At 35.1% G+C, this 112941-nt stretch overlaps 6 protein-coding genes across 8 annotated transcripts; 2 read left to right on the plus strand and 4 right to left on the minus strand.

The window, feature by feature from the left end:
* Positions 1 to 4310: 4310 nt before the first annotated feature.
* On the plus strand, positions 4311 to 44630 carry LOC104591291 (putative LRR receptor-like serine/threonine-protein kinase At1g53440). Its single transcript, XM_010250099.3, has 25 exons — positions 4311 to 4551; positions 21058 to 21226; positions 21394 to 21465; positions 21758 to 21826; positions 21921 to 21992; positions 22086 to 22157; positions 26156 to 26227; positions 26302 to 26373; positions 26479 to 26550; positions 26659 to 26730; positions 26823 to 26897; positions 28339 to 28410; positions 28558 to 28623; positions 28824 to 28889; positions 28972 to 29010; positions 29095 to 29144; positions 29304 to 29668; positions 29848 to 30046; positions 30128 to 30262; positions 39650 to 39768; positions 39997 to 40207; positions 40300 to 40537; positions 42226 to 42376; positions 43006 to 43441; positions 44351 to 44630. Exons 1-24 carry the CDS (start codon positions 4383 to 4385, stop codon positions 43396 to 43398), a joined length of 3090 nt encoding a protein of 1029 aa, XP_010248401.1. The 5' UTR covers positions 4311 to 4382; the 3' UTR covers positions 43399 to 43441; positions 44351 to 44630.
* A 2840-nt stretch (positions 44631 to 47470) lies between these two features.
* On the minus strand, positions 47471 to 48677 carry LOC104591292 (small ribosomal subunit protein eS26y-like). The gene is made up of 5 exons (XM_010250100.3): positions 48488 to 48677; positions 48292 to 48384; positions 48107 to 48191; positions 47860 to 47990; positions 47471 to 47750 (listed from the first exon to the last, which is right to left on the minus strand). The coding sequence occupies exons 1-5, from the start codon at positions 48488 to 48490 to the stop codon at positions 47685 to 47687; spliced, it is 378 nt and encodes a 125-aa protein (XP_010248402.1). The 5' UTR covers positions 48491 to 48677; the 3' UTR covers positions 47471 to 47684.
* Positions 48678 to 53124: 4447 nt separating this feature from the next.
* Positions 53125 to 54303, minus strand: LOC104591293 (uncharacterized). Its single transcript, XM_010250101.3, has one exon. The coding sequence runs from the start codon at positions 54108 to 54110 to the stop codon at positions 53217 to 53219; it is 894 nt and encodes a 297-aa protein (XP_010248403.1). The 5' UTR covers positions 54111 to 54303; the 3' UTR covers positions 53125 to 53216.
* An 8529-nt stretch (positions 54304 to 62832) lies between these two features.
* Positions 62833 to 66308, plus strand: LOC104591294 (aquaporin NIP1-1-like). Its single transcript, XM_010250102.3, has 5 exons — positions 62833 to 63188; positions 63307 to 63531; positions 65044 to 65241; positions 65789 to 65850; positions 65961 to 66308. Exons 1-5 carry the CDS (start codon positions 63030 to 63032, stop codon positions 66178 to 66180), a joined length of 864 nt encoding a protein of 287 aa, XP_010248404.1. The 5' UTR covers positions 62833 to 63029; the 3' UTR covers positions 66181 to 66308.
* Positions 66309 to 67813: 1505 nt separating this feature from the next.
* On the minus strand, positions 67814 to 73309 carry LOC104591295 (SWIB/MDM2 domain superfamily protein). Of its 3 annotated transcripts, XM_088890743.1 has the most exons (4): positions 72889 to 73309; positions 70720 to 70803; positions 69403 to 69582; positions 67814 to 68263 (listed from the first exon to the last, which is right to left on the minus strand). In XM_088890743.1, exons 3-4 carry the CDS (start codon positions 69574 to 69576, stop codon positions 68135 to 68137), a joined length of 303 nt encoding a protein of 100 aa, XP_088746869.1. In that variant the 5' UTR covers positions 69577 to 69582; positions 70720 to 70803; positions 72889 to 73309; the 3' UTR covers positions 67814 to 68134. The 3 variants fall into 3 exon arrangements, with proteins under 3 accessions (XP_088746869.1, XP_088746868.1, XP_010248405.1); XM_088890742.1 differs by lacking the exon at positions 70720 to 70803 and having other exon boundaries at positions 69403 to 69658; XM_010250103.3 differs by lacking the exon at positions 70720 to 70803 and having other exon boundaries at positions 72889 to 73308.
* Positions 73310 to 74466: 1157 nt separating this feature from the next.
* LOC104591392 (putative LRR receptor-like serine/threonine-protein kinase At1g53440) lies at positions 74467 to 96827 on the minus strand. The gene is made up of 24 exons (XM_088890741.1): positions 96397 to 96827; positions 93613 to 93787; positions 93435 to 93506; positions 93072 to 93140; positions 92895 to 92966; positions 92738 to 92809; positions 91065 to 91136; positions 90919 to 90990; positions 90719 to 90790; positions 90508 to 90579; positions 90343 to 90417; positions 83967 to 84038; positions 83747 to 83812; positions 83533 to 83595; positions 83403 to 83441; positions 83271 to 83320; positions 82785 to 83149; positions 82356 to 82554; positions 82141 to 82275; positions 80685 to 80797; positions 80315 to 80525; positions 79990 to 80227; positions 75213 to 75363; positions 74467 to 75010 (listed from the first exon to the last, which is right to left on the minus strand). The coding sequence occupies exons 1-24, from the start codon at positions 96518 to 96520 to the stop codon at positions 74648 to 74650; spliced, it is 3012 nt and encodes a 1003-aa protein (XP_088746867.1). The 5' UTR covers positions 96521 to 96827; the 3' UTR covers positions 74467 to 74647.
* Between the last annotated feature and the right edge of the window lie 16114 nt (positions 96828 to 112941).

Genomic DNA, 112941 nt, shown 5'->3' on the forward strand with positions numbered 1-112941 from the left:
AAGCTGTGAAGGTTTTGGAAATGTAGACCGAGGGGACATGGTGATGGAAAAGTCACCATATCCAGGTGGGGAAACCCAGTCCAATGACCAATAATTATCCCTACCTGTAAGTATTTGCACTGTACAAAATGATGTGATTTTATTAAATGACAACATTACTCTTGATAGTAAGCATCATACCTACATATAATGGATAGCTTTGGAAAAAAAATCTTAGGAAAAATAAAGCATTATGGAACATTTAAATAATAAATCCAGAAAATAGGGAGTATTTATCAAACTTCAGTGGAATTAGGGAGAGATTTTAGGGGTCTATATATGTGGATTAGATAGAAAATACCAACCTTACTCAAAATTTCTAAAATTAAACAAAAAGGGCCCTAAGACTACAAATACCCTTAACAACTTTAGTCACTCAACATGGTAAAATGATAATTGGTAGGCTTATATAAAACCTACAGTTAAGACGGTTTTGAAAAAAGTCTCGAATAATAAGATATAAGAGAAAGAAAATTAGAAAAATAGCACTTTCGTATATAGGCTCTATGATGCACGAGTTGGCATTAAAAGATGCCCATGTTCTATAGGGGATTGATTAAAGTGAATTGGTTGTAGGTGACTTTACAAATTTTTATAGCTCCATGTAATTTTTTTTAAATTAAAAAGTGAAAATTCTAAGGGGGGTTGTATGGCAACACGAGGAGAGAGAATAATCTGATGTGGACACCTATGTCATAAGTACCGATGATATCCAAGTTAATTAAGGTGGACAAGTAGTAGATGAGTTGGATGAACTGTACTGATGCGACAACCTGTGCACAGAAGAGTAAGAAGCCCCGAGGTAATTCCTCAGGGAGGAGCACTCCAATGCTCAAGTCAGTAAAAGCAATAAGCTACAACATTTCAATCACTCTTTTACAACCCGATCACAATTCAATGCCTACAATATTTCAATCACTCTTTTACAGGTTCTATGGCTACTGCATGCCCATCTCAACTTGGTCACAATATTTGGTATCCTAATTTTGGTGCATCAAATTATTTGACTTGGCTCATCTATCTGACCCATTATCCTCACCTCCCATCACTCCACCATGTGACCTACCTTCATCAGCTCCTACTTCTACCCATGAATCGATTCCCACTTCTGAACCGGTACCTCCCATCCGCACACACCCTATGAAAACTCGCTCCCAATTTGGAATTTCAAAGCCCAAAAGCTATACAGCACAAGGTTGAAAATATCGATATGCCCGATACACCGGTAGGGGTGTATCAGGCGATATCGATAGTGTTTTTTTGCCTTTTTTATTTTTTTCAAAACTGGTTCAGGAGAATTGGTTTAAGGCTCCTCCACCTTTTGAGCCAGTCAGAACTCCGATACACCCCCTGTATGAGCATATTGGGAAGCCACCGGCACAATATGTATCAACTAGTATTAGCTTATATGTATCGATACTTTGAACCTTGATACAATCATAAAGCATCCTCTTTCTCTTGAGTCTAATGAGCCACCTAAACCATCCTCTTGTAGTGAAATATCTTGAATGGCGAATAATGCTTTAATAAGGAATGGTACATGGATTTTGGTCCCACCTAGCTAATTCATCCCAAAAATGTTATAAGAGACAATTGGCACATGGATCTTGATGTAAAGTCACGCCACACGTCTATCTGAATATATTATTTATATATTGTATTATTGTATTAGGAGATGCATGGATTTTGTTAAGCAATTGTGACAGGAGCCTTATGGAAATATCAATTGGACCAACTGGGTATCAAGTTCAACCCAAACTATTTTTGGGTTACGTATTGTTAGATAAATTTGTGTTAATTTTTATTATTTATCTAATTTTTTTTATTTTTATTATATTTTATTAATTTTATTACTCTTAAATATGATATGCAAAGAGTCTTAAGACATCTAGAAAAGAGTCTAGATGTCTTTTATTTTATTAATAAAATTAATTTTATTAATTTTTATTATATTTTATTAAGTGGCATCTAGAAAAGAGTCTTAAGACATTTCTAATTAGGCCAAGTTGAACCCTATCCATCTTAGCATTATTCTTGGGTTATGTATTGGTCTAATAAATTTAAAAAAACAAAACAAAAATCTAGGAAGGATTAGGATGTTACTTTTTTATTAAGTTAAATTAAAAAGAAGATGTTGATTTTAATTAAATTAATTTTTATTAATATATTGATAAAAAATTAAATGTATGTATTTAAAAGGTGGAGTTAGATAGAGGTAGAGAGAGAGAGAGTCGTGGCCTAAACCCCGTAGACTTGACTTATTGGGAGAGGTAAGAAAGAGGAATAGACAATGAGAGAGAGAGAATTAAGGACTGATGAAAGGAAGAAGGGAGAAAGTAAAGCAAGAGTAATGTGAACGACCTTGCTTTATATAATACAGTATTGGACAGACTTATCAAATTGGATGAGATCAAATCTACATTCCGTTTAATTATTAAACAAATGCAAGTTTTAACATTCAGATCCAATATAATTAAATTAGATTGGATGTTGAATTTGGTATTAGAGTTTTGAGTCTCGTCGACAGCCGTACAGCCATTCATTCAAATTCAGCTGTTGGTGGGTTATGACTTGTGAGATGAATGAATATGAAATTTCATAGGAGAGAAAAACAAAATGAAGTTATTTTGACATAAAAAAAGAATAGTTGACAGGGTAGACTGATCAATCAGGATTAATTTTATAATTAAAAAATAATAACGGTGAATGTGGACTATGATCACTAATGTTAATAGAAAACTGAAAAGTCAGGGTAAGTTCTAAGATAATGTTAGAAAAGCGAGGAGAGTTTGAAACAAACAAATTCAATTCAATTCAATTATTAAGTCGAGTTGACTCCTTGAAGCTCGAGTTATGTTTGATTCGTCGATTTTAAATTGATTAAAAAATTCAAAACAATGGTTTGAACGTCGATTTCTTTTTTCTTTAGAATTTTCCTTGGACCATTTTTCGGTTTGTGCGTATTATCCTTGTACTGTACTGGGTCATGTTAATCTTTTCTGTATCGTTACAAAAAATGAAGATCATTGGATATCGTTTCAATTTTATCAGATGTCTCCCATCTCTTTTCTTTGAAAAGTTAAATTTTCCCGTCTAGAATTCGGGTCCATTGATCACAAAATTCTAGTCACATCCTGATATAAGACATAAGACATTGCAGTTGATGCCAAGAGCATCTTTTCATGAATAAAACATAGCCACCATATGTTTCCAATGTGCAAATGTACGCTGTTGTGTACAGCGTCTTGTGGTTAGTAAATTCCGACTGTATTGTGAGTAGAACAGTGTGAATTGGACTAATCACTAATATTGTGTTTAGATCTCCTACCCATACATCACTACAGCCACACATTCAGAACGTCTCCTAAATTTGTATATTAGTTATTAATGTATTATTGTAGTGTCTTCTAAGTAGGTGTGGATAGTATCCTTGTGGGAAGGATATTTAAATTCATCAATATTCACTGTTTAGTAGAAGCATGGGCCCCATGTATATAAAACACCTGGGTGTTCACTTGTGTTTAGTTACATAATCCAGGGCAAACTACATCCTCTGCACAAAGTACTACAGCGGCAGCCGCATATCAAGAACACCACCCATCAATTGAAAACAGGGGTGGAATCAAGGAATTTGAATCTGTTCCTCACACTCACACAGGGTGCCTCGTAACGATTTTACAGGCACATCCCACCATGCATTGGGAATAATTTCCATAAATAATAACAGCTAAGTATACAGAATATTTCTAATGCATGGTGGGATGTGCGTATGAGGTAAATGTAAGGAGTAGATCGGGGGGAGGGTGTCATAAAAACGTTCACAATACACCGCAATCGTGTATTGAGAATATCTCCCAATGACAAGATGTTCTCAATGCACACTGAAATGTGTAGGTGAAGCAGTTTTAAGGCGCATTCCGTGGGGCAGATGTGAACTCGGCTGTGGGATGAGTGCACAGTAACTGTTGCCAGCAGATCCAGACTCATCTCATCATCCCGTATCAGGTCAACGAGGATACGGTTTACGGAAAATCGAGATGCACGTGCTCCTATGAAGCTTGAGGTGGATGCACGAACAAAAGGGGGCACGAAGGAGGGGCGTTTTGGGCAAATAAAAGTATACTCTTTCGTTACTCTCTACACTACCGAGTTTCCCGCTACAGCCATCTCTTCTCTTCTCTTCGTGGCGTTCTCTCTTTTTAATACCGTTTCTAAGCAGCAGTGCACTTGCACGACCCACACTTAATTTTCCTCTCTTCGCTCTCACCCATTACCTGTAATCTTGCTGCTTTGTTTCTGATCTGACGCTGTGCTGCTGCTTCACCTACCTCACAAGGAAGCTTATGAAGCAAAAACAGGTAATAAGTTTAGTTACGGCCGAGAGAGATATGATGTCAGAAGCTCTCGTAGCAAACTCGAATAAGTTATTGTCTGCTCTTCTGCTCTTTCTCCTGTTGATGAGTTGTTTCGGACAGTTCAGATCTGAAACCCAGCTCTTACCAGATGAAGAAGGTACGTACACAAACAAATGGATCCTCCCTCCCTCTAGCTAGCTTTTCCCCTCTGATAGAATTCTTCTGTTTTTTTTTTTCTTTTTTTTTTTTTGCAAAGAAAACTATATTGCTCTCTTTAAACTATTTTCAATTTCTATACAGACAAATTTTAAATTTTTTATTTCATGGAATCACTGTGAACTGCTCTGTTTCGTCTTGTTACATTTCGTCCATAGTTTCTGTAGATTGAAGATGATTGAGAAAGCTTAGCTGGTTTAGTGGTTCCAGCTAGCACTTTTCTAGAAGAAATATCTATAAATTCTTCATTTTCAGGTCAGAAATTCTTTGTTGCTTCAATCGAGATCTCTGTAAAAGTCCATCTTAAATAGAATTTCTCTGTTTGATCTTGCTTATTTCTGAAGTACACGGTAGCTTAAGCTGAGAGGAATAGTGGATACTTAAGTAAAATATTAGGGATAGTCAACATCGCGGCATCTTCTCATTCACATCACATGTTACGTGAGTCCGGCTTCGGTCGGGGCAGAGCCCGTTCCCTCCACCATCTCAAACGACCTTTACATCTGTTAGTTTTATTTTTTTATTTTATTAGGTAGAAATTGCATCTGTGACCCCTGTTGAATCTATCACTATTATTTGGGTTTATATTAGAGTGAAGTTGAGTCAATAGATGATTATTGGGCTACGAGTTTCATATTTGAACAAACACAAAATGATGTAGTGAATTTAGAGGTGCAAATGGATCAGATTATGATCTGATCCGAGATCCGATCCTATTTGGTCGAGTTCAGATTTTTAAATCGGATCTGATAATAGGATCAGATTAGAAATCATGTCGGGCTGATCACCCCATCTGATCCTTTACATATTATATATTTATAAATATATATATAATATGCTATTTATTTATTTATAAATATATTTTTTATATTATAATTTTATAGATTTGTTATATTATTTATTTTTTAAAAAAATATGTATATATATGATGAAAATAATTAATAATACATGTATTTTTTGTTTTTATTTTATTTAAATTAATATAGTTTAATTTTCTTTTAATAATTTATTAGTTTTTAAAGAAAACAAGTAGGATCGGATCACATCCGAAGATCCGACTTACCAATAGGATTCGAATTCAAATTGAGTCCTATCATATCCGATAGGATCAGATCCGACATGAACAATATCGAATCGGATTAAAATATACCCTTATTCGAATCCGATTCAATCTGTTTGCATCCTTAAGTGAAATGAGACGACAATGGAATCCAATCTAATCTATCTATCTATCTATCTATCTATCTACATATATATATATATATATATATATATATATATATATATATATATGTAACAAGACATTCCACATCACCTTGCTCCATTACCCCAGCCCTGCATTCTCTTTGACTCTCTCTCCTCTCCTCCTTCCCACCACTCCAATTTGCCATTTCAGCATGCTCTCTCTTCATTCCTCTCCCTTCCCATTGGGTTCTCTCTCTCTCTCTCTCTCTCCTACAAGACCACAATTCACGTCTCTCACTCTCTATAACAACTTAACTTCTCTCCTTAATTTGCTCATGATTTATTCTCTCCTTTACTTTTATCTCTAATTACCCTTTATTTTCTCCACTTTCCCATAAAATAGGGTCGTGATTTATTAAGGAGAATAAGGGGAATTACCCTTTATATCTATAGACATGATTTCAAGCAAAGAGAGGGGAATAAGGGGAATTCGATGTTTCCTATATATTAATGGAATATTCCATTATTGTTAAATAATCCATTAGTTATGAAAATTATTAAAAAATTCTAGAAAATATTCTACCAAAATTATGAAGTAATTATTTAAGAAATAATCCATTATTTAATAAATATTAAATAATTAATAATCTACCAAAAATTAATAAACAATCCATTATTTAATAATTTTTTGTTATTAATAAATGTTCAAAATTTCAACGTTTAGCAAAATTTTACAATAATAATGTATTGATAAAAGATATTACTAATTAGTGTAATTTACTAATTTCTATAAAACCAATAATTATAGTTAACAATTATCAAATAATTTAGGGAAACTCTTTAACTAATAATCCATAATTATTTTTTAAATAAGTAATTAAAAAATTAAGAAATTAATCTATGAAAAAAGTATTCTCCAAAGCCATTTAAATAATAATCCATTATTATTATTATTATTATTATTATTATTATTATTATTATTATTATTATTATTATTATTATTATTATTATTATTATTATTATTCAACTAAATAATAATTAAAAAATTTAGGAAAATTAAATCAGGAAATTAATCTATTAGAAATTGTTTCATAATTATTTAAATGACAATTCATTATTATTATTTCAATAAATAATTATTAAATGTATGTATATATATGATGAAAATAATTAATAATACTTGTATTTTTTGTTTTTACTTTATTTAAATTAGTATATTTTAATTTTCTATTAATAATTTATTAGTTTTTAAAGAAAACAAGTAGGATCGGATAACATCCAAAGATCCGACTTACCAATAGGATTCGAATTCAAATTGAGTCCTATCATAACCGAGAGGATCAGATCCGACATGAACAATATCGAATCGGATTCAAATATACCCTTATTCGAATCCGATTCGATCTATTTGCATCCTTAAGTGAAATGAGGCGAGAATGGAATCCAAATCTAATATATCTATCTATCTATCTATCTATCTATCTATCTATCTATCTATCTATATATAGCAAGACATTCCATATCACCTTGCTTCTCCTTGCTCCATTACCCCAGCCCTGCATTCTCTTTGACTCTCTCTCCTCTCCTCCTTCCCACCACTCCAATATGCCATTTCAGCATGCTCTCTCTTCATTCCTCTCCCTTCCCATTGGCTTCTCTCTCTCTCTCTCTCTCTCTCTCTCTCTCTCTCTCTCTCTTCTCTCTCTCTCTCTCTCTCTCTCTCTCTCTCTCTCTCTCTCTCTCTCTCTCTCTACAAGACCACAATTCACATCTGTCACTCTCTATAACAACTTAACTTCTCTCCTTAATTTGTTCATGGTTTATTCTCTAATTTACTTTTATCTCTAATTACCCTTTATTTTCTCCACCTTCCCATAAAATAGGGCCGTGATTTATTAAGGGGAATAAGGGGAATTACCCTTTATATCTATAGACATGATTTCAAGCAAAGAGAGGGGAATAAGGGGAATTCGATGTTTCCTATATATTAATGGAATCTTCCATTATTGTTAAATAATCCATTAGTTATGAAAATTATTAAAAATTTCTAGAAAATATTCTACCAAAATCTATGAAGTAATTATTTAAGAAATAATCCATTATTTAATAAATATTAAATAATTAATAATCTACCATGAATTAATAAACAATCCATTATTTAATAGTTTTTTGTTATTAATAAATGTTCAAAATTTCAACGTTTAGCAAAATTTTACAATAATAATGTATTGATAAAAGATATTACTAATTAGTGTAATTTACTAATTTCTATAAAATCAATAATTATAGTTAACAATTATCAAATAATTTAGGGAAACTCTTTAACTAATAATCCATAATTATTTTTTAAATAATTAATTAAAAAATTAAGAAATTAATCTATGAAAAAAGTATTCTCCAAAGCGATTTAAATAATAATCCATTATTATTATTATTATTATTATGATTATTATTCAACTAAATAATCATTAAAAAATTTAGGAAAATTAAATCAGGAAATTAATCTATTAGAAATTGTTTCATAATTATTTAAATGACAATTCATTCTTATTATTTCAATAAATAATTATTAAATATGTGTATATATATGATGAAAATAATTAATAATACTTGTATTTTTTGTTTTTACTTTATTTAAATTAGTATATTTTAATTTTCTTTTAATAATTTATTAGTTTTTAAAGAAAACAAGTAGGATCGGATCACATCCAAAGATCCGACTTACCAATAGGATTCGAATTCAAATTGAGTCCTATCATATCCGATAGGATCAGATCCGACATGAACAATATCGAATCGGATTCAAATATACCCTTATTCGAATCCGATTCGATCTGTTTGCATCCTTAAGTGAAATGATGCGAGAATGGAATCCAAATCTAATATATCTATCTATCTATCTATCTATATATATATAGCAAGACATTCCATATCACCTTGCTTCTCCTTACTCCATTACCCCAGCCCTGCATTCTCTTTGACTCTCTCTCCTCTCCTCCTTCCCACCACTCCAATTTGCCATTTCAGCATGCTCTCTCTTCATTCCTCTCCCTTCCCATTGGCTTCTCTCTCACTCTCTCCTACAAGACCACAATCCACGTCTCTCACTCTCTATAACAACTTAACTTCTCTCCTTAATTTGCTCATGGTTTATTCTCTCCTTTACTTTTATCTCTAATTACCCTTTATTTTCTCCACTTTCCCATAAAATAGGGTCGTGATTTATTAAGGGGAATAAGGGGAATTACCCTTTATATCTATTGACTTGATTTCAAGCAAAGAGAGGGGAATAAGGGGAATTCGATGTTTCCTATATATTAATGGAATCTTCCATTATTGTTAAATAATCCATTAGTTATGAAAATTATTAAAAATTTCTAGAAAATATTCTACCGAAAATTATGAAGTAATTATTTAAGAAATAATCCATTATTTAAAAAATATTAAATAATTAATAATCTACCAAAAATTAATAAACAATCCATTATTTAATAATTTTTTGTTATTAATAAATGTTCAAAATTTCAACATTTAGCAAAATTTTACAATAATAATGTATTGATAGAAGATATTACTAATTAGTGTAATTTACTAATTTCTATAAAATCAATAATTATAGTTAACAATTATCAAATAATTTAGGGAAACTCTTTAACTAATAATCCATAATTATTTTTTAAATAAGTAATTAAAAAATTAAGAAATTAATCTATGAAAAATGTATTCTCCAAAGCCATTTAAACAATAATCCATTATTATTATTATTATTATTATTATTATTATTATTATTATTATTATTATTATTATTATTATTCAACTAAATAATCATTAAAAAATTTAGGAAAATTAAATCAGGAAATTAATCTATTAGAAATTGTTTTATAATTATTTAAATGACAATCCATTATTATTATTTCAATAAATAATTATTAAATATACGTATATATATGATGAAAATAATTAATAATACTTGTATTTTTTGTTTTTACTTTATTTAAATTAGTATATTTTAATTTTCTTTTAATAATTTATTAGTTTTTAAAGAAAACAAGTAGGATCGGATCACATCCGAAGATCCGACATACCAATAGGATTCGAATTCAAATTGAGTCCTATCATATCCGATAGGATCAGATCCGACATGAACAATATCGAGTCGGAATCAAATATACCCTTATTCGAATCCGATTCAATCTGTTTGCATCCTTAAGTGAAATGAGGCGAGAATGGAATCCAAATCTAATATATCTATCTATCTATCTATCTATCTATCTATCTATCTATCTATCTATCTATATATATATATATATATATATATATATATAGCAAGACATTCCACATCACCTTGCTTCTCCTTGCTCCATTACCCCAGCCCTGCATTCTCTTTGACTCTCTCTCCTCTCCTCCTTCCCACCACTCCAATTTGCCATTTCAGCATGCTCTCTCTTCATTCCTCTCCCTTCCCATTGGCTTCTCTCTCTCTCTCTCTCTCTCTCCTACAAGACCACAATTCACGTCTCTCACTCTCTATAACAACTTAACTTCTCTCCTTAATTTGCTCATGGTTTATTCTCTCCTTTACTTTTATCTCTAATTACCCTTTATTTTCTCCACTTTCCCATAAAATAGGGCCGTGATTTATTAAGGGGAATAAGGGGAATTACCCTTTATATCCATAAACATGATTTCAAGCAAAGAGAGGGGAATAAGGGGAATTCGATGTTTCCTATATATTAATGGAATATTCCATTATTGTTAAATAATCCATTAGTTATGAAAATTATTAAAAATTTCTAGAAAATATTCTACCAAAAATTATGAAGTAATTATTTAAGAAATAATCCATTATTTAATAAATATTAAATAATTAATAATCTACCAAAAATTAATAAACAATCCATTATTTAATAATTTTTTGTTATTAATAAATGTTCAAAATTTCAACGTTTAGCAAAATTTTACAATAATAATGTATTGATAAAAGATATTACTAATTAGTGTAATTTACTAATTTCTATAAAATCAATAATTATAGTTAACAATTATCAAATAATTTAGGGAAACTCTTTAACTAATAATCCATAATTATTTTTCAAATAAGTAATTAAAAAATTAATAAATTAATCTATGAAAAAAGTATTCTCCAAAGCCATTTAAATAATAATCCATTATTATTATTATTATTATTATTATTATTATTATTCAACTAAATAATCATTAAAAAATTTAGGAAAATTAAATCAGGAAATTAATCTATTAGAAATTGTTTCATAATTATTTAAATGACAATTCATTATTATTATTTCAGTAAATAATTATTAAATATATGTATAAATATGATGAAAATAATTAATAATACTTGTATTTTTTGTTTTTACTTTATTTATATTAGTATATTTTAATTTTCTTTTAATAATTTATTAGTTTTTAAAGAAAACAAGTAGGATCGGATCACATCCAAAGATCCGACTTACCAATAGGATTCGAATTCAAATTGAGTCCTATCATATCCGATAGGATCAGATCCGACATGAACAATATCGAATCGAATTCAAATATACCCTTATTAGAATCTGATTCGATCTGTTTACATCCTTAAGTGAAATGAGGCGAGAATGGAATCCAAATCTAATATATCTATCTATCTATCTATCTATCTATCTATATATATATATATATATAGCAAGACATTCCACATCACCTTGCTTCTCCTTGCTCCATTACCCCAGCCCTGCATTCTCTTTGACTCTCTCTCCTCTCCTCCTTCCCACCACTCCAATTTGCCATTTCAGCATGCTCTCTCTTCATTCCTCTCCCTTCCCATTGGCTTCTCTCTATCTCTCTCTCTCCTACAAGACAATAATTCACGTCTCTCACTCTCTATAACAACTTAACTTCTCTCCTTAATTTGCTCATGGTTTATTCTCTCCTTTACTTTTATCTCTAATTACCCTTTATTTTCTCCACTTTCCCATAAAATAGGGCCGTGATTTATTAAGGGGAATAAGGGGAATTACCTTTTATATCTATAGACATGTATTCAAGCAAAGAGAGGGGAATAAGGGGAATTCGATGTTTCCTATATATTAATGGAATCTTCCATTATTGTTAAATAATCCATTAGTTATGAAAATTATTAAAAATTTCTAGAAAATATTCTACCGAAAATTATGAAATAATTATTTAAGAAATAATCCATTATTTAATAAATATTAAATAATTAATAATCTACCAAAAATTAATAAACAATCCATTATTTAATAATTTTTTGTTATTAATAAATGCTCAAAATTTCAACGTTTAGCAAAATTTTACAATAATAATGTATTGATAAAAAATATTACTAATTAGTGTAATTTACTAATTTCTATAAAATCAATACTTATAGTTAACAATTATCAAATAATTTAGGGAAACTCTTTAACTAATAATCCATAATTATTTTTTAAATAAGTAATTAAAAAATTAAGAAATTAATCTATGAAAAAAGTATTCTCCAAAGCCATTTAAATAATAATCCATTATTATTATTATTATTATTATTATTATTATTATTATTATTCAACTAAGTAATCATTAAAAAATTTAGGAAAACTAAATCAGGAAATTAATCTATTAGAAATTGTTTCATAATTATTTAAATAACAATTCATTATTATTATTTCAATAAATAATTATTAAATATATGTATATATATGATGAAAATAATTAATAATATTTGTATTTTTTGTTTTTACTTTATTTAAATTAGTATATTTTAATTTTCTTTTAATAATTTATTAGTTTTTAAAGAAAACAAGTAGGATCGGATCACATCCGAAGATCCGACTTACCAATAGGATTCGAATTCAAATTGAGTCCTATCATATCCGATAGGATCAGATCCGACATGAACAATATCGAATCGGATTCAAATACCCTTATTCGAGTCCGATTTGATCTGTTTGCATCCTTAAGTGAAATGAGGCGAGAATGGAATCCAAATCTAATATATCAATCTATCTATCTATCTATCTATATATATATATAGCAAGACATTCCATATCACCTTGCTTCTCCTTGCTCCATTACCCCAGCCCTGCATTCTCTTTGACTCTCTCTCCTCTCCTCCTTCCCACCACTCCAATTTGCCATTTCAGCATGCACTCTCTTCATTCCTCTCCCTTCCCATTGGATTCTCTCTCTCTCTCTCTCTCTCTCTCCTACAAGACCACAATTCACGTCTCTCACTCTCTATAACAACTTAACTTCTCTCCTTAATTTGCTCATGGTTTATTCTCTCATTTACTTTTATCTCTAATTACCCTTTATTTTCTCCACTTTCCAATAAAATAGGGTCGTGATTTATTAAGGGGAATAAGGGGAATTACCCTTTATATCTATAGACATGATTTCAAGCAAAGAGAGGGGAATAAGGGGAATTCGATGTTTCCTATATATTAATGGAATCTTCCATTATTGTTAAATAATCCATTAGTTATGAAAATTATTAAAAATTTCTAGAAAATATTCTACCAAAAATTATGAAGTAATTATTTAAGAAATAATCCATTATTTAATAAATATTAAATAATTAATAATCTACCAAAAATTAATAAACAATCCATTATTTAATAATTTTTTTGTTATTAATAAACGTTCAAAATTTCAACGTTTAGCAAAATTTTACAATAATAATGTATTGATAAAAGATATTACTAATTAGTGTAATTTACTAATTTCTATAAAATCAATAATTATAGTTAACAATTGTCAAATAATTTAGGGAAACTCTTTAACTAATAATCCATAATTATTTTTTTAATAAGTAATTAAAAAATTAAGAAATTAAACTATGAAAAATGTATTCTCGAAAGCCATTTAAATAATAATCCATTATTATTATTATTATTATTATTATTATTATTATTATTATTATTCAACTAAATAATCATTAAAAAATTTAGGAAAATTAAATCAGGAAATTAATCTATTAGAAATTGTTTCATAATTATTTAAATGACAATCCATTATTATTATTTCAATAAATAATTATTAAATATATGTATATATATGATGAAAATAATTAATAATACTTGTATTTTTTGTTTGTACTTTATTTAAATTAGTATATTTTAATTTTCTTTTAATAATTTATTAGTTTTTAAAGAAAACAAGTAGGATTGGATCACATCCGAAGATCCGACTTACCAATAGGATTCGAATTCAAATTGAGTCCTATCATATCCGATAGGATCAGATCCGACATGAACAATATCGAATCGGATTCAAATAATACCCTTATTCGAATCCGATTCGATCTGTTTGCATCCTTAAGTGAAATGAGGCGAGAATGGAATCCAAATCTAATATATCTATCTATCTATCTATCTATCTATCTATCTATCTATCTATCTATCTATCTATATATAGCAAGACATTCCATATCACCTTGCTTCTCCTTGCTCCATTACCCCAGCCCTGCATTCTCTTTGACTCTCTCTCCTCTCCTCCTTCCCACCACTCCAATTTGCCATTTCAGCATGCTCTCTCTTCATTCCTCTCCCTTCCCATTGGCTTCTCTCTATCTCTCTCTCTCCTACAAGACAATAATTCACGTCTCTCACTCTCTATAACAACTTAACTTCTCTCCTTAATTTGCTCATGGTTTATTCTCTCCTTTACTTTTATCTCTAATTACCCTTTATTTTCTCCACTTTCCCATAAAATAGGGCCGTGATTTATTAAGGGGAATAAGGGGAATTACCATTTATATCTATAGACATGATTTCAAGCAAAGAGAGGGGAATAAGGGGAATTCGATGTTTCCTATATATTAATGGAATATTCCATTATTGTTAAATAATCCGTTAGTTATGAAAATTATTAAAAATTTCTAGAAAATATTCTACCAAAAATTATGAAGTAATTATTTAAGAAATAATCCATTATTTAATAAATATTAAATAATTAATAATCTACCAAAAATTAATAAACAATCCATTATTTAATAATTTTTTGTTATTAATAAATGTTCAAAATTTCAACGTTTAGCAAAATTTTACAATAATAATGTATTGATAAAAGATATTACTAATTAGTGTAATTTACTAATTTCTATAAAATCAATAATTATAGTTAACAATTATCAAATAATTTAGGGAAACTCTTTAACTAATAATCCATAATTATTTTTCAAATAAGTAATTAAAAAATTAATAAATTAATCTATGAAAAAAGTATTCTCCAAAGCCATTTAAATAATAATCCATTATTATTATTATTATTATTATTATTATTATTATTCAACTAAATAATCATTAAAAAATTTAGGAAAATTAAATCAGGAAATTAATCTATTAGAAATTGTTTCATAATTATTTAAATGACAATTCATTATTATTATTTAAATAAATAATTATTAAATATATGTATAAATATGATGAAAATAATTAATAATACTTGTATTTTTTGTTTTTACTTTATTTATATTAGTATATTTTAATTTTCTTTTAATAATTTATTAGTTTTTAAAGAAAACAAGTAGGATCGGATCACATCCAAAGATCCGACTTACCAATAGGATTCGAATTCAAATTGAGTCCTATCATATCCGATAGGATCAGATCCGACATGAACAATATCGAATCGAATTCAAATATACCCTTATTAGAATCTGATTCGATCTGTTTACATCCTTAAGTGAAATGAGGCGAGAATGGAATCCAAATCTAATATATCTATCTATCTATCTATCTATCTATCTATATATATATATATATATATATAGCAAGACATTCCACATCACCTTGCTTCTCCTTGCTCCATTACCCCAGCCCTGCATTCTCTTTGACTCTCTCTCCTCTCCTCCTTCCCACCACTCCAATTTGCCATTTCAGCATGCTCTCTCTTCATTCCTCTCCCTTCCCATTGGCTTATCTCTATCTCTCTCTCTCCTACAAGACAATAATTCACGTCTCTCACTCTCTATAACAACTTAACTTCTCTCCTTAATTTGCTCATGGTTTATTCTCTCCTTTACTTTTATCTCTAATTACCCTTTATTTTCTCCACTTTCCCATAAAATAGGGCCGTGATTTATTAAGGGGAATAAGGGGAATTACCTTTTATATCTATAGACATGTATTCAAGCAAAGAGAGGGGAATAAGGGGAATTCGATGTTTCCTATATATTAATGGAATCTTCCATTATTGTTAAATAATCCATTAGTTATGAAAATTATTAAAAATTTCTAGAAAATATTCTACCGAAAATTATGAAATAATTATTTAAGAAATAATCCATTATTTAATAAATATTAAATAATTAATAATCTACCAAAAATTAATAAACAATCCATTATTTAATAATTTTTTGTTATTAATAAATGCTCAAAATTTCAACGTTTAGCAAAATTTTACAATAATAATGTATTGATAAAAAATATTACTAATTAGTGTAATTTACTAATTTCTATAAAATCAATACTTATAGTTAACAATTATCAAATAATTTAGGGAAACTCTTTAACTAATAATCCATAATTATTTTTTAAATAAGTAATTAAAAAATTAAGAAATTAATCTATGAAAAAAGTATTCTCCAAAGCCATTTAAATAATAATCCATTATTATTATTATTATTATTATTATTATTATTATTATTCAACTAAGTAATCATTAAAAAATTTAGGAAAACTAAATCAGGAAATTAATCTATTAGAAATTGTTTCATAATTATTTAAATAACAATTCATTATTATTATTTCAATAAATAATTATTAAATATATGTATATATATGATGAAAATAATTAATAATATTTGTATTTTTTGTTTTTACTTTATTTAAATTAGTATATTTTAATTTTCTTTTAATAATTTATTAGTTTTTAAAGAAAACAAGTAGGATCGGATCACATCCGAAGATCCGACTTACCAATAGGATTCGAATTCAAATTGAGTCCTATCATATCCGATAGGATCAGATCCGACATGAACAATATCGAATCGGATTCAAATACCCTTATTCGAGTCCGATTTGATCTGTTTGCATCCTTAAGTGAAATGAGGCGAGAATGGAATCCAAATCTAATATATCAATCTATCTATCTATCTATCTATATATATATATAGCAAGACATTCCATATCACCTTGCTTCTCCTTGCTCCATTACCCCAGCCCTGCATTCTCTTTGACTCTCTCTCCTCTCCTCCTTCCCACCACTCCAATTTGCCATTTCAGCATGCACTCTCTTCATTCCTCTCCCTTCCCATTGGATTCTCTCTCTCTCTCTCTCTCTCTCTCCTACAAGACCACAATTCACGTCTCTCACTCTCTATAACAACTTAACTTCTCTCCTTAATTTGCTCATGGTTTATTCTCTCATTTACTTTTATCTCTAATTACCCTTTATTTTCTCCACTTTCCAATAAAATAGGGTCGTGATTTATTAAGGGGAATAAGGGGAATTACCCTTTATATCTATAGACATGATTTCAAGCAAAGAGAGGGGAATAAGGGGAATTCGATGTTTCCTATATATTAATGGAATCTTCCATTATTGTTAAATAATCCATTAGTTATGAAAATTATTAAAAATTTCTAGAAAATATTCTACCAAAAATTATGAAGTAATTATTTAAGAAATAATCCATTATTTAATAAATATTAAATAATTAATAATCTACCAAAAATTAATAAACAATCCATTATTTAATAATTTTTTTGTTATTAATAAACGTTCAAAATTTCAACGTTTAGCAAAATTTTACAATAATAATGTATTGATAAAAGATATTACTAATTAGTGTAATTTACTAATTTCTATAAAATCAATAATTATAGTTAACAATTGTCAAATAATTTAGGGAAACTCTTTAACTAATAATCCATAATTATTTTTTTAATAAGTAATTAAAAAATTAAGAAATTAAACTATGAAAAATGTATTCTCGAAAGCCATTTAAATAATAATCCATTATTATTATTATTATTATTATTATTATTATTATTATTATTATTATTATTCAACTAAATAATCATTAAAAAATTTAGGAAAATTAAATCAGGAAATTAATCTATTAGAAATTGTTTCATAATTATTTAAATGACAATCCATTATTATTATTTCAATAAATAATTATTAAATATATGTATATATATGATGAAAATAATTAATAATACTTGTATTTTTTGTTTGTACTTTATTTAAATTAGTATATTTTAATTTTCTTTTAATAATTTATTAGTTTTTAAAGAAAACAAGTAGGATTGGATCACATCCGAAGATCCGACTTACCAATAGGATTCGAATTCAAATTGAGTCCTATCATATCCGATAGGATCAGATCCGACATGAACAATATCGAATCGGATTCAAATAATACCCTTATTCGAATCCGATTCGATCTATTTGCATCCTTAAGTGAAATGAGGCGAGAATGGAATCCAAATCTAATATATCTATCTATCTATCTATCTATCTATATATATATATATAGCAAGACATTCCACATCACCTTGCTTCTCCTAGCTCCATTACCCCAGCCTTGCATTCTCTTTGACTCTCTCCCCTCTCCTCCTTTCCCCCACTCCAATTTGCCATTTCAGCATGCTCTCTCTTCATTCCTCTCCCTTCCCATTGGCTTCTCTCTCTCTCTCTCTCTCTCTCTCTCTCTCTCCTACAAGACCACAATTCACGTCTCTCACTCTCTATAACAACTTAACTTCTCTCCTTAATTTGCTCATGGTTTATTCTCTCCTTTACTTTTATCTCTACTTACCCTTTATTTTCTCCACTTTCCCATAAAATAGGGCCGTGATTTATTAAGGGGAATAAGGGGAATTACCATTTATATTTATAGACATGATTTCAAGCAAAGAGAGGGGAATAAGGGGAATTCGATGTTTCCTATATATTAATGGAATCTTCCATTATTGTTAAATAATCCGTTAGTTATGAAAATTATTAAAAATTTCTAGAAAATATTCTACCAAAAATTATGAAGTAATTATTTAAGAAATAATCCATTATTTAATAAATATTAAATAATTAATAATCTACCAAAAATTAATAAACAATCCATTATTTAATAATTTTTTTGTTATTAATAAATGTTCAAAATTTCAACGTTTAGCAAAATTTTACAATAATAATGTATTGATAAAAGATATTACTAATTAGTGTAATTTACTAATTTCTATAAAATCAATAATTATAGTTAACAATTATCAAATAATTTAGGGAAACTCTTTAACTAATAATCCATAATTATTTTTTAAATAAGTAATTAAAAAATTAAGAAATTAATCTATGAAAAAAGTATTCTCCAAAGCCGTTTAAATAATAATCCATTATTATTATTATTATTATTATTATTATTATTATTATTATTATTATTATTATTATTATTATTATTCAACTAAATAATCATTAAAAAATTTAGGAAAATTAAATCAGGAAATTAATCTATTAGAAATTGTTTCATAATTATTTAAATGACAAATCATTATTATTATTTCAATAAATAATTATTAAATAATATTAAAAAATTATTAAGTTTATCAACACCGATCTAGACCACTTGGTTAACTTCGGCCATACCTGGTTTTACATTAATTAACAATAAATGATTTAATTCTAATTAAAAATAATGTCATTTACTATAATTACATTTACTTTGATTAATAGTAAATAATTGAGGTTTAAAAAGTAAATAATTTACATTAAGTTATTGTTATTATAAATAATTAATTTACTATACATTACAACTAATCAATAGCAATTTCAATTTTTTTTTTTGTAAATTATCATAAAATATTGTAATTTATTGTTAGTTAATTAGTTATAAAAAATTATTAGAATTATAGGGATGACAATCTCCCTATAAAATTGGGGCCCTACCCTTTTCTCAAATCTTAAGTGGGGACGGGGTAGAGATGGAGTGGGGACAGAAAAAATATTTTTGCCCCAAATTAGGGGTGGGGTTTGCATTTCATTCCCTGCAACCAATGGTAAATTAATAAAATATCCATAAATTTAATATGATTTTTAAAATATTTCTAAGTTACCTAGGATACCATAATTTTATTTATAAAATATTCTTAAATTATCATAATACAACTCCTAAAATACCCCCAAATTCGTATAATCCTTTTTATAAAATATACATAAATTAGATTTTTTTTAGATGATTAATTCATGTGGAGAAATTTTTGGGGGGAATTGATGCCTCGCTCGGAACCCTTGAATTACGGGGGCGAGGGACAAGAAGGGAAGCCCCATCCCGTGCGATGCATTCCCGCTATTTGGGTAAATTGCATAGTATCTTTCTTGTGTGTGGCATATGAAAAGACGCAAATGCCCTTTAATTGTCATCTAATTTTCTTTATCATTCAGTCACATGCCTAAATCCAAATGTCCTTCGGATTGTTTGACATTGCTTTGGTTCAACCTTGATTCTTGAGAAAGAAGATAACTAATAAGTGAATTTTTTCTGACATTGTACCTCGCTCTCTGTGGTATCTGGATGTAGTTTAGCGTCTTCTAGGTGCCTTCTAGGATTTGATTCTTGTTGATTTTAATTCCGTCATGTTATAGTTCTGTTTGGGGGAATCCTTTTTAGTGACGTAGCCAGTCATTACGAGAAAACTCTGGCTGTCCACGTTCACAGCAAGTGCTGTTCAGTGTGAAGGGAGAGGCCTGTGGACTGCACAGGCTGTGGAATGTAGAAAAGCCGAATTTTTCCTAGTCAGTACACTTAGCACTGGACCATGGAACATCAGAAACAGGATTCAGTCAGAGCAAAGTCAGTTCGAACAGCGATCATAGCCTATAACTCCTCATGAAATAAAGTATAAAAATACGGAGATATTCCCGATGCAAGGCTATAAAGCTATAAGGCTGTTCGAACAGTGTTCGAACTGACTTTGATCTGACTGAACAGTGAATCAACGAATGCAACTGCAGAGTTATTGACAATACGAGTACTGGGGTACCTTGGCCCCTTAAGCTTTCAGGCTTTAGAATGGATATTGAAAGGAGAATTTTTGCAGTTGACTGGCAATAGGAAGGTTGGCTTCTTTTTGTAAACAATCGAAACCATGAGAGATGAGCTAACCTATCCTATATCTATCGATCTATGTATCTTTTTGTGCGTACCCGAGAGCACATCAAGAGAAATCTCAATGTTCTTTGATGGTTTTCGCTTCTTGTTATGTTTTAGCAGTCAGATCTTGTTAAGTGTGTTTCTGAACAATTACTGGTAACCACTCTTTGACAGTACGGACCCTCCAGAAAATATCAAACAAACTAAATAACAGATATTGGAACCTCAGCCGAACATCGTGTAATAGTGAAGATTTTGACAAGTTTTTTGCAAATACAATCCTCAGCAAAGTCACCTGTGACTGTTCCTTCAATCACTATACTGTTTGTCATGTCACAAGCATGTAAGTTAACCACACTACTCTCTCTCTCTCTCTCTCTCTCAAATGTTTCCACGGCCACGATCAACTTGGGAACATGATTTTAATATGAACCGAGTTTCTTGCCTCTGAGCCATTTTCACGCTTATATTTAACTTACCTTCTTTATTTTCTTTTTTACCGAGTTTCAGTCTGCTGAAGGGTCTAAACCTAACTGGAGTCCTACCTGATGAATTTGGGGATCTTCCATACTTAAAAGAGATGTAAGTGATTTTGACATTATATACATTCTTTTGAACATACACAAATAAAGTTGCTTGATCATCACAAAGCTGCAATGAGACTCTTGGGCCATCAAACAAATGTTTTAGATAATTTGATTTCGAGTTTTATATGTTGTCCTGTTCCTCCGGGCTGCAGCAAACTTTAAGCCACATCTCTAATCATCAACTAATTGAGAAGATTGCTTCTATTTCCTGTCAATTATAATTTGAAATTGAAAAAGATTTATAATGTAAGGTTTGTCTTTTGATTCTGCTGCTGGTGCTAAAACAGAGACTTTAGTCGCAACTACATCAATGGGTCTATTCCAGTAAGTTGGGCTAAGATCCCTCTTGTCATCATGTAAGCTCTTAATCCTCTTCTTCACTTGCATTTCTGATTCAGTTGTTCTAACATAACCATTTATTGAAATGACTGAAATCATTATACATCACAGATCCCTTCTGGGGAACCGCATTAGTGGATCAATTCCAGAAGTACTTGGTAACATTAAAACACTTGAGAACCTGTGAGTCGTAATCTAATATTCTTGGTAGATTAATCCACTGCGTCTATTTATGTTTCTGATGCAAACAATGCAAACTTTTTTTTTTCTTTGCAGTATATTGGAAGATAATCAGCTTGGAGGTACCCTTCCCGCAGAGCTTGGTAATTTAAGCCGGTTGAAGATATTGTAAGTCTTATTTAATTATTTTATTTTATTATTATTACTTTCTGATATTCCTCAATATCTTATGCTGACCATTTATCATCAAGGTTAGATAAATGGACCAATTTGTGCATTTGTAATATCTTATTTACTTAAATTATGATGTTATTATGATGTTTATTATTATCATTATCATCAACGGCAGCAGCAGCAACTGCCACCTTATTGGTAAATTGGGTTGGCAGCTTAAATCCTGGTACACTGTTCTACATTAACTCTGTATATACTGTAAAGATTAGCTAAAAGTCTTTTCTAGATACCTGAACTCAGTTTCTTTGGGCATATCCTTGTCCATCAGAATCTGTACAATAAATCAGTTCTTTTTAACTGGTGCATTACCTGGTTTTCATTTGACATAGAAAAACCATCTTTTTTTTTACTTATTCCATATTTTGTTGGTTGGTGATATTCCAAAGTACCCGTGGATATATGCATTTCTAATTTTTCTCCTCCAAGTTTTACCTTGTCAATACTAACATCCTTGTATCTGGTTAAAGGGGTCTATCCTCTCGAGCATTCTGCTCCATAAAGCATGGATGGATCCATTTCACAACTCCCACTGTAGATTCTTTTCTAGCAAAGCTGTTTTCTTTTGTAAATTGTTTGATACATGGATTTTAAGTGTTGATTTTGGAATTTGGATTCCAACCCCCTAAATCCGAAATAGATTGTAAAGTTTGGATAACTCAAATGACTCGTGTTGAGTTGATAGATGAAAATGCAACTCAGATGTCATAAATTATAGTTTTACAAGTACTTGCTCATATAAACTTCCATATGTATGAGATAGTAGACTGCAAATAGTTTCAGTTTTTTTTTTTTTTTTTTCTTTTGAACTGTAAGGCAAATCTTGCTATTACGTATGTTGTTTTTACATTTCCACAAGGCAAAGGAGTAAAACAATCTTATAAATCTGATTTTTTACATTCTGATTAGAAATTTGATGTGGTGAAGGAATCTGGGGGGCGGGAGGATCATTGGTAGAGGAGTTATTATTTGTTGTTTCCAATTTATTGCAAAGGTGAAAGGACTAAATGATAAAGGGCCTATAGTGGCTAAACGGAAAATTTTGTAAGTGGCAAAAATGTGAATGTTGAGATGGACAAGTGAGTGGGAAAACCAGAAAGGGCAGGATTTTAGAGATGAACTTATTTGAAGGAACTTAGGAGTGTCTCCATTAGGTGATAAAATGAGGGAAAGTAGACTGTGGTGGTTTGTTCACGTGCAAAGAATGCCATCTACAGAACCAGTAAAAACAATTGATCTGTTACCAGTTGAAGGGGCTAGAAGAGCTAGGGGCAGACCAAAAAGGACATGGGTTGAAGTAGTCAGAAATGATTTAACTTTTAAAGTCTCATAATTTAACAATGGATATGGCACTGAACAGACCATTATCTCTCTTGTACATAAAATTATTTGTCGTTTATATTCATATTTTCTTTTTTCAATTTAGGCATGTATGGTATCACTCATATTTTGTTTTTTATCTTTTACATGAATTTTTTATAGTCTTGTCAATTAGAGAGACAATCCTATTTTATAACTTTATTTCCTTATTGATTTTGAGAACCAATACTATATATTGCATGGATATCCTAATTTATCTAGAGAATCCAAATTGGACTCGTTATTATATTATCGTGTACACTGCTTACATTAATATGTCACACCATGCATACAAACAAGGGTTTTCATTAGGATTCCTGGAATATCTGTCTTAAAAACCTAATTTAGAGAGAGAGAGAGAAGAAACTAGGCTTTGAATTTTAAGAGAACTATAATTCCATTAGGTACTTGGTTGTGATGAGAAATCAATCCTTTTGTTCAATGAATCCTGCTTCCAACTCCAAATTGCATCAATCAAATGAAATTTCAAGAATTAATGAGAAAAAGAAAAAAAAGACAGCTTTAGAATCACAGCAGGTTTCCTAGAGATCACTTATAGGATTAAAGTACTCCTAGATGTGGTGGCACCATGCAACTCAAGCTTACAGCAATGGCAATCCAATTGCATTCATTAATCTCCAAAGCCTTATGTCTAAACTATTTATATGCTTACATGGGAGGGGCAATTTTCCGTGGTAAAGTAAAAAGACCAAATTAACCTTGTGGCTAAAGATTGAAACAATGACAAAACTGTCCTTAACGTAACCTCTAATTTAAGACTTAAATCCAGCAATAAAGGAAGCCTGAAAGGACACCTAGAGAACATTTCAAATTGGACCTCACACAAAGCAAATTAAAACAAGAAAAAAAAAGGTACCCTTGGTGCCAAAATTAAGAAAGAACAAAAGAAATATAACCAACTACTGGTTAAGTAAAGAGGCTTCTTAAGGGACTCTTTATTGGATCCCCCGTCAATGGATTACCCCAAGATAAATTAAGGGTTGCTTCAACTGTTGGTTGAGCAATCAAAGCAAGAGATTCAATAAAGAACAAATGTACACCTTTTCATTTGTAACATATGTCAAATAAATGGGTGGATAGAAATCCCACAACCAATATGCATTGGTCATCATTTAACTAAAGTTTTCTTAGATCCAAAAATTTGTTGAAAATCTGGAAATTTCATGTTGCATCATCTTTCGGGTTAGCAACAGGAGTGATTACTGAGGACTTGTTGTAATTAAATTCTTCATGTCCAAATTGTTGAGAAGACAATAGTTGTATCAAAATCAAGTTGAGATCTTCAAATATGTCAAGACAGATTGATTTGCAGATAGGTTTGTTCAACTGGTCTAGATGTTCAGTTGAAAGTATCAACATGGATAATAAAGCTCAATATGAAATATATGAATGGGCTCAATAGACCACTTAAAATTTCATGAAGTTTCTGCAGAAGTACAGTCAATGTCAAAGACTATGTCTAGACTTATCCTTGTACCATTGAGGCCAGGATAGTGATCTGGGAAAATATATGCATCTTTTCGGAGTTATTGACTGATTAGTTGGTTATTCCTTGTACCATTTAGCCGTGCAACACGTACAATCCTTTAGATCTTGGAAGAGGATATAAGTTATAGATATGAATTTTAATCTTCTTATTTATCTCCATTCTTCTTTCTATGTTCTTGTATGTTTGTAGAATGAACCCTTCTTCTAGAACCATATTAAGATGGCTATCCTCTTTTTATTTGGCACTGCAGTTGAATATCTGCTAGTGTAAACTAATAAAGTATTGCTCAACCATAATTATTGATGGGTTCCTATGACCTCATTTATGTGTCAATCTGATTCACTTTTTAATAGAGCTCCCTAAAATGCAGTAAATGAGTTGTGAGTATCAGTTTCAATTCTCTTCATGGTTATAACCAAACATTATCATCACCATTGTTGTTACTAACATAATCATCATCACCATTAAATTGTCAATTATGTCAATGAGGTACATATGGATGAACTCATTTTGTTGAATAGGCAATCTCCTATGGATAAGGTGGTGTATCATGTGGTCCAGGTGGTGAGAGATTTGGATCTTTGGTTCTTGGGTGAGGAGTTCACTGAAGTGATTTTCTCTAGGTTGGAGGAAGAGGCTCTTGCTTGGTACAGGCAGCATGCTGACAAAGGTTGTTAGAGAAAAATGAATGAATGTTGTTGGAGTAAGGAGATACTAACCTCCTTCTAGCATGGAATATTATAAGGTTGAGAGAGGTAGGGAAGAAGAAGTTGTTGAGCTGTTTCTGCTTGCATTGTAGTTGTTGAGCTGTTGTTTATTTATAAATGCTAGTGGGGGTTATTGGCTGGTTTTTTTTCTTGGTATATTGCACGATTTATCCTTTTCATGCTTCTCTTTTTTTTTTTCTCTTTATTTTCCCTTTGGAGGTTTCTTCCCACATGCTGCTCATGTAACTCATCTTATTTTAGTTTAATAAATTTCCTTTTACTATCAAAATAAAATATTCAATAATATCACTATCAATGTTGTTGTTGACCTAATGCATACTGTTTTCTCACTCCCGCAGCACTATCTCTGCGAACAATATTACAGGACCAATACCAGAAACATTTGGAAATCTGAAGAACTTGACAGAATTGTAAGTCAATGCTATTAATCTGGGAAGCTTTCTCTTTTCAAATATATGTTCCTAAATTTGGTTAATAAATGCAGTAAGATAGATGGAAACAGTATATCTGGGAGGATACCTAATTTCATTGGAAACTGGACCAAACTTACTAGCCTGTGAGTATCTTATGTGATATCTACCTGCATGCCATTTATCTGCATTTGGTGTGTTTAATCAAAATTGTCACAGAGAAGTTGCTATTGTTCTTAAAATTGTTGCAGTGATATGCAAGGAACATCATTGGAGGGTCCTTTTCCTTCCACAATATCCCTCTTGAAAAACCTAATCCAACTGTGAGGCAACATTCTGGTCACTTTTGACTTCTATGTTTCAACTACAACAACAGTAATGAAGATATGATGACCATATAAGTCTTTTGATCCCATGCACTTTAATTACAGGAGGGTGGCTGACTTAAATGGATCAAATATGAGCTTCCCTGACCTCCAAGATATGAAGGCGATGACTGAATTGTGAGCTGAAATATGCATGGTGTATTTTGTTTAACAGTCTGTCTATGATTCCTCTCATTCATGGAGCACTTACTTTTGTTTTTGTTCTCTAGGATACTCAGAAATTGCATGATTACAGGCGAAATCCCTAGCTACATTGGAGAAGTTATGACAAATATTAAAAAAATGTAAGTTTCTGTTGACAGATCCTTTATCTAGAGGTTTTCTGTATAAACATCTTCAACTATTGGTCCATGGGAATAGATGGATGCCAAGAAATCCTGAAATATACTTCAGAGTTCAATGAGCTTCTCAGTTCTGTTGTTTTGGATTCTGTGGAATTTCAAAGTAACAGAATGAACAAGGTCAAATCACTTAGATCAAATAAGTGAGGCATTCTCCAATGGCCAATGCCCATAAATGTTCAACAATCCTATAAACCCTGTTTATTAGGATTTTGCATTGTTCATAATTGGCTGATTGACTTATTGGACCCTTCATGGGCTTTATTTTTATTATTTTTATATATGCTGCCACCTAGGGGCAGATTTGTCCTTCAACTACCCTATAATGTTTTCATATAAGCAACAAAGAAGGGTGCACAATACCCCAGTACAGTTCTCTCCCCCAACCATTTTTTCTTTCTACTTTCTCTCTTTGAACTTCATATTTTCTCCCTCATTTTCTGTTTAAGATTATTAATTTTATATCTCTGGTTTCATTTATTTGATTGATGCAAAATAATTCATTGAACTAGTGTACCATTATACTAGGAATAAGAATACTGCTTTTCCTGAATGATATGGAGTACAGGAAAGATAGGAACCTATTCAGAATCTTCCAAAATTTTAGGAAACTCGAAGTTTTATGGAAAAAAAATCTATAAACATTGAATGGTTCAGTTCAAAACTTGGCAAGGTTCAATTCATGCCATTCGTGATGCCTTTCAGAACAATCTTGTAAGGTTAATCCCAATTCCAAGCTCATGGTTTCCTGGTTTGTATACATTCAGTTGTCCATATATCAAGGGGATCTCATGTACTGATTAAATTTAAGTCATGGTTTTCTGGTTTGTATTTGTCTAGATTCAGTTGTCCATATATAAGATCCTCTCATGTCCTGTTAGATCCTTTAGAGTCATCCCATGACTGATGTTCCTGTTGAAATTGAGTAAAACATGCAACAAGGAAGAAGCATTTTGGGAGAACAGGAAATTCATTCAATGATGGGTTCTTGTGAAAGTTCATATTCATTTTCCAAAAGTGAAAAGATTCATTATTCCTTATATTTCTGTGGAAATAATTCTTTTTCTTTCCAAACCTATTTAATAATGCTTTTGATCTTGTTATTTGCAAAGCATGGAGTGGTTGATTCCCAAGGTTTAGATATTATGTTTATAGTAAATGCACCCGGAAAAGAAATTTTTTATAATGTAGTATTACTTGTAGATTTGAAAGCAGAGATGGTATTTGTTAGGGCATTTCATTATAATTTACTTTACCATCTACTAAAGAATAGATTTAAAAATAATCCAGGGCTTGGGTAACCTAATACGGAGAAGATTCTGTGTAGTTTTTTACATTAGAAAGAAATCTTACATTTGTTCTCATAATAACATTTTCATTGCAGAGACCTTTCCTTCAACAGATTGACTGGTCAAATTCCTAAACAATTGGAGGGTCTGTCAAAGTTACAATACCTGTATGTAAATAACCATTTTGAATAAATTACTAGAATCAAATTCCCTTTTTTATTTTCAAATCTTTTTTATTTCTTTATATTTATGTTTTATTGGTTCTACTTCATAGATAGTTTCTCTAATAGACTTGTTATTGTTTACGAATATAGGTATCTCACGAACAACTCACTAACTGGAAAAGTACCAGATTGGATCATGGATAACGGAAATAACATGTATGTATTTCTTATTAAAGCTTTGAATCAGACTTCATTTTTGCTATTGCCATATTTCCTTATCTACTTGGTTATGCTCATCTACTCATAACTTTCCTTAGTAATTAGTATGTGCCTTTTTAGTCTCCTACTGACACATATTTAGTATTATTTATTCTGTGAAGAATTCCATTACCTTAACACTGTTATCTGTATTGCAGAGACATTTCTTACAACAATTTTACAGAGTGCTCTAAACAATCCAGTTGCGAGCAACAACCACAAGTGTAAGGTGCACCCAGGATTTAATATGTTTTTTGCTCCTAATCCTTTTGTCTAAAAATGTTCCCTTTTCATATTGTTTAACAGAAAAACAATTGCCAGTTATTCATCTTCAGCAAACTGCTTGTAAGTTCCTAGGTCCTTGGAATCCTATACATTTCACTCAAGAGCCATACCAAGGAAGTAAATGAACTTAAACACTTTCTGCAGGGTTAACTGGTGCTTGAAGAAGGACCTTCCCTGTTCTAGGGAACCAGCATGTAAGTAGATTCTCTCCATGCGATCCTCAAGTGCCTTTTTTTTTATAAAGAGATCCTCAAGTGGTTGGGCAGTCAGACCTTTGGTGCTGAATTTACAATTACTATGTAAGATTTACTATTTTTGAGTATGATCATATGTTGTTCCACTAAAACATGCAGATCATTCCTTGTTCATCAATTGCGGTGGCCAGAGGGAGGAATTTGATGGGGAAGAATATGTAGATGACACGACAAATATGGGTCCATCAGATTTCTACCAATATGATGAAAGATGGGCTTGTAGCACCACAGGAGATTATTTGGAAAATAACAATGGTATTTACATAACCTCAAACAATGTACTGAATATCACTGGTTCAGCAATATACAGGACAGCTCGCCTTGCCCCTCTATCACTCAGGTATTATGGACTTTGCTTACACAAAGGGAGCTATACAGTGAAGCTCCACTTTGCCGAAATTATGTATACAGATGACCAGACATTTAGCAGCATTGGGGAGCGCATTTTTGATGTATCAATTCAGGTGAGTTATTGACACGTCACTATCATCCTTATTCAGTTACCAATGTCATTTCTTAGTGGTAATAATCCACTGATATCATATCCAATGGTAGATACCATTTAGTTCCATCTCTTTATTTATAAAATAGTAGACCTATTATTTAACTCGAGTTAAATTTGTGTCATTGTTGATTCTTGTAGGGTGAAATACGCTTGAAGTATTTCAATATTGCCAAGGAAGCTAATGGTATTGGTAAAGGCATCATTATGGAATTTAATGATGTTATTGTTAATGGTAGCACTCTGGAGATCCACTTATACTGGTCAGGAAAAGGGACTACCTTCGTTCCAGAAAGAGGTGTATATGGACCCCTCATATCAGCTATTGCAGTGACGCCCAGTAAGTTTATCTAAACATTTGATGGTTGGGGCCCCTTTCCCTCGTAATAGCCTTATAATAATCATCATTTTCATATTATAGACTTTGAACCCAAAAGTGGACCGTCTGTTGGAGCTATCGTTGGCATCGTAGCTGCTGCATGCATAGCTGTTGTGCTAATTTTGGTATGCCTTTGGATGAAGGGTTATCTAGGAAGGAAGGATGTTGAGGACAAAGGTATGATAAATAGTTGTACATTCCAAATGTTCCTGGTTAAGTCTCTTTAGGACTTTTTATTGCTAGTTCATGTGGAAAGCCATTATTGGGAAAATAAGCTATAAATGAGCCTTGAGCTTGCTAATCACTATTCCTAAAACTTCTCATGCAGAACCTTAGTTTTCTTTCTACATGTAAAGAGACTGGGCCGAATGGGTCCTAGTATCTTCTCTTCTAATATCTTTTCTTTTCTTGTTGGTTAATGGGCCTCTCTTAATGGGCCTGTTATTTCTTTTTGTTTAATCTCTTTATGTTACTGCCTAGTTGGCCGCCCACTTAAGGGCATAATTGTCATTACTCTAACATTAATTCTTAATAAAAAAGGATTAGAGGAGAAAGGGAAGATAATTTGAATCTTCTTCTTCTTCCTTCTCTTTTTGCCATCTTCTCTTGTACTGCTGCTCTTACTTCTCTTCTTCCTTTTTTTTTCCCCTCTAATCTTCAAATTTACACCTAATATTTGAGGACTGATTTACATCTTGGTATCAGAGCAGGTCTATCACCTTCCTCTTTTCCCATACACCCTTAGATTAAGAGAGTGTATCGAGAGATAGGTTCTCTATAGTTCAGAGGATCTCTGGCCTAGTTGGTAGAGAGTTTGGAGAGTTTAAATCTGGCCGGATATTGCCAAGAAGTGGTGTTGTTCTGTTGCTGCCCAAAACCCTATCCGATTAGAGATTTTCGAAGGTACAGGTAAAGGTGAAGCTTTGGGTGTGGCACTCTGTGCTTGGGAGGTGTCTTTTGACTCCTAAAGAAGGGTGGTTCAAGTTTGGAAGAGATTGGGAAGCTCTGGTAGGAGCGGCTGCATCTTCTCTTTTCCTCCCCAACAGTTGGACGGAGTAAAACCCTAGTTTTCAAGCATCTGGGTTCTGGTTTGACTTCAAGTAAGTTTATATAGACAAAATTTCTGGTTCTTTGATTTTTCGTTTGTTTAATGGAGACATACGGAAGTGAGTTCAAGCAAGTGTCGGTTTCCGGCCTTGGCTCGGTAGATTCCGTTTTAACTAGTGTGACCACAATCAAGCTAGATGGGACAGATTATCTTGCTTGGGCACAGTCTATAAGAATTTATGTCTGTAGTAGAGGAAAACTCGGGTATCTCACAGGTAGTAAAGTGAAACCCGAAGAGACTGACCCTGAATTTGAGAGATGGATGCAAGAGAACTATACTGTCATAGGATGGTTGGTCAATTCTTTGCAACCTCATATAAGTCAGCATTATCTCTGGATGTCTTCGGCTAAGGAGATATGGGACAGTGTTACTGAGACCTATTCACAGAAGTTGAATGTAGCTAGAGTTTATAAGTTGAAAAGTGATGTGAAGAACCTAAGACAAGGGGAGAAGAGTGTAGCAATCTACTACTCTATACTGAAATCCCTATGGCAAGAAATTGATGTTATGGAGACAGTTGTATGGGAGAGTAAGAATGATGCTGAAATGTATAGGAAGTTGGTGGAGAGAAATAGGGTGTTTGAATTTCTCACTGGACTCAACCCTAATTTTGACATCATTGGGCAAAATATCCTGGCCAGAGATGAGGTTGCTCTTTCCCAGGCATATGCTATGATAAGCAGTGAGGAGAGTAGGCGGCAGGTTCAGTTGCATAGTCCACGTATAGAACACTTTGCACATGCTGGAATAAAGCCAAATGGTTCTACTGAGAAAAAGGAGCAGATATGTGAATATTGCAAGAAACCGAGGCATACAAAGGACACTTGCTAGAAGCTTCATCCTGAGCTTCTTCTTGATAGGTTTAAGAATAACAACAGCTCTAAGAAGGGCAGTCAGGTAGGAAAACCTAAGACAACTAATGTTGCTATAGTACCTGAAGGAGGAAATAAGGAGAGTGAAGAAAAATTAACCATTGAGCAGTTGGCAGCAGTGAAGGCGGATTTTGAAAAGTATGGGAGGCTACTAAATCACTTGGAAGCTATTGTTTCTTCATCTCACTCTTCCAACAACAACACATCATCTTCATTTGCATTTGCTCACTCAGGTATTCGTGCTTCTACAAATCATGCTTCAGTTTCAGGTAATCATAAAATCCCTTGGATTATTGATTCCGGTGCATCAGACCATATGACCAGCCTATCTAATCTCTTCTGCTCATACCACATTCTCTCTGGCAAAGAGAAAATATCCCTTGCTGATGGGTCTCTTGCTCCCATCTCTGGTAAAGGAGATATAAAGACCTTTGACACTCTTTATTTATCCTCTGTCCTTCATGTCCCTAAACTTAACACAAACCTTTTATCTGTTAGCAACTTAACTAAATCCATGAATTGTAGCATAACCTTTTTTCCCACTCATTGTGTTTTTCAGGACCTGCAATCTCAGAGGATGATTGGGAGTGGCCATGAGGCAAACAGAATATACTTGCTGGACACACCGGATAGAGCTTTTGGACCACCTCATGGAGTTGCCTTAGAGTAAGTTTTGTCAGAGTCTGTTAACAAAGTCTTGTTATGTCACTTTCGGTTTGGTCATTTGTCTTTTTCTGCTTTGAGTCATTTGTTTCTAGATATGTTTAAGGGAGTGTCTTTATCGAGTCTTCATTGTGAGTCGTGTGAACTGGCAAAGCATTGTAGACATTCTTATTCAGTAAGCAATAAAAGATCTCTTTCTCCTTTTCATATTGTTCACCCTGACGTGTGGGGGCCATATCATTTGCCAAATATGGGGGGTTACAGGTACTTTATCCTTTTTATTGATGACTACTCTCGTTACACTTGGATTTATCTCATGAAATCCAGGGATGAAGTACCAGCTATTGTGCAAAATTTTCGTGAACTCATCCTCACCTAGTTTAACACTCGGATCAAAATATTCCGTTCTGATAATGCTAAGGAGTATTTTGAGAAAACCCTCTCTGCCTATCTTGAAACTTTTGGGGTTATTCATCAGATTTCTTGTTCCTACACTCCACAACAGAACGGGGTGGCGGAAAGGAAGAACAGACATGTGGTTGAAGTTGCCAGATCCCTCTTGTTTGCATCCCATGTTCCTATAAAATTTTGGGGATATGTTGTTCTTACTGCTCTTTTTTTGATCAACTGTATGCCCTCCCGGGTCCTTAACTTCAAAACCCCCTTTAGCCTTCTCTTCCCAAGTGAGGATATTTTTTTCTCTTCCTCTCCGTGTTTTTGGGTGCACTTGCTATGTGCATATTCACAGTCATCAAAGGCACAAGTTTGAACCTAAGGCTCGTAAATGTGTTTTTCTGGGATATGCTTCCACACAGAAGGGATATTGCTGTTTTGATCTAGTTAGTGGCACCCGCTTTGTATCTCGGGATGTCACATTTGCTGAGTTGACTCATTCTTTAGCATTTCTCCTGAGGGGGAGAAATCTGAAGAGCCCTTTGCTATGTCTCCAGCTATTTCTCTTCCCATTCCTCTTGAGTCCTATCATGAGGTGTTGTCAAGACTGTTGGAATAGACCAACAGAAGGCAATTAGTCAGTTACAAGAAGAGGCCACATTAGCAGCCACTTGTCACAACTGCCATCCACTTGTAACAACTGTAACAGTCAAGATTGTAACACTATAAGTAGTAGAGCCAAAAAGGAATAATGGAGGACTCTTTTAGCATTAAACTCTCTCTCTCTCTCTCCCAAGAATTCAGGAGGTTGGCCCCTCGAAGAGCCCTGAGTTAGGCAGGTTTCTAACAGGTGTCTACTTCTCCCACTGGACCTACCTCCGATATTCCTATTCCTCCTCTTCCACCTCATTCTCCTATAATTCCTCCTCATCCTGTTCTCCAAAGGTGGTACCAAAGGCACAGATTCAGACATGGGCAGGTTGTTTCAACTCCTACAGAAGAGCCTCTTGCTCCTCCCATCATTACTGAGGTAATAGGTCAGCCTTCTTCTGACTCATCTACATCTTTCCCAAACCTTGACCTTCCTATTTCTCTCCGCAAGGGCAAGCCGAAGTGTACAACCCATTGTATCTCCAAACACCTGTCTTACAACCTTCTCTCTGCTTAGGTTGTTTCAACTCCTACAAAAGAGCCTCTTGCTCCTCCCATCATTACTGAGGTAACAGTTCAGCCTTCTTCTGACCCATCTACATCTTTCCCAAACCTTGACCTTCCTATTGCTCTCCGCAAGGGCAAGCGGAAGTATACAGCCCATTGTATCTCCAAACACCTGTCTTACAACCTTCTCTCTCCTTCCTACTACTATTTTCTTGCTTCTGTTTCTTCCCATGTGATACCCAGGTCCGTATCGGAAGCCTTATCTAAACTTGAATGGAGGGATGCTATGATGACTGAACTGGATGCTTTGCATAAGAACCATACCTGGGATATTGTTGACTTACTTGAAGGGAAGGAACCAATGGGTTGTAAATGGGTGTTTACCATTAAATGTCACTCTGATGGATCTATTGAGAGGTTTAAGGCTAGGCTGGTTGCTAAGGGCTACACTCAGATGTATGGTATTGACTATCTTGAGACATTTGCTCCTGTAGCTAAGATGACCTCAAACAGGGTCTTGTTATCTCTAGCCGCTACTTTTGATTGGCCCCTACACCAGTTTGATGTTCAAAATGCATTCTTGAATGGAGACCTACATGAAGAGGTCTATATGTCTTTGCCTCCAGGGGTGTATGGGAAGGAAATGCAAGGCAAGGTGTGTAAACTGCAAAAATCTATTTATGGTCTCAAACAGTCTCCTCGGGCTTGGTTTGAGAGGTTCAGAGCTGCTCTTGTCTCCTTTGGTTACACACAAACTCAATCTGATCATACCTTGTTCTTGAAGAGAAATGGCTCTCTGGTGACCTTCTTGATAGTTTATGTTGATGATATTGTGGTCACGGGTAATGACACTCAAGAGGTCAGTAAACTAAAAAGATTTCTCAACTCTGAATTTGAGATCAAGGATTTGGAAGATCTTCGGTATTTTTTGACCAATCTCCACTCCTATTGATCCCAATCATAAGCTTTCTGCTACAAATGATGAGCTTTTATCTGATAAGGGGGTGTTTCAGAGACTGCTTGGGAAGTTGTTATTATCTTTGCATGACCCAGCCAGATATTTCCTATGCAACAAGTGTTATTAGTCAATTTATGCATTCTCCTAGAGATACTCATTTACCTGTTGCAGAAAGGGTTCTGTGTTACTTGAAAGGTACTCCAGGGAAAGGTATTCTATTTTCCAAACATGGACACATGAAGCTGGAAGCTTTTACTGATGCTGATTGGGCAGGATGTATTGATGATAGGAGATCCACCTCAGGTTATTGTGCTCTAGTCGCTGGGAACATTGTATCATGGAGGAGTAAGAAACAATCTTTAGTTTCTAGATCCTCAACTGAAGCAGAATACAGGGCAATGGTACATGGTGTGTCAGAATTACTGTGGCTACGATCCCTTTTAGAAGAATTGGGGGTTGACTACGAGAAGCCAATGATGCTCTACTGTGACAACCAAGCAGCTATCAACATTGTACATAATCCTGTTCAACTTGAAGAATTTCAACTATAAGTTTGTATTAAAGAGTAGGGTGCAATTTGGGTTGCCCAACTTGAAGAATTTCAACTATATTGAACTCGAGTTAGGGTTGGGTCCATTGAAAATCGGATTTATTATTTCTTGAAGAAAAATGATTTCTATAATGTTTGCTCAACTGACAAGTTTGACATTTGAACTCACTAGCACTAATTTAAATAAATCCAGAAGTAAGACTTTTAGTGACTCAAAAGATAAATGACCCAAATGACTATGCCATAAGTAGACTTGACTCATACTAGATTGACTCGTAGACTCAATGACCGCAAGACTAGCTTTGCTCTCCAGCATGTAGAGACCATCCAGCATACGACCTCTACCAATCATCTTCCCCAAGTTCGAACCCTGTGATACACAAGAAGGGAAAAAGGTCACTGAACAGTTTAATGAAATTGCAATGCTACTGACAGAAAACAAGTTTATGGTAATTTCCGAACATGTAATACATTAGAAAGGGTAAGTCCAAAAGGAAGGGATATGGTTCCTTGACCAGCTATGGTGGAAAAAGAACCATCAACTAATCTCGCTTTGTCCCTACCAGATAAAACATGAAAGCAATTTGATTTACCCATCATATGGTTTGAGGCTCCAAAGTCAATTATCCAAGGGGAATCAGATGAATGGGAGGACACATGGAAGGCGGTGGCAGAATTACCATTACCTGAAGTAGATGCAAAAGAAGTCGATGCGGGAGGAGCAGAATCCATCTGGCATATTGCTCTCCCATATAGATCCATGTGGTTATTGGAAAGAATTAATGATATCTTCCCGGGGATTGGCAACGGATGGGCGGTCCTGGTTGATAGCAGTAGATGAATGAGGCTCCTGAGAGGCCAAGTTTGTTGTATTGAACTTTTTCTGACTCGGTTATCTCGGCTTCTTATTTTGATATGATTTCTTACTCAACTCCTTAGCCCACTTTGGCTTTCCATGGAGATCCCAACAAGTATCTCGAGTATGTTTGGCCTTTTGGCAATGAATACACCATAACTTATCCTTATCATCCACTCTCTTCTAGAAGTTACTCTTCTTAAAGGAATTATTGCCTCCTACACCCACACTCCCTTTAGCCACTAAGGTAATCTGCTCCCCCTCGAAGCTATTCATCACACTCCTCCACCTGCTCTCTGTGGACTGTATTAGAGCATACACTTCTTGTACTGAAGGAAGATCTTTACTTCCTAATATTTGAACTCTGAGGGACTCATATACAAGGTTCAGCCCCCAGAGGAAGGCAAATACCTGTTGTTGGGAAACTAGAGACTTGTAGTCCTATCAGCATCACACTTCCAATCAATGTTCTGATAGTGATCTAGTTCTTTCCATATTGAGGTCAAATCTGAATAGTAGGCTGAGAGAGTCTTCTCCCCCTGCTTACAAGTAGAGGAGGCAGCTTGCAACTGGTATATTTTGGAATAATGATGTTGCTCTGAATAGGTAGATTTTGCCCGCTCCCAAATCTCAACAGCTGTTTCAGCGCCCACATGAAGGTCTTCCTGATTGGAGGCAACACAGAAAGTAACAGCCATGACATCACCATGCTGTTTTCCTGATCCCACATATCATTCTCTACCCCCTGAGACTTCAGTTGTTTAGTTTTACCATTAATATAGCCTACCTTCCCCCTTGCAGTTATGTGTAGTTTGATTCCCCCACTCACTCCACCTTGACTGGAGGACCCACTAGACAGGATAGAATCCTTAGAAGACATGTTATAAGATTTAGGTTCACAGATCAGTCCAGTTCAATTCAAAATCAGTCACAGTTCAACCACAGTTCATTCACAGTTCAGTTCAGATTAGTTCAGTTCAGCCACAGCTCGATTACAGTTCAGTCATAGTTCAATACTTCAATCCCCAGTTCAGCCACAGTTCAATCCCCAATTCAGTCTCAGTTCCACAGTTCAATCTCCAATTCAGTTCAGTCAAGAATAAATTATAGGAATACCACACATATAGGAAAAACTTGCTTGCACACTGCTGAAAGACATTTCAGAGACAAAAAGAGGGCAACTCTGGAGCTAGGCTGACTTTGTATGTACCCTCTCATCTTCTTGGATACACAGATACTGAAAAAATTCCCAAGGAAGATAGCCGACTACTGTCTTACAGTTACAGGTCATTTAGACCTACACCATCCAGTTATCTGGGTACAAAAAATATCAAGATCACACGATCCACAGTTCAAAGAGAACATAGCAGTTTCAGGTCATCTAGACCTCCAAAACCCACTTACCTGGGTACAAGAGAGGACCACACGATCCACAGAAGAAGAAAGATCTGTCTTCACAGCACCATAGTTCCCTTCCTTTAAGGGTTTCTTGGCACACGACCAAGGAAGAAGGGAAGAGGATTAGTAGAATCCCCTTCAGATCAGTCCAATCTACTTCTTGATCAGATTCAATCCACAGCAAGGTGAAGTAAAAAAAGTAAGGATTGAAAAGACTTATCGTGCTCTTTCTAACCTCAGAAAACCCACTCTGATACCATGTTTTCCAGGTTAAAGATATCAGAGAAGGAGAAGAAGAGAAGAGGAAGGGTGAAGAGGAAGAGAGGAGAAAAGAGAGAAATTTTGGATTCAAAATCATATAGCTGGCGGCGCCAGCTATTAGCTTTTATATTAGGGCGACCCAACTAATAATAAAAATAAGTAAAATTACAAGAGTGCCCCCTGTGGCACTAAAGGACAGAAATATAAATAGAAAAGTGAGAACAACTAACTGATTTCAACAATTATATAATTTAAAAATTAATGAACTTTTTATTTTAAAGAAGTATAAAGCAGACTTGGGTTAAATCTGAATCTGATCCGAGATCCCCAGATCCAATTGGATTCAGATTTCAATGTTCAATGATAGGATAAATTTGAAAGTGGCTGGATCTGATCCGAATCCAACCCAATTATAGCCCTAGTCCTTAATTTTCCTCTTATCACATCTTATTTGTTAAGATTGTTGATAGCTCTCTTTCTACTATTTTAGGGTAAGGAGACATCAAACTTCATGATCATCTATCAGATAATAGGATTGGATGACTAAGTCTTGATAGGAACAAATATTAAAGATTGTTCAATCTCTACTAAGGCTATCGGTGATTTTCATCTCAAATTGGAAAAAGAAAAAGGTTAAGAGATGCTCTACAATGATTTTTGGCTGCTAAGGAAAATGTGTCTGAACTTGGACTTTAACTAGACTAGTAGAAACTCCTTTGAAAACTTACCTATTCTTAATACATGGTAAAACTAGAACAAAATATGATACAAAGGACACCAAAACCTAATAAATAAAATGAGAAAATAATTCTGGTATTTGGCATTGAATTAACCCATGGACAACAATGAACTTTCTGATCCATTTCTTCTCACAACAATTAACTCTTGGTACACTTGAACAAAACAGAAACTTCTACTAAAACATAAAGAAAAATAAAGAATACAAAGATAAGTCAAGAAAGCAAAAGCTGTCATTTCTGCTACAAATCCAAATGGTATCCCTGTTTTCCTCTTAACTATCTCATATATTGTTGGTCACATGTTTTGTACCATCCGGTGGGTAATCAAATGAAGTTTCTGGAGGTAATAGAATTTATTTGATAGGACAGTATCTATAGTTGAATAGTGTCCATTCGGTTTATGGACTTAAATTTAAAACTACTTGATTGATTTGCCTCGTAAATGGATCCATGAAAAGTCAACAGAAAAATCCAATGGGTAATCCAATTGATAAACTGCAGCATTACTATGGTATTTTTTCAGATACCTGCCCATGAAAGACTGAAAAATATCTATTTTTTCTAAGCTACATTTTCTCTTTTACAATAATTATCACTGATTTTGCAGAACTTAGAAACTTGAAGCTACAAAAAGGTCATTTTAGTTTAAAGCAAATTAAAGCAGCAACAAGGAATTTTGACCGTGAAAATAAGATAGGCGAAGGTGGCTTTGGGCCAGTTTACAAGGTAACCCTGATTAAGGATTATTTTTCAACCTTACTTTTTTGTGAGAGAGTTACACCACCATTTTGTCTTGTTCTTGGGATTAATGGATCAACCTTGCAACCTTGAGGTTGATAATCCAAAACTCTCATATGAAATGAAGAAAAATATAGAACATATTTTTCCTTTACCTTCCACATATTTCATCTCATATTTCTGCAAAATCACGACTTTTACTTTTGTGATTTTTAGGGTATACTTCCAGATGGTTCTGTAGTTGCTGTCAAGCAGCTTTCATCCAAGTCAAAGCAGGGGAACCGTGAATTTATAAATGAGATAGGCATGATATCTGCTTTAAAACACCCAAATCTTGTAAAGCTTTATGGATGTTGTATTGAAGGAGACCAGCTATTATTGATATATGAATACATGGAAAATAATAACCTTGCCCGTGCTCTATTTGGTAAATTCACCTCAGCCCTTTATTCTAGTATTTGACAATGTGTCCTCTGGGTTACTAGCACTGGTAAATTCACCTCAGCCTTCCATGTGTAGATCCTGAGGAACATCATATGAAGCTAGACTGGCCAACAAGGTGTAAGATTTGCTTGGGAATAGCTAGGGGCCTAGCTTATCTGCATGAAGAGTCGAGGCTGAAGATTGTCCACAGAGACATAAAGGCAACCAATGTCCTTCTTGATAAGGATCTTAATCCTAAGATTTCTGATTTCGGTTTGGCTAAACTTGATGAAGAGGAAAATACCCATATCAGCACCCGAATAGCTGGAACTCTGTGAGTTATTTATCTTAATTCCCACTCACTGATTTCTTTTCTGCCTATGATAGCATTTGGTGTATAAAAGACCCTCCTTTATCCATATAGGGTTGGCTACAAAATAGTTTGGCAAAAGTTTTATTCCAGTTGCCAACCTGATGCAACCCTCCATTACCTGATCTTGGGACCAGCAGTGTAAGACGAGCTCACATTGGTGAAGTTAGCGAAAGGGTATAGTTGTCTTTAAAAAAACACTTTATTATCTATTAACATAGGGCTTGCCTAGCCTCTCAAGAATGGATGGTCTGAACCACCACCCTTGCAAATGTGAAATGAGTTATAAATATTTTAGGGTTAGAAGTTAATGGGAAAAAAGAGCATTATGGAGTTGAACCCACAGGCCATAGCTCAATTAAATGACACTTTAAACCAAAAATTAAAGTTATAGTCTTTTAGATGTATCAAAATTGAAAATTTTTAAGAATAGATGGATGATTATCATCTTAATACAAAGACCATTACTCTATGAAATAATGTCCAGTTTGCTCATTTGAGGTAAGAATGATTACGTGATTTACATACCATATACAAGAGCTTCAATAGATAGGTACCACATTAAGTCTTGAAAATTGGTGGATAAAATTGCATAAGAGCTCAAATAGAATGCTTGAAATGATATCATTTTCCCTGTAAAACATAAATGCAACAATTTCAAAGAACAAAAAAGATCTAAGAAAGCAGTGATTGAATGTATCAAGATAAGAACAATGTTTTGGATAAAATCTTTGGAGATCTTTAATCCCTTCTCATTTGATGATATCCTAAGGATGTGGGGAGGTGACTGATTCATAAGGAACAAGGTGCTTGGGAGGTGGAAACATCCAGAAAAGAGATATCTCAAGCTTAATTTTGATGGCATAACTTGGGACTATAAACATGAATTTTTAAGAAATATATTGTGTCGCATGATTTGAAATTAAAAGACTTATGATAAGACTTTCAAGCTTGCTTTTGAGATGGTGGTAGATTCACTGACATTTTGAAGGTTCTCGATCCTTGGTGCATGCATGAATTGGCAGACCTGGCCAACTATAGGATTAGATCAGATATAGTGATGGTCAAGTAGAACAACAAGGTACCCATATTTAGTTGTGTGAGTCAAAGAAGCATTACAGGAGACATCTTAGGACCTGCTGCAACAGGTGTGGAACATGGTTTTATATCCAATCATTCCAGCAACTGAATCAACTAAGCTTAATTGATTATTGTTTGAGTACTTAAAATGTGTGCTTGAGTAAATCTCTTGTGTGACAAGTAGAAAATTTGTAGATATTGTAGTTTTTTTATCAATATTTGTAGATATTTGTAGTTATGGATGTTCTTCATGTGGAAATGATCCAAACAATTGATCTAAACAAAGAAATACTGTTTCTTGGAAGTCTGTTGAGAGGAATCTTTAATTTAGGAGTCTCATTGAGATTACTGTGCAAGAATGTAACCCAATGGAAAATTCCCAACTCAACCATTTACATAACAGTTTTGCTTTGAAATTCACTTCGAGTCCCATCAATAATCCTACTAGTTTAGCTGCTACCGTTAGGTCATTTTTGGCTGTCATTTCCCCAAATTATATCTGTACATATTTATTCATCAGTAGAGCCCACATGGTATAAACATAGTTTTCATTTTCGTTATTGTTTTTGTAGAGGATATATGGCTCCTGAATATGCAATGAGAGGTTATTTGACCAACAAAGCAGATGTTTACAGCTTCGGAGTTGTCTTGTTAGAGATTACTAGTGGAAAGAGCAACACAAGTATTTTGCCAAAGGAGGACTGTATTCATCTTCTTGATTGGGTAAACCATGCATTATTGCAAATCGCACTTCCTTTATATCATAAAGCAGTTTGTTTTCCTACTCAAAACCTGGTCACTTGATTATTCTAGAAAACTTGCAAACTATCAATGATTGTTAGCAGGGAGAAAAAATTATCAATTGTTATGTGTATCTCAAACCAGTAATGCATTAGGATTTCCTGGGGTTATGATATTAGACCTATTTAACTGAAAATGAGTTTTGTTTCTTGGTTACCACTCAACCTAGAAGCAATTGGGAGTGATTTGGGGAAATCCCACTTTTGCTAAACCAAGTTTCCCAATGTAAGGGCAAAAAAACAGCTGTTTATAATGATAAAAGAATCAATACATGGCAATAAACAGCACTTTCGGATTTTTCCTTTTAGAACAACTTGTAGATCTCAAGTAATAATCAGGGATGTGCCCCTTTTGTTAAAAATGGGGCATGCCCAAATCAACCCAATAATTTATTGTGTCATCATAGTCTTCATAAGAGATAATCTCCTCCAAACATCAGTATATATTTTTCTGGACTTGACTGGATTACCAATTCTAGTATCATTTGAAATGTGACGAGTAGAAATTGTTTAGACAAAGTAAATATAATTTATTTTCTTATGGAGTTGCAGGCTTATGTTTTACAAGGGCGGGATAATCTCCTAGAGCTTGTTGACCCTGTATTGGAATCAAACTATTCCAAAGAAGAGGCACTGAGGATGCTGAAGTTGGCTCTCTTATGCACCAACCCCTCTCCCTCTCTAAGGCCAGCCATGTCTAGCGTGGTGAGTATGCTCGAATGCAAAATCGCAGTTCAAGTGTCAACCATTAAGCAAGATTCATTGAGCGAGGAGTTGAGGTTCAAGGCTTTAGAGAAGCTCTCGCGTGGTAGTAAATTATACATGTCAAGTACATCTCAAGAAAGCCAGATGCAAAAGAGCACTTCTACTGTGGATTCTTGGGTGTCTCTGCAAGAGGAAGAGAGTAGAGAACATTCTGATGGATGGATTCGAACTTCTTCCTGATATCAGTGAGCATTTTAACAAGATGACAATAGAGAATCTTGAGGTAAAGATTCAATCGACTTCGTTAAATTATTATTATTATTATTTGGTATTTAGAAGCTTAAAATATAAGACTCTTGGTCTTACCAAGAGAATTTAAAGCCTTGTACCAAAGGCAATATCCAAACTGTAATTATACCTGGTGTCAACCTTATGTTCCATTTTGCCTAAGAAGACAGGAAAAAGGCGTTTGCTCTTAAAATTGATTTATGGGAAAGGAAATTAGCTGTTTATGCTCTGTTTGGGAAGAGTAAAATACAAATATGTACAGTGTAAAACAAGGTTTAAAATTAAAATATTCAAGGTTTTGCACTATACATATCTGTATTTGTACTGTTTCCAAAACGAACCTTAGAGTCTCTAGACAGTCGCACTTTTTTAAAGATTTAGTCTTTTTTCAAATTAAACATCTTTAAGAAAATAAAATATTCTTTCAGTACTTCTCCAAAGCAAAAACAAGTTCGCATCCTCTGGACTGCAATTTTCCACAACCAGAGTAACGGCTGCATATTCTCTTATTTAAACTTTAACGAATTCGGAATAGCTGAAATGGCTATTCGGTTGGTTGTCTAATCAATGGTAATAATTCACGCCAATAACAAATTCGCGGATCCCACCGTGAAAGGGGTATGTGGATCCTAGTGGCATGGAACATTGCCATTGATTCCACAGCCCGTTCAGTAGCCATCGCTTTTAACGGAATCCAGATTTAAGTGAGTCTGGACTCAATAAATATGCAAGCCTGCAACCTCCATCTGCGTTCACTATCTCTCTCTCGTAGAAGGAAGAAGAAAACCAATACTGCATTATGAAAACTACACAAGTGATATGACTTCTACACGTGCCTGGTTAACTCATGTTACATGATGCCATTAAAAGGGAAACTGATGCATATTTTTACTTTGTTTATCAGGTTGGCGTCCAGGTAGATGATCCTGTAGTTGAGATATTCAATGGGCAAGAGATGAATCACCGAGTCTGGGCAGTTAACCTTTAGTCTTGAATACCTAATGAGATTATGCAGAGCGCAGTTCTTTTTTTGTTAGATATGCCAGATGAGTTAATTTTTAGAAAAGACGTAGTATGGTCACGAGGACATGTATTTTCTTTTATTACTTATATCCAAATAATATATGACTATTCATCTTATATGTACAACAGCAAGTCAAATGCAACAAAATGTCTTGTTTAATAAATATTTGCAGAGAAACCTCCTTTTGATGAATGAAGATTGAGAAAGAGAGAGAAAAGATGAAGGAAAAAGTGGCAAATACAAAGGGATTCGGATATAATAGGCACATTATAGTAAACATGTTCAATAAGCATTTAATAAATATTCTTAAAACTGTAAAAAGTGGTTTTAATCTTTTTCAAAAAGGGGATATTTTAAGGACAGGCATAAAAAATTTTTCAAAGTGCTCATTGAACATGCTTACAACATTGAACTTGGTATGTTCTTCATGTATAGCTGCAATAAACGTGGACAGTATTCTCATGGGCAGGAGATCCGGACTCACAACATTGGACCACTATGTACACACTGGTCTGGACTGAGAGAAAGAAGGTTGAGAGATAACAGATTCATAATGCACACTGCCAATAGGCAATAACGGGCAAAATCAATTACAAAATAACCTGAGCTCGTGTCCCATTTACTCTGAAGGAAAGACTAATTCAATAATCCAAACAATTCAGTCATAAAGCACAAAACCAGCTAAATTCTAGCAAGTTATGGTGCTGGTACGAAGCAAAATTCTAGAACCGTCTGGTGATTACTGGATTAGGAAAAAGCCAAACACCTTCATATGACGTGTTCAGATGGGCTACTAGTATGGCACCCAATATTATCATCAGCCCCTCAAAGTTTAATAGAACAATATATGAATTTACCATCTCAGAGTCATGCGTTTAAAACTGGGCTAATATGGCAGCCAGCAATCAAAGACAGATCTGCAAACCAGGGAATGTCTAGCTTAAGTTTGTTTAGAAATTATAAGTTTTGAGTACTCTTTGGCCATCACTGCAAGATAACCAATCAGACAAGCACTTGACCTAATCCATCCTAGCTTTTTTCATGAAATTCTTTCTAGGATTGCGATATAGCATAAACAGCCAAGAAAAAGAATATCAGCCCCCTTGAAACTTGAACATGCAACTATGTACTACGGACTAAGGATACATATTGTGAAGTTCGACTTCAAAGACAGTTCCTGACCAGAGTAAACCACACACATATATAACTAGTTGGTTCATCTAAAGGATACATGTTCAGAAAATGGACATTAAACTAGCAGAAACTTTTCCCCCTGAGAACCCTTGTCCATTTAAAGTTGAACAATTCACACAAATTGTACATGATACTAAAGATTTCATGTCCATTCACCAATGCAGCTCGTAGGGCCACCCTGCTTGATTCTGATAGGGAGAGGATTTTCCCAAGGCAACACAAAAGGATTGCAACCTCGAACAGAAGTTTAAGAATAGTAGGTTATCTTTGTTTTGCATTATAGAGAACATGTACCTTCCTAATATATTTATTATAATATCAATGTATGACTGAATTGTCACAACCCATGAACATCCAACTATAACTAACAATGATGTTAGTCAAGTAGCCAGAGTGCATGCAAGATCCAGAAAGAAATGACCTTGTATAACCAAATTGGATAATCCATAACTCCTCTACATGACCAAAACTAGGGCTGCAAGTCAGGCCCGGTTAGGTCGGGTTGAGGCCAACCCTAAGTTCTAAACCCCAACAAACCCTAACCCTAACCCAACCCAAAGTCAATTTCAAGTTGGGTTGGGCTCAGGTTAGGCCCAACCCAACCTTCTTCCCATCCTTTAAAACCTATTAGAATTTCTCGATTTTAGATCTTAACTCAACTTTTACTACATAGATTGATCCTATGTTTCATTAGTATTTGTTTGTTGACGTTATTTTTTTGTTCTTTTAGTACAAAATTCAGAAAAACAAGTGTTAGAAATGACTATAGTTTATTATGAGTTATGACTTACGATAGATCTTTCTTGGGTGGCAAACAACAGACGAGACGAAGAATAAAATTTTCAAAAAACATAAAATAATGTTATTAAGGTTTTAGTCTTTCTGATTAGGATTAAGTGAAGCGATTATCTTAAAAGAAATACACGATACCATGTGGTGGGGGCTATACAAATATCATGCATCTAAACAAATCAATGTATGTTATATATTACATATAACATATATTTATATATGACATGTACTATAGAGTCGGGTTCTGGTTGGCTAAGGGGTCAACCCTAACCCAACCCGAAGTAAAATCGGGTTTATGAATTTCAACCTGAACCCTAACCCAAACATCAACCCGACCCAACTTTTTGGGTTGGGCTCAGGCCAACCCGGCACAAGTTGCAGCCTTAACCAAAACATGCTCTCTTATTTTTTTGATAAAAAAAAAAAACAAATGCTCTCTTATTACTTGGACCTGACAAGGAGAATGTAGAGACAGGTGTGCAAGGAGGCTTACCATTGGGTGGTGGACAACCACTACGTTGTGAATATAACTTCAGACCATAGAAATTTTCTTAGTACATGGTACACGTTTCTTTGATGGCTGCATAATGTACACATTTATGGTTCATAATTCATATTTCAACTTCTGCAACTTCTTTGGCATGTTGGGTTATTTTCACATGGTTTAATTCCATGTTCAATTAGTTAAGGAACCCCAAAATATCAAAACTCCCCAACTCACAGCTATCTACCCTCAAATTAGTTTATTGATCAGACCATGGGAATGAATTGATGGGTATTTTCCCCTATACCAAAGATACTGCCGACCAAAATTATAGTCCATTTCAAGTGACCAAGATAAACCTAAAGGGAAAGGAATTTCACAATAAACAAGCAATTAGTGACTTAAAAGAAACGAAAAATAAACAGCTACAACTACAGTCTTATCCACCACTAAAACCACCAACACCACAAACCATTGGTACAAAGATCAAAAAACTAAAAGGAAAAACAATGAAACTATAACGGCAGAGATTTAAATAAAAAATAATTATAACAAAACCAGCAAAATGGAATAGCCTTTCATAATAAGTAAACACCTAAATTTCCCTCGGCAATAGTGTTCAATTGCTCAATGTGTGCCATAGTCAAGTACGGAAACAGAATTGTGAAATAAATCCAGAAGAACAAAATTAACCCTCAACCGAGTACATAACTATAAAGACTAGTAATCCAAGTAAATAAACCCTCACGTACGGGCCGGAACAGCAGCGGCAGCTGGGCGTGGAGCTTGTCCTGGCTTACCCAAATCCTCCTGAACACATCAAAACAAACACAAACAAAAATGAACAAAAATCTTAAAAAAAAAAAAAAAACACCAGTTCATTATAAATCAAAGTCATATAATGAATGCCAGAGCGTACCCTGCGCCTGAAGCGCTGTGGAGGCTCACGGTTGCGGCGATCGGTACGGGACCTCACACGAACTACGTGAGAGTGGATCGCACACGAAACGCAGTATTGCATCTTCGCGTATAGCTTTGGGAGTGTGTAGCCTATTTCAATACATTGAGAACAGAAATCAACAGAAAGGAAGAAGAGAAGATAAAAACTGATTCAACAAAAATAAACAACAAATAAAAACGGGGGATCCGATAAGAAGACTAATTACTCTCGTAAACGCTAGCTTCCTGGACATCACGGACTGCTGCCTGTTCGACGATGTTCCTCACAAGGAATCGCTTGATTGCCTTGTCCTAATATTAATTTATTTAAAAAATAATGAAAAGAAAGTTTCAGAAGCAAAGAAAACCCACAAATAACAAAAACCAAAGAAGAAGAAGAGAGAGGAAGAACCTTAGGGCAGCATTTGCCGCAGTTAGAGCAGCGAATGAACCTGACATGGCCTCTGCCATGCTTGTTTCGTCCTCCGTTTCTCCTCTTGAACGTCTGTAAAAGATGGTATTAGATTAGAAGAAAATTGGGAGGTGAAGAAAAAGAAGTAAGAACATAATGAAACCAGAGATCGTAGCGAAGAGAAGTCTGAAGATACCATTTTTTTCCGATGTGACCAGAAGGAAGAGTGGATCCTCTGCTGTCTGTGACTCTGGTCGCAGACTTCGGCTGGTCTAAGAAGAGGAGGGGAGATGAAGCGAACGAGGGAGAGAACGGGGTCTTATCAGGTTAGGGTTTTGCGGTGGAAAATTGGGAAGCTCAAAATTATCAGAATACCCTCACGACCAGATTGAACCGTCGGTGGTGTGATCATTTATCTGGTTGACCATTCGGGTTTAGACGGGCCCAATCCGATCTTAACCCATCGCAATTCGCAACCCGAGCCTTTGGTATGGATTGGTCGTAGATTTTTTTGAGCTCTGGGCTGGACCTCAACCTGACGATCTGGTTTTAGATAGCCCGAGGCCCGAATTAAGTTCTGCCCAATCCAATCCCGCCCTTGTATGATGTGTAGGGGTGTGGGCTTTTTTTATCGAACCGGTACTATTGGTTTTGAAAAACCGGTAACCGAACCTGAATTGAAGCCAATCGGTTTATCAGTTCAGTTCGTCGATTTTTCAGTTTCATAATTTTTATAATATACATTATAAAACTATATATAAATCTATAATAAAAAGTTATATATATATATAAAATATTATATTTTAAATAATAAATAATATATCATATATTAAAAATATATATTTATATATAATTCATATTTATTAATTTATAATATATAAAAAGTATATAATATATAATATACATAAATATATAGAAATATATGTATACCGGTCAGTTCGGTTAACTGCTGGTTTTCTATATTGGTTAATCGAAACCGAATTAATACCTTTGATTTTTTTTAAAAACACCGAATTGAAACTAAATTGATCGGTTTGGTTAACCAATTTTTTGGTTCAATTTCAGTCAATTCTTTCGATCGGTTCAATTTTTTGGTTTTTTTTGCTCACCCCTAATGATATATTTACCCCACTTATATATTTAGATTGTGTATTTATTTTATTTTCTCTCCTTAGTGCTCTTTTGTGTATTGTTTGAGTGGTGTTGGATCCCAATTATGCCCTGACTACTTGTATAGCTCCTCGTATTTCTAAAAAAATAATATTCCATGAATACGTAAAGCACATATTTGAACTTGATTCATTTACAAATTCGGCAATCGAATTAAGATATCAGTAGCAAGGTGCCAATCGGCGATTTTCCCATGGTACCAATAATAATCGGCCACATCGTTTAAAAAAGAAGCTGATGTGGTATATTGCTATTGGTCTGGTATAGAAAATTTTCTGCATTAAGGGGACAAAAGATGCAAATTCCCAGAATTTGGAAATAGATTGTTTTCTTCTGTTGAACCAAAATCTATTAATTCCTTGGAGGCTTCACCATGTGATTGTTGATTGTAGGAGACTTTTGCATTCCTTTAATCACTATTCAATCTCCTTTGTTTATCGTACGGGTAATAATGTAGCTCATGCTTTACTCAAGATGACTTGATGATTTGTAATCTTAATCGATTAAATACTCGGTTCCATCCCCTCTAATTTTTAATTATCATAATATAGAAAGGTCTTTTGCAACTGATTGTAATGGACACTTGAGATCGAATTCTAGTTGCATCTGGATTATCCTGATTATGGGTTTTGGGGGATGGATTATCCTGATTTTGGAGCAAAATTAATGAAAAATGCTTTGATGTAAAAGAGAGAGAGAGAGAGAGAATCATTGGTCAAATTTTGCTTGTCATGAAAATATGAATTGAAGATCATCTAAGAAAATTAAAAGCTTTGGAGGATTTTATATCATATCGTCAAGCAATTGTAGTAATTCAATATAGTTGAAAGGGGAGTATGAAAAATGGTTGGTTATTGAGAGAATAATAGTAGTTGTGGATATTAAAATTCAGAGAAATATGGTTAAGAGAAGAAGATAGAAACACAAAATGTTTCGACCAAAATTATAAATTTTAATAAGAGAAGTAATGCTTTAGAATTCCTAAAGAAGGGTGGAGACCAACGTGAAAATGATTTAGAGGTCGTTTTGTGGCTGATTCAACATAAATTAACAGAAGATGAAGCTAATGAAGTTGCTATGCCCCCTTAGATGAAGAAATTGAAATGTTAACAAAATCTATGAGATCTCACTCTTCCCCTGATCTACATGGTTTTATAAAAAATTCTTATCCATTATGAAGGAGGATGGTCTCCAAACTAGTGATCTTTTTTAGAAATAATAAAATTCCCCTTGGATTAAACTCTACCAACCTAGTAGAACCCAAAACAAATTTCTCAATACAGGCCTATAAGTGTTTACAATGTTTTATTACAAAATAATTCCGAAATTCATGGTTTGGTTTGAGGATGCAATTTAAGCTGGAGAAACTAATATATCCAAATTAGGATATAATAGTAAATAAGATGAAGAAAGAGAAGGGTAAAGGATGGGTCATGCTGATACCTTATTACCAATATCCTCTTGAAATTAGGAGACCCTCTGTCCCCTTACCCTTTTTATGGTGAATATACATGCTTTATTGAGCCTGTTAAACTCTATGGAGATCAATAGAGATAAGCTATGTAGAAGAGGTGCTCCTATCACACTCATCTTCTCTTTGTTGATGACTATCTAATCATGTGCAAGGTTGACCTATTTGCAGAATTGTTAAGAGAGAATAAAGATGGCCAAGTTAGGTGCTCAGTTCAATAAAGAGGCGCATAGAAGGTAGAGAAAGATGCTACTACAACTTCTAAATAGGAAGTAAATGAATATAAAGGAAAGATATCTAGGGGCAAAGCTCTACTTCAAAGGTAGAACAATTCTCACCATCAAGAAATAATTAAAAAATTACAATCAAAATTTGTCAATTGGAAATCTAAATTCTTTCTCTAGCTTATAAAACCACTTTGGTCAAAGGCTGCCTTGCAAGATTTGCCCACATACATGATACGTTATGGCTTCTAACATTCTTCCAAAGAAAACTCTATCTTGAATGGGATGGATCCAGAAAAAAGAAAATAGTGGAAAAGGTCAAATTCCAGGAGTTCTCTTTACAAATAGCTTGGGGAAAATATGTAGACCAAAATCTAAAGAAAAACACACTAAGAAAAACTCACATTTCTATTTTTTATATCTTTTGAAGGGCAGTCCATCCCTCAATTCAGATGCAGGCGGGATTCGATCCCAAGTCTCTGCTACGACAAGCAGGAAACCTTACCAATCAGCTGGTTGATACTTTGCACTTTTCAATTTATAAAAAAAAAGGCAGTTTACTCTGCTTCATGGAGGAAGGTAGTGGACATGATAAACTGTAAGGTGCCCTTTTTTTGGTAACTTAAGATGGCCAGGATTGATTACCAAAAAACAGGGATGGCCAGGACATTCATCTGTTGGATCTTTGGATTCCATCTTTAAGAGATGGGATCCCAAAGTTGGATGAATCATTCCAAAATTAGCCCCTATAGGAATTTAGGACAATGATCTATTAAGACAGTGAAGTTGGAATACCTAACCCTCAGATAATTGATCAAGCCTGAAACTGTGAACCACATCATCTAGCTCCCAACCTTCCATCACCTTGCTGATGACATGACTCTTTGGAAACTCTAAAAAAAGCTATTTACTGTGTTAAATCTAGTTACAAGTTATTGTTTATTATTATAACTTAAGGCCTTCATCGTCAAGTTCCATAACTAATTGGAATCTCATATGGAAAGCAAAAGTTCCTAAGGTTTCAATTATTCATGTAGAAAGCTTGGTGGAAAAGCATAAAACAAAACCCAAGTTGTGTTTCAATTATCCATTGGTTATATATATAATTTAAATTTGGATCTTGACATGTCAGTAGTTTTTAACCGTAGCCGTCTCATATAATATATATTATAAATACAAGGTACCAATCAACTGGTTGGTAAGGTCTCATGTTGATCGTAGCGAAGACATGGGATCGAATCCCGCCCGCACCTAGGTTGGGGGATGGGCTATACTCCGTTGTGTAGCCCTTCAAAAGAAATTGGTTTCGGTTCAGGATGTTACCAATTTAGTTTAGAAAAAAAAAAAAGTCCTATAAACACCCCTAGAATCTCATGATAGACTAGCTAATCTTGCCCATATTGGCATCAACCCGTCGAGGGCGGTTCTAGATAGTGCTTTTACTAGTTATTTGTTTGTGATAAAAGCAAAAACAATATAATTTTGCTTTATGTGTTATAGTTGATTTTATTTTCAAAAACAAAACCAACCATATTGTTGAACCCCACCTAAATCAAACTAACTTCAATGTGAAAGCGAAGGGCTGGCAGAGAAATAACCTGAAAGTTCTGTTTCACTTTAGGTTTGAACTTTGAACATATGGAGATTTTTTAAAGGCTTGGAGCGCCAAGGAATTACACTTTTATCATATTCACAGTACACTTGGGTCCAGTAAAGAAGAAAGAATGGGCCACTTTGTATCAAAGTTGTGTCCTTCTAGCTTTGGTGGGCCTTTCCGGAATGTAAAGCCCAGATTCGAGACCGTATGTCCGAAACAAACTCACTTGTTCGCTGATTTCTCCTTTCCAACCAAACGGAACCTCTCCCACTTCCTTGTTGGCTCCTTCAGCACTTCATCTTCTCTAGTGTACCGCTTTCCTCTATCCATATATCTATGCATGAGAGAGACACAGAGAGATAAAAAATATCTTTTGTTTTTTTTCTTAATTTTTCTCTGGTAAATGAATGAACGCTGCTGTTCATAGAATTACATTTTTTCACAGTAAAAAAAATAAGAGAAATCAATTAAGAAATGTAGAAGAAGATAACAAATCGGCATTCTCATCTCCAGCGGAGAGAAAATTCTTGACCGCATCCCTCATATCTTCGAACCCATCGGCAACTTCGAAAAACTTGATCACTCTTCGAAGCTCCTGATCCTGAAGATCATCGATAAACGGACGCACAGGAAGTGCGTTCTCAGGCTGGAAAACGTATGCATTCGGATTGTCATCTACAATCACTACCCTCTTCAGATCTCTCCCCACTTCAGACAAGTCCTTCACGAACTTCCCATCCATTTCCTTGCACGAATCTCTGTAGAGCCGATGAGAGATTAGCCCCTTCGGGTCAATCTTATCAAGAACCAGAGACGCGTATTCCTTCAATCCTGCCGTGAACACGACGATCTCGAACTTCCCTCCGATGGCTTCCAACAGCTCATCGACGCCCGGACGCTTCAACACGTAGAAATTCATCGTCTCCCCTCCGATCGACGGCCGCACAATGAAATCGTACTTCTCCGGCGGTGGGTCCGGGTTGGAATGAATCAAAGTCTCATCCAGGTCCAGAAAAATGGTCTTTTTCTCGGGCCATGGCAATGGAGGAAGGTATTTTCCGAATGTGAGAACCCGACGGACCAGACCCATTTCATTCTCTGGTTGTTGTTCGTCTTCTTGGGGAAACTTCTTAAGCAGATGAAACCCTTGTTTGCGACGATTTGGGGTGCTGATACGAGCGAGCTTAGTGAAGAGCTTGATGAGACGACGCTGGCATGTGAAGAACGAGTTGTTGATCGAGGAGAGGACGATCGACGAGGCCTTCGCGACGCTCTTCAACGGTGACTTCTTCCGGCGACGGCTGCGGCAATCTTTAATGGTTTTGGTCGGAGTTTTCTTGATGACTTTGGACACCATTTTCGCTCTCTGGCGGAGGGATTTTCTTCTGCAGTGTTCCGAGTTCGACAGAGAGAGAGAAGGAAAATAGTTGGGGGAGTTAGGGGGAAAGAGAGAGAGAAAGGTAGTTGAAGAGAGAGGCTGGGAGAGGGTATCAGTTCGGACGGTGACGATCGGCTGGGAGGATATTTGAGCGGTCAATAGTCGCTTGGGAGTTTGAATTTTTGGTTCGGTGCAACGGTACTGAGATCTGGCTCGGAACCGAAGCTAACTAAAACCCTTTTTGGTCGTTTTTGGATTTTCTTCAAATAGAAATGGAGCAGAAATAAGAATGGAACCCGACCGTTGCAACCATACAAAAATTTGAATATTCAGAAGAAAATTAGCTGGATAAATAAGAAAACATTTGTAAACGTTGTTTTCTCCAACTAGGGGATGTTTGGAACCGTGGCCATTTTTCAAAAAAGTGGTGCCACATCGGATTTACATAGGTGTTTCAACAAACGCCCATGTATCTCATTGTTTAGTTCAACCGATTATTAAAAAATAAGACATGTCTTGAAAATCGAGACCCCACCGAATCATGAAATCGGTGAACCATTTCCCCCAATGGTTGACTGATGTGTATCCTATGTGGTGCTTACCTATCAGCACATACATGAAAAACGGTGATAAAAATCATCTTACCAAACAGCATAGTGCTCACTACCTACATGGCAGAAGCGTTTTTTTGTGAAAAACGGGTCTTAAAATCATTGACATTTTTTCTTGAAAATCGGTCCCAAAAAATGCCCATACTTCCAAACACCATGTAGAAATCTCATTATTCAATTTGAATAATTTTTCACATTTATTATCCGATTTTATTTCTTTAATCAGCACCCCTTAATTCTATTTCTCACCCTTTAATAAATAAATAAATACTGTATGAGTTTTTTTTGGTAGAAATTTTGTGTATAAATTTCAGTAAATCTTCTTTGACTGCTGCCTCCATGTTGATGTTATGGCAAATTTGTGTTTGTCTACCAGTATTTTCAGATTACTTATTTATCATCATCATCTGTGTCCATACCACTAATGCATAGAGGTGCAGCCTGGAAACTCAATTTGAATAATTTAGTAATTTACATTGCAATAATAATAATAATAATAATAATAATATACATATTCAAAATATATAGTTATATTCTACTATAATTTAAATTTTTATTTTAGTTTCAATTTATACATTAAAAAATAAGATTTGAGACTAGAAAAGGAACTTTTTTTAGGAAAAAATAGTGAAGCAAGGCACCTTTGGCACTTGGAAACACATAGGTCTCAACAAATTGCTCAAAAAAAAAAAAAAAAAAAGATCACCCTACTTAGACGACTAAGTGCAAAGTTATAGTCTTTGAAAGTTTGAATTTGTGTACAGTTAAAAAAAATCAGAAAATGAATTGGTTTCTAAAACTGGGATCAGCTCACCAATCTTTTTGTTGGACGGCTGGCTGGTTTTTTAACTCATTCTAATAATGGGGGGTATGACTGAACTGGCCAAGGCCCGGGTCATGGTTCAACAGGTCCAGTTTTCTGAGAATTGCATTAATTCCGGTCTTTTAAGCCTGACCCATCCAAACTTTAAAGAATGTTCAATCCAAGTCAGCCCAATTTTCAGTCATACTAATGCAAATTTGCCCCTCAGAGATTGTCACTACTTTAAGATCACACACATGAAAATATTTCCAATTGTTACATGAAACTAAAAATTATTTAACTTGAAGTTATTTAAGTTATTTGCAATCCAAAAACATCAACTCCAAGTTACTTTCTTCTAATTAAGTATATATAATAAATCCATATTGTGAAGAAGATGAACTTCAACTCCATGTCCCAATGATTCTTTAGTTGAGATGATCAGTCAGCATCACTCCAAAACAAGTGTAGGATCAATTCTACGGAACTGCAGGCTTTCCATGGCATGGCTAGTTTGAGAAGACGCATATCATGTTGGAATGGGTTTTTGTTGAGGAGATCCTAACTTTTGTTTGCTAGTGTTTGATTGGTCTAGTGTGTTTAGGACGGCTTTGCAATTTACTTCCTTGACTGATCAGTTTATTGATTTTCTGTTCTCTGACCTGCTGTTGAGTGAAGTCTCACCTTTCTGAAATTTTGAGTTGGTTTAATTTTCTGTAGCTTGGTATTTTATTTGGCATGCGAGAAGTGATAACCTTTTTTTTGCTAATTTGAACCCGTCCCCTTAAAAGCTGTTATTAATTAGGAAAATAAATAAGGTTTTCAGTTTTAATTTCTTGAGGTTGTGATTAATGCTAATAATTCTCAAGATGTTGATTTCTAAACTGATGAGAGAACAGAAAAGTATAGGTTTTTTTGGTTTTTGTATTTTGGCTAATGAAAATTCTTTTATTGTAGCTGCATCTTAAGATCCCCTGGAATAGAGGTGTAAAGTGGGCCGTGCCAGGCTGATACGCTATGGTCCGTAGGTGGTTCGTACAAAGAGCGGGATGTGCTATGTTGGCCCATGGGCCGTCATGGGCCGTGTCACCCTATTCGGTGAAAATTTTGGGGCAAAGCTATTTATTTAAAAAAATGACAAAAAACTTAAAATTTTAATTTTATATATAATTTTGTGTATAAATTATATAATTATAATTTATATAACTATATATAAAACATGTATAAATAGGCACAGCCCGCTTGGTCATGCCGTGCTATGCCGGCCCATGGTCGTGCTGGGCCGGTCCAAATTCTTGCCGAACCACGGGCGACACGGCCCGATGTATACCTCTTCCCCGGAAGAAGAGCTGGGTGTAATTCGCTGTAGAAGAGGGGTGGGAGAATATAATAATTGTGGTCTCTGATTCGAAAATTGCCATTGATACCTGCTCCAGTTGTGGTCAAGATGTTTTTTTGGTCCTATCAGGATAGGGTGGATGATATCTTCAACTTGTCTAAAGGCATGAGTGTTCCGGTTAGAGGAAACGTTTTACCAAGATCTTGATACACATTCTCTAACTGTGAACTCCTATGTCAGTAATTCTCTAAAAGATAGTTTAAACTTTATTAAAGGGTCTTTGACGCCATTGTTTAAAGTTGCTAATTACTTTTGATTAAGGGTATCAATGTACTGGTTTTAGATTGGACCCGTCCAGTCTAAAATCAATTTGGACGGATTGAACGGACCAATAAGACATATAGGATTGGATCAATCCGGTTTAAAATATTTATTAGATTGGATTGGATTTGGTTCATTTGTAACAAATTTATATTGGATTGGCTTGGATTAAGCCAATATCTGGTTCGTTGATATAAGATAAGAATATATGTGTTAATGGACTGGATTTGGGTTGAAACCTATCTAAATCAAAATGAATTCGAACAGAATAAATGGTCCAGACATTGAATTGGACCGATCCAAATTGGTCCAAATCATTCATTGGATTGAATTGGACCTGATCCATTTATAATGGACTCACATTGGACTGGATCAGATTGGACCAAATCCAGTCCAATTGACTCTCCTAATTTTGATGATCAATATGTACCAGCCGACTGTATCATAGAGCTCTTTTTTTTTTTAATTTTTCTTGCTATAAATTTCGCTTATATAGGCTTCTATCTCCCTAGAGTCCTAGACTCCAAGCCAATGTACAGTACACATCCAGTCAATGGACCGGATATTGGTCCATTTCTATCTAATACAATATGAGTTCAATGCAAATGGATTAGATCAGGACCAGTCCAATTCAATGTCTGGACTGTTTTAATTTATTCTTTCCAACCAAAACATAGTCCATCCACACCTGCGTTCCTATCTTCTATCAAGGGACCGGATATTGGTTCAATCTGACCCAATCCAATATAAATGCACTACGGATGGATCAGGTCCAATCCAGTCTAATAAATATTTTGAACCATAAAATCTAGACCTGTCCAATTCAATATATCTTATTAGTTTTTTCAATTTGTTCAAATTGATTTTGACTTAGACGGCATCCAACCTAAAACTTGTCAATCGACACACCTACTCCTAGGCCACTATAATCCCGTGAACCAACAACAACCACTGAACGATTGATATGGTCCAAGGCAGACAATGGGTGGATAAGGTTCAGTCATTCCATCAACAAAAGAGTACCATGTTTGACAATAAGCTTTGCTTGCTATTTGGGACAGTTGCATGTGTTTGATTTTGTCGTCAAGTTTGGCATCACTGACTTGTTGGCTGGTGTAGTAGGGGGAAATCAGATTTGCTCCTCCCGGGTATCACACCAACCTCACAGTACATCACAGCCTTGCATTTGCATTGGGAACATCTTTTCATGAATAATAAAATTAAGTACAGGAAATGTCTTAAATGCACAGTTGAAAGTCTTTGAGATTGGTGTGAAACACCCTCTGTGAAAAACAAATCCGAATTCAGTTCGGGGTTTAGATGGGTTTGGAAACAGGATTTGTACAAGGATCACCCGCCAACCGAACTGGTTTTATCTTAAAAATGGCTTAGCCTGTTGGTCGACCCATGTAGTATATGTCAATTTTTGGATCAAGACTTAAGTAATTGTCAATTTTGTATAAAATTTAGTTTAGAGGGTTCAGAATGAACAGAATATGAAGGGGCCTTTGATCACAAAAAGACAAGAGGTAAAACGTAGTCCATATCCCTGTGCTTTTGCACCAAACAGACTACGTTTACATTTTTGTTTTTTTGGCTCAGTTTGGAAGGAGTATAAATATTACGTAGAATGCAAAATTTTGTATTTTGTATGTATTTATATTATACATATTTGTATTTATATTTTTTTCAAATTGAGTCTGTGATTTTAAAAGATCAAGTGGTGACAATAGCTTTGCCGAAGGCCGGGTATTTAACAAATTTTAAGGTCTGATCTATTTGTAGTGCAATTTCATCTGCATTATGATGGTATTCTTCTCACTTGCGCTCTCATGCGTTGATTTGATTTTAAAGCATTGTTCGGAAGGAGTATAAATACAAATATGTATAGTGTAAATCCTTGTATTTTGTATTATTTTGCACTGTTTTCAAAATTGGACTGGATCGGATGGTTGAACCGGAAAAATCGGGAACCAGTTACCTGATAGGTTTCGTTTTCCTCAAAAACTGTTTTTTTCCTCAAAATCGTTGATTTTAGTCAGCAAACCGCTGAATCAGCCGGTTAACCATTCGAATCGTTTGAATGATTTTGACTGTTTTCCAATTTTTTTATTTTTTTTGTCAGAACGGGCTGGTCGTTCGGGTCGAATGGTCAGACCGTTCAAACCGATAACTAGACCCCAAACCGGTTCGATCACCGGTTCGTTTTTAAAAACTATGTTATTTTGTATGTATTTGTATTGTACATATTTATATTTATACTCTTTCCAAAATGAGCGTAAAGAAGAAGAAGAAGAAGAGGATAAGTAGAGGGATGACTGATTTTACTAAAATCAATTCCTATTGATATGGAGAAAACCTACTTTTAGTATACGTAAAATTTGCTTGGTTCTGATATATAATTGGCTTAGTAGATAATACCAGTATTCTACGGTTTGGTTGGAATCAAATTGAACCAGCCCAGCCGCTCAGTAGTCCGACCGGTTCTGATAAATTAGGCAACTAGCTGAAATACAGAATTGTATCCAAATTTTAAAGAAGAATCATGGGATGAAGCGCCAATAATGTTGAACGGTCTACGGATTAGATGATGATGGCTCAAGCATCAACCAAATGAATCAATCTTCTGGTCTATGAAAGTGTTTGGTTTTGTAATTTATAGGTAGATAAGACGACTTTTATGACCCATATATAGAAATTCTCATCTCGGTCCAAACGCAACCTTAGATATGCACTTATCATCAGTCTCTGTTCTATGACCTACCATCTCCTGCATTTTATTGTGGGGTCAGGTTTCAAGTTGAAGAACTGTCGTAAGCATGGCGTGTCCCTGTCACAGCATATCACTTGGCAACAAACTGTATCTTATTAGATGGCTTTATCGAGTGAAGATTGGTTGCCACGTGTTCCGTGTTGAAGTTGACACGGTGGTTAGACAATGTCAGTATAGCTTTTGTTTTACCTACAAGGCTACAATATATACACTTTTGTCTATAGTAGTAAATGTGTAATTGCACTTGCACGTAGCATTATTTTAAGTATTTTTAAGACAAAATTATTTATAATTCATGGATAATTTCTGAATGGTTATAACTTATAAGTGAATAGTTTTTAAACAGTTATAAATGGGCAGTTTCTTAAATGAGAGTAAAGGACATATATGCTCTCTTTTATGTCCACTGTGTGCTTTGACAAGATGGGTAGAAAATGTTCAATAAAAATTTTAGAAAAAAAGAGAATTTACTCTTTTATAGATAGTATAGATATAGATATGCACGCACACTAGACTAGAGGTTGATATTAGGATTAATTAAGTTGTGTTTGGTAAGAGAGATTATTAGAGGTTGATATTTGGATTAATTAGGCTGTGTTTGGTAAGAGAGATGATTAGATGTTGATATTAAGATTAATTAAGTTGTGTTTGGTAAGAGAGATGGTTTATTGATTTTCCTTACCTTACACATCGATTGGTTTGGCAAATCATTTTGAGAAATGAAAATCCATATTTAGTAAATTGTTTTTTCAAAAATCAATAGGGGAATAGGTTTCTTTTGATTTTTCATGAGGGGGACAATTTTAAGGAATTTTTAAGAAATAATTTTCTTTTAGGAAAAAAGTCAAAAACTGAGGATTCCCTTTTTGTTTGGTTCAACTATGATATGGAAAATATATAATATCTGAAAAACAACTGACGAAAACTAGAATCATAAATACGATAGCACTAATACAAATGCATACAAGTTTAAATGAGAAAAAATTGCAAAAATTGGTCCACTTTTGCTTTGGATTTTACATTATCTTCAGGTTTTATTTTACTTTATCTACCATGCAAAGTTGCAAACAAACAAAATAAGGCAAAACATGAAACAAATATAAATCAAAATTTGCACTGAAACCATTTACACTCGTATACTTTTATATCAGTGTAAATGAAATTGCACTACAAACACACAAATCGTAAGACTTTCTCTTAAGCTCAGTTTGGGAAAAATATAAATACAAGGTTTAGAAATACAACATGCAAGATTTTGCACCGAATACATTTGTATTTGCACTCTTCCCAAATCGAGACTGGTATTTGTTTCAAAAGAGTGCAAATACAAATATGTTCTATATACATATTTGTATTTGCAACTGCAATTTATATTCAGTGCAAAACCTTGTATATGATGCTTAAACTTTGTACCTACACTGTATATATTTGTATTTTCAGTCTTATAGCTTGACATTTCCCTTGAATAAATTAACATATATAGGAGAGAAATCTCATATGAGAATGAGAATCAGCTGATAACCAAATCAAGGGAATGAACTGTTAATCTTGTGAAGGAGGGTTGTTGGATGGTGGTGGTGATCAGTGGTGGGGCTTCACTGTCTGATGTGAAAGATGATTGAGATGGACATCTTGATGGAAATCAATGGTGGTGATTAGTGCACAAATAATGCAAACAAAAACTATTAGTAAGATTAGATTCATATATACTTCGGAACTGCAATCGAGATAGGCCACCTCCAATTCTAAAACTCAATGGGTTTCATCCCAAACGACAGGTAATCCGTGACTGACAAGTATGATTTGGCGCTTTGTCCCCAAATAGGCACTGTCTAGAAATTTTCTTGAATTAATTTTCAATGACCAGGACATCCCACGAACATCTTAAGCTGTCTAGAAAATTTTCTAATTAATTTTGTTTAGCATCCTAGAGCAGAAGGAAGGAAAAAAAAATAGAAGTAAAATTCCTGGTTAGTCTTCAATATGGAGCCCTTCACTTGATAAGGCACCCTTATGTCCATTAGATTGGTGCAAACTGCCAGTGCAAGGTGGGGTATGGCTCATTAAGTGGATTCCAATCTGAGGATTCAAAAGGTAGGAGCCTAAAATTAAATACACATCCATAAATAGAAATTAAGGAGAAAAATTGCAAATTACAATTAAATTCTCATTTTCTGCTACAGTTTCACACCTTCCATGAAATGGGTTATCATGGCAAATGAGAAGGCAGGAGGTCTGCTTTATGTAGTTTTTCTACATCAACATCATGGGCCCTAAGGCTATGTTTGGTTTGAGAGAAAATAAGAGGGAAACAGAATGTTGAGGAGGCAAAGTTTTTAACAGAATTTGTGAAATTCCTTGAAACTATCCTTCAACTTTCTGTGTACTTTTCTATCAAACCGATCCACCAAATGATCAGAACAAATGGGGTTGGTGGAAATTGGCAACATCCTGTTATAAACCGCCAAAAAAATTTGACTTTCATTGCATGGAAACAGTCAGAATTAAAAAAGAAAAGGTGAATTTACTTTATTCCTTCATCCCAAATGTTTGATGGGTACCTACTGATTGGATCAGAAATGGATTCAATTCCTATAGGGTCTTAAATTCATGAACCTAGACAGACTCATTTACGATAAGGTCCGATCCAGACCCTGTTAATCATGGTGGGTAGTCGGGTACCCGTTGCTACCTACTACTACTAACGTTTAGGAGAGCTCTCGTTATTGCTCTCTCCTTCCTCAACATTCATATCTTTTAACGATTTCCATTCAAGTCCTAATAAATCACATTTTGATGAAGAATAACAAATGAAGATATATATAAAAAAGAGATGTCAGTTTGTGACCCCACCCTTCCTCATTTGTTCTCCTTTGTGTTTTGGCTTCTGGATCTCCATAAATTGAGCTCCATCTTCTTGGCTCCTGCCCACTTTCCCCAGGGTTAAATACATGAATTCAATTGATCATTAATTCTCTGACTCCATCATCGATCATTTCTTTATCTTCTGTTTCTTATCTTTGCTGGGTTAGTACAACTGATAGTAGTATAGATGGATGAGATCTCTGGAACTAACACAACCTATGAAAACTCCATGGAGGGAGAAGCTGTAGTGAACTTCAAAGACAATGAAGTAATTCCTCAAAAGGTGGATGATCAGAAAACCAGCAAAGATTCAAGCTCTTGTGTATCTGTACCTTTCCTGCAGAAGGTCTCTCTCTCTCTCTCTTCTTAATATGAATTTCCATTTTACAAGTTCAACTCTGCATCGATCTGGTCTTAAAATTTGATTAACCATGTTTGTCACTATTAATTCAAAACGGGTGCAGTTGGTTGCAGAGGTGTTTGCAACATATTTTGTGATATTTGCAGGGTGTGGGGCGGTGGTGGTGAATTTTAGCAGAGACAAAGTGGTGACATTCCCTGGGATCTGCGTAGCGTGGGGACTGGTTGTGATGGTCATGGTCTACTCCGTCGGCCACATCTCAGGCGCTCACTTCAACCCCGCTGTCACCATCGCCTTTGCGACCTGCCGGAGATTCCCATGGAAACAGGTAATGTTTAATTAAACAAGCAATAGTCCGTTGGAGATGGGCATTAATAAGCTTTATAATAATTAGCTTAGTTCAGTTGTAAATCATGATTTTGATGGGATTTGTCACGTCTAATTAGAACATGGCGCAAATTTGCATGGTCAACCCACAGGCAAGCCTCATCTTCTCGTACAAAGCATATGATCGATCCATGCATTGTTCCCATGAGTGTAAGATTAATCAAGACTACCACACGATCGAGGAGATGTAAGATCTTTTAAGGGTAGTAAGGGTAAGCACTTGAGGAGATCAACCACTTCTTAAAAGAGGAAGATAAACTTTTGAGAACTTATTGAAAGATAATGTGGTTGAACAAACATACCTCAGAATTTAAGTATGTTTAAACTTTAAACTGTGACATAGAGACAATCCTAAGAACCTAAGAACCCTACTTTGAAAATTGAAATAATAGGTCTTTTGAATGTGCTTTAGGTATTTGGTACGTGCCAGGCACCACTAATAAGCCCCCCCTTTTCCCTCAAATTGGTGGTTGCAGAAATCGATTCTGCGTTAATGTTGGAGTGAACCAGCTAATATATTAATTAACCACCCTTGGGTTGATAAAAAGTCTTTAGAATTAGAAGGGAAATGAGCATATAAAACTATATATCGACCCATAAATGTATATATGCGCATGTTTCTGTATTTTTTAGTGCAAGTATTTTTGTATATGCATATTAATCTATCTATACATGTAGGCATGTATTGTATGTCAAAAATTTTATATTTAAAGGCATTTCTTTTTTTTTTTCTGAAGCATGATAAAGATGTTTTTTTACACAAGCCCAATACCTGAATCCAACCCGACGTTTTAGGGTTGGGGTTCAACAACTTGAGTTAGGTTAGGGCTGATCTCAACCCGACTTAATCTGGCCCAACTTGCACCCCTAGTATGAGTTTACCTTCATATGAAACCAAAAGAATAAAAAAAGGGAAAGACACTGATTTACTTTTGACAATATTTTTGATATCCAAGGTTTAAAATATCAATATGATACATGCCTAATACAAGAGGTATTGTATAGTTTCAATGATCATTGATATGAAAAATATTGAGAATTTGACAGTTTAGAAGGGGCACAAATATAAACATGTAGAGTGTAAAACCTTGTATTTTGTTTATATTTATACTCTTTCCAGAGGGAGCGTTGGGGGGATGGGTATTTCATCCCAACAAACCTATTTTCAAGTACCAGACTAAAAAAAAGAGTATCAGCAGCATTCAAACATGTTCCATACTCAATTTATATATATATATATATATATATATATATAATTTTTCAGGCATCGTGCATTTCCGGTATCTTTATTTTGATGTAAATTACAAACAAAACAACCTTTACGCCGTAAAAGCTAAAAGGGATGAAAATATATTTTATTTCTAACTTTTTTTTGTCTCATTCCGTTTGCCTTTCCTAGCTAGTATCATTTTCTATTTGGCAAATGGTAATTGACAAGTAAGTGTTGATGTAGGTGCCGGCCTATATAGCCGCACAGGTCCTCGGTGCGACGCTTGCAAGTGGAACCCTTCGGTTACTATTTGACGGGGATCATGTCCACTTTGCCGGAACCATGCCGACGGGGTCAAACTTCCAGTCACTAGTTATGGAGTTCTTAATCTCTTTCTATCTCATGTTTGTTATCTCCGGCGTCGCAACTGACAACCGAGCGGTCTGTTCTTACTTCTCATCCACATTCTCCACTTGTTCAGTTGTTCAAACCTTCAAACCTTGCGTGGCCCAGGGCCCAGGCTAGAGCTGTCAATGGGTCGGGTCTGGTTTAGAACCGTTTCAATTATTAATTGAGATAATCGTGTCTGACCTGATTATATTTAAGATTTATAATTATTTATGATAATAATAATTTTATTTTTATAATATAATCTTAATAAAAATTGATAATAAAATAGTAAATTGTTTATATGTTGATAAAACAAGTGTTTTAGCCAAAATTATTTTATATAATATCTATGTAAAATCGACCCTTTTGAACATAAAATATAATAAAATTAAAATAAAATCAAGAGAACTTTATATATTAATAACTATATAATAAAGTTTAGAACAGCAAGAACCAGCCCCAATCCTTTTATTAATTCGGACAAAACCATACAAACCAGAACCAACATAATTGATTCAGTTGGTTTCGTTTAGATCAAACCTGAATTGAACCGGCCGGACTAATTTTTCTATCTTCTTGATCTCTTATGATGTTTCAGGTTGGAGAGCTTGCTGGACTTGCCGTGGGAGCTACCATTTTACTTAATGTGCTCATTGCAGGGTATCTTATTTTATTTACTCACAAGATGGTTTGATCTGAATGGGTTAACATGATCACTATCATTTTCTAGAAATATGACGGTGAAAGGTGTTTGTGCTTTGATTGGACAGGCCGGTATCTGGGGCATCGATGAACCCGGCTAGGAGTTTGGGCCCGGCCATTGTAACAAACCGGTACAAGGCGATATGGATTTATATGGTCGGACCCATTTGTGGGGCGGTGTCAGGTGCTTGGGCCTATAATATTATCCGGTTCACCAATAAACCATTACGTGAGATCACTAAGAGTGGTTCTTTCCTCAAGAGCTTTAGACGAATTACCTCTAATTAAAAATTAACAGAAGGGGTTACTTCCTTTGTTGCAAGTATGTAACCTAGGCAGACACTGGATCAGACCGGATGAGCCGGACTATTCCATATAGCTCTTTAACCGATCAATTTGATATTCTTATGGTTCTATATCTTTTCATTTTTTTTCTGGGCTACCTTTTTTTTTGTTCAAATTGACGTAATCTAAATAGGATTAGACATGATACCAAAAAAAATTGGGGTTTTTATAGGTTAGTCCACCCCTATACATCTAGAGCTCCACTCTAGGGGTGGACTGAATCTTGACCATGGATTGATGCCAAATACACGGGCAGGATGCGGTTTATAGGGGGGCTACTAGTAGATTAGGAGAGGACTGCAATTCAGATTTCTGAGGGGGATTGCAGTCCAAAAATTAAAAAAAAAAGGATTTTTGGACTGCACTCCCCCTCAGAAATCTTTTTTGCAGCCCCCTCCTAGTCTACTAGTAGCCCCCCTATAAATCACATCCTGCCCGTGAATTTGGCATCAATCCACGGGTCAGGTTTCAGTCCACCCCTAGGTGGAACTAGGATTTCTTAGGAGTGGACTGAATCATAACCCCCCCCCCCGAAAAAAAAAAAAAAAATTGCAGCAAATCAACCAGTATCATAAAAGAGAGAATCGAGTGGTATTCATCAAAATTCAGTGTTTTGATTGGTACCATGTCTTTCTAGTATCATAGATTTTCCCACTTATTTAACTTAATCCATTTTATAGTGCAAACTTTGTTTTCCGCCCCTTTTAATTTGTTTTGAAGTAGAAGGAAAACAAAAGTTTTCACTTTCATGTGAAAGAGAAGAATATATAACTCAGAACTTCCATCCCTTCTACAATGGCATTGAAAAGGAACATTTCAGCTCCATGGGGTTACATAACGGGGACAAGATCTGCAGATCGGCTTGCCCAGTATGAAGAATTTCATTTACATCGTGCTTGGATTATGACTTTGGCCGATTGAAATTTTAACAATTTCCGACCCAACCCAATCCAAGTTGTAGGTAGCTTTATTTAATTGCATGGAGAACAAGGATTTGGAATAAGAATCGAAATGGTCCATGTCATGTGGTTGGATGGAATTGGAATCCAATTCCTCATTGTTTTGAAAAACCCAACGATTAACTGTTTGACCCAGGAAACAGTCAGACTTCTGGGTCCAGTTTTCAAGTGGACCGCTTTTTCTGATAAAAACAGAGAGGGGATCGAGAGATTGAAATTAGATCTCGGATCTGAAATCACTGCTGAGAGAGAGAGAGCTGCGAGATCTTACTCGCCGCGCGAATTGGGATCTGCTCCTCACACAGGGCGCCTCACAATAACTTCAAAAGCATATCCCACCATGCATTGAGAACATTTCTCATAAATAATAGCACATAAATACGGGAGATGTTTCCAATGCACGGTTGGATGTGCCCATGAGGTCGGTGTGAGGCGCCATGTGTGAGGAGTAGATCCGGTCCCATCCAATAGTAGTACAAATTATTAAATTAGTAAAGAATGTTTTTTTAACGATGACACATCACACATCACCAGGAGATAAATTAGCAAAGAAAGATTTGATGCCTTGATGGTAAGGAAACAATAAAAAATAGTTAATACCCACCCATCAGAAGAAATTGGCTGTAGAATTGTGGATGTAGTACCTAGAGCATAATAAACATTATGGAATTCCTTATCTACAGGGCGAAGAAATTTCACACAATGAAAAGATTGTTAATCCAAAGTCGATGAAACCTGTAATTAACAGTAAAATTCTACCAAGATTCACATGCTGATCTTTAAATTTACAAAAAAAAAAATCACAGAAAGAACTTTCTCATTCCTTATTAGGACTACAATAATATACAGACGTGCAGAAAGTATTTCCAGAGTTGAATCATACGGGAGTGGGTGACATCTAGAGAAAATCAGCTTCGTTAACATCAAGCAGTGCAACCCTACTTTGGCTCTTTGGGGAAATGGAGCTTGATCAACATAGGGAGTTCAGCCAATTCAACCTGGGACTTGCCCAATAATATACTCCTCAATTTTTCATCACAGTTAACTAAGTTCTTGTTGTTTGGATCCTGCAAAAACATAACATATTGAAATTACTATCATCTCATATCAATTAGTCTTTTTTTGATAATTCCTCTCATGGCAAATTCTTGACAAGCATATTTATCCAATTCTTAGAAAACTTAACTACTTAATTGGTGTTAAGGATGAAGGAGAAAACACAAAATGCTCTACCACTTGCCTCTCAAAAATCAAAATCAAGACAACTTCAATATATAAGAATGCTTTTAGTGCGTGACCAATAGGTGTTGAGATTTTATTAACACCACCCATTTGATTATCACCGAGAACTTTGGTCTTTATAGTTTATATTGATTCATGACTAGGAATAGTAAACTTATATGGAATTATAAACGTACAAAAAAACAATTTATGAAACCTATAACAGTAACAGTTTAATGCACTGACAAACTTGTGAAATCTTTTGAAAATCATACCAGGCACCAAAGCCGAAAGTGGCTCAGCCTTTTTTTTCCCCAAATTTATCCATATGGTTCAACATCAAAACCACACGAACCATCAATTTCTCATTGAACCACATTGTGGTCTAGTACTGAACCTCTGATTCAAACAAGTTCAATGGACCAGCCTGGTCCATTTCTGGAAAAAAATAATGCAAGAACCACCGTAAGCATAATACAATGCTAGTCGAGACCTGTGCAACCACAGGCTTTGTTAAGGGAAATTAAAGCAGAAAGAGCCCTATGACATTCCCAACTGAGTTGGGTTGAGCCAGTCCCAGTCCAACCCAAGCACTTGTTAAACTCTGTTGTATGGTAATCTTCCAACTTCAGCTTCCGCCATTACCCACAGCCTCCTTAAAAATTTACTCACTAAAAGACACAACAATAAGCATTTCAGTTCAGCCACTTCATTTGGTTACCAAATGGTAGGCTCAACAATTTCCAAATGAAGTATAATTTGAGGCATGATTTAAAGAATAAAAATTTAGCTTTGTATAAACAGGAAAGCATTGAAGTTTTTCATTCTCAGAAGCCATGTTCATGAAAATTTCTAAAGACAATGATTAGTGTGAAAAATAAGGTTCCACATGGACCAGATCAATACAGCTCTTTTTTATTTTACTTTATGAAAACAAAATGTTGGCATGAAGAAAAGAAAAAGATGGAGGGATAGGAGGAAGAACCTGGAGATTATTCTTTTTTATGTAGGACCAGACATGTATAAAACAACCCAATCGAGAAATCTGAGACCGGCCAACAAACTCCCGGAGTGTTGAGGGTAAATTAACAAGATCAATCAGATTCGCAAGTTTCCTTGGGTTCTCAGTAATAGCCTTCTTTACCTTCTGCGGCAGCATCTTTCACTGCAATTCAAACCAGTATGTCATGCACAGCTTCCTTTACATAAGGAAGAAGAACAGCATCTTTGCTCTATAATGGCTGTAAACAGGTCACGTTCAGATTAAATCTACCTATATTTGAATTCTATTCTATTAATATTTAATATTCAAACCCAAATGGAAATGCTTTTTATAAAAATAAATTTCTACAACTTTAATAATATAAGCTTTTGATAAAGAAATAGGCTTGCCTCTAAATGTACATGAAATGTAAATATTTTTTTTTATTTACTTAAATGTCTTAAAGCACTAAGCTGCCTTGAGAAGAAATATACATAATTCAAACATTATTGCAATAGGAACAAACGTTACCACATGTTGTAACCTTGTATTATTGAAGACAATATTTCATGGCCCCATAAATTATGAAATGCACAAAAAAAAGTTGTCTACAACGACTTATAAGCAGAAAATGCATGAAGATGAAAATTGTGTGAGAGAATGAAAGGGCAAAATGTATGAACATTCAAGTGTGAAAATTATAGTGCTAGGTTATTGAATCTTAATTGTTTCTTAAGACTAATAGATAGATTTTCATGACAACTCTTTAGGGTGATCTAGTCATATAACCTGAAGGCTTTTAAATAAAAAATAACTGATGTAAAGGCTTATTTACTTTTTTTTTTCACTTTAAACATATTAGGTGCTAACTTACTCAAAGACACCTAAAAATATGAAAAACTTCTTAAAAAAAATGTATAATATGTGAATAATTTGGATATCAAAAAACAGAAATTCATTACTTTTTTATCCACTTTATATATAAAAATATTAGTATATTTGTAAACATGCATGATTTTGCAACTGATTTTGCTTGAAGCTCTTCCCTTCTCCTCCATGCCATCTTTGCAGTTACATACGTGATTGATGATTCAGAACAGCCCACATCAGCACCATACATTTGATCCTCTTCACTCATCACTGTGTGAGAATATGGATACCCCTGCTAGGCATCCATTATTATTACTATTTCATTAAAAGTAAATGTTAAAGGGGTTGTTTCTCTTTGAAAAAATCCATCCTCTTCCCCTTTCTCTCTGTTTGAACTCTTCTAACTGTTTTCTGAGTCTGCTCTCATTATTCATGTAAAAAGGGTTTTACCTTAGCATTTACAGGAGATCAGATCTGCTGGCACCTTGCTTCAACGAAGTGGTGGTGGCTGTCAGGTAACAGGAGTGCCGCATGCTTCAATGCAACAGCAGCAGCATCAGGTGGTGGCATCTACCAGTGAAAGGTGGGGAACTAGAGCAGAGAAGGAGAGGGAAACAGTGTGTGTAGGAAGAGGGAGGAGAAGAGGAAGGTGTTTTGCTCAAAGAGCCCCTTTAGCTTTTAAGTTATGATTTCCTAAAACATAAAAATAATAAACGGTCTTCTCACATGATTAAGAGGTTAAAACATGTGGAATAAACAGCCGTTAAAACAGTTAAACATCCATCAAATGCAGCTACTCCAAATTCAAAGGATAGAGAGTGGACAAATGCACAAAGTTTGTGCACAGCTAGCTGTGAGTAACAGAGGAAGGAAGATTGAGAGATCATATATCAATCCAAAAGACAAAAATAAAGAAAGAATCTGCAAGTTTTATTGTTCACTAACCTCATAAAGAGACAGAGAGAAAGGCTTCAAACAGAACCTTCTTCAAGGATTCAACTGAGAATGGGTAGTTAGAGAGCAGAGAGTATAGTGTAGAAGCACAGGGAAATGAGAAATAGTGGCGATCAACTAGTTGTTGCATAGCAAATGAAAAGAGAATGAAAGATGTTGCCTCCCTGTCAGTAGGGATGGACACAAACCAAGCTTTTCATGAGCTATTCGAGCTTGGGTCATGAAAAGCTCAACTCCATTCGGTTTAAACGGTGCTTTGAGCCAAGCACAAGCCCAATATGTAGGCTCATTTGCTAATCGAGCCATGCTCAAGCCTAATGAAGCTTGACTCGTGAGGCTCGCAAGTCTAATCGAGCTTATATTATATATAATATTTTCAAATTTTTTTATATATCATAACAAATATTTTTTATATGTATAATAAGAAATAATTTATATATATATATATATATATATATATATATATATATATAATTTTTTATTTTTATATGAAGCTTGGCTCACTATCGAGCTCAAGCTGAGTCAAGCTCAAACATACAAGCTTTTTAGTTAAGCTGAATTAGAACTCATGTCTCTAACTCAAGTCGAACTCAAGCCCGAACTCAAGCCTGATTTGTTTTGCCGAGCCAAGCTCGAATAGTCAGATATTCAGCTTGGATCAGCTCAAATCCATCCTTACATGCAAATATAACAAATAATGTAACCAAAAACAGTTGAGTAGGGATGTGAACGGGTCAGATTCAATATGGGTTTCCCCCTCACCCTAATCCGACCCTCTAACGCTTTCAACAAAACCTGACCCATAGTCCTTCAATTCTATCCTTTACAGCACATTTTCTAAACATAATAACATTATTGGAATTTCCCAATTCAGTTGATGGCTCCAAGTTCAACGCCTCACTTCATCCAATGCAAAGAAAGAAAAACTAAAACAAATATGAAAAGAAAAAACTAAAAATTTTGCTGTGTTTGGTTTGAAAGAAAAGATAGGGAAATATGTACCAGACTAGCAGTTTTCCCTACCTTCTCTTTCAAACCAAACGCAATCTTAAAGTTATTGGTTAGAAACAATGTTTAGAGAACCGTACCAAGTATAAAAGGGATACTGGGAGAGGTTCACATTCACAGATCAAAGGTCCAATCGGGGTCAAATCAGATATAAAACCATGATGACGTAATAAGTAATACAAACAACATTTCAAACCTTCAATGTTTAGTTCAACAAAATTAACTATGTATATTTTATTTCAATATCTAACTAAAATTAAGAAAAGAATCTTAGCAATCACACAAGTATTCAATAATCTGAATTCAATAATTAAAAATTTATAATGGCATTCTACAAACAATTTTAAACTTTGTCATTCAACAATTTTAGAATTAGAACATGTATACAATCAATTTTAAAAGTTGCACTTGCATACAAACAACTTTAAATTTTAAAAGCTGCATACAAATAATTTTTAAATGGCATTCTACAAACAATTTTAGATTTGTTTTATCCAAATCTAAACCGAAACATGAACACAAACAATTTTAAATTTTTAAGACCACAGTTTGTTGTTGAACATCCCATATTTCTCCGAATTAGATATTAATGATTTTAAAAATAAAAAACACAAAACAGAGAATAATGGGAGAAAAAATGGTGTTGCCGCCACTAACCTTTAGTGAGATACCCAAGCTAGCCTCCACGAATGGAAAGAGTAGCCTCTTTACACTGCAACGAGTGAGACACAGAAGCCCAGGGTAACCGCTGACCTTCACTTGGCGTGGATATCGCAAGCTTGGGTGGTTAAACAGGGCATTTGACGGTGGAGACACAATAACGGAATGGGAAAAGGAGGAGAAGGAGGAGGAGAAGGAGGAGGAGAAAGAGGAGGGAGAGAAGGAGAGATGACCCACAGCTCGCAGGTTACCGTGAGGACAGACAATAAGGTGAGACACAGAAGACCGAAGAAGAAGAAGAAGAAGAAGAAGAAGAAGGGAGAGAGATGTTTATCACAAAAAGAAAAGAAGGGAGAGAGAAAGAGAACAGCGGCGATGGCGATTTCGAGTTTTGGAACATGGAAAGAAGACAAAGTGAAAACTGAAAAATGAGGGTTTTGTACTTTGGGCTTTAGAAGTTTTAGGGTCCGTTTGGTTAAGGACGGGATAGGAATCGGAATGGAATCGGAATCGAAATCTCTTAAAATCAGAATTGGAAACGCCTATTCCTAATGCCTGTTTTGTATAATTATTGTTATATTATTTTTACATTATTGTTAATTTACTAATAAAATAACATATTATTGTTTTGTTATTATTTTATCAATATTTTTATTACAAGTTTGTTAATATTGTATTATTATTTTATTAGTATTTAATAATTGATATTTAGTATATTATTATTATTATTATTATTAGGGTTTGAGTTTTTTTTTTTTATTTGTTAGGAGTTCTTCTAAAAAACTTTGGAATAGGAATCCTATGTCTCCCCCACAACGCCCTGTAACACATCCCCATCATGTATTGGGAACATCTCCTGATGATAGTACCAGTCTTGATAATGTCATCATCAGGAGATGTTCTCAATATGTGCTATGGGGTGTTGTGGGGCGGCTCCTTGTGGGGTAGAGATGTGATCTCGTGAAAGGGGGGTTTGGAATGGCCATTCCCCCATACAGGGTGGGGGGAATCCCATTCCACGAAGAATGAAAATCGGAATGCCATTTTAGGGTATGACCAAACCAATCAGGGGATCAGTCATGGTTCAACCAGCCCAACCATCCAATACAATATTGGCAATAATATATTATAGGAGCATGGTTTTGAAAACCAAACCAGAAACTAAACCACTTTGACCACAACTCTAGGGTCAAATGGGTTCAACCATCTGGTCCAAACCCCGATTGGATGGTTTTGGGGTCCAAAACCAAAACCAAAGCCATGATCCATTCCTGGGTCAACCAGTGCAGCCATCCAGTCCGGTCCAATTTTCAAAACCATGTATATGAGCGTCATGATCTGATGGGTTTGGGATTATGAAATCTGAACCCAATTCAGGTTGGGGCATCTAAACCCTAACCCACACTGCACCTAAATAAACATGATCCCAATCCACCAGGTTTACCGTTTTAACCACCCGAACCCATCGACACCTCTCGTGTTATTTTTCATGGGAGATGTTCGCAATACACGGTCGAATGTGACTGTGCCCAATTCCCAACTGACCCACCACACAAACATCAACAAACAACCAGGCAATCTCATCACGTATTCATATATACATTCAACTTATAATTTTATAAATGAAAGTTGTGAACAATTAAACTTCGAAAAGAAAAAAAAAAAGGTTATGAACAAGCTCTCTCTCTCTCTCTATCACAGACACATACTTTTTGTTTGAATTAGTTTCAGTGGCATCACGCAGAAGTCTGTTCTCTTATTTGCCCTGGGAAGACAGAGAGGAATCAATCCATGGTCCCTCCATCGACATGCTCTTCTGCATCTGACCTTCATGAGATGTGATTGAGATGTATGATTGGCTGTCATGGGAGAGCTTCTCAAAGGCCTTAAATCTCAACTCTTCATCTGCTGAGCGCCGCTTGACGAGTGGAGCTTGGATGGCAATTTTACCTTCTATCATGCTTACTACGGCAGACATGGCTGGCCTGAGGGTAGGAGATGGATTGGTGCATAAGAGAGCCAAATTGAGCATTCTTAATGCCTCTTCTTTAGAATAGTTTGATTCAAGGATGGGATCAACAAGCTCCAAGAGATTCCCCTGCTCTTCTAACACATATGTCTGTAGTTCCATAAAAGAAGACGCTATATTTTAATCTCATCAAAATTTTCAAACCATCAAAGTGCATATGAATTTGTTAGTCTGATGCTATACTGGTAGATATATGTGCATAACCAATTAACAAGCAACAGTTTCCAAGTTCTAGGTTCTTGACTAGTAAAAATAAATTGCTCCATGAAGAACTGCAAAATGCTCAGCTTACCCAATCAAGAAGATAAACGAAATCCTCCTTTGGCCTATAACTTGTGTTGCTCTTTCCGCTGACTATCTCTAACAACACAACTCCAAAGCTGTAAACGTCTGCTTTGTCAGTCAAATAACCCCTCATAGCATATTCTGGAGCCATATATCCTCTACGGGAGAAAAAAAGGAAGTGTGTCATATTATTGCAAACTTAATCCAGATAAAGATGTCTGAATCTTAGACACAACAATTCCTCGACCCTGCATAGTCAAAAGTTTGCAACTTGCCCCTAGGAGAGATTTGCTTAAGCAACAAGCTACTGAGATCAGTGATTTGGTTTGTTCCACCCAATTGGTCAGTTTAGCAAAGTTCTCCAAGCTAGCCTATATATTGTTTCTTTCTTAACATGTGCAAGTTCTTTGTTTCTTTTTACTCTCGTTGTCCTACTGACATTTTAAAACTGATTATGTAAATATATTATTAAGTTGCAAACTTTCTTTGTTCATCTTTCAATAAAAGGATTGATGTTCTTCTAGAGGCACTCATCTATTTCTAATCCTGTTTCTTGAGATAATACATTAATACTATATGGATGGAAAAACACCTCTTGGTATGTAGGACTGCTTGCTCTGATGCCAACTGATATAGGACTTAAATGATCAAGAGATGAGTTTAAATTTGTCAAGTTTCAATTAGGGAAAATAGGTCTAGGGTTACCAAGTTTGGCATGGTCCAGAATACATCTTGGACAAAAGGATGGAAATTGTAGGATTGGGAGTCAAATAAAAAAAAGTAAGGAATATAGGGTTCTAGGTAGAATTTTGGGATGATATTTAGAGAAATGAAAGGGTGTAAGGATATATGGGGGCATCCAAATATGTGAGGGATTGAAGTTTGTTTGGCTCACTCACCTAGATCATTTCCAGTCCTTAGGGAATGTTGAATGATCATCTTTTGATGAGAAACTTCTAGCTGTTTATGGATTTAAAGATTTGTTGAAAGATTAAGAAAGAAAATGGAGGGAGAAAGGAGAGCTAAAGTTCATAATCACTTAATGAGGTACCTAGAATCACTCTAGGGCATAGTTCTCAAGGCGACGCCTAGCCAACAAGGCGCCCATTGAGGCTCGCCTTGCCTAATCACCAAGCAGTTTTTTACTTCCTAATATAAAATACTTTTTTATTCATTCTTTTTTGAGATTATAATTATAAAATAGACATAATTAAACTAAAATAATCATTCTTGTGTTTATATACTAATTTCTTTTTATTATTTTCTCATTTATTAGGGTTTAATCAACACAAACATTGCTAAATGTTGTATTGAACCCTCAAAGGCTTCAGAACCCGAACCAATAAGTAAGGAAGAACTTAAAATTTTATCTAGTCAGAACAGTTTATTCTTCCATATATTCTTTAGAACCTGAACCAATAACCATTACTTTTTCTTTTCTTCTTTTCCTATAACAAAAATAAGGGTTCATCCCCTATGTTTTTTGAATTTTATTTTCCTTCTTCTTTTTCTTCTCATGAATATGTTGACTTTCTATACTTTAATATGAACTTTATACTTTTCTTATGAAAATTATGAATAATTATTAAGAAAATATGGTTATGGTACCTAGGAAACTACCCTAGGATCTATGTTCCCAACATAAAAAAAAATCCACTGCCTAGGCAACTAGGCAACAAGGTGCCCCCTGTCGCCTAGCCTCACCTTGGTGCCTTGAAAACTATGCTCTAGGGCATGAAAACCACTCACCACAAATAGCATAAGCCTTATGATCTCAAACAATCTTCATTCACTCATCAGATCCACGCTTTTGCAATTTAGGCATATATACAGACATTATAGGGGTAGCAAATCCTACTAGAACTAGGAAAAACTGAAATTAAATAGTTGCCACTATCATAAGAAAACTAAATAACTTCTAAACTACTTAACCATTAATTCTGAAATTTTAAATACATTGTTGGTCTATTTTCTGGGCCAATAAGTGAAGGAGATTTATTAAGGGCTGAGATCTTGGCTATGATAGAATGAGTGCAAAGAGCAAAGGACATGAACATCAGTAAATTGATTATAGAAGGAGAATCAAAGCTGGTGGTGGGATGACTGCAAAAGGAAGAATCTGGACTGTATACTTATATAAAGGAAAGGAAGAAATTTAAATGGTTGACATGAAGCATGGATGTGAGAGTTATCTGGGTTAAAAGACAGATAATGGTTTTTCTGATGCCTTGGCAAAACAAGGGGCAGGAAGAAATCAATCATTTTGGGCTCAATTGTAATTTTGCTTTTTCTTAGGAGAGTTCAGAGTTTTAACCTCTCCTTTGTAATTTGCTCTCTGTTTTAATGAACTTGAAGTTATTGATACAAAAAAGAAATTTTAAATACAACTAAAACATGACTAGATAAATCAAAGTATTAGAAAGGACTGCATAGAAACATGTAAAATGACTAAAACACCCTTATGACCTAAAAATACAAAACTTATTAAAATTTTCAGATAATTTCATATTTGGATCTTTGGGTAGACAATTTCTGTTTTGGAAAGTTGATTGATCAAAAATCAATAAATTAACAAAAGAAATATTCTAGCATCATGGACATGAAATTCCATGGTATGTGAAAACACAAAATGATAAAAGTATAGAACATTGGTTTTGAAGGGATGGGAGATCCATCATATGGATGGCCGAACCTTGCAGGGAGGTTGGGCGAAATTTCAAAAATTCTCTCTCCCATCTGGGAATCGTATCCCCTGATTTAGAAAACTGCATTTTCAAGATTCGTTGTTGAAACAAAATCGGACCATATCTGAAACCAAAAGGAGGGAGAGAGATATACTTGATACAGAATCAAAAGGAACTCCCAATGTAGGTGTTCACACCCAAAGAGGATACCAAATCCACCTCCACTAAAGATGACACATCGTATATTAAGGCAGGATCAGCAAGAAGGGTTCTTCGGCAAGAACCTGGGATTCTTCAGCAAGAATCGAGTAGGGTGATGTGAGCACGACTTTAGATTGTTTCTTCACCAACAAAAAATATCAAGAACGCTTCTTGATTACTCCAATAGGTGGAGATCGAACTAGGATGGTGCCAAGAGCTAAGGGAGAGAAAAGACTGCAGAAAGGAGTATGTTTTCTCTGTGGAATTCGCCCCTATTTATAATCCTTTCAGGATCAGCTTCCTAATCTGATTAGGAATGAGATTTCCTAATCTAAATCTTGTATTTAGATCTGGACTCTCAAGTTGATTAGACCTATCTTATCCAACTGCTAATCCCAGTCAGATTATAAACCCAAAACGACCCATTTTAATTAAACCACTTAAGCCCAGTTCGAAATGGGCCTTAGGCCCATTAAGTCATATTGCTCACTTAACCCATTATATGCTGGCTAGTTTGGTTCTCTTTGTATGGCGTGGGACCCTAGCATTGATCTACACATCAGCCACATGGGCTCAGCCCAGCCTTTGTTACAAGGCCTGGTCGAATTCACTATAGGTCACAGTAAAACCCCGAGTCCATCACCATGGGCTCTTAATGGGCCCAACATTTACACTAAATGGTCCTTGGGTCGAGCCATCTTGTGAAAACCCAAGGACTGTGGGCAGATGTAAGATTAGCCCATCAGGTATTACCCTCAATGGTCTTACACTTAACCTCTCAGCCCATAATGATCATATATTGCCCGCCAAGAGAGAACATCTCCCTCGGTTGCAAGGTATATTGCTGCACTCTCTATTCACATGGATCCCGGGAATTAAAACCTTTTGCAAATATTTTGTGAAACCATAACATATAAGTATATCTCTATATAAAAATATATTTTGCAAAACAAATTTCAACACTTTGAAATCAACTGTCGGCAGTTTAGGTTTCCATCAGAGAGAGTGCATTCCCCGATCATTCAATTTGTCCAACAAAGGGGTTGATCATGTCACTATGATCACCCACTCAGGTGAATTCTCGGACTGTCCCAACATACCCAGGTTTTGACCGGTCAAGGATCTCACTGATTGGCATATCAAAGGCAGCCCAATCCAACACCTAGTGTAGTACCATAATCGAGTCTAGGGGTCAGGTGTAACATTCCAGTTTTGCCCATTTATCTCCAAGGTCCAGGGCAATACTAGAATTTGGTCCGCTTCAGGGTTTCAAGCAAACCCACACTGCATGTACCTCAGGTCTCACCCTAGCAGCTGAGACAAGCCACCAACCAACTTGACAACACATCAGTGTCAGCCTTGGCAGAATAAATCTCCCTAGATCTATCCAACGGCTGTAAAGATTCTAAACTAACACGAGTCTCATAAGTGTCTAGTTTAAGGGTATTACACAGAAACACACCATAATAACATGAATCAATTATGCACTTTATTCATTTACAATAAATGACAATAAGTACATCAATCTGATTGGAGCTAAGGGCATACACTGTCTAACAGGTTTAATGGTGTTTTACAAAAAAACACCTGATCGTGCATTAATGTGTGTTTGTGCAGTTTTCTTTGTCCGTGGCACTAGCCTTGTTCATTCTTAATTCAGTTTTCTACTTTTAAAATCTTGACGGGTAAGAGTTTAGCACCTATGGTTGTGATTAAGAACTGTCCAAGTCCATTACACACTTTTTGTTATCCATTTTGCAATTTAAATCTTAAATACCCAACTTTTGCAATGTTAACCTGGCACTACTAATCTTATTTGGAAGATGACAGTCTTTTTTTTTTGTGAAATTTAATCACATTTGGAGAAGAAATGAGTAGGAAATAAGGTAAATTACTCACATAGTCCCAGCTATTCGGGTGCTGATATGGGTGTTCTCCTCTTCATCGAGTTTAGCTAAACCGAAGTCAGATATCTTAGCATTCAGATCCTTATCAAGAAGCACATTGGTTGCCTTTATGTCTCTATGGACAATCTTCAGCCTTGACTCTTCATGTAGATAAGCTAAACCCCTTGCTATTCCCAAGCAAATTTTACGTCTTGTTGGCCAGTCTAGCTTCAAACGATGTTCCTCACGACCTACATATAACGTACTCTTGTCAACATTAAGGATAGAACCATAGTGAAGTCAAGTTTTAATACAAATAAAAGGCTGAAGATATTTACCAAATAGAGCACGTGCAAGGCTATTATTTTCCATGTATTCATATATCAGTAATAGCTGGTTTCCTTCAATACAACACCCATAAAGTTTCACCAGATTTGGGTGTTGCAAAGCAGATATCATGCCTATCTCATTTACAAACTCACGGTTCCCTTGTTTTGACTTGGAGGAGAGCTGCTTGACGGCAATTACAGAACCATCTGACAATATACCCTAAAATCAAAAAGGAAAATTTAAATATTTTTATTTATAGAAAGTTGAGCACATGAAAATTGAGAAAGTCAACGACAGAAATGCCATATACTTTTCCTTTTCATATGCAAACTCGGATCATTGACTTCAAGGTTCCAGGACATGTGATATGTAAATTACCTTGTAAACTGGTCCAAATCCACCTTCACCTATCTTGTTTGCTGCATCAAAGTTCCCTGTTGCAGCTTTAATTTGCTTTAAACTGAAGTAACCTGTCTCTAATCTTCTAAGTTCTGCAAACTCAGTGATAATTCTTGTAAAAGTTAAAATATGGTTTTAGAAAAGAATAGTGAATTTTATTTTCATTTCAATCTTTCATGGCCAACTATTTAAACAGATATCATGATAAATGTGTGGTTTTACTTATTCTCCTTAATTCTATTATGAGTTTGCTATGCAAATTAATCCAGAAGGTTTAAACTTTAAGTCCATCTTTCTGTTCTAAAAAAAAGTCCATCATTCTGCTATTGGTACACCTTTCTGGCATCAAGCACTGTTCAATCATGCCTATATTAGTCTCCTGCCAAAGTTTACCTACCATGGATAGCCCATCATGTGAATTAATTCTGATATTGTCATAGGGGACATTGCTTGATTCAATAGACAAAAAAAAAGTGTTACCTAGATGCAACTGGATACAGGAATGGATATCAAATTTACACTATAAATTCAAGTATCCAACAAGATAGGGCACCCTTCTTCAGGTATCCAGGTATTATAGGTGAGAGCACAGATTCAAGCATGAAAGCAACCACTTTGTGCTAAAATGCTGAAGATTAGGACTCTATCCAGTCCACCCACAAAGTCAGGATTGCCATTGGGTACTGACCTTTTCTTATTGGAAAGTTTATTTTTGTCCTTGGGATAAGACAAATTAAAGTTTGACTAACCATCTTACTAGTTTCTACTTTCTACAGTTATAGATTTTTTAGATCACTTGTTTGTTCATTGATTCATTCTTGATCTAATTGAGCTAAGGTAGAAACAGATGCATTTTCCAGAAAGTTTCTAGTGAGTGCTTCAAGTCCAACTATGATTTTGGACTGGTCTAATTTTTCTTAGCAGTCAAAAGGTGAATTGTAGAGCTTCTTATTGCTTGGTCATCAATCCCCATTAACCTACATGTATGGCACAATATTGTAATGTAACAGCAGCTGTTTCACTGAATGTAGAACTTTGTGAGGCCTTTGCTTTTCAGTGTTTCCATGCTTTGTGTGATGCCAATCATGGTGATTTTCAATTTGAATAAGAACACAGTTCTTGCTCCAAATAATGGTAATGAACATCACATGGTACACATCCATCATACATAAAGGCCTGTCTGCTGTTTGATGAACAAGTGAAGTTCATTGGAAATATAATAGTGTATTTATATTTCATTATGTAGTTGTAACATATGCTGCACTGCATGGGAGATTTTAACAATATCACATATGAGAAGATAAAAATTCTCATATATGACCTCCTTTTCAAATAAAGGCCCTGTCACATGAACTAACCACCAAATGCCAAAAAGAATAATTGTATAGAATGTATATTGAAATAAAAAGCACAAGTTCTAGGTATACTTATCTACCTTTGTCCTCGGGATCCTTTCCTCCCAAATAATCTTTTACCCAAAGGAATATCAAAATCAATATGATAAATGTGCATGCAGCAAGTGCTATACCAACAATAGCTCCAACAGATAGCCCAGTATCAGGGTTGAAGTCTACAATAAAAAGGTCATCATTACAACCATGTTATCAAGAGGGGAATGGGACTGATATGTAAATGTCTAGATATACTTACTTGGTGTCACTGTAATAGCTGATATAAGGGGCCCATATACACCTCGCTCTGGAATGGCAGTAGTCCCTTTCCCTGACCAGTATAAGTGAATCTCTAGAGTGCTACCATTAACAATGACATCATTAAATTCCCTAATGATTCCTTTACCAACACCATTAGCTTCTTTAGCAATATTGAAATCCTTCAACCGTACTTGACCCTACAAAGAAGCAAAGATGTCACCCAAAATTCATAAACACAGATATATTTCATTAGTTAATTATAATTTATAATAGTTTATCAGCTCAGACAGTTAAACATAGATTTATCTTTTCTTCTAGTAAAGAGATTCAACTAAGTGGTATCTTCTCTACCAGATTTCTTTCAGACCATGATCACTGAAAACAACATCATAACTGAATACTAGGTGATGGAAATCTGCCAACTCACTTGGATTGATACATCAAATATGCGTTCCCCAAGGCTGCTAAATGTCTGGTCATTTGTGTACATGGTTTCGGCAAAGTGGAGCTTCACTGTATAACTTCCCTTACGTAAGCAGAGGCCATAGTACCTAAGTGACAAAGGAGCAAGGCGTGCTGTCCTATATATATCTGCATCAGTCATGTTCAGCACATTGTTTGTGGTAAGGTAATCAGCTTTGTCATTGTTTAAGTAGTCTCCTGTGGTGCTGCAAGCCCATCTGTCACTTGAGTGGTGGAAGTCTGATGGGCCCATTGTTAGTAAGTCATCTTCATAAGGTTCCCCATTAAATTCCACCTTTGGTCCACCACAATTAATAAACAAGGAATGATCTACATATGAAAGATGAACAATATGTAATAATTGTCACAAAGAGAATATTTTATGGTAGACGTAAGTAAACAGTTGAAGGTCTGAGAACATTTGGATCATGTAAAAAGAAAAATTACTTACATTTCGGTTTGCTAGAGCAGGGGAGGTCCTTATTTAGGCACCAACTGAATCTACAAAAAGTTTTGGATCATTTATTTCCTTGATATGGCCTATAGCTGAAGCAACTAGGCTCTTAAGAGACTAAACACTTACTGGTTTTCTTCTGAAGATGAATAACTGGCAATTGTTTTGCTGTTAAACAATGTGAAAATGGAAGTCAATAGAAAACAGAGAAGAGGGTGTGGTAAGGACTAATTTAGATATTGTGTAGAGAGCATCTTACATATCTGGTTGCTCGCAGCTAGGTGTTGTAGAATATCCTGTAAAATTGTTGTAAGATACATCACTGCAAGACAGATGTGTAGAAAGTTAGACATACCAGTCTAACTGTAAAACTTAGAAAAGTCATATATAGATCAAAATCACCAAGTAGAGATGAAGAAATACTGCATAGCCAAATGAAATATGGTTTGAAGCTTTTAATAAAACATACGTACATATTATGTTTATTCTCCATGATCCAAGCTGGTACCAATCCAGTTAATGCGTTATTAGTGAGATACCTACATTCGTAATCAATATCATGTCTAGTTGCAACTAGAGGATCTATCTATGAAACAAGGATGATAAAGGAATGAAACATTTAAAAATAAAATCAAGATTTTTCATAAAAAAACCTTGAATTTATGTTTATTTTATTTTATACTTATTACATACAGGTATTCTAGTTTTGGCAAATGCCGAAGGTTCTCTGGAATTTGACCAGTCAATCTGTTGAAGGTGAGGTCTCTGCAATGAAAAAGGTTGTAGTAAGAAGAAAGTCAATCATAACATTCCCAAGGCAGATTAAAGTATATTGATTGGGATCCGGTAAAATAAATTGCAATAAATTGACTAGTAAAATATAAGAACACAGGCAGTAGCACCACCTCTGCCTTTAAATTTGGAATTGGAAATAATAGAATCCCACCTTGTGTAAACTGAAAGTTAAACTACTATAGCCAAAGTAGCAGAAAGGAGAAGAAGAAGAGATGCTGGAATGTCGAACTGACCTAGCCAGTCGACCATGTTATTATTTATATTTGAATGTAGTACAAGATACAAGTAATTATTGGAATGCCCCTGATTAGTGATGGGACACCCAGTAACTTAAAACATTAAACAGGCTTAGGCTCATTAACACAGGCCCGGTTACAAGATAGCTTGAACTTAAGTATGGGCTAATAAGAACTCTTATCAGCTGAACACTCATATAAAGAGACATCATTCAACATTCTAACACTCCCCCTCAAGCTAAGCATGGATATCAATCATGTTTAGCTTGCCAAGTATGTCCCTGAACTTTGTTGTTGCCAGCCCTTTAGTTAATACATCTGCAATTTGCATCTCTGATGGAGTATAAGGCACACAGAGTTCTCCTGAAACAATTCTCTCTCTGACAAAGTGTCGATCAATTTCAATATGTTTTGTCCTGTCATGCTGCACGGGATTGTTGGCAATGTTGATAGCAGCTTTATTATCACAATACAGCCTGAGAGGACCCTCAGCCTTAATACCAAGCTCATTAAGAAGAGTTCTTAGCCATAAGAGTTCAGCCACCCCGTGTGCCATAGCTCGGTATTCTACTTCTGCACTTGATCTAGCCACAACATTCTGCTTCTTACTGCGCCATGTGACCAGGTTCCCTCCCACAAATGTACAATATCCTGAAGTTGATTTTCTGTCTCCCACAGAACCAACCCAATCTGCATCAGTATAAGCTTCAATTTCAATTCTATTGTTTTTCCTGAAGAGAATTCCCTTTCCTGGGCAAGTCTTCAAGTACCTGAGAATCCTTTCAACTGCTTTCATATGAGGGATCTTTGGAGAGTGCATAAATTGACTGACAACATGCACAGCATAAGCAATATCTGGCCGCGTGAGGGATAAGTATATCAGCTTCCCTACCAATTTTTGGTATCTCTCTCTATCACAGTAGTCCTCCCCTACTGATTCCTGCAGGCCATGATTCTGTTCTATTTGAGTATCCACTGGCCTGCACCCCATCATGCCTGTTTCCTCTAGGAGGTCAAGAACATACTTTCGTTGACATATGTAGATTCCCTCTCTTGACCTGGCAACTTCAATCCCAAGAAAATATCTCAAATGACCCAAGTCTTTGATCTCAAATTCAAAAGCTAAAAACTCCTTCAGTCTTTTTATCTCTTCCAAGTCATTCCCGGTAATTACCATATCATCCACATAAACAATGAGTGCAGTAAGTTTGCTATCCTATCTCCTTACGAACAAGTTATGGTCTGCACCACTCGAGTGTACCCCACTTTCTTCATGGCCCCACAGAACCTCTCAAACCATGCACGGGGAGATTGCTTCAACCCATATAATGCTTTCCTCAGTTTGCACACCTTTTTGTCAAAGTCATAGCCTAGTGGAGGTTCCATAAATACCTCTTCATGAAGGTCACCATTTAAGAAGGCATTCTTCACATCCAACTGATGAAGTTCCCATGAAAAATTTGCTACTAGTGACAATAGAACCCGAATTGTGTTGAACTTTGCTACTGGGGCAAAGGTTTCTTTGTAGTCAATCCCTTCTTTCTGAGTAAACCCCTTTGCCACAAGTCTGGCCTTGTACCTTTCAATGGACCCGTCCTCCCTGTGCTTTACAGTAAACACCCACTTGTACCCAACAGTGGTCTTCCCCTCTGGCAGATCCACTAATTCCCAAGTTCTTGCTTTCATTAGGGCTTTCATCTCTTTATTCATAGCTTCTTTCCACCTTGGATCAGACACAGCCTCTGAGTACCTAGAAGGAACACGCACAGAGGAAAGAGCAGACACAAGGGAGTGATAGGCAGGAGATAAATGTGAGTAAGAAACAAAATCAGCAATGGGGTGTCGGGTGGTGCAAGAGCGGATAGGCTTACGGAGAGCAATAGGAAGATCCAAATCAGAAAGTATGAGAGTTGGAATTACCTTGGCTTGTAGAGACAGATTGATCTGAGTCCAACTGGTTGTTGTCATGAGGTTGAGGGCCCCTTTTTCTTCTGTTGTATGTAAGTATCTCTTTTTGTTGCCTATTGGAGCCTTCAGGAACATTTGTAGCATCAAGAGAGGTAACCGGCACAGTGGGAGCCTCACTGGGTTGACCCGGAATGCCACAACAAGGAGTAGGAGGAGAGGATGGAAGACCCGAGGCAGATAGGGGAAAAAAAAAGGAGGGAGAATGAGAATCCTCTTCCATCCCACTAGTCTCCCCCTGAAGAGGATTCTGAGAAGACTGAAAATAGGGTTGAGACGCAAAGAAGACCACATCTCTGGTGACATACTTTCTCTTGGAGACAGGGTCATAACACTTGTAACCCTTTTGTGTAGGAGATTACCTCAAGAATATTCCCTTTGTAGCCTTAGGATCCAGCTTGGTCTTCTTTGGATCCTTCACATGTATGAAACATATACAGCCAAAGACCCGAGGAGGAAGGGGAAAGTCTGGAAGAGTGGGGCACAAAACAGAGAAAGGGGTTTTCATACCCAACACCTTAGATGACATCCGGTTTATCAGATATGATGCAGAAAGTACAGTTTGAGACCAATATTGCTTGGGGACTTTGTGCTGGAATAGTAAGGCTCGAGCTGTCTCCAATAGATGTCTATTCTTGTGCTCAGCAACCCCATTCTGCTGAGGAGTATTAGCACAGGATGACTGATGTAGTATGCCAACATCTTCCATGAATAAGTTCAAGGATTTTTCAAAGTATTCAGCAGCATTGTCTGACCTGAATTGCTTAATCTTCTTATTAAACTGCGTTTCAATCATCTTGCAAAATGCCATGGTTATCCGTGGTACTTCATCCTGTCCTTTTAACAGGTAGATCCATGTGCAACAAGAGTAGTGGTCAATAAAACTGATAAAGTACCGGAAGCCATCAAAGGAAACAATGAGTGAAGGGCCCCAGACATCAGAATGAACCAAATCAAAAGGAGCACAAATTTCATTACTGGAAATTGGATACACAGTTCTACATTGTTTTGACATTTGACATACTTCATAGGTTAGACTCTGACTTGGAATGCCCTTAAACAATTCGGGAAACAACATTTCTAATGAAGAGAAAGACACATGACCTAGCCTAGCATTCCAAAGATGCAGCTTAGCTATTGACTCCACACTCTCTGGACTACTAGCAGCAGATGCTTGTAAGGCTGAACCGATGTCTGCATCAAAATAGTAGAGGCCTCCATACTCATGGCCACACCTAATCGTTCTCCTTGTCAATCTGTCTTGGAAGACACAATGAGTAGGAAAAAAGGTTATACTACAGTTCAAATTTTTGGTAAGTTTTGAAACAGACAAAAGATTTGAAGCAAGACTGGGAACATGTAAAACTGATTTAAGAGAGAGGTCCTTGCTTAGGTCAACCACTCCCTTTCCAGATATAGTGGAGAAAGACCCGTCAGCAACTCTCATCTTATCCTGACCAGACAACAAATGATATGAAGAGAATAGGGAAGACATATGTGTCGTGTGGTCAGTAGCACCGGAATCAATAACCCAAGAAGTAGAGTCAATAGAGCCAGTGGCACTGAAGGCAGAGGTTGTACCTGATCTGGCAAGAGATGTAGAAGCAAAAGAATTATTCCTTAGACGGGCTAATGCCCTGCTAAGGACCTCTACCTCACTAGCAGTGAAGCCCAAAGTACCAGTTCCAGAGGAATCAGCAACCTGTCCCATAGGAGAAGAAGACACTGTTGGTGTATTTTGTGAGTTGTCATCATTATTGCTGGTGACAAGATTCCCACTTGCCGCAGGCCTGTTATCTCTAGAAGAAACTTCTCTGGGTATTGAAGACATCTTGACTGCAGCCACTGTGTAGGTGACACTGATTAAGACTAGCCAAAGCAGTTCTGAAGGTTCTGAACCAGTTCTGGAGCAGATTCTGATTAGCCGAAATGATCACAGCAGGTTCTGACAGCACTCGACACAGTTTCAGACTTGCCAAGACTGCCACGGTTCTGGAACAGTTCAGTTACAGCAGCAAGCAAGGAGTTCTGGGCTGGTAACCGACCTGAAGCAAAGGATTCTCAACTATTGTGCTATGCAGACTCCACTTGAACTTCGAGTACTGCAACTGTAAAGAGAGTGCCCCTCCTTGCGGCCAATACTAGGACTGCTGACATCAGTCCTCAACTAGGGTTCACAGTGCTGAACAATCTGGAGCTGGCAGCTCCCTAGGTAATCTCACAGAAGTGGTGAGGGGTTTCGGACTGATGACCAACCTGAACTTGGAGCTGTTTACCACTTCGCTATGCTGGTAGAAGTGTTCACAGTGCTGGTAGAACACTAGATAGACTTCACTTGGGCTGAACCGAAACTGCAACAGTTCGGGTACAGTAGCAAGTGAACAGTTCGAGGCTGCAACAGTAGCAGGTGAACAGTTCGAGGCTGCAACAGTAGCAGGTGAACAGTGGCTCTGTAGAAGAAGCTAAGTCTGTGCGAGTCTTGCTGGAGCACCGAAGCTGCAACTGTAGAAGAAGCTAAGTCTTTACCACGTCTGTGCAAGTCTTGCTGGAGCACCGAAGTTGCAACTGTAGAGGAAGCTCTCCCCCTTTCGGCTAGTGCTAGGACTGCTGAAATCAGTCCTCAACTAGGTCTGTCCTATACAGACCTCTCTTAGTAGCCAAATAGCTACTGTTTGCTGGAAATAACCTAATAGGACATCTACTTCTGGGTCTTACTTCCCTTGGATCCTACAACCAAGAGAAACCCTAGGTTCGAACTTGCTTTACTCTCTTACACCCCTAGGTCTTCACTGTAGCAACCCAGAAAAGGAAGAGAGAAGATGAAAAGACAGCAAGAGAAGAGAGTGTGCACCGGTTGAAACCAGGAAGAAGCTAATGCTCTGATACCATGAAAGTTAAACTACTGTAGCCGAAGTAGCAGAAAGGAGAAGAAGAAGAAGAGATGCTGGAATGTCGAACTGACCTAGCCAGTCGACCATGTTATTATTTATATTTGAATGTAGTACAAGATACAAGTAATTACTGGAATGCCCCTGATTAGTGATGGGACACCCAGTAACTTAAAACATTAAACAGGCTTAGGCTCATTAACACAGGCCCAGTTACAGGATAGCTTGAACTTAAGTATGGACTAATAAGAACTCTTATCAGCCGAACACTCATATAAAGAGACATCATTCAACATTCTAACATAAACAAAGCCTACTTAATCTAACATCTAAACCTGTGCTGTACAACATTATGCTTGGAAAATCACAAGTAGAAGAATATTACCAACTAGGTGAAAGAAGAAAAGGATTAGTTCTAAAATTAACCTATTTGGCAACAATTACCATCTTTTTTTTTTCTGAAAATGATTACCAACTCTTACAAATACAAATTGCCTCTTCTTTAAAGAGGTTTCTTCCTTGTGGTGTATTATATAAATAAAATATACTCAAATTGTCTTGACTTTTAATTGTGTATGAAAACAAAACAAGTTAACAGTACATGGGAAGATATTGACATATAGATGGATAATTGAATAACAACAAATATAAGCCAAGAAAATATGCTTAGACAATAGGATTGCAAGACAAATGGTAAAGTTCCTAAAAGGTCGGTAGAGTCCATGACCATTCCTATCTTTCTATATTTCAACCACCATTTGTGAACAATTATATTCTTATTTCGATATGAACAGTGTAGTTGTTCATTGCAAGAACCTAATAAGAAGGGTTTGTAGAAATTGATACTTGTAACTTGTAGACATTCCTTATTGCCTCAATTTTGAAGCATTGCAAGAGAACTGACCTAATCCATCATTTTGTGATTCCATAGAAGCCAAGCTTAGAAAAAAAAGTCTAAAATGCTCAAAGAGAGCTCTAATGTATATGAATCCCACTATGATAACAGGCAGGCATACTGGTATCATAAAACTGGTAGCAATCAACTGGTATCATGGAAAATGCTGATGATACCCTTCTGGTATCATGGAAATTGCTGATGTATTTGTTCAGGTCTTAATGTCTTTCAATATCCAAAAACCAGTAGGTAAAGCATCTCAAAAAGGATGTCTGCAGATGAAAACTTACATTCTCTTTATAGCTGTCATCACTTCTCCAATGAAATCAGGAATTTGACCAGTAATCATGCAATTTCTAAGTATCCTAAAGAACATAAAGAAAGCCAAGTAGCAAATGAGTGAAAGGAACCACAGACAGAACAATATAAAATTATACCATGCACATTTCGCTCACAATTCACTCATAAGTTTCATGTCTTTGAGAATAGGAAAACTCATATTTGATCCCTTCAAGTCAGTAACCCTCCTGAAATTCAAAACTTATCATATTAGAAAATTCATACGGTTACTCTATCTTTAATGCTGTTATACTGATAGCTGTAAAAATTGAAGAAAGGTCACTACACTTGATATTTCAGTAAAAAATGACTGGAGCGTGGCCTCACAGTTGAGTTAGGCTTTTCAAAAGGGATACTGTAGAAGGAATAGGGCCCTCCAAGGATGTTCCCTGCATATCACTGCAACAGTTTAAAAGTAGAAAATCATATAAGGAATCTCCAGATAACATGATTTTTTTCTATCACTGTTTTGATCAAACTCAGAAAATGCAGAACAATGGAATCTAGGTAAATTTCAAGTTACTCACAGCCTACTAAGTTTGGTCCAGTTTCCAATGAAATCCGGTATCCTCCCAGATATACTGTTTCCATCTATCCTACTGCATGCAGTGAACAAATTTAGAATAAATCATTTTAAAATTGATAATTGCCCTAATTAATAACACAAACATACAAATCTGTCATGTTCTTCAGATTCCCAAATGTTTCTGGTAATGGACCAGTGATATTGTTTGCAGAAAGAAGGCTGCATAAATGAGTAAAAAACATAAATCAGTTCAAGTACTGCTCACTCAAAGTGAATATCTGGAAGACATGTATCCATTTTGCATTTAAGCATATAAGAAAGGGGACTATGGATTGTGTCAGAACTCAATCTTTTGTAGGCACTCCAGAAGCAACCTGATGCTTTATGGCTTCTTGCAGGTACCTTTTGAGTATACAAGAATGGGAACAAAAGAGAACACAACGGAGCAAAAAATAACTCTCTACTAATGATCCTAAGGCCCCCATGGCCCAACACCCCCACCTCGAAGGGCAAAATAGAAAAAAGACAAGTTTGCAACCATGGTCACATCTCCACTCAATATTTAAAAACCAAGTTCATGGGACTGGTAAAAATTTTCCTCCCATTGACCAAGGTTTTAAAAGGCTAAAGGTGCAGTTGAGGCGTAATGGCTCAAGAATTAAAAAAAAAAAAAAAGATCAACTAAAGTTTTCTAAATAATAAATAAATATGGAAAATTATGGTTTGCTCCCCCTCAGAAAATTTTATTGGTTTTCTGACTGACACTATTCCCAACTGTACAAATACATAAAAATTGCTGAGGTGGAGGAATCAATAAAAATCCCTAATAAAAAAACATATGGTATACTAAGATAGAATGATAGAATTTGCAAGCATCTATAAATAGAAGTCTATAAGTAACAAATTCTAGGCTTTTAGCATTAAAAAAGTAATCAACTAAAAACTATAAAGCTTTTATATTTCAAGTAAAAATTCCACATCATCAAAGTTTATTTCACTAATGAGATCTTCAATGAATCAATTGGCACTAGAATTCTGGTTACCCTGTATTTTAGAAGAAAGGAAAGAAGCCGATTAGTTCAATATATACAAAGAAAAAAAAAAACAATAAAAAAAAGAAATTCATTAGGAAGAGTAATAAGAGGCAAAAATCAGGTGTATGGTATTTCGGGGATTTCTGGGCCATAGAGGGGATCAAGGCTCCTCCAGGTCCCCCCTGGCTCCCCTCCTGGTGCTATAGATTTCTAGTCACCCAAACCAAAAGTGTAGAATATAAGAAAAAAAACAATTGATTTGGCCAAGAAGAGAGAATGATGAAGGTTCTTCTTGGCCCTTGCTGCATTGAACTCTAATAAAACCCTAAGAGAAACTAGGAACTCTATTTGCTCTATTAGACTATTAGCCTTTCATTGTAATCTCTTTATTTGGCCCATAATTACCATAATGCCCTTTCCATATGTTTCAAACTCAAAAGGAACAATTGTTGTAGGTTTTTGAGGCTTATGCCTTTTTATTCGTCACACCTTGAGGCTCGAGGCTTACACCACTTTCTAACAAAAGCTTAAGCCTCAACCAAAGTTATGAGGCTAAAGCCTTGAAGCAACATTTGAGCACCTCACCTCAAAGCTTAAGACCTTTAAAACCATAGCATTTCCTTGTTTAATTTGATCCAATATCATCAATACACAACAAATTGATATTGATACCATAAGTTTTTTTTTTTTTCTTTGCAATGAACTGTATCAAGGGAGAATATTTGGGATTTATGAATTATGACAGTATAAAAAGAGAAGCAGAGGAAATTAGAGCAAGAGTCTTACAGTCTCCTCAACCGGCTTAAATTACCAATCTGTGGAGGAAGGGTTCCTCCAAGCTGATTATCTTCCAAGACCCTGTAAGATCCGGATTTAGATCAGAAACATAAGAGAATTTGTTATCACAATCTTCCTGAATGTTAGATCATGACTCAGTACTCACAGCTCTTCAAGCGTTTCAATATTACCAAGTGCCTCTGGAATTGATCCACTAATGCGGTTTCCAAGAAGGCTTCTGCAATGCACAATAGTTACAAACTTTCAGTGATATCATGGTACCAATTGATAGTTAGAGCCATGGGACTACAAACACAACTAAAGAAGTTGAATTAGAGCTTACATGGTGACTAGAGGGATCCGAGCCCAACTGTCGGGAATGGTCCCATTCAGATAGTTGCGACTAAGATCTCTGTTTTAACAACAAAAAGAAGAAGCCAAACCTTATATTAGGAGAAGCCATTTCTCAACTTCAAATGACAGTTGGCGGGAAAATGGCGCCAATATGCTGAAGTGGTTATTGATCCGGATCCTCTACAGTCTACCTGTACAGTAGTAGACCATAGAGACAGAACGTTTACGAGTAGATAAACGATTTTAATTACATTAATCAACAACCTCTCTATTGACTCTGCTGATACGATCATAATCAGGGACGATCATGCCACACTACTGAAGAATTGATCCAAATTTTAAATTCACTTACATCTCTTTTAAAAATGAAAGATTCCCAAATTCCTCGGGTAGAACTCCAGTTAAGTTCAGACCCTTCAACTGACTGAAATGCAGAAATTGGAAGGGTACCCAAATTAGAATGCAAACATAAATCCTAAAAATGGCTAAGAAAGCTAAGACGAGTGAGAGAGAATAGTGGATGGACATACATATTGGTCACGTGGCAAACAGTGGAGCTGTTGAAGGAACAGTCGCAGGTGACATTGCTAAATGTATTCTTATTGTCAGTAGTATTCCAGGTAAAACCGCCATTACAAGAAGTTGGGCTGAGGCGCCAGAATCTGTTATTATTCAAATTCTTTGATATTTTTTGAAGAGTCCGTACTGCCGAGAGTTTTAACCATTTTGTTAACTAGCAATCTTTAACAAGTAACAACCAATGCAGCAATAAAAAAAAAACTAACAACCAATGGACTCTTAAAAAAATAATAAGAAAAGAAAGAAAAGGTTTTGATTAGTGGCAGAAAACATAATTAAATTCTGCGCTTATCCCAATTTCTTGGAAACCAAGTAACAACCTCCGCCCTGAATTTGAAATCCGTTAGAACTTCGAAATCCAATTCCAATCTTTTCATTTTTTCCCTGAAACTAGATAAATTTGGGAGTTCCCTCCATTTCTGCTCAAATTGGCTATGTTATTTTTATGGAAGGTTTATTGACATTCCCTAGTCAAAATCAGCTTAACATCAGCTTCGAAAGTTCTACTTGGAACTCAAGGATGTGAACATTTCCACCCAAAAAAAAAACGAAAAGGATGTTAACTGTTAACATCTTTTTTCATGGGAAATTAATATATTTTTCTTATATATTGTGTTGTTCAATCCACCCATAAACTTATTACAGTTGGAAGTTGGAACAGTAACAGGTGGGCCTTGCAGCATATATGTAACCTTGTTAAAACCTAAAAAAAATTATAATTTCAAAAATAAATTGGAAAAATAAGAAGTCCTCATTAAATAAATTCCAATAAACAAATTCCACGGAAACAGCCTACTGGCTACTGCAATTGGGCTAAGTCAAGTGATATCAAACTCACCGAAACTACATCATAGCCTGTTATATGGCCCAATTTACTTTATCAGTTTATCCGGTAACCTATTAACTAACATAGTTTTATTAACTTACTTTAAAATTAATTTTATAAATATTTAAAAATTTAAATAGTTAATAAAAAGTTAAATAAAAAACAATAAAAATTATTAGCAGATTTAGCAAAAATTGAATTCCTACTCCAATTCCATGAAATTCATATGATTGGCCATCCTAATTCAAGGTTTATTGACGTTCCCTAGTCAAAATCAGCTTAACATCAGTTTCAAAAGATCTACTTAAACCCTTTGAAAGTTTTTCAAATGAGGTCTGAATTCGATAGTTTAAGGATGTTAACATATATCACCAATTTTTTTATAAGTTTGTTAATATCTTAATTTTTATGGGAAATTAATATATTTTAATATATATATATATATATATATATATTATGATTTTATAATATATTTATATTTGTATTTGTAATGTATATTTTTATTACCCGAGAATTGGTCTCTCATATGAAAAATCTTTCAGTATTAAAAGAAATGGTCCACCTAACAAACGGAAATCTTGTAGCATCATTCTGCTATTCAGATTAGGGCTATACACAGGTTTGGATTTAATCCGATATGAATTGGAGTCTAATTTGTTTGAATTAGATTTGGGTTTTTTTGGATCTGAAAATATGTTATATTTATTAAGTGGATTTAATTCAGATATTAGTTGATCCAATATGATTATATCAAGTTTTAGTATTAAAAATCTTTTAAATTAAAAGTGTGGTTTGGGTTTAGATAAAACTTATTTTCTATTTAGAAAATGTATTTAATTTTACATATTTATACTGATTTCATATAAACTTATTAAAATTTTAATCAAATCGGATATACAAGCCTTGTATGTAGCAGATGCAGATCTATTCTGGCCTGCAACCAAGGCTGTTAGCTTTTCCTGTAACCACCAATCACAAACCAATGGTCGACTTGTTGACTTGTTAGATCACTAGATGGGCCCGACTGACAATACATTGATGGGTATAAATCAATGGTCCTGATATATATATGAACACTTTATTTATTATACACAGTTGTAGTCACACTCACACACTGGATGAGTTGGTTGTGATTAGCGAATGGGTGGCTCTAGCCTGAGAAATTTGACCAAATTAATGGTTCAACAGTGACTGGTCAACCAAGTCAAGAAAATCAACGACTCTAGATTCTTGTACGGAATGCCCATCAATCCAGAAGACCAGAACGACCAGTCACTGACTCACCGCCATGAACGAATGCTTGAGTGCTCAGCAGGCCAACACTTAGCACTCAGCGGCATACTATGAACAGTATCACAAAAGCACAGATAAGATCATAAGACGGACTGTCGCTGTACGTAGCGATGGCAACAGGAATTGCAATCCAAAGAATGAATCAAAAGATTTTGAATTCCTTTCTGTTGGAGTCAGATAGAAAGAAGCTAGAACTCGAAGAACAGCGAAATGGAATCTGAAATGTTGAAAAACAACAAGGGAGGTGTGTTTGGTTGGGTGGAGATCTTCCGTTCAGGCAGAACAACAAAAAATGATAAAATCTGAAAATAAAGAACTTCTCGACATGGAAAATCTTGAAGACTTCTCAACCTATTCTATAGAAAACAATGTAGACGGACTACAACATCGCACATTTCGAATTTTCAATCTGTTATCGGTCCGATACCGCTACGATAAACTGAGACGAAACAGGACAGTTATAGCGGTTCCTCACAGTAAAATTAGCAATGAAAAGAAAATTCGTTTCAAAAACCGCAAGTTTCAATTGCAAAACGAAGGATGATTTCATCGGTCAGAGAGAGAGAGAGAGAGAGAGAGAGAGAGAGAGAGGGAGGGAGGGAGGATCAATTCTTACCTTCATCATCTGGTAAGTTTTGGGCCTGAGATCTGAACTCGCCGAAGCAATTCAATACGAGAAAGCAGAGAAGAAGTGCAGAGAATAAATTGTTAGGGTTTGCTAGTAGAAGCACCGACACCATATCTTTCTCCTTCTGCAACACAACTCTTCCTCGAATGTTTGTTAGTTGTCACAGAGCAAAAGTTCGTTTCCTGACTTGTAAGGAGAAATTAAATAACACAGCCGCAGAGTCAAAATCGAAGTCCGAAACAAAGCCACAGGATTTCATATTTCTGTGAGAAAAAGTGTTGATTCGCCGCTAGAAAGGAGGATTGAATGAATGGTCCACTTTCAGAGAAAAACCAGATTGGTTAAACCGGCGATAGGAAAGGATACAGTCATATAAAGGACGAGACTTTCTTCTCGGCTGCCATAACGATCCTCCATGCCGCTAAGAGATCGTCGTTCGTAGTTGGTCGACCGTTTTAATATTAAGAGAAAATTCCTGAACAGTACCTGAACTTTGGGGTTGTGTCCAATCAATCCCCAAACATTCAAACGTGTCTCTACAATAGTTCGGGTGTCAAGCAGGTTCCCATCGTTAGTTGATCGTTACTCAACCATTAACAGTTAAATGAAATGATGGAATTGCCCTTCATATTTCGAGTAAGAGAGATTTTTAAAAACAGACAATACTACCTTTATCTAAAAAAAGGTTTATGCATCCAAGAGATATACTGTTGATTCAGAATATGAAGGACAATTCGATCATTTCACTTGGCTGTTGACAGTCAATTAACAGCAGAGAGACCTATTAGACATAAAATGAAAGTTTAGAATACTGTAGAGATACCTTTAAAAGTTTAGGGACTGATTGAATATAATTTTTAAAATTCAGGATACTGTTCAGGAATTTTTCCCAAATATTAAATATCCTGTGTTCGCTCAGTCAAACAGTAGAATTCTTGGAAACAATGTTCATGCAACCCTTTCGTTCTTTGTCCTACAGGTTAAGTAAACCGAAAAACTGACGACTACTCAAAAAAACCGAAAAACTGAATCGAATTGAGTAAACTGAACCCAGTTAATAACGGTTCGATTTTGGTTCATTTTAAATATATATTATTTATGATTATTTATTTATTATTTATAATATTTATAATAAATTAAATATATTATATATATTTTTAATATTTGTATTATATTATATTATATATATTTATAATATTTATATATTTATTTATAATACATATAATCGAGAAACCAAAAAAACTGAATCTATCAACTGATGGTATTGGTTCGATTTAGAAAATGAACCCACGGTTTGATTAACCAAACCGTAAGCATCCTACAAAACGCCAATAGAAAACCTGATTGGTATTTATTGAAAAAATCAAGTGGCAATAACCATTGGTGCATTTCTGTTGTCAGATTGGAATTTATTTTTTTACACATGCCATGCCAGAACACATGTGACATGCCCCACCTTAGAATTTTGGCACCCAAACCCCATCTAACAGGTAGGATTTATTTGGAAAAGCTTGTTCGGTTTCGTGAAACGTTTATGTATCCACCATATGAGATTCGTCTAGGGTCGGAACTCCGAGGGCATTCACCATTCATGGATCTGAACCTTGTTGAGGATAAAACAAGGCCCAAGGGGGCGGTTAGCGGTTAATGGTTAAATTTATCCACTAATTCTACATTTTCCAAATGATGAAATGGAGGTCTCTTCCACGGCTCCACTATTGTTAGTTGGACCAGACCGGATGGTCAGATGAGTTGATCTAGGAATAGGCAACCGGTTTTGTTTCACCTTAAAACTATTTTTAGGGTAAAAAACCATTGATTTGGTCAGTGATCCGTTGATTTGGGTGGTCGAACTATCGATTCGGATAATGGTTTTTTATCATTTTTATTTATTTTTTAAATCAGAACAGATCATCCATTCATCTGGATGGTCAGACTGTTTGACCTGGGAACCAATAGCTAAAACGGTTCCCTATTCAGTCTAGTTTTTAAAACCTTGGTTGTTGGTTGTTATTACCCTTTTTGGATTATTTAGTGTTTAAAACAATGATCAAAATATCGATATCAGGCATATTATATTATATAGTGGCCATGGAGATGCATGAATACACTTATACAAACACAGTTTTTAAAGTTTAAAATCTTGAAATAATAGTTTACATCCCTCTAACACTGATAAAATTAAGGGAGAATTTCCGATTAGTACCATGTACTTTGGCTCGAGTGACAATTTGGTCCCCAAACTTTAAAATGCAACAATTCAATACCTAAATTTTCAAAATGTGACAATCTAGTACCTGTGCTTACCAATCCATTAATCAGCCATTGAGTGACATTTGAAAAGACACAAATGCCCTTCGAGTACAATCTAATTCACTTTATCAACCATCCAAACATTGACAAAAAATGAATAGTCTCAAACCCTAGCTTCTTCTATTCAAAAAAGTTGGTGACTCTTTAGAAGAAGCTAAAATTAGGGATTGTTCTTTTTTTGTCAATGTCTGGATGGTTGGTAAAGAAAATTAGGTGATACTCGAAGGACATTTGTGTCTTTTCAAATGTCACTTAATGGTAGGCTGATTAATAGACTGGTTAACGGCAGGTATTAGATTATCACATTTTAAAATTTCAAATGCTGGATTGTCACATTTTAAAAATTCAGATACTAGATTGTCACATTTTAATGTTTGGGGACCAAATTGTCAATCAAACCAAAATACAAGATACTGATCGAGAATTTACCCTAAAATTAAAAAAATATATATAAAAAAAGAATAAAATACAATCATATCGATAGCATCCATACTTTTTATCCTTCATTCAATGCTCAAGAGTACTGCAAACATCCAAGGCTCATGGAAATGACACCCTTCCTTGACTATAATAGACCAAAACAAACTTGATTATCTCAATAATAGGGTTAATTGATGAGACTAAGGACTTTAGGCGAGGATAGTTCTATCGTACGTTGTGCAGGGACAATCTCATGTAAAATTTTGGGAGGAAAGCTAAATAAGGATTTGGAATTAACATGTAATGGTTGTATAGCATATACACTTGATGGCTGGTTGGCATGACTTGGGAGTGCAAGTGGAGTTGCTTGGGTTGAAGGATTTCAACACATCAAAGCATGCTCAAATCCTTGAATTATTTGTAATTTGCCTGTAGCTTTAGATCTTATTTGTAAGGGTGATTTGTGGGGTCGTGTTACCCCGGTTTGTGTAGCATTTATTGGTTTTATAATAAAAAAAATTTATGAATTTAATAATAAATTTGAGAGATCCAAATTCAAGTTTATATGGGTAAAAACATAAATTCAGTTTAGAAGAAATACAAATACAAATATGTAGGGTGTAAATCCCTGTATTTTGTATGGTATATATTTGTATTTATAATCTTTCCAAACTGAACCATAGGTTCAGATTATATTTGCTTAACCAACTAATGGGTGATTGATGTTAGTGGAGTTTTGAGATCAAATCCGGTTGCTATCAGGGTTGGGAGGGGTTATGGGCATGGCGAACAGGCTACCCCACCCCCAATTGTGTGTAGCTTTGTGAAGCCAAATAAATAAATAAATAATAAAATACAAATAAAACAATTTATTTACTTATGTGAATATTAAATTTAATTCAAATATTAATAAATATATATAAAATTAGTGTACATTTAAAATTAAATACAAAATAATAAGTTTATCTATGTTGGACTATGATATAGAAAATATCGATATGATAGGAAAAACAACTAACCAATAAGTGTTATTTATCAAAATTCATGGGTGGGCTTTGATTGGTCAACTCTTTTCATATCATATCTTTTCCACATCATAGATTTTCCTATCCCAAAATCCAGTGGTTTCAAACTGCCCAGAACCTGCAAGGGTTAACTTTGGCTGTTGGGGCCCAACAACATAGGCTGTTGAGACAGTTTCTGGGCTGAGCATGTTCTGGACAGTTCATCTATTCACGCCTATGCTTTGGTTTTCAGTCAAAATGGATTAAGATATAATTACTAATTTACCCATTCTCAAGGTAACGTGGCATTTCCATAAATTCTCTCAACAGCATAGACTGTTGGCCCCCAACAGCTAAAGTTTTTCCTGATATCAAAGACAAAACTATTTGAGAAACGGTTGATTCAGATGACAAGTGGCAAAGATAGTTTTGAAACCGTTTGCCATATCTCATGTCCTTTTGTTCATGCAATATTTTTTACGAATCCATAGGCTCTAAATTTTCAAAACCCTTCCTTTCAGGATTTAACCCAATTTTTTATATTTTTCAAATCTTCTTTTTGAGAAAATATAGTTTAAATATGAACTTGGAATCCTGTAAACTAAAGAATACTTTGGCCTGCATTGCTTTTATGTGGTACTTTGTGTGGAGAGTTAGGAATGGTTGGAGGTCGATCCGATCGGATTTGCTCCTCACAAGGCGCTCCTCATACTCAAGAACTTGGAACCACATATCTGGAATATCTTTGTACTTGTGGGAGATAAGATATTCTCAACATATATATAACTGTAATATGCTATATGCTATGCTAGGAGGTTGGTGAGTCAAATTTAAATGATTGTGTGTTTCCAAATTTGTGTAGATCTTGTAATTGGGTGCTATGTTCTGTAAATAAAACTTTGAACCCCTATTAATTTACTGAATTCCCTGAATCATCCGGACCCAGGAATGAAGTGCAAAGAGGTGCTGATATTAACATTCATAAAAATTGCCTCGTGATTATGTGATGGAGGTATTAATAACCTTTCAATGGCCATATTTGGATTTTGTGTCCTATTAGCTAATAGGGGTGATTTTTCTCATGGCTGCTGGAGGAAAACTGGACAATACAGAGATCCTTTAGAGGTGGAATTTGGCACTTTTTTGGAAGCACTTTCTTTTAATTTACCAGTTCTCAGCGTTGGAAAACATTTATAATTTCCGATTTTAAAACGGTATAGGAGGCTGCAATGGATCACCATCGGCGATATATACCTTGTGCTTTTTTGAAATGCCTCGACAAATTTTATCTATAAATTTTCCTTTTCTAATACTCTTCACAACCTATCATACATGAAAGGAAGAAAGAAAGAGGCCAGACTTCTCTCACCTTAATGCTCAGCAGATCTCTTTTTAGCTTAACCCATAACCCCCCCAGGTGCAGTCAGGATTCACTCCTAAGACTTTCCTATGATCAGCAGGAGACCTTACCAATCAGTTGGTTGGCATTTTGTAAAGCATTAAAAATATAAAAAGCCACAATAAAAATCCTCTTAGATTTTAATTTTCTCTAATAAAACCAAGCACTCTCTCTCTAGTAAGATCATTCTTAAAGTATCTCTTTGTTTGTCAATATTTATAACACCTCTCCTCCTCCGTTAAGTCTGTCATTTCTCCTCTTTTAGTTCTCCCTAATGAAGCAAGGGTTGAAATTAGATGGGTGCATGGGATTGGGTTGGATCTTATTAACGGCCAACCGAAGACCAACCCTAGACATGGATCTTGGCCTAGATATGAACTAATATCAAAACTCAAATTTGTCAATTCAAACCTAACTAATTTCTAAAGAAAGCTAAATTTGAAATTTGAAATGTACAATGAATTTGGATGGGTCAAAACCAGTTTAGCTGATAGGGAACCACACCAACCCGAATGCTTATATTCAACAATACTAAAGTTGGACTAGTGACTTGAGAGGAGGGGATGCCACAAAAATAGACTCAAGGAAATTTAATAAAAATAAAATATCAATGATCCGTATAACTACGAGAGTACAACTTGGAGCATGTGGCGGGTTAGGTTGGATTGCATGTTTCTTGTTTTCATATTTGTATTTATAAATATAAGTATCATATAAATGTGTATATATGAATTATGCATCCATCAACACACATCAATGCATGTATATATGTATGTATTATATATGAATATATCAACAAGTTTAAGTTTGAAGGCAAAGTTTTTCCTGTGTGATATGGTATAAGTATGATACTCCTAAAACATATAGTAACTTTGTCTTTGAATGCCAAGGCTGCATTTGGCATTTCTTATTTTAAATATTTATCACCTTTTAGCAATTGAAACACCCCTATGAATAATGAGTTTTTAATTACAAAAAGGAGGTAAATCCTTAAAACAAAGGAGTACCAAAAGGAGCCTAAGATATCAGTAATTCTTACTTTGATAATTTCAAATATAAGAAATAATAACATTTTAACAAAATGAAGTAAGGGTTTCCATTTGGTACGCAAGAACAGAGGTATGGAATTAGAATCAATTCTCATTCCTGATGAAATGACATTTCTCCATTTGCGGGAACGGTCATCCCCCCCTCCCTTGAGAATGAGAACTCTATCCCATTCAATTCCTATTTTAGTCTGAACCAAATAGGCAGGGCAATGGATCATTTTTATTCTAATTCTAATTTCAACTGCAAACCAAACAAACCCTAAATAAGTTAGGCCAACCAAAGCAAAAAAAAAAGATCAAATTGAATTTGGGTTATGGTTTGGGGTTCAACACTCGAATTTAGTTAGGGTGACTTCAAGGCGACCTAACGTGGCGTTCTTACTTTTGGTTGGATTTTATTGTACTTCATATAAATCTTGCTTTGTAGTAGATTCAGGATCCACAAAACCTTATGTGACAAAGAGAAAAGATTATAATTGAATTAATGCAATGGCTGTTGAGCAGGCTGTGCTGTGGAATCAATGATAATTTTTCTGGCTAGTAGTAAGAAGAAATACATAGGACCTGCATCATCTCTTACAGTGAGGCCCATAAATTTATAATTGATGTATATATAATATTGACTGTATTGTCATTGGTTCCACGGTCATCTCGTTCGTTCAGCTGATCCGAATTAATTTTACAAACCCTGGACAGCCAACAAAAGTCCAAAACAAACAGCTCTTAATTTAATAGCTTTGGCTATCCTTCAGCTTGACTGCATGGCATGTGTGGTTCGACGAAGGAAGAAGAGTAGAAGACCCATGGAAGGGAGGACTTGGTCAAAAAACCATGTTAACTTACATGTTACATCACTTGTTTCTCTGTTTAAGATCTAAAGATAGGGGTGTCAATTGGACTGGATTTGGTCCAATCTAATATGAGTCCATTACAAATGGATCTGGTCCAATCCAGTCTAATGAATATTTTCGACCATTTTGGACTGGTTTAGAGACTGTCCAATCTGTTCAAATTCCTGTTAATTTATATTGGTTTCAACTCAAACCTGGTCCATTGATACCTATGTTCTTATCTTCTATCAATAGACCAGATATTGGCTCAATCCAATATAAATTCATTATGGATGGACCAAGTCCAATCCAATATATTATATTGGTCCATCTAGTCCATCCAAATTCAATATATCTTATTGGTCCGTTCAATCCGTCTAAATGGATTTTAATTTGGACGGAGTCCAACTCAAAACCGGTTCATTGACACCCCTATCTAAAGATTGATAAAAACAAGTGGACCCCTTGTTAACAACCTAGCTTATATCTCTTATTTTTATTTTTTGTTTTTAAGCATTCTCTTTAAAACAATTAATTTGCTACATGCACAGACATATAGGCATTCCCTATTGCCATGTGGACCTATGTTCTTTGTTTGGATGTATACAGATTTTGTGCTAATCTCTCTCTCCCTCTATCCCTTTGGTTGAACATTGCATGTGACATCACAACGAGCCCAGTCCTCTCCAAGTTTGACAATATTGCATGAACAAGGACCGTTAAATATTAAGGTGTTATTTGATTCCATTGTCATTTTCTAAAAAATGGCATCAAATTGAAGATACATCATATTTTTGAAAAATGGTGCGCAAAAATACATGGTCGTTTTCTTTTTTTCAAAAATATGAAAATCTGAAAACATCATTTTTTATGTCATTTTCTTTCTCAACCATATATTAAGCTTAAACCCAGCCCAGCCTGCTTGATTTGTATCTATATAGTAACCCCCCTCACTATATAGATGCATGTGGGTATTTTTTGTCTTTTCAAAACATCACTTTTGGCCAATCCACTATTAGTATGCTTCAATGGGATTATTCCCATTGATAAAGAAACCTAAGTTCTTTTTCACATTTATGTGGGGATCAAGGAAAGTTTATCTTCCTAGAAGTGATACCCATCTCCTAGGTGGGTAAATAACTTTCCGACCTAGGGAGAAAGTCATAATACTTGAATGGAACAAAAATTCCCCTTTTAATAATGAATTTATATGACTAAAATTGTCATTGCCTTATTTACCTAGGAAATAAAAATAACATGGACAAATGCACTCACCCGGGTAAGTAACTTACCTAAAAGAGAACAGGGCCTTAATGAAAAGTTGAGAATTGGATGATGAAAGGGTATAAATTTGAACTTTCATTTTGGAATCGTTCTCTTTGGACAATTCTTGTTTTCGTCTCAAATTGCTTAACCAACTTTGAACTACTTCGTTTCATCTACAAGATCATTTGACTTTTATATTGGAATGGTCTTAATTGGCGGCTAAAACTTTCCCTTCTTAGGTTTTCTTATTTATTTTCAAAATTAGATTCCTCTCCCAAACCATCTATTAGAAAGTCCACTCGCTTTTTCAATAACAATCTTGTTCTGCACCTCAAACCACATTGAAATTTTGAATTGAACCTAAAGCCCCACTTGGAAAGAATTTAAATACGAAATACAAACATGTTGTTTTATGAAAGTGCAAAAGTTGGTTTACTTTTGTATTGATAAGTTTTATTTTTTAGCAGTTTTTGGTTGTTATTGTTGAAAGGGTTAGGATTCATCATATGGATGGCTGAACCATGTTAGATGGTTGGGCATAATTTCAAAAATTTCCTAATCCTTGTGGGAATCAAATTCTCTATGTTTTGAAAAACAGCATTGTTCAGGATCGGTCTTGCATTAAATTAGACCAGATTTGAAACCAAAGAAATAGGAAGATGTATACATGATACAGATACCACAAATGCATATCCCAAGGTGAAAATTCATGCCCAAATCAGTCCTAAAATTAGCCTCCACTAAAGATGGCATAGTGTATTCCTTAAGTTGGTTCAACAACACAATTTTCTGCAAAACTAAGATCTAACTAATTGAGTCAAATCGAGGATTATGAGCCTGATATCCCTTGAATTTTTCTTGCAAAAATCAGAGGAAAAATTGATCTATATCAGTCCCAGATAACTAATACCGAACTAGGAAAATTAGGAGACAAAATGGTGTAGAGAGAACCAGAAACTGCAAAAATATAAAGTTGTCTTAGACTGGCCCACCCCCTCATCTTTTATAATCTCTTGTGGAGCTATCTCTTAATCTAATTAGTAGATAATCCAAATTTAGATTTGGACTCTAATTAGAAATATACCTTATCTTCTTATAAGATTAGGTGCTCCATACCCAGATTCTCCCCATGGCACATGACATGTGACAACTTAATTAATCATATTAATTATGGGTCTTATGCACATCATTTATAAGGCTCGTGACCCAAGGGTGTTGCATGGCCAACTTAGGCTTGATTTGTATAGCGTGGGACCCCACAATGACCTCACATAAGTCCATATGGACCCAAACTCTATGAAAAGACTTTGCTGAATTCATTGCTAAATGCAGTGAACCCCTGAGCACATCACTATGGGCTCAATATGGGCCCAACATTTACACTTAAATAATCATTTAATTCAATCATCTTATGAAGACCCAAGGATAATGGACTTAAGTAAGATAAAGTCCATCAGGTAATCAACCCTGTAATGGTCTCTTACACTTAACCTCTCAACCCATAATGATCAAACACTACCCGATAAAAAAGGACTTCTCCCTTGGTTACAAGGTGCAGTGTCACACTCTCTACTCAAATGGATCTCAGGAATTAAAATATTTTTGCAAACATTCTTTCATAAAACATTAATATATATCATAAAATATTTTACAAATTTGGATTTCAAACATAGTTGAAATTCATTGCTAGTAGTTTAGGTTTCCATCAAAGAGAGTGTAAAACCCTATCATTCACTTTGTTTGATAAATGGGCTGATCCTATCACTATGATCACCCAATCAAGTGAATTCTCAGACTGCCCTAACATGCCTAGGTTTTGGCCCTTGATGGATCTCACTAATTGGCATATCAAAGACAATCCAATCCAACACCCAGTGTACTACCATAATCAAGTCTAAGGGTTATGTGTAACTTTCCAGTTTTTCCCATCAATCTCCAAGGTTTATGGCATAATTGGAAAATGGTTCGAATTCAGTATTTTATCCAAACATACACTGCATGTGTTTCAAGTCTAACCCTAGCAGCTGAGACAAGCTGCCCCAACTTTTTTAGTAGCATATTAGTGTCAGCCTTAGTAGGACAAACTCCCCAAGTCTATCCAACAGTCGAAAACATTCTAAACTAACACAAGTTTCATAAGTATCCAGTTTAAGGGGTAATTACATAGAAACATGCCAATATCAACATAAAATAATAATGTACTTTTATTCATTTACAATACATGTATCTATACATCAATCTGATTGGAGCTAAAGGCATACACTGTCTAACAGTTATAAATATAAATACGAATTTCAAGATCGAAATTAGCCTTTTTTATATTGACCAATAATGTGTGCAAAATTTGTATCTATTTTATGGATAAAAACTTTACTCTTATTTTAAATGCATAAATGTATTGGAACTTGTGATAGCTATGTATAAATATAATCATATCAAACACTTATGAAACTAAACTAAAGCACATGTAATACATTGAACTAGCATTTGCACTCTTCCCAAATGGAGCCTTAACTCTATGCATGCATTGTCTGGACATGTTGTATAAATAGAATGGTGATAGGGATGGCAATTTTTTTCATCCCCATTGAGTACTCGACTTCCTTGGCCAACTAGGGATGGGGACGAGGATGGTGAGTGAATTCCCCACCCTGCCCCAACCCCAATTATATATACACATATAGTATTATTTATATTATATATATATATATATCAAAATATATTTAAAATAATTTTATATTTTAAAAAATCCCCTTATTTTAAGTAAATTTATTTTCTAAAAATAATTTTAACTTAAAAATTTCAGGCATTCGGGTCCTCGATGAGAAACCCATCTCCTCAGAGATCGGGGATGGAGGGTCAGTTTTATGCCAATGGAGATTTGTTTCAAAGTTGGGACTAGCTAGGGACAAGGAGTATGCTCCCCACCCCATTGCCATTACTAATGGTGGGCATGCATGCATGCATTCTGTTGAGATCATGCTTTTTGGGATTAGTATGGTTCATGCTTTTTGGAATTCAAGGATACAACATTGGATTGGTTGAGAAATCTTTTTGATTTCCCTCCTACTCTCTCTCAACCATCTATCAGTCTCTCACTCCTTCTATCTCTCCCATTCTCTCAACTTTGGTCTACAGCCAAATCAAGACCTCTATTTCTCTCCCGTTCTCTCTACCAATCTCTCTCTCTCAATCTCTCTCTCTCTCTTTTTCTCAGTTGATCTCTCCTTCTCCTACATTATCTTTCTCAATCGATATCCTCTTCTTCTTCAATCTCTATTGTTCTCCTTCAATCTTTCTCCCACTTCCTCTCTTGTTCTTTTTTTTTCTTATAAACTTATACGGTATTAATCAAACCGCATAAAAGAACATATGACCAACTTCATATAGTTCTAAAATCATTACAGTCAAGTTATAAATTTTTATCAAGTTGGTGTCAATTTTATACCCAAGAGTTTGGTGTAATGATTTTAGAACCATACCAAGTTGGTCTCATATTCTATTATACGGTTTGGTTAATACCATATAAGTGTATAAGAAAATAAAAAAAAAAGAACGAGGGAGGGAGTGGAAGAGGCTAAGGGAGAATGGTAGAGAATGAGGAAGGAGAGATCAACCTAGAAAGAGAATGGGAGAGATTGAAGGAGAATGATAGGTAGAGAAATACTCACACGCAGGGAGGGAGGGAGAGAGAGAGAGAGAGAAACATTGATAGAGAATGTAAATATAGAAACTAAAAACCATTTTTTTACTTATTTTCAAATGACATTGTCGTTGAGTAGAGAGAGATGAGTGAGAGAGAGAGAATGTAAATATAGAAACTAAAAACCATTTTTATTTATTTTCAAATGACACAATCATTGAATAGAGAGAGGAGAGAGAGAGAGATTGAAAACCCTTTTTTCTATTTTCAAATCACCCAACATTAAAGGGCAATTTCAGTATAAGCTTTTTGTTAAGTCCCATGTTCCCATGTTGGCAACAGACACATAATCCTCCAATGACATAGCCAGTGTTTTTTAATTTGAAATGTAAATCTGGTTGTCAGAACTTTATTGGTTTATGGACTAACCTGTAGCATAAATTTAAATGTACAACTGGCTCTGACTAGCTATAATTTTCCCCAAAAAAAAAAGATTAATTTGAAACCTATCTCAAATCACAATTCAAACACCTAGAAGCACTTGTAGTTGATACCTGAAAAAATAAAAGTCCCAACGGGCTCAATTGATAAGGCCTCTAGCTGGTGGTGGGAGAGACTTGGGATCAAATCCTCCTTTCACTATAGTTAGGGTTATGGGTATTAAGGAACCTGTTGACTCTGGATTTTTTTTTTTTGACAGTTTGACACAACAGGATGCCATTGAGAGGCAAAATAATACATTACCAAAAGTTTCATGATTAATCTAAAACTGCCTTCAGGGTTCCATCTTTTAGAATTGCTTTGAGAGGTAAAATAAGACAGAATACAAATTAGTCTTATTGCTTTCCTTTTAGAAATGGATGACTTTATCCTTACTTTATTAAAAGTTTCTTTTATAAATATAGGAAAAATCACTGATAGGGTGCTTTTCTAAAGTTTCTCCTACAATAAAAATATGATACAAAATCTTTGCAAAAGTTTTTCTCCAACTAAAATTTGTGCCCACTGGATACTCTTTATATTCAACTTCCACCCAATTACTCCTAAAATGGCTTTTTGGTTTTAGACATACAGTAGCATTCTTTTGATTGTTATTATCAGAGTTTATTGGACAAAATATAATTCTAAAAGACTAATATAACAGGGAAAAAGAATATAAATAAGCATTTTTTTGTTATTATTTATAATTAATAAAATATTTAACATATGACGAGATTTGTACTAGATTTAGGACTTAATTAATAGGCATAATTTTATAAATATAGAAAATTAATGTGAAAGAGTTTTTGGAAATGTACATTTTGTCATTGAATAAAGTTATGGAGCATTAGCAAGAAAGGGGCATGATAGAATAATATATTTAATCTATTTTAAATATATTTAAGGAAAAATTAGTCAGTAAGGGTTCATTATTTGTAATTGAATAGGAGCATGGGGACCACCTCTCTCATGGTCACTGACCCAAAAAAAGATGTGTATCTTACAAACTTCAGTGTCATGAGGTCTTTGGATGTATTGAAAAGTCTGAATGGATTCTGATTTCTCATCCTCTGATTTTCCTTCTCTTTTGGAATGGTTAATTATAGCCTTCTATTTTATTTGGCAACCCAGAAATGATAAATTTTTAATTATAATCCAGATCTATTGATTGGGTCTTAAGCTCTACAGCTAATATGTTTATCACTGTAATTCTCTTGCTATTAAGCCAATGAGTATAATGTGAACACTTTGTCTGAACTGAATTCTCTCGATGTTGGCTTTATTATCATGTGTGATGGTTTCTAACTAAAATAACTTATGGTATCTGTGTGACAAATCTACAAATTTTGTTTTGGCTGCAGGTGGTGTTTTGGGTATTTATTTTGACTCTGTTGAGGCAGAACTAGGCGCTATATGGAAAGCTGTGAACCTCGCTATGGAGCATGGCCGGAACTCTCTGTGTCTGTTCGGATGCTATAAGAATGCGATTCTTGCTTTATACAATTCCCTGAAGTCTCACTTTCACAGAAACCTTCCTGCAATATTTAAAAAAAACTGAAGTTATTTTCTTTTTAAATACCTGCAGTTAATTTCCTTTTATTATTGTCTTAGACGGAAAACATTATAAGGGTGCAACTTGGGTGGATCTAATCTGAGCCTGAATTGATCGAGTCCAAAATTTTACATGAATTGAGATTGGATCCAACAATTTGGGCTTTTTTTTTTATTTTTTGGTTGGGCCCAGGCCTAGCCCTTAGGTAGCCCAAACCTGGTCCAACTATACACTAATACACATTCATACATATATATGTATATATGTAAATTTTTGCATATATATATACACACATGTATTATTTCATAGCAAGTTCATTGACCAACCCGAGCCCGGCTTGAGTCCGAACCCAACCTGAGTGCATCAAATTACATTGTAGGCTGGGCTTAGGTTAGCTTGATCTCAAGTTCGGTCCAGGCTCGGGCCTTAAGCCCAAATTTTAGGGTTGTGTTGACCATAAACTTAGCCCAACTTGCACCCCTAGGCCTAATGCATTAGTTTTCTAAAACTATCTATTTTACCGTTATATCTATCAATTTAGACAAAAATATATTAAAATACCCCTAAAAGAACTTTTCACTTTTAATAAAAAAAAAACCCTAAATAGGATTGAAAAGAATAAAGAAATTTTATTCTATAAAAACATTAGGTCTAATGAAGTCTAGAAGGGCAAATCTAATATTTTGAAATTTGAATTATTAATAAGTTGTAAGGATAATTTCATAACTTTGAAGTCTCTATTAACAACGGTGAATCTATATAGAGGTCAGTGTGGGCAATTACCCTCGCTAAGATTTGAAAAAAGTTTTATATAATTATAAAAATTAAGAAAAAATTTAAATGTTTTTATAATTGCCCCCACTCAAATTAAATAATAGGGAATTAAATAAAATTTGGCTTAATTTCTTAAATTGAATCATTTTTTAGAGGTGAATAGGTAAGAAATAAAGAAAAAATATAGAAGAATGACACCTATGTCTCTATTCCTATTGACAAATTATGAGGTTTGGGATTTGGAATTTTATCTTTTACCTTGTCTCTTCAAACCTAGAGATGACAATTGACATATCCTCCTGGCATCTTCAAGATCAACAGTATAAAATAATTTTATTTTCGTTTTTTTGGTGTATAAGGCTATAACATCCCAATAGAATGGATAACATTTTCTTCATTCTCATTGAATACCCACCCTCGTCACTAGATACCCTACTCCCACTGATCATAAGTCCCGGATCCACCACTGAAGGGATTTTATGAAATTAGAAGAGGCTTTTGTTGAAATCATGAATTGAATCATCAGGGAGAGGTTATTATGCTGGTTGCAGCAGAAACCCTTAACCATATGAATGGCAATGGAACTGGGATCATATTTCTCATTCTCGTCCTCGATTATGAAATTAATCCCATCCCTGTTTTTGATCTTTGTTGGGGATAAAATTTGTCTTCCATCCCCGATTCCTGACGGGAATGGGTTCCCCGCAGGGACCTGAATCCCCAATTTTTTTTAGATAACAATATTTATTTGAAAAATAAATTTACTTAAAATAAATAAAAATTTTAAATATAAATATATATATAATATAAATAATATAATAATAAATATTTAATATATATATATATACATAATCGGGGCCAAGGCGGGGTGAGGACCTCAATCCCTATCCCTGACCCCAACCCCAATCGGGAATTCTTATTAATCCCCGTCCCCACCCCACCAAAACAATCTCCATCCCATCGGGTCGGGGAAATTATATCCCCATTGGGAATGGGGAAAATCTCCGCCTCACTATGGGCTGCCCCACAGCACATTTCTGCCATGTATTGGAAACATCTCCCATGATGATATCAACGATTATGATCGGGAAATATTCCCAATGCACGGAGAGATTTGCTGTGGGGGCGGAGATGTAACTCCATGGGCATAGTTTAAAAAATCTCATAAAATTTAAGAGAAGTTATTACTCTTTATAAGCAATATTAAGCATACAACCATGGCCACAACCCACGAGAGATTGACTATAATTGGAATCAGGGCCGCTTTTCGCTTTTCCTTCCTAACATATGCGGATAGATCGACGGGGACGGTCCTTACTGGCGGTTGGAGAAGTTCTTTTCTTTGTTCAATTGATGATGACACATTCATTGTTTTCAATTCTTGGCAGCTGACAAGCATTCTTGATTTTTATTCGGGATTCATGGTGGTGTCTTTTTAATATCTAGAAGGTAAAGAATTTACATCGGCGCTCGACAGCACATTCCGACTGTGTATTGAGAACATCCCATAAAATAAATATAGAGATGTTCTCAATGCACGTTGAGATATGCATGTAAGGCACTGTTCTGATGTGACTTTTTCCTAACCTGAGTCATCCAACTGTATCAATATATAGGACCTTGGCGATGATCAACTTTTTTTATAAAAATCAAATTTTATTTTAAAAATACAAATTTTTTAATATTACAAGAAGATCCATACTTTGTAAAAATTATGGTTTTTAAAAACGAACCGGTGATTGAACCAGTCAAGGGTCCAGTTACCGGTTCGAATGGTCCGACTGTTTGACCCAAATGACCAGC

Source organism: Nelumbo nucifera, chromosome 6, assembly GCF_055504915.1.
Source record: "Nelumbo nucifera cultivar China Antique chromosome 6, China Antique-T2T, whole genome shotgun sequence".
In the NCBI taxonomy this organism is placed as follows: Eukaryota; Viridiplantae; Streptophyta; class Magnoliopsida; order Proteales; family Nelumbonaceae; genus Nelumbo; species Nelumbo nucifera.

What these genes read in the sequence shown, in the direction of transcription:
- LOC104591291 (XM_010250099.3), top strand. Translation starts at nt 4,383, where the DNA reads ATGAAGCAAAAACAGGTAATAAGTTTAGTTACGGCCGAGAGAGATATG. An exon ending in GTTTGTCATGTCACAAGCAT is followed by an intron (nt 21,227 to 21,393) that starts GTAAGTTAACCA and finishes ACCGAGTTTCAG; the next exon opens with TCTGCTGAAGGGTCTAAACC. An exon ending in TTGAAAAACCTAATCCAACT is followed by an intron (nt 26,551 to 26,658) that starts GTGAGGCAACAT and finishes CTTTAATTACAG; the next exon opens with GAGGGTGGCTGACTTAAATG.
- LOC104591292 (XM_010250100.3), bottom strand. An exon ending in GCGGCAAATGCTGCCCTAAG is followed by an intron (nt 48,192 to 48,291) that starts GTTCTTCCTCTC and finishes AATTAATATTAG; the next exon opens with GACAAGGCAATCAAGCGATT. An exon ending in CACAGCGCTTCAGGCGCAGG is followed by an intron (nt 47,751 to 47,859) that starts GTACGCTCTGGC and finishes TGATGTGTTCAG; the next exon opens with GAGGATTTGGGTAAGCCAGG.
- LOC104591293 (XM_010250101.3), bottom strand. Translation starts at nt 54,110, where the DNA reads ATGGTGTCCAAAGTCATCAAGAAAACTCCGACCAAAACCATTAAAGAT.
- LOC104591294 (XM_010250102.3), top strand. Translation starts at nt 63,030, where the DNA reads ATGGATGAGATCTCTGGAACTAACACAACCTATGAAAACTCCATGGAG. An exon ending in GGAGATTCCCATGGAAACAG is followed by an intron (nt 63,532 to 65,043) that starts GTAATGTTTAAT and finishes GTGTTGATGTAG; the next exon opens with GTGCCGGCCTATATAGCCGC. An exon ending in CTTAATGTGCTCATTGCAGG is followed by an intron (nt 65,851 to 65,960) that starts GTATCTTATTTT and finishes TTGATTGGACAG; the next exon opens with GCCGGTATCTGGGGCATCGA.
- LOC104591295 (XM_088890742.1), bottom strand. Translation starts at nt 69,576, where the DNA reads ATGCTGCCGCAGAAGGTAAAGAAGGCTATTACTGAGAACCCAAGGAAA. An exon ending in TAAAAAAGAATAATCTCCAG is followed by an intron (nt 68,264 to 69,402) that starts GTTCTTCCTCCT and finishes ATGTTTTTGCAG; the next exon opens with GATCCAAACAACAAGAACTT.
- LOC104591392 (XM_088890741.1), bottom strand. Translation starts at nt 96,520, where the DNA reads ATGGTGTCGGTGCTTCTACTAGCAAACCCTAACAATTTATTCTCTGCA. An exon ending in TTGCCAAAACTAGAATACCT is followed by an intron (nt 83,813 to 83,966) that starts GTATGTAATAAG and finishes TTACGAATGTAG; the next exon opens with GTATCTCACTAATAACGCAT. An exon ending in AAAGGATCCCGAGGACAAAG is followed by an intron (nt 80,798 to 82,140) that starts GTAGATAAGTAT and finishes CTGAGTTTGCAG; the next exon opens with AACTTAGAAGATTAGAGACA.